General features: G+C 38.0%; 5 protein-coding genes across 6 annotated transcripts in view; all 5 read right to left on the bottom strand.

Moving 5' to 3' along the window:
- The window catches only part of p (WD40 repeat domain-containing protein pink), a 10,770-nt gene extending 2,271 nt beyond the window's left edge, over positions 1 to 8,499 (bottom strand). Inside the window, exons 1-4 of the mRNA XM_074098232.1 lie at positions 8,271 to 8,499; positions 6,747 to 6,857; positions 4,665 to 4,895; positions 1,428 to 3,659 (exon numbers count right to left, since the gene is read on the bottom strand). Coding sequence (XP_073954333.1) covers positions 1,428 to 3,659; positions 4,665 to 4,895; positions 6,747 to 6,857; positions 8,271 to 8,366 — 2,670 coding nt within the window. The 5' untranslated portion in view covers positions 8,367 to 8,499. The remainder of the gene's footprint in view (positions 1 to 1,427; positions 3,660 to 4,664; positions 4,896 to 6,746; positions 6,858 to 8,270) is intronic.
- A 17,139-nt stretch (positions 8,500 to 25,638) lies between these two features.
- On the bottom strand, positions 25,639 to 75,119 carry LOC141435731 (hemicentin-1-like). 2 transcript variants are annotated; one of them, XM_074098496.1, is made up of 36 exons: positions 74,891 to 75,119; positions 73,360 to 73,589; positions 72,304 to 72,426; positions 71,108 to 71,197; positions 66,837 to 66,965; positions 66,249 to 66,414; positions 64,835 to 65,013; positions 59,824 to 59,905; positions 58,875 to 58,947; positions 54,807 to 55,006; positions 52,330 to 52,402; positions 52,048 to 52,244; positions 51,773 to 51,845; positions 51,153 to 51,349; positions 49,704 to 49,776; positions 48,643 to 48,842; positions 48,348 to 48,420; positions 48,065 to 48,261; positions 47,800 to 47,872; positions 47,176 to 47,372; positions 46,061 to 46,133; positions 45,000 to 45,196; positions 44,718 to 44,790; positions 44,437 to 44,633; positions 44,160 to 44,232; positions 38,451 to 38,647; positions 38,073 to 38,148; positions 37,351 to 37,550; positions 36,987 to 37,133; positions 35,886 to 36,047; positions 30,910 to 31,025; positions 30,272 to 30,499; positions 29,778 to 29,922; positions 28,166 to 28,800; positions 27,933 to 28,058; positions 25,639 to 26,772 (listed from the first exon to the last, which is right to left on the bottom strand). In XM_074098496.1, exons 1-36 carry the CDS (start codon positions 75,102 to 75,104, stop codon positions 26,590 to 26,592), a joined length of 5,667 nt encoding a protein of 1,888 aa, XP_073954597.1. In that variant the 5' UTR covers positions 75,105 to 75,119; the 3' UTR covers positions 25,639 to 26,589. The 2 variants fall into 2 exon arrangements, with proteins under 2 accessions (XP_073954597.1, XP_073954598.1); XM_074098497.1 differs by lacking the exons at positions 38,451 to 38,647; positions 44,160 to 44,232; positions 44,437 to 44,633; ... (1 more) ...; positions 45,000 to 45,196; positions 46,061 to 46,133.
- A 9,925-nt stretch (positions 75,120 to 85,044) lies between these two features.
- Positions 85,045 to 116,611, bottom strand: LOC141435733 (hemicentin-1-like). The gene is made up of 24 exons (XM_074098499.1): positions 116,364 to 116,611; positions 115,608 to 115,837; positions 114,784 to 114,906; positions 113,706 to 113,795; positions 112,219 to 112,347; positions 111,654 to 111,819; positions 108,281 to 108,459; positions 98,620 to 98,701; positions 97,652 to 97,724; positions 96,817 to 97,016; positions 96,525 to 96,597; positions 96,240 to 96,436; positions 95,965 to 96,037; positions 95,078 to 95,274; positions 94,690 to 94,765; positions 94,086 to 94,285; positions 93,722 to 93,868; positions 92,878 to 93,039; positions 91,594 to 91,709; positions 90,748 to 90,975; positions 88,896 to 89,040; positions 86,784 to 87,418; positions 86,520 to 86,645; positions 85,045 to 85,524 (listed from the first exon to the last, which is right to left on the bottom strand). The coding sequence occupies exons 1-24, from the start codon at positions 116,575 to 116,577 to the stop codon at positions 85,339 to 85,341; spliced, it is 4,047 nt and encodes a 1,348-aa protein (XP_073954600.1). The 5' UTR covers positions 116,578 to 116,611; the 3' UTR covers positions 85,045 to 85,338.
- A 1,918-nt stretch (positions 116,612 to 118,529) lies between these two features.
- On the bottom strand, positions 118,530 to 120,754 carry LOC141435886 (uncharacterized). Its single transcript, XM_074098723.1, is given in 2 exon segments — positions 118,530 to 120,367; positions 120,370 to 120,754. Coding segments are annotated over 2 exon segments (2,193 nt in total). The 5' UTR covers positions 120,725 to 120,754.
- Positions 120,755 to 126,396: 5,642 nt separating this feature from the next.
- Positions 126,397 to 136,882, bottom strand: LOC141435650 (hemicentin-1-like). Its single transcript, XM_074098385.1, has 10 exons — positions 136,734 to 136,882; positions 136,034 to 136,156; positions 134,462 to 134,551; positions 134,049 to 134,177; positions 129,981 to 130,146; positions 129,491 to 129,675; positions 129,224 to 129,308; positions 128,373 to 128,533; positions 127,478 to 127,650; positions 126,397 to 126,567 (listed from the first exon to the last, which is right to left on the bottom strand). Exons 1-9 carry the CDS (start codon positions 136,869 to 136,871, stop codon positions 127,498 to 127,500), a joined length of 1,230 nt encoding a protein of 409 aa, XP_073954486.1. The 5' UTR covers positions 136,872 to 136,882; the 3' UTR covers positions 126,397 to 126,567; positions 127,478 to 127,497.
- Between the last annotated feature and the right edge of the window lie 2,829 nt (positions 136,883 to 139,711).

Below are 139,711 nucleotides of genomic sequence, written 5' to 3' on the forward strand. Positions count from 1 at the left end.
AAATTGTGTATAAAATATGTCGGAGGCCGATAGCCAAATCTGCCAGATCATGAAATTCCTAGGCATATCGTGAAATGGCGCCATTTCATGAATTTACTAAGGGACATCCGCCATATCGTTCAAAACCCACCGCTTAACGATTTGCCTAGTGACGTTGAGGCAGATCATGAAATTCCTAGGCATATCATTAAACGCCACCATTCATGATTTGACCAGTTTAGGCAGATCATGAGATTTCTAGACCATGAAACGCCGCCATATCGGTTCTGGCACTTCGCCGGCTGCTGCCGCGGCACGCTCGCTTCTATCGCTCGACTCGTGCGTTATGGTCACAATTCATACTAACCACTCCTCGCTTCGCTCGTCGTACCAAATTTTTCTCTTTTTCGGCATATCACGTGCCCGGTATAGAGCTAGGAAAATCGATTTGCCGTATTGTTGTACAGGCGTGATATGCCTGGCCAACTTTTAGGCATATCATGAAATGGCGCCATTTCACGATATACGTAGGAATTTCGTGATCTGGCGGATTTTACATGTCGGCGGCCGATCGTAAAATTCGCCAGATCACGAAATTCCTAGGCATATCGTGAAACGCCGCCATTTCATGATATGCCTAAACATTGGCCAGGCATATCACGATGTGCCTGAGAAATAATACGGCAGATCGATTAGAGCAACGCATTCGTCGATATTCCTAGCTCTATACCGGGCACATCGTAAAATAGTTTCTTTTTTGGCCACTGGTGGCGCTGCGTATGCAATGGCGGCCGTGACCAGCTGACCGGTCGTGTTTGTTTAGCGCGTGAAAAATGTCGGAGTGGCAACAAAATGATCCTTAAACCAAAACTAGTGATTGAATTCATAATAGAAGTGCAAAAGAAGATTTTGAACATCAGCTCCGTTCTTTTTATGTGAATCAAACGGATTCTGTGCACAATATGAAAAAACCATGGACGTCTGCCCGTATTATAGAGGTTAGTATTTTGTTGATAAATAGAGTATTCACTAGTTGTTATTTATTTATATAGAAAAATTTAGGTACGACGAGCGAAGCGAGGAGTGGTTAGTATTAATTGTGACCACGACGCACGAGCCGAGCGAGCGAAGCGAGCGTGCCGCGGAAGCGGCCGGCGAAGTGCCAGAACCGATATGGCGGCGTTTCATGATATGCCTAGGAATTTCATGATCTGCCTAAACTGGCCAAATCATGAAGTGGCGGCGCTTCGTGATATGCCTAGGAATTTCATGATCTGCCTAAACGTCACTAGGCAAATCGCTAAACGGTGAATTTTGATCGATATGGCGGATGTCCCTTAGCCAATTCATGAAATGGCGGCATTTCACGATATGCCTAGGAATAATTTCGTGATCTGGCGGATTTTACGATCGGCCGCCGACATATACATGTAGTACACAATACCCACCTCTGATTTCACGTCCTCATACTCATAAGCGTTGTAAAGTACATCTGTGAGTTGTGTAACTATCGTAGCGTCATACTTTTCAAATAACGACACCATCAAGCAAGTGTGATAAAACTTCATACTAATCTCACCCGGCCCAATCAGATGTGAATGTTTTTCCATCAATTTAATGGCATTTCTTCCGCCAACCGACTTGATAACCAGTGCTCCTAAATCGTCCCAACTGAGGGTATCTTTGACATTGATATGATTGAACTTCTTGTTACAATTCAAGCATAGATTCGCGTGTAAAGTGACGTATAGCCGTATGGCGCGGTCCCAGGTGTCGAATGTGAACTGAGGAAGAAACGAATGCAACAAGCTCTCATCTAACATCTGAAGCAATATCCTTAGAACATTTAACAGGTCTTCGTTTCGCTGCATGTAGAGTATTTTCCTCCACAAATATGGCATCTTTTTGCATATTTCAAAGCATTGGTTCCTCGTCTGGCTCGCCCATTGCTTCTCAATGAATTCGTCGATCAAAATAGAAAACATGGGTTTCTCTCTCGTTTTCGTATACGGTAACGGATAACCACATTCACAAGCCATTTCTGAGATTTTTTGCGTTTTTAGATTCACTGTTATTGCTGAGTCCACTAAATATTTGTACAGTTTTTCGTCTTTTAAAATACAGTCTAAAAATTCATCTTTCTTAGTCGTAAGACTTAAGTATGTTAAGAAAATATTATGAGGTGCATATTTAGATTCTTCTATGGCTCCTACAGATATGCAGTACTGTTCCAACAAAATCATCAGTTGATACACTTCTCTAATATCACAAGAATAGTTTTCTATGATTGAAATTAAATTCGATTGTTCAGTTTCTTTACTAACTAAGCTTAGCCTAAAATATTGATACAGCGACCTGCACACTTTATCTTCTACGTTATTTACTTTATTATTGTCTATTTCTATGGCCTTTGGACTAGATTCTTTGTAAACAATATTGTTGTCGACTACAACTGGAGAGTATTCGATATTTGGTGTATCTTGCCGAGCTCGTCTTTCAGGCATTTGTATTTCTTGTATATTTTGCTTCTCAATGCTGAAATGTTTCATTTTGTCCTCGAAACCTCCCCATTTTTCCTTAAGCTTCTTTTTACTAGAATTTAGTTTGTCAGACATTGTCAATCCTAGGTCTTTAAATGCTTGTAACGCTTCTGGTGTTACGGTTCCCAATTTACTATCTTCAATTGGTTCATTCGTTTCGTCGTCAGACAAGCACGTCTGTGTATGGTAAGTGTTATCTACAACAAATATTCCGGATTTCATCTGAGTAACATCATTTATTTTTATTGTTTCTATTTTTTCTAAGACACCTTCTATGTTTTTTACTAGATCTTCATTCAGTTTATCTCTTAGTCCTACTAAAATATGTAATTTATTTGATATATTATTACAAAGCAAATAATCAGCGAACAAGGCACAGAGTTCAGCACATAGCACATATTTTTCCTCTATATAGCACTTCAAGAGAAACTTGTCAATTTTTAAAAATTTCAGATTCAGAAGAGAGCCGTTACCTAACCACACATAAAGCAAACCATTGTAAATTTTACAATCAACTATGTCTTCGTACGTATCAAACCACATAGTGTTTTCATCGTCGTCAACATTTAAGAAGTACAAGGCGTCCTTTTTAAAACTGAATATGGCACTATTAATGTTGAATATTTTAGAAAAAGCAACTGATTGTCCATCAGTTTCGCTTAAGTCACTTGAAATGCAAACATTTTCATTGGTGTAGGACTCTAAAGTGACCAGTTTCATGGGATTCTTGGCCAGACTGTGTTTGAATTGATGTGTTCTTCTAACTGTGCCGTCAACGGTTGCCTCCCACAGTCTTGAAGATGGTCTCGCACAGTATATAAGTGTATTAGCTAATTTTTCTCCTACAGTGAATCCTGCATCATCATCAACAATATTGTACTTTTTAACTTCCTTAATATGTTCTTTGGAACATTTTTCTGTACAGTTCTCAGCAATATTTTCTTTGGTGACGAAACATGCTCCAAACTCTCCATCCCTCAATTTCTGGCCTATTTGCCTGTACTGTTCCTGCGCCGTGTTGCAGATGTAACACCTTGTTAAAGTAGAGACAAGTAGCATACAATCTCTCACATCCAATTGGCATATGCGGGAGTCCAGACTCATTATAGTTTGGGATGAACTTTGAAACATTGTTTTGGCCTGAAATCAGAAAGGAAGAAAATTTCACATATTTGGTTTAGAGAAAGGGGTTCATTAAAAGTGTTGGCTGAAAATAGCTTAAAAAATGTACAGTGGACGTCTTACCGCATGAATTTCAAACAATCTTAAGATATTTTGTTTCTTTCTTTCTGAGGCATTTTACTAAATCCTTTCTTTATCTATTTATTTATTTCACCAACACATACAACAATACATTTAACTGTCTTTGGACTAGGGCATAATATTAATAATAAGAGAAGCACTAAGTAGCCTAACTAATAGTTTAGTTTTAAATATAGCTTACCAAGCTCATTAGTTCACACTCACACCTTTGAATTTTTCGGGGTTTAGCTTTTTTGTTAAGAAAAGGATTGTAAAGAAACCAGGTTATACTTGTGATCCTGTGTAGCAATGTCAACAGTGCGTGAATTACAAAATCCACATTGAACCACATGGTTCTCACACGAGAACAATAGCTAAAGTTCGCTCATTCTGAGAGGAGGCCTGTGTCCAGCAGCAGTGGGACATAGGGCTGGGATGATTACTAACGAAGATTGTCCGACATGAGGTTTTCTCAAAAAGTTGTCCCGTCATGAATTGACAAGACATGAAATTAACCCTAAGGGCGAGATCATAAAACATAAACTACATAAAACATCCAAAATTTCTTGACGTCAGGAAAACGTCACGAAATCTTGTTAACAAAAAAATGAAATTTTGTAACTACATCAAAACTTTCTATAGGATCCAACAACAAAGATTACCTATCTGACTTTTAATCACTTTTACCAAAAGGTTTTGTATATATTGAAAAACAATATTACTTATTTTTTGTGGTGAAATAGCGTCAGGTTTTTTTTTTAATAAGCGGACAACTGTTTTTTTTTAAATGGACAACTTTTTGAGAAATAGTCATATGCTTAAACGCGGCGGGCGCTTCGCTCCACCACACGCCGAGTTTATACCACGATTAAATACCGTCAAACAATCTTCCAACATACTCACTATGAAGTTCTGCAAATGTAGCACAGATATCCTCCCCACGTCATCTCCGGTGAACAGCATATTGTTGCCACTCCATATCAAGGCCGTGACCTCATTTCCAGCGTGTTCCTTTGACGACGACGTCACAGCAAGCGCCTGGTCGCATCCGGTAGCGGTGACCACTCCGCGACCGTTTGCAAAGCCAATGTACCTTTCATCTTGGGATATAGCTAAGCGGGTGATTGCGCCATCCTGTAATTTAAAACAAATTTTATTGAAAAGAAGAGGTAATAAGATTTTTTTTTTCAGAAAAGTAACTTTTCCTCCCTGATGAGAGGGATCAAACTGCAACTTTTCTGTTCAAGGCTTTTCTAAGTGTTTTTTTAATGCATTTTTTTGAATTGTTTATTTATTTCAATTTTCGTCATCATCATCATCATCCCAGCCTATATACGTCCCACTGCTGGGCACAGGCCTCCTCTCAGAACAAGAGGGCTTGGGCCATAGTTCCCACGCGGGCCCAGTGCGGATTGGGAACTTCACACGCACCATTGAATTGCTTCGCAGGTTTGTGCAGGTTTCCTCACGATGTTTTCCTTCACCGCAAAGCTCGTGGCAAATTTCAAATGTGATTCCGCACATGAATTTCGAAAAACTCAGAGGTGCGAGCCGGGGTTTGAACCCACGACCCTCTGCTTGAGAGGCGATAGGTCAAACCACTAGGCCACCACGGCTTTTACTAGGCCACCACGGCTTTTACTAGGCCACCACGGCTTTTACTAGGCCACCACGGCTTTTCAAATGCACTCATAGTCAAAGTCAAAATATCTTTATTCAATTTAGGCTATAACAAGCACTAGCACTAGTCCCAAAACACCATATTTCCAAAAAGGCTCATTCTCGATTTACACGAGAACCATTGAGAACTAGTCCCAAAATACACCTTTTCCAAAATACCCCAAATTGTGTTCACCTGTAGGTGGCGCAATACTTCATTTTCATAATGCATAGTTCTCAAAATACTCTAGTTCCAAAATACCCTAATTTTTTTTCTTTTATGGTCTTGCCACCATTTTCACTATCTCTTTCTGTAACCATCTTACATCATTAGAAGAAATAATTAAGAAATAATTGAATAAAGATATTTTGACTTTGATTTGACTTTTGACTTTGATAGCAAGCATGCACATTAGACCAATACGGCCTCCAGCCTGTGCATGGAACCCAACCCCCCAAGAACTCTTTAAGTCTGATTCAGGATATTATTTCTATATTTCTATAAATGCATTATTATTTTATTGGCAGTGGTTAGACATAGGCCTGTGAAAATAAATGCCACACACTACAGCTATCTTACATGAGTCTATATCAATTGGTTGAAAGTTTTTTTTTTGTTTTAGGGGCTGTTTCACCATCCATTGATTAGTGTTAACTGGCAGTTAGGTGTGTTGCCGTCTCTATTTGTTTTGTTCGAATAGACGGAGACGGCATCACATTTAACCGTCGGTTAACGCTAATCAATGGATGGTGAAACAGCCCCTTAATCTTATATTTTAACAAGGCTTCAGTACACTAAATGTGACTATGCCAGCCTCATGGAGGGCCTCAGATACAGATACTCTTGTGCCGAAACCTAGTCTCTGGATGCAAAGGCTCGTCTGATGAACTTGTAAATCCGCATCGCTTCTTCTGAAAGTGGATGACTCAGAATCACATTTACACTTCCATTCAACAGATCCATACCATCCATCCATCCACCCCATCCATGTTTCTGTGTGTTGTGTGTTTGTGTGTGTGTTTCTGGTGTCCTTATTCTGATCACATGATTTATTATTTTGTTTGTCATAATGTAATGTTTGACATATCTCTTTTTCTCTCAGAAATCATTTATTTTTCAGAATTGTTATAAAACAAATCTAACCTAACCTATAGAGTTCTACAGGACAACCATTTAAAAATTTATGAAAAATGTATGGTGACAGCGGGAACAAACATTAAAACTAACAATAATTATAACAAACATTACATTATGACTTATAAAATTATGGCAGTCGAAAGGATTCCATCTTACATGCATGGTTATGGATTAGATGTTTCACCTACCTTATTGGGGATGAGCTGGACAAATTCACAGGGAGTTCTATTGAATATGTAGATACCTCCACTGGTTGCACCAAATGCTATCAGAGACTTGGAGACGTCAAAGCAAGTGTACTGAAATAAAATTTTAAATCCACCAATGAGCCTGATATAGTCTGTAATGAAAACTCTTTATTGCACATAAAAATAAAAACATACAGATGCACATATTTAGGGATTTCAGACTGTTTTTTTACTTCTGCTTCATTCCCACAGTTTCTATATGAAAATTTAATACACACTGTCAATTTCATCTTTTTTACTTAATGGCAACCGGTTGCTTTCAAGTTAGCAACCATTACTGCCTACACTACTCTACAAAAAGTACTACAAAAACTACACTGTCAAAAAGGTGTTCAAAATGTATTGCATAAACTTCAGATTTCATTTTCCACAGCTCAAGAGATTACAGACCTGAGTTGGTATTTGTATTTGATATTAATTTCTACTTGATGCCTCCATGCATTCCTAAGAAGAAAAATCCTACGACACAAAGGTAATCCACAAAAGTCTTTCCTTTTGCAATAAATATGACTATCAACAAACTAATAGAGTAACATTGTGTTATGTGACAGGCAGACACAGCTTTGAATATGACATGACTTAATTAATGACTTTTTTTTTTTAATTTGACTGGATGGACAACGAGCAAGTGGGTCTCCTGATGGTAAGAGATCACCACCGCCCATAGACACCTGCAATACCAGGGGGATTGCAGATGCGTTGCCAACCTAGAGGCCTAAGATGGGATACCTCAAGTGCCAGTAATTTCACCGGCTGTCTTACTCTCCACACCGAAACACAGCAGTGCAAGCACTGCTGCTTCACGGCAGGATTAGCGAGCAAGACTATGAGCGACTGAAATGAAAATGAATTTACAGTGAACGGAAAACATTGTGAGCACACTATGAAGCAATCTATAATTTGTTTGAAATCACCAATTTGCATGAGGTCTGCATGGAAACTGCAGCCCAAGTTCGCTTATTTCGAGAGGAAGTCTGTGCTTACTTAACAATTATTTTTTTTTAAGAAATGTTGCGTTTCAAATTCCATTGCTATTCCTGTTAATAACCATAATAATACTTATAACAGAATACTTAGGCTCCGTTCCTACCAGAGATGTGCGATGATGTGTTGCGAGGAGTTGAAAGGAATGTTTTTCATGAACCTAAAGTATGCTTCATTTACCTCACCTTGCTCGCTCAGCTGTTTCCACCAGAGATGTGATAAAGCGTTTCTATTGTTTCATAAAACACACATTCCTCGCAACCTCGCACATCATTGGTGGAAAAGCAGCCTTATTACGTACCCATTGAAGTTCATTTGATTCATTCAATGAACCCTTATTCAATTGAAGTATCATATTAAATAATATCAATAAAAGAGGTAGGGAAACTGATCCATGTGAGCTTTGACTCATATAAGCCTAAATATTTTTGGTGTTTCGAATTGTATAATTGCCAAAATGCAAACCATTTATAGACTAACCTTAATTCGTTGGGCGCTTTTCAATGGGAAATTAATTTGTTCAGTGACTGCGGGCAGCTCCAACAAAACGTACGGAGGCAACTTGCGGGAAGACATGTTTAGAAGCACATGTTTTTTTATTCAACTATTAGTATTTGCAATAATAAACATGACGCATTTTTGATTCTTTCTTGTCACTTTTGACGTGCTTTTGACTACAATACTCTATTACTCTCCCTCTCTCTCCTCAACCCTGAATTGAATTCACTCACTCACATCCATAGACTAATAATACACTACGTTCTTTCTCTGTCTACGCTCACATCACACGTCACGACGTCACACACCAAACACAGCAGGGCTACTACGAAACTCGAAACTCGAAGTTTGTACCGTCCCTCTCGCTCTCGTGTTAAATAGTGTAAGTGTCAGAGGGACCGCACGAAACGAACTTCGAGTTTGGAGTTTCGTAGTAGCCCTAGACACTATACTTAGTTGTTGTTGTTTCTTTAAAAAAATATGGCTCTGTCCATCGGAGGACAATTTTGCCAGTGTCTAGTAGTTTTTGCCGTTGTACGGTAAAAAAATTCTAGAAAACGAAATATGAGAGGTGATGGTGGATGAACGATCTATTATGTTGTCTATACTTAGTTTTCGGATAGGATGGGTACGGTGACACTTGCGTTTTTTCCATTCCACGCCATGAACGTTTCAGACCAATAATATTTAAAAAAATATACTTGTATTCAGAAAGAACAAAAAAAAATATCTCTATAGCTTAAAAGATTTCGTAATAATAAACAAAAATCACTTAAAAAATATATTATTATGTTTTAAAACTAAAAAGATAAATTTTAATCTCGTCAACTTTCATCGCGTAAAATGGAACTCTATTTCAATAGAGCTTGACATTGCTTATCGACCGAATCGATTCCACAATCTTGTCAAATCGTTTGACTCGCATCATCTGTCAATGAGGGCTATCATTTTTTGTCTCACTAGAAGTTTGTTATTACGGGCGTGAAAACAAAGTTTAGATTAAAATCATATTTAATACACCTTAAAACCGTACCATAAAAATATCGAGCATGCCACAGTGTTGCATCTCCCCGTTTTGTTCGGAAAAAAGGAAGGACAAAGGTTTCCGAAAGACAAAACTGTCTCAAAACCCAGACATTCATTGCCCCGGAACGCATATTTGCCATAATTAATTACAGATATTGCAAAATATTCACAAAATTATTCTAATTATAAATAAACCCGCGTAGCTCACCCAAAAACTATGAGATTTGACATTTCGGAGACCTCACGCTACACTAGAGCCTCTAGTGGCGAATTCATACGCGATAGCCCTCATTAGTACGAGAGCGAAGGTCCTTAAAATGCGTTTTTGTACAGAGTGTTTCGTACTGTTTGATGTTTTGAACTGTTACTTTGTTATTCAATTTTGTTATTACGGTTTTTATTAAGTTTTGATATAGTGCCAAAGAAGACCGCATGGTTTGTGAGATCACGATAGACAAGCAAAAACACTTGCTACGCGGGTGAAGCCGCAGGCAAAAACTAGTTAAAAATACAATATCACTAATAAAATCGATTACACACCCTTAGCATATTTAATCGAGAATCGGAATAAATCGATTCGAATTTACATTGTCACAACCCTTTAATTGCTTAACGACATGTGTCACCGTACCCGTCCTATCTGTTGTTGTTTTTTTAGAAAAATTTGGCGCTGTCCATTGGAGGGCAATTTTGCCAGTGTCTAGTAAAGTTTTGCCGTTGTACAGTCACCAGCATTAATATCTACCACAACGGAGCGTGCAAAAATATCTGACACGTCCTTCCGGCCTTAGAAATAGAGTCGTATCAGATATTTATGCACGCTAGTTGCGTCAGATATTGGTGCTGGTGACTGTACGGTAAAAAAATTCTAGAAAATAGTCATACTTGTTAGAGACAAAATGCTGCACTTCGTGAAGAAAGCAAGCCGCTTTGCACAGTGATAGTACAGACTAAATTGAGTGATTTGACTCGCAGCAGCGGAAGTTTCACCCCTTAGGAACAGAGATGGCGCCACTTCTTTAAAAAATATTTAAAAAAAATCTACAAGCTAAAGTAATAAACCGATTTCAATGTTTAATATCGCAAATGAGAGCCTATTATATACGTTACTTATAAAAAAATATAAAAAAAAATATTTACATAAAACTTTTGTCAAAAAACGCCATCTTAAGTTTTTTTTTCTTACCTGATTTGTAGTTTTTACTTGATTGCTTAAAAAAACTGTAGGCAACATGAATGGTTTAATGCATGTACATATTACTGAGTACATAACGAGTATTTTAAAAAAAATCCGACACCGATACCTATCATATTGAACGAAATATGACAGTTTAAATGTGAGCACAAATTTCTTTAAAAAATATTTCAAAAAATTCTACAAGCTAAAGTAATAGACCGATTTCAATGTTTAATATCTCAAATTAAAGCTTATAACATTCATTATTTACAAAAAAATATAAAAAAAATATTTACTGAAAACTTTTGGCAAAAAACGCCATCTTAAGTTTTTATTTCTTACCTGATTGGTAGTTTTTACTTGATTGCTTAAAAACATTGTATGTTGTATGCAACATGAATGGTTTAATGCATACTTATATATATTTCTGAGTAAATAACAAGTATTATAAAAAAAAACCGACACCGATACCCTTCATACTTCACGAAATATTTAAGTTTAATTGTGCACACTTTTCTTACAAATAAATTTCAACGAAATCTTCAAGTGAAACTAGTACTCTGATTATAATGTTTAATGTTAAATGAAAAGAAGAACGAAATTACCTAATTTATTAAAAAAAAAGTTTTTTCCTGGTGTTACGAAAAAATATAATTACTTTAAAATTAGTAATTATTAAGACAATAAATAAAAACTATACCGTTTCCGGCATAGTTGGTTCTGAGATGTAATATATATTGCTTAGTAGTTGGCGAATTTATTTCAAAATTAGCTTTTTATGTGATAGGAAGGGCTACAGCTTATAGAGATGTCACATTTGAAATAAAAGACTATGAACATCAATATTCATCAAATATTTAAATTAAAACCTATAAGTCCTCTTCGGGTTCATCGGCAGATGTAGAACTGAAAAGGAAAAGTCGTTTTGAAGTACTTGTGCTATTCCAATACTACAAAATCACAGATCTTTTAGACACGGACTGTGTTGCTGTAATTACTGTTGAATTATATTTGTGCCTAGTTGATTACCATTAGATCTAAAATTATGTGCCTACCTGTGGAAATCAGTGGTCAGCATACAAAATAACCCTGCATTGAATATTATATTAACTTACTTTTGATTTGTACAGCCACCTTTGCAGGATTTACAATGGGCAGTGCATGGTAAGCTGACCCGACGACACCCACAACGCATGGATCGCAGCCAGATTTGCAGCCATAATACTTAATGGTCCAAGAGGCTTACTTTCCTTTGCCAACTCTCTTTTGCCTTAGTCCATCCCCAAGAAGATGGACATGGTACGGAAACTTCTGGTTTCAGAGCGTTTCTCCATATTTGGCCCGCTTAGTAAGCTGCACGCAGTGTATGTTTATAGAGAGCATGTCCATACCATGTTCATCTTCTTGGGGATGGACTAAGGCAAAAGAGAAGGACTCCAGAATTGTCGGCAGTTATAGCGATTTGGTCGCAATTAAACCTCTTGGACCATTGTGGCTTTAATTTGAGATATTAAACTTTGAAATCGGTCTATTACTTTAGCTTGTAGAATTTTTTGAAATATTTTTTAAAGAAATTTGTGCTCACATTTAAACTGTCATATTTCGTTAAATATGATAGGTATCGGTGTCGGATTTTTTTTAAATACTCGTTATGTACTCAGTAATATGTACATGCATTAAACCATTCATGTTGCATACAGTTTTTTTAAGCAATCAAGTAAAAACAAATCAGGTAAGAAAAAAAAACTTAAGATGGCGTTTTTTGACAAAAGTTTTATGTAAATATTTTTTTGTATTTTTTTATAAGTAACGTATATAATAGGCTCTCATTTGAGATATTAAACATTGAAATCGGTTTATTACTTTAGCTTGTAGAATTTTTTGAAATATTTTTTAAAGAAGTGGCGCCATCTCTGTTCCTAAGGGGTGAAACTTCCGCTGCTGCGAGTCAAATCACTCAGTTTAGTCTGTACTATCACTGTGCAAAGCGGCTTGCTTTCTTCACGAAGTGCAGCATCCGGCCAAAAAATGGCCTTAACAAGTATGACTAAAACGAAATATGAGACATACGTAATGTAATGGTGGATGAACGATGACAGCGCGAAAAAAAAACCCGTCCTATCTGAAAAGTATAACCGCCAGTCGTTGTCAGGAGGTTGTCACTGTCAAGTGTGTTTTTTTAATCCGTTTTAGAGGAAGGCAAAAGAAACTAAGCCTATACAGCCGCAAGTGTTTTATAGATACTACCTTCTACCCGCAGCTTCGCACGCGTAAACTTTTCGGTCTGGTAGTTGCAATTCAAATTTTCGGGATTTTACAAAATTCTCCTGGCAATTTTCAAAATTTATGTTGTGGTATTCATTGAGGTTGTGTTGTACAAAATTCAAGACCCTAAAACCCAGTGCCGAAATTAAAAAAAAAATCTCAATCCAAATTTAAATTCAAATTCATTCATTCAGTAAATATGCCGCAATGGGCACTTTAACACGTTATTTTTAAATTACCCTCGCTTTCGGAAAGACCATCATTGCCAAGAAGAATGCGCCGCAAGAAACTTGACAGAAAGTATTTTTTTCAAAATAAAATACTTAAAAACTACAGTATACAATTAAAGAAATAAATACAAAATAATAATAATAATAATAATAATATAGGGATGTATGGGGTCCCTTAGTTACAAAACTATCCCGTGGGAATATCGGGATAAAAAGTAGCGTATGTGGCTGCGCCATTATTTGTTTATATTTTAAATATATTTAATTAATTTTAACTCATACACACACTCACGCATTAACATGAACGCATCCATACTCTGGCAACACATCCCTCCTTCTATCCTGCTACCATTGGGCACCGAAATTCGAACCAAGAACGAAGAAAACAAACGACTCGAGACGACGCTATAATTTTGTACAAACGAAAAAATAAACTCTTAATTCGCAAAATACCTTTAAAAACTCTCAAAACCTCTAAAATCTGTGCAGTGAAGTGGTGATGAACATTTTGTGCCGTTTATAATAATTCCTGTGTCGTGGAAACTCAATTGCTGGAGAAAGCAGTATCCCGGTGTTCAAGGTATGTCCTGCCCCTCCAAGTCTGGTCCTTCGATCCCAAATCCTTTCCCTCACTCCTAATATCCTCCGCAATATACACACGCTACTCATTTACTCACTCAAATACTCAAAAACACATTTTCAAGTTAGTTACGCCATTTTTTCTCGCACGCTTCGCCTAACTTTGTTTTGTTCTAATCACGCAAATAACATTATATTTCTATGTAAATACCAACTATTTCTCAATAACAACAGTTTAAGTAAATAACAAAAGTATTACTTACTGTTTAACTCACGTATTTCATACTCATTTCACATAATAATTTATCTCAACGCACCGCTCGTATACCTACCCGCCATATTTGATGTACGCACCGCTAACTTATTATTCCTAGTAATTTCTAGATACTTGTTCCTAATACACATTCCGATCTTGAACTTGTGCTTATTTCTCACTTATTTTGTTAATATAAATATCGTATTTTACCTTCGTCATGGGAGGCAAAGAAAAAACGAGTGCAAACACCAGTTCAAGTGAAGAAAATATTATGATTAAATTCCTTGAAAGTAAAAAGCAAAGTTTGTTCCACATTATTCAGGAAGTGTATAAGTTAAGCTTAAAGGTTTCTGACCCCGCTTATCACATTCAATTCCTTGCTAGGACACAAACCCTAGACAAGACCCGAGCTGACTATGTAGAAACGGTTGATAAACTTGTAATTGAACAATTTAAAGAAAATCCAGCCGCAGAACCGAGTCATAGCATTCTCAATACATTTGATGAGTTGTACTGTTTTATTAAGCAAAAGGAAACTACTCTGAGACAGCAACTTGAGGTTCAAAATAAAAATAATAATTTTAACATCAAATTGCCCCCGCTTCAACTCACAGGTTTTGATGGTACTCCTGGTAAATGGCCAGTGTTTTATGAAAACTTCCGCAGTGTTATACATAACAATACTCAATTAACTAATGCTGAAAAGATTCAATAACTAATTGGGTGCCTCTCCGGCAAAGCCTTAAATATCTGCTCAGGCATAACTCCAACCTCTCAAAATTATGACATAATTTGGCAAGCTCTTCTAGCTAAATACCAAGATACAGGAGTGCAAGCATCTATGTACTTGGATAAAATGATTAATCAAAGGCCTGGTCAGTCAGCTGATAATTTATTAGATAACTTTTGTACAGCTGAAGCCGCTCTGCAACAATTGAAAATTGATAATTTGGCAGATTTCATGATAATGCATATAGCCTTAAGCAAACTTGATAAATCAACTCTGAACCTATTTGAACAAGCTCATAGACACATTGATATTCCCAAATTTGCTGAATTAAAAAAGTTCTTAAGTGAACAATCTAAGCTCACTGCGTTACATGGCCCAATACCATCCTCAACTCAGTCCAGTAACAAACAATTTAGCAAACCCGCTCCCCAATTACCGCAAATAAATAAAACTAAAGCATTCCACTCTCAAATCGCAGCTCCTCAAGTATCTCATAAATATGACAACAATCATAACCTCCAAACTCAGCAATTTCAACTATGTAAAGTATGTAACGCAAACTCATCTCATCCCTTATTTAAATGTGAATATTTCTTAAACCAAAACACGCAAACTCGCAACGATATTGTTCGTCAACACTCTTTTTGTATAAACTGTTTAGGATTTCACCATGTAAATACTTGTAAATCGACAAACAAATGCTCCAGTTGTAACCGCAAACATCACTCGCTGCTGCACTATGAAACCAACAATAATAATTTTAATGTAAACCGCCATCAACGCTCAGCTGATTTCCAACATACTGTTATCAGTCAAAATCATAACAAAGCATCCCACCGGCTCGTTATCAGAGCACAGCGCAGTTCACCTCGCCGCCGCCGCAAGCGGGCGACGCCACTGTCGCTAGCGCTGGCGCTCGCTATCCGTCTCACTCGCACTCGCAGCTGCCGCGTCCGCCGCTAGTGAATACTGCTCGCACTCACGACAATCAAGCGCAGTCGTCCTCTTGGCGCGAGACTTCAAATGTTGATAACTTTGATAACAACCGGGCGATGTCTGTCACTGTTCCCGCGCGCGCTTTAAATAATGATACTACAGTATTATTACCAACCGCTTCTGTAAACGTATTTAATAACGATCAAGTAAATCGCATGCGTTTATTTCTCGACTCAGGGTCAATGAGTAATTTCATCACAAAATCTTGTTGTGAACGCTTAAATTTAAAAATAACTCCCGCGCCGTCGGTAGTTAAAGGTATCGGTCAAATTGAAAATCGCTCATTCGGAATAACTCAATTCAAAATTTATTCACGTTTTGACTCTCGCTGTTTTTATACAGTAAACGCTCGTGTTATTGACACAATTACTGACTTTTTGCCTAACGCTGAAATTGATAGGACGGAATTAACGCATCTGCAGCATCTGCCAATGGCTGATGAATATTATTACGCACCTGGAGAAATCGATTGTCTCATAGGCAATGAATTATTCCCGCTTTTACTCGGATCTAATAAATCGACCTCACCGAACTCGTCGGTCGTAGGTATCGAAACAACTCTCGGATATGTCGCCATGGGTTAAGCCTAATGTATCTCACGCTCGCTATTCGCCGCAAACTCAAAGCATACGCAGTCTTTTGACGCAACTGACCCGCTCTCGCAAAACGCTCACACTCTCGTTTCTTCGCACAATTCTCGTTCTTCTCCGCAAAACTCAAACGCACTTAATTTAAATAGTCAATCGCATCTCGCAATAAATACGAACGCTCAAACAAATGAATCCGCACCCGCTGCTATCGCATCCGCTATTTTCGCGCATAACGCTCCCGCTACACTCTTGCATAATACTACACTCTTGCATAACGTTCCCGCTACACCCGCGCCCAACTTTGACAAAACTTTTTTCTGTCAAACAGAGTCGCTTTCGATTGATCAATTAACGCACCGCTTTTGGGAAATAGAAAATGTACCCGATAAAAAACACTTCAGTCCCGATGATGAAGCATGTGAAAAAATATTTCGAAGTACTTACTCACGCGATGAAAGTGGTAGATACACAGTAGATCTTCCCTTCAAATACTCACCTTCGGAATTAGGACACTCTTACGCTATAGCTAAACGCCGTTTTTTAAACGTAGAAAAGAAACTCGACTCTTGTGACTTACGCGCCGACTATAACGCAACTATACAAACATATATCGATCAAGGTTACAATTGTCTAAAGTTCCAAATATTTTTCAAGATGATAACGTTTATTGCATTCCGCATAAAGCCGTTTATCGTCCAGAGAAAGAGACTTCTAAAACTCGTGTTGTTCTCGATGCTGGCTGTAAAACCACATCAGGCAAGTCGCTTAACGACATTTTATATGTAGGTCCAATACTACAAAGTAGTATTTTCGAACTGCTGCTCATCCTCCGCATGTTCTCAATCGCGCTAACCGCTGACATCGAAAAGATGTATTTTCAAGTAATGATCGCGCCTAAACACCATCCGTTTCAACGCATTTTGTTTCGGTTTGACTCTGATTCGCCAATAGAGATCTACCAATTCAATAGGGTGTGTTTTGGTGTGTCTAGTTCGCCTTACCTCGCTATGCGCGTTGTGCGTCAGCTCGCCGCTGACAGTCGCGACTCATATCCGCTTGCCGCTTATGAAACTGAGAACCATATATATGTTGATGACTGTCAGTTCTATTGACAGCTTAGACAACGCTGAAAAAACGTATAAAGAAATGATTGCAATGTTCAAATCTGGAGGTTTCAATTTAGTTAAATGGATCTCAAATGACAAAGAACTCATGTCACGCATTCCCACTTCTCATAAAAGCCCTCTCGTTGTTAAGTTTGACGATAATCCCAACGCTGATACAAAAATCATAGGTATGCAATGGCAGCCTAATGACGATAATTTTCAATTTAAAATAAATATCGATTTACCGCAAAAATGTACCAAACGCTCGATTCTCTCAGTTACCGCACGCTTATTCGATCCGCTCGGTCTCATAAGTCCAGTTGTCGCGTACATGAAGCTGCTAATACAAGAATGCTGGAAATTGCAGCTCGACTGGGATGATGAGGTCCCTGATTCTATAGTCTCCAAATGGGAAAATTTTCATAAAGAACTTCCGCTTCTCTCTGAACTTAAAATACCGCGTCACATAGGCATAAATTCTATTCATAGAATCTCATTGATCGGCTATGCAGACGCCAGCGAAAAATGCTACGGTGCTGTCATATATGTTCGAATTGACTCAAATGACAACTCACCCGCAGAGTCTGTAAAATTACTCACCTCAAAGTCCAAGGTTTCAACTCCGAATAAAACGCTCGCACGCTTAGAACTTTGCGCTGCCGTCTTGCTCGCAAAATTGATTGACTCAGTACGCACGGTCCTTAGCCAGCGCTGTAACATAAATAAAATATACGCATTCTCTGACTCTACGGTAACGCTTACTTGGATACACTCACCTGCGCATAAGTTTCACACTTTTGTAGCCAATCGCATCGCTCAGATAAACGAACATTTACCCGCATCTCACTGGTTTCACGTTCGCGATGTAGAAAATCCCGCTGATATCGTCTCTCGCCCTGTAACTTCAAAAAGTTTAATCAGTAATGATTTCTTGTTTCATGGTCCGCAATGGTTGTCCGCTCCCGTCGACGCCTGGCCTGTAAAAGAACATAAGATTAATCACAATGAAATTACAGAAATACAAGAATCTAAAACTATATCTCTACCTACGCAAAATGTAAATTCAATAGAAAATACTCACTTCATCCATGATCTCGCCGAACACTGCTCGTCTTGGTTAAAATTTATCCGCTCGATAGTATACGTACTTCGCTTTTCAAAATTACTCGACTCACGCGGTTCTATCACTATAACTGATTTAGATCACGCTGAATGTTACGCAATACGCTACCTTCAGCCTGACGCGTTTTCTCAAGAAATCAACGCAATTAAAAATAATAAAATTTGTCCAAGCAAAACTATTATTAAACTGAACCCTTTTCTTGACGACCGAAATCTGTTGAGAGTAGGTGGTCGCCTTACTCAGTCTCAGTTAGATTTCGATCAAAAGCATCCGATATTACTACCCGCTAAAAATCGCATAGGTTCGCTTTTAGTAGATCACTATCACGCGTCAAATTTACACACAGGTCCCGCTCTATTACTAGCTCTACTTCGCCAAAAATATTGGATCCTTTCCGCCAGAAATTTAGTTCGCCAAAGAGTACACGCTTGTAACTTATGTTTTAAACTCAAACCGCGTATTACAAACCCTCCAATGGGAGATCTCCCTTCGATTAGAGTCTCCCAAGTCAAAGCTTTCGTACATACTGCCGTTGACTACGCTGGACCCTTTTATATTACGCATATCCGCCGACGTGGTGTTAAAAGTCACAAAGCTTATATATGTTTATTCATTTGTCTTACGACAAAAGCTCTTCACTTTGAGTTAGTTTCAGACCTAAGTACCGATTGCTTTCTTGACGCGTTCAAACGCTTTATTTCACGCAGAGGTCCGGTCTCTATATTGTACAGCGACGGAGGCACCAACTTCATTGGCGCTAAACGCAAATTAAATGAAATTTACTCAATAATGCAATCCGCTAATTATCTAAATGATTTGAGTCATTATCTCACACTAAATAGAGTTCAATTTAAGCATAGCCCACCTTATGGACCAAATTTTAATGGGCTGAGCGAGGTCAATATTAAAAGCGTTAAGACGCATTTATATAAAGCTATCGGCAGTCAAATCCTCACATATGAGGAATTTAATACAATCTTAATACAAATAGAAGGCCTGTTAAACAGCCGACCGATTTGCATACTTTCATCAGACCCTTCTGATCTGACCGCGCTAACTCCAAATCATTTTTTAAACATAACTCCGCTTAAAATATCGACTCTACCCTCACAGATAACAGACTCACACGCTATCAGCTTTTGAGCAGAATAGTTCAAAGCTACTGGAAACGTTGGAGCATGGAGTACCTGACTTCACTTAAACAACGCGATAAATGGAATATACCCTCAAAACCTGTGAGTGTAGGGAAGGGACGGTTGTTGTTGTCAAAGATGACAATACGCACCCAATGTTTTGGCCACTGGCTATTGTTTCAGAGGTCTTTCCTGGAAAGGATAATATAACTCGTGTTGCTAAAATTAAAACCGCATCTGGGACGTATATACGTCCGATAACTCGACTGTCCTCTACCAACGCAATAACCATACGTTCTCGCTTAGTTTTAAGTTTATCAACCGCTCTAGTAGTAAGCATTATTTTTAGTTCTCAATGTAGAGGAAACCTCTAGGCCCCCCGAAGTTGGCTGCGCCATTTATTTGTTTATTTTTTAAATATATTTAATTAATTTTAACTCATACACACACTCACGCATTAACATGAACGCATCCATACTCTGGCAACACATCCCTCCTTTCCTATCCTGCTACCATTGGGCACCGAAATTCGAACCAAGAACGAAGAAAACAAACGACTCGAGACGACGCTATAATTTTGTACAAACGCAAAAATAAACTCTTAATTCGCAAAATACCTTTAAAAACTCTCAAAACCTCTAAAATCTGTGCAGTGAAGTGGTGATGAACATTTTGTGCCGTTTATAATAATTCCTGTGTCGTGGAAACTCAATTGCTGGAGAAAGCAGTATCCCGGTGTTCAAGGTATGTCCTGCCCCTCCATTCTAGACATCCAGTTACCTACATACCAAATTTCATGACTCTAAGCTCAGCGGTTATTATTTCGAGATTTTATCCCTATCCCGTAGGAATATCGGAATAAAAAATAGCCTATGTGTTATTTCAGAGGTCCAGCTACCTACATACCAAATTTCATGGCTCTAGGCCCAGTGGTTGTTATTTCGAGATTTTATCCCTAGGTATCCCGTGGGAATATCGGGTCAATTAGTCTCTTATGTGTTATTCCAGACGTCTAACTACCTCGTTACCAAATTTCATGACTCTAAGCCCAGCGGTTATTATTTCGAGATTTTATCCCTATCCCGTGGGAATATCGGGATAAAAAGTATCCTATGTTTAAATCCAGGTTATAATATAAACTAACTTTTCGCCAAATTTCATCCAAATCCCTCCAGCCGTTTCAGCGTGAAGAAGTAACAAACATACTCACACACACTCACAAACTTCACATTCATAATATTAGTAGGATTAACCCTAGAGTGCTCGCCTCGCGCTATGAGCATTTTGCTGATCACGGCACGTTGTGCATTTGTTAAAGCGTCCTAGTAGCTGCCTCCCCGTACCTCGCCTTCGTTCTAGAAATTAGAGTAGGAAAATTCAGTGCGCGGCGCGGGTGACCACAGAAGACAAAGTGTAAATAAATTGAGGAATTATACGTGATGAATTATCGTTCTTATCGTATTATTGAAAAAAAAACGTAAACAAGCCGTGGTGCCCTTGTGGTTTGACGTATCGCCTCTGAAGTAGAGGTTCGTGGGTTCAAACCCCGGCCGCACCTCTGAGTTTAGTGTTGTTTGTCATAGGTGTCTCGTCATCTCGTGTCGCGTTGGGCGCTTTGCTCACTGCACTGCCACTGCGCGACTACTTCCTCGCATAGGTAATGTTTGCGGGTCTGGTATGTAAAACTACCGTATTAACATTGATTTTGGTTTATTTTGATTAAATAGTCAGATAATTACACAAAGAAAACACTGACCAGCAGGGCTACTACGAAACTCGAAACTCGAAGTTCGTGTCTTGCGTTCCCTCTGACACTTTTACTATTTAATACGAGAGCGAGAGAGACGGTACGATATGAACTTCGAGTTTCGAGTTTCGTAGTAGCCCTGCAGTTATTGTTACGACAAACATTTCTGAAAGACCACCCTACTTAGTATTTTCCTGGTGAAAGGAATATACTAAGTAGGGTGACGGCACCAATCATGAACATGTTAAGCACAGTATTATCCAGTAATGGACAGCAAGGATTCAATGCCTTATTGCTCACCATTCATGAACTTTACCTACCAGTTAATGATAATCAGTTATCTGCACATAAGTGTTATTAGTTTTAGAAAAAGTAGCGTCCGTTTCTCAATATTGGGTTAGGAGAAAAAATATTCCATTATTGGTTCCTGTCTATGACTGGTGCTTTGGGGTAATTACGTAAACGGGGTTATTCCATTTATTTTAAAAATCTAAACGTATTGATGTTTAACCACTGTCTAACACTTAAGTGGACGCCATATTTACCGCTCCCCGCGCCTCTTTAGTTGATTGATACGAGGTGCTGACATCGGTGGGACTTGCAATATTTTTTTGGGTGTGCCAAAAAATTAAATACGAAATAACCCCAACACCGCTATCTCAAAAACCTGGTAAATTACACGATTGAGCTATAAATATTATTACAAATAATCGTTTTTTGCGAATGACTGTGTCAGTCTGAAAGGTCTAGCGTAACTTTTTTTTCCGGAATTACCCCTTTAGGATCAATGGATGGTGAAACAGCCCCTTAGTCTACTAAACTAAAATATCCAGCAAATATAGGCTCGCTGAAATTAAGCAATTTAATTGATAATTGGATCATGATCAATTTCAATTCGTTTTTCAGAAAAGTAATTTTGTTACAATTAGGAGGTTTTGGTTATTAAACCAACTTCAAAAAAAAGGAGGTTTTCAGTTTGACCCATATGTATTGTTTGGGGTTTAATTAAGTGGACTGTAGGACGAGAAATACGAACTACAGTGCGGCAAATAACTGGATAAAGGCCTGACCTGTGGTTGAAGCACTCACCGATACGTCTGCTGATGATGGTGCAGATCTTAGCTGTAGGTAGTAGCTGGCGCAGGCTCCTTCGATCTTTGGCTCATTCAAACTTACCTCGGACAAGGTTACCGTTAACCAGCAGAGCTACTAAGATACCCCTATTTGATAGTCATGCGCCCCTCAAATCCGTAAAAATAAAGCCAAATAAGTCATTGCCGTGGATCACCGATACTATTAAGGTTATGATTGACAAAAGAAACAGGGCTCATCGTGAATACCGCAAGTCTAGGACGGAATGTAAAAAGAAGTATCACTTGGAACTAAAAAAACTAGTAGTAAATAGTATATTTCAGGAAAAGTGAGCGTACTATAATTACCATATTAACACTAATTCTAAGGATTCTATTACTATGTGGAAAAATATTAAGAAAACAATAAATTTTAAAAAGCTGGAGGGTCTTCCGAGCCAGTTTAACGATGCCAACTTGATCAATGATAGCTTTCTTGATGTTCCGGGGAGTAGGACGGTCCCTTTGTCTGAACTGACCTTCTTTGAGTACCACAGCTTTGGTAATGCTCGTCTAGCCTTAAAGCCAGTCAGTGAAGAGATGATCGCCAAGTTTATTTTGGAAATAAAAACAAATTCTCTCGGAGTGGATGGCATTGGGAGAGATATGATACTCCTTACTCTGCCGCGTACCTTGTTTGTTATTACGGCGATTGTAAACAGGTCAATTATGACTGGAGAGGTGCCTGGGCTGTGGAAGTCTGCGCTGGTCACTCCTCTTCCTAAGGTTGACAATCCCACAACACTTAGAGATTTAAGACCCATAAGTATTCTGCCCTTTTTATCAAAAGTTTTGGAAAAGGCTGTTTATAGACAACTGTCAGCATTTGTGGAGGCCAATGATATGTTACCTCTTTTTCAATCTGGTTTTCGTAGAGGTATGGGCACAGTGACCGCCTTATTAGACGTTGTGGATAACATACTCTCGGAACAGGATATGGGAAGTGGCACTGGTCTCGCACTTTTGGACTTCTCTCGTGCTTTTGACGGTATCAATATTCCATTGCTACTCTCCAAGTTGTCTTTTTACGGTGTCGACCATAAATCCTTGACATGGTTCGACAGTTATTTCAAGAACCGATACCAGGCAGTTAAGATTGTCAGGGAGGATGGCTCGTTTTTGGTATCTGATCCTAAGCCCCTGACGCGTGGTGTGCCACAAGGTTCGATACTGGGGCCGTTACTTTTTATTATTTATAGCGCCGACATTGTCAAGGCAGTCAAACACTGCAGATATCACCTTTATGCGGATGATGTCCAATTATACGTGTCGGCGCATCCTAAGAATTTTAATGATGTAGTGCGCAAGTTAAATGAAGATCCTGATAGGGTATCATCATGGGCGAATAAAAACGGGCTCTTGCTAAACCCACATAAGTCAAAATTTATGATTCGTGGCTCAAATAATCAGATCCGTGCTATTTCGAATACTGATCCAGTGGTCACAATTGACGGTCAAATTATTGAACGCGTAGAAGAGGCAAGAAATTTGGGTATTGTTTTTGACAGCGAACTACGCTTTGAAAGCCATATTATAGGTCTAGTCAAGTCATGCTTTTACCGTCTAAAAGTCTTATATCAGATTCGAGACCTCCTTTGTGAGAAAATGCGTATTACACTTTGTGAGTCACTGATTCTGTCTAGGTTAAATTATGGGGATTTGGTATACGGACCAAGGTTGCAGTCGGCGACTCGTCGTTTGGTTCAGCGTGTACAAAATGCTTGTTGTCGTTTTTGTTTCGTTGTTCCACCAAGAAGTCATATAACGCCATATCTCAACAGAGCCTCAATGCTAAACATGTCCTCTCGAAGACACTTACATCTTGCAAGTCTTTTATTTGAGGTCATGAATTTCAATCGGCCTAATTATCTTTTTGCTAAGACAGGTATTTCTTCTTTTCATACTAGATACGGAACTAGATCCACCCGACATTGTCTGTTAGAATGCCACCCCCACAGAACTGTAGCCTTTACCGGTAGCTTTCGTTACCTTGCAACCAAGTGCTGGAACAATATACCTCCACCGATCAGACGTTTAACATCAAAAAATACTTTTATAAAACACTTTAAGTTAATTCTTTTGCAGAAGCAAAGCGGTTGCTCGGTACTTGAATTTAATTGTAAATTTAAAATATAGGGTAGGGTTAAGGAACTGAAGGGTGGCTGCATGTTTGTTGTGATGCTTTTTTTTTCTTTCTCTCTTTTCATTTGCATGTTCTGAATCATTGAAATAAAAATACATTTTCGTTGGTGGTAGGCAGGTACAAAATTGTTAAAATTGTTATATTGAAAATGTATTCATTTTGCTTGGCACTGTTTGTTTCGTTTTGTATTGTACATTTATATTTGTTTTTTTTTAATAAGGTGATAATATTTGTTCTTGGCCCTCTGGGTTGTGGCAGAATATCAGTGTTTTGCTCCTATGAGCAATGTTGACCACTGAGCCATGACCCTTTTGCACTACTGCAGCGCACACAAACAATTGAAAATTGTTTACATTTAAGTTAGGACTGTTCTTTTTTTTTTCTTATTTATGTAATTTTGATTGTGTGTGTTTGCAGTAACAAATAAACGTTTTATCTATCTATCTATCTATACAGCAAGGACAGTACTTCTTCCAACGGATCAGCCTTCTTCGAGCGTCCACAAGTCCACACGTAGTTTACACAAAATTCAATATGTTTAAACGACAACGACACGAAAACTAGGTACGATATAATTTGCGCGGCAACGCGCCGACATACGACACGACAGACTTTTCAAAGTTCGAAATGGAAATGACAAGTAATTTTACTTTTTTAATTCAAATCTAAACGATAATGTTGCCAGGCGAAAGTATTAAGAAAAATAAAGTTGCAATATATATATATATATATATATATATATATATATATTGCAATATATATATATATATATATATATATATATGTTCCGGCTCCTGCCTTCACTTCGACACCATGCGACTGGTGGTGGAGCTTTTGCTCTATTTTAAACGCAGGCACTTATTTGTCTCCGTACATAAATAATCTTATGCACTTTTTACTTGTCATCCTACCGTCGGCCAAGCAACTTGTAAACGATTCCTTTTTCTTGGCCATTTATTTCTTTATAAAATACACCGTTTAAAAATTATTCTGAGTTTTCACTGAAGAAGATTCCATTCCTGAGGCGAAGCAGGGAACAATATATATGATTCTTCAAATAAGACTTTATGATTTTTTTTTAAATTAAGTATGTAGATATTACTTAAAAAAAACACAATATAATTTTCATAGCGTCTTTATTTCTGCTTCGAAACGTTCTTTCATATTTTTCTCTATTAATGTGATTTGCAATAAATATTTTTTCACTTCTCATGCTCGTGAAGTTGGTGTTTATGCTGGATCTAGGCGACATAAAATGACTTTTTATGCACTAGTGCCTAAAATAAAATCTTCGTCTAAGACCAAGGTAATTAGGTGTCAACAGCCAAAAACAAAGATTTTTTTTTAATACATTTTGTATTTATATAAAACAAAAAACAATCAAATCAATCAAAATAAATCACTAAAACTAAAAAATATATAATCATAATTTTCACTGTTGCTATTTCATTTCCTCGCCATCGAAGTGAAAAGCAGTGTAAAACTCGAGCATTAAATCCATTTTCCCCTCGACGTGTCTATCCACCCTCGCCGTACCGGCTCGGGTGGCTATATGAACGTCTTGAGTAAAATGGCTCGTTTTATGCTCTTGTTGTACAATCTACTATTGAATTTTAATTTGTATTTTATTCCGAATAAGTACTTAATTAATTATAAATTGATGACTCTACGAGTAAGCTAAGATTTTTTTGGGTTGTACCACAGAACATATTATACGAGTAATAAGAAGGAGTGCTACGCTAGTGCTATGTTAATTATCCCAACTAAACGAAGATAACTGATCAAAAATGGTTTATTTCAAAGATAGTAGTTTAAAGAGGTTAACGTTTCATTTTTGAGACCCACTATATACTAAAACCTAATGTGAAAACGAAAAAAATTATGTCCACTGAGAGCGAGAGAGGCTAAAAACTGGCGAAATCGATCGTGGTCGTGGAAGGAAATACGATAACATTTTTATTCAAACTCAAACTCAAATTGTTGGAAATATTTCCTAGCATGATAACAACTAGGTAGTTTAAACATATATAAGTTTTATAAGGATTATGTTCCTTGAAATGTTTAAGAACATTAAAAGTTTATAGTAAGATTAAACACTTTCTTAAATTCTTCAAGCCTGCAGCAGTAAGTCCTGGGGCCGTAGGGCTCAAACCACGACTTCTGACACACGCTCTCACAAAGACTGGCTTGTGGCGCCTGTTCGTTCGAGTGGACGATTGTAAGGATCTCCTCATTGTCTAAATCCTTAACAACCTGTAAAACATACACAAAGGTCAATAAAGCCAAGAACAGTAAAAAACATAATCAATCGAGCTAGTAAATAGCAAGATCTGTACAATTTAATATTTATTGAAGAACCTGCCACGTGGGAACTATGGCCCAAGCCCTCTTGTTCTGTAAGGAGGCCTGTGCCCAGCAGTGGGACGTATATAGGCGGGGATTATGATGATGATGAAGAACCTGACTCTAGTGCTTGTGGCGTTGTGGCGCTTTCGCATCGGGAGTTGACGCACTGACTGTCATGCCAACGATAAGCAAATGACCACAATGCTTCCAGCGCGAGGCGAAGGTTTAGGGGAGGGGAAGTCTTTTAAAGGCCTAGCCCTAGAAGTAACCATCTGTAAACTAACTGCTAGTGTTGTGTGTCGGTGTGACAAGATACCTAAACAAACGAGAATGAGAGCGGGCAGTTCAAATCCGCGCAGCTTAACGAACCCGTTCTTTACTTAACACAATGACATTCTAATCGTGACCACGTGGTGAAACTTAGAGGGATTTTTAGCAGCAAGTCGGGAATCAATCGCGGTTGTAATACTAATTTTGTATGTACAATATTAAAAGATTGGCGGTTGCCAAAAATGAACACATCAGTTTTCTAGACATTTTATTATTTTCTAGATTCTGATAGCCTAGAATGTTTTATCCGAAGCGATTTTTACGTGCTAGCTTTAGATTTAGAGTTATAGGTCATTATTTCTAAAGTGTTCTATTGCCCCCGGTCTACCCTAGATACCTAACCTATGATTAAGATTATTTCCTTAACTTATGTTGTGAGGTCTTACTTATAAACTTCATGTCTAAACTCACATTCACACGGATCAACTCACAGCTTTATACCAAGAAACGGTCGGACTATTTTAGATCTTTTTTGGAAAATTAAAACTAGTCCGACCATTTCGACTTTAAAACGTTTAGTTGAATTGTTCCTGACTTAATTACGAGAGTAATATAAATAACTTCATTTCTTTATTACAATTCCTAGATCATTAAGCCTTACGCCATCAAGCTTTAAGTATTTGACATTGATTTCAATTTGCTATCTCTCATTTTTCCTGAGATCATAGTCTTTCCTACCGACAGTGATTAAGCGTCTTAGTTTAGTTACTCTAAGATATAAACTTATTAACACAAACCTTCCACAAATACTGAGGAACGAGAAGCTTGTCTACTGTGGTGTAATTGACAGTTCCTGACCATATCATCAGGCGGGATTGAGAAGCCTTTTCTCGGACTTTCGTTTCTATGTCATGCCAACTCGTCTGAAATAAAAAAGTATGGATTCATTGGCGTGTATTGAATAAAGTAGCAAACTCTGCCAATCCGCAAACCCTGTTTAATTTTACTTTAAGGTAATTAATATACGTACAGTATTTTCATCATTGGGCTTGCAGTATGATACGGTGTTTAATGGTTTTCCGAAGGTAGCTTTCTCAGCAGGACCAGCGCTGACGTCAGCCGCGTTAACCAACTGCACAGATTCATAGCAACACTCCTCTATGCTTTCACAAGGCCTCTCGGGTTTATCTGTATATCCAAATTGGTCTGCGCCTGTCGTAATTACTTCCGTAAATAAGACAACGTTTCTCTTTGTATCCAGGCAGGATTTATACACATCGAGGAATCCATTTACATTAAACCCGACGCTCATCATCGTTGTGTCACTTCCTAAGCATTCTTTTATCGGAACGACGCTAGATGATACTTCATGTTTACAATCGAGCTCAGAAAGTTTGTAAGTAACCCCATCAACAAGGAACAAGTCTTCATGGTCGCATGTTGCTATGATTGACTTTGTGTTCGGGAACTTCATGAAACTGTTGCTCTCTGATTGCGAATAGCTTTTACTTTTCGGCCAGTCATCTTGACAGATAAAGGTAAATTTTTCTGATTTGGGTATGATTTGGTATTGGTTTTGCCTGTGGAAAGTCGGCCATGCTAACGACATGTCCAACACGAGAGGTAAGTTTTTCGTTTTTGATAAATTCTTCTCGATTATACAATCTGTAATTGAAAAATAGTCTTTTCACTTCTCATGCTCGTAAAGTTCGTGTTTATGCTGTATCTAGGCGACATAATAGTAACATTGTGCGCTTAGATGAATGATTAGTCTCGCGCGCTCGCTCGACTAGATACCGCGCTAACTAAAAACAAAAGGTTCATGAATGCGGCAACTCAATATTGTAGTGTGCGTAAGAACGGTGTAAGACAATTTGCAAGGATGCTAGTGTGCGTGACGAATTGTGTTGCCAGCTGCTCCACTGTTACCCGAATTATTGGGAAAATAAATTATTCTGTGGTCTATTAAGTTACTGGTTACAAAATGTATCTTGTATATTAACTTTTTAAAACTAAAGTCATAACTCCCTTGGAGAGGAAAACTATACGTAAATCCATAATTCCCACGGGAACAATTGAGGCCATTGTCTTTTAGTATACAGGCATGGAATAACGTCATTGACGAGCAAGTGTGATGAAAAAATTAAATGGCTTTTTATGCTCTAGTGAAGAAATAAAATCTTCGTCTATGACCAACTTAAGACCAAGGTAATCAGGTGTCAACAGCCACAAACAAACAAGTTTCTACATATTTTTAAAATATTTTTTAATGTATATGAAACTTAAAATCAATTAAACCAATTATAATAAATCAATAAAATTAAAAAATATATAATTATTATAGTAATGCATGAAAAATAAAAGGTAAGTTCATAGAAAGTGAATTATTGTTTCCATTGTTGCTATTTCATTTCCTTGCAATCTAAGTAAAAAGCAGAGTGTAATACTCGAGCATTAAACCCACTTTCCCCTCGACGTGTCTATCCACGTGGCTATATGAACGTCTTGGGTAAACTGGCTAGTTTTATGCTCTTGTTGAATCTATATTAGTCATATTATAATTTAAGAAGCTTTTTAGTTAACGTATTTGAAATAAAAAAACTTTACAAGGAAAACAAGTGCTTTATCCAAAATTTACCTACCTTTAGCGTGGATGTTGTACGTGATGTTCAAAGTTCCAAGAGGGTTAGTTACACGGCAGACGTACTGGCCCCAGCCAATGAGACTCAGCTCCAACTTATCATCGTAAGCTTCTTTGACCTTCACACCACGGTAAAACCACTCGTACTAGAAATAAAATTCTTGAATCAATAAACTGTTTTTGAAACAGGTACAAACAAATACATACGAAACTAGTTAAAAGTAACTATACTAAGATGAAAGCGAGTTTTTCCGGATTAGGTACCTATTAACTAAATGTTGTAACATAGAATTGAAGCTAAACACCAAGTAAACACCAGATAAAAATACAGCGGATGATGTTTTGCACCCTCAACGGGATAAAAAATGTATATCACACAAAAATACAAAACCAAGCTGAACAATAAATAAATAAATGAATGAATGAATAAATAAATCACACTTTAACAACTTTCGGCTTTCTAATCTACGAATGAATCAACATGCACCAACGTACCTTTCCGTATAGAATCTCTGCATTACAAGTTATTTCTTCCTCATTTCCATTCCATTCTGCTTCATAAACCAATCTAGAAACCGATGGAGGGTAGTCAAACTTGAGTTCTATTGTGTAGGAGGCTGCACCATTCAGGTCGCTCACTCGGCACGTGTAGTTTCCGCTGTTTGCTCGTGTTGGGTCGTCAAAGTGCAGAATCGGACCAGTTTTGTTCATTATTGTTAAGTCCTGCGAAACCAATGAAACCAAGAAATATTGTTAGCTTGAAAACTTATGTTACACCGATTTTTGCTTTTTCTGATTTAGATGAGATTGATGGTTGATTAAGTACAATATTAAATTAGCAAGTTTGCTATCAAAGTAAACATAGATCAATCTATATGAAAATAATACTACTTGAAAACACTATAGTGTATTTCGTTCATTATTGTTTTCAGACTATGTATTTTGATTTTGATACGCTGCTCCCGTCCGTTTTCATGGTGGATTTTACAAAAATCAATAATGGATGTTGCCTTGACTTTAAAGCTATAGGACGAAATAAACTAAGCATACTGTTTGATGCGCCGTAGAATGGTATGGTAAAAAATTAAACTGCGCTAAAAAGATAAAACCTAAATAAAAGATTGAATACTTACATAAAACCACCTGACTGAGTTAGGGTCGGTATAAGGCAACGGACAGTTTAAATCGTACGGTTTCTTTGCCTCGGCATACTTTTCATCTGTGTTGTTGCTCTCGTAGTCAGCATACTCTGAAAAGTGCACGGTTCAACAAGGTATTTGATAAATTGCCACACATAGCAAAAACATAGGATAAAGTTAAACTATAGCAGTCCGACGTTAAGAAGTCAATCCTGGACGTATCAGGATTCCTGATACCTACGTGTCTACTGAATACGTTAAAAAAACAAAAACATTGACTTATTTAGTACCAGGACGACAGGTCTCAGGATTCTTAGCGGCGGACTACTATAGTGTAGTTTTTAGGGTTCCGGAGCCAATATGGCAAAAACGGAACCCTTATAGTTTCGCCATGTCTGTCTGTCTGTCTGTCCGTCCGTCCGTCCTCGGCTTTGCTCAGGGACTATCAATGATAGAAAGCTGTAATTTTGCAGGAATATGCATGTAAACTATTCCGACCAAATGGTACAATAAAAATTTCAAAAATATTTTTTTTTAGTGTACCTCCCATAGACGTAAAGTGGGGGTTATTTTTTTTCTCATCTAAACTTGTAGTCTGTGTAAATCATTTGGAGGTTGCTAAAACCACTTTTCGATTGAGTGATTTGTTTGCAAAATATTAAACTTTACTTCACTTTGTGGGGTGTAGTGGAGTGTTCTGATTGTATTGTATTAACCTCCATAATCTCTTCTTTAGTGGCTCCAAGAAGCTGTAGTCACAGCGGCCACACCCCGGGAAACCACGACAGTGGGCTAAACCTAAAGAAGGGGACTACATCTGCGTACACCAGCAGAGTAGTTAACGGAAGATTCTCCGTAAAGATAATAAGTCTATATTGATATGAGTCCGTTTTATTTTGGCGATATAGCAGGGTAATGCGAGAAACCTTAAGGGCGTTTGTCAGAATCCATATAGTGACTTGCGGCCTTCTCGCTGCATCTCAACCTCTGCTGATCGTACCGGTTTGCCGGTCCATTGGGCTACAGAGGTGGGGACGAGTGAAGTGGACTTGCGCCCGCGCAACCGCTTGTTCACTATAAATAAATTCACGCGCAGATGACCCTAGCTATTCTTTATGTATCCGAGCTAAAAAGTCCTGCGGCGATGGGGTGCTGGTGGTGGGGTTAAGGTATCGATGTACCGAGGCTTTAGTTGGCACCCTGCACGTAGGCGGCCAGGAGAGAGTGGTCGCTCTTGGAGTCGACCGAGGCGGGACTCTGAGTTCGGCAGCACGACTGGCGACAAAGCAGCCCTATTTAGGATCGCTCTGCTTTCCTCTGCACGGAGGAGGGGCCTAGAAAAGGTGGCCCAAAAATAGTCCGCTTCACCCATTACCTAAGTGCCTAACCGCGGGCGCTTGGGCATCGATAAAAGCGGTCGAAATACACAGAAGAAAAATAAGGGAATATCACAAAATAACAGACAAATATGCATAGCCACCTGGAACGTACGCACTCTTCTAGACAATGATCGCAACTTGTGTCCGGAACGAAAAACTGCTCTCATAGCAAGGGAATTGGCTAGATACAAGATTGACATAGCTGCGATAAGCGAAACCCATCTGAGCGAATGCGGGGAGCTCTGTGAACAACTTGGCGGTTACACATACTACTGGAGCGGGCGACCTGCCGGTGATAGGGCGGCTAATGGCGTAGGCTTTGCTATCCGTAATGGTTTGGCGAGAGGTTTGAGTGACCTACCCAAGGGTGTCAATGACCGCCTCATGACTCTGCGTCTACCTTTAGCACATAATAAATATGTCCATCTATTTAGTGCCTATGCACCTACTCTACCTTCGCAAGATGAGGATAAGGAGGCTTTTTATCAACAACTCCGACAAAGTCTTGAAAGTGTTCCAAAACATGATAAGGTCATCTTGTTGGGGGATTTTAATGCCCGAGTTGGCACCGATTATGGTCTCTGGAACGGTGTCCTCGGTAAGCACGGCGTTGGGAAATGCAATGATAATGGATCCCGTCTCTTGTCACTCTGTGCCGAATTCGACCTTGGCATCACCAACACGTTCTTCCGGCTTCCTAATAAATATAAGACCTCGTGGATGCATCCTCGATCCAAGCATTGGCATCTTCTGGACTATATCATAGTCCGCCGTAAGGACTTGCGTGACGTTCTTATAACGAGAGCGATGCGTGGGGCGCTGGGTTGGACTGACCATCATCTTATCAGATCCAGAATGCAATTAAAACTTAAAGCTCCGCGGCGGGCATCTCATAAAATTCCTCCGAGGGTGGCCTTTTCCGCGTTAATCTCTTCACCTGAGTTGGGGAATAAGCTGGATCTGGCGTTTGCTGAGTGCGCTCCTCCGACTATATCTGCTAGCACAAATGATGAGTGGCGATCTTTTGCTGAAAGCCTTCATGGCTGTGCTCTAGATAATATTGGCAAACCAATGAAGAGAGATCAAGATTGGTTTGATGCAGCGGATAACAACATCAGAATGCTTGTTGAAAAGTACAGACATGAACTGAATTCTGGGTCAGTGGGTACATGTGTCAAAAGGGAAGCACAATGCGGGCTTCGGTCCAGGGTCCGGGAACTCAAGGACAAATGGTGGAGAGAAAAGGCTGCTGAATTACAACACTGCGCAGATACTCATCAAACTGGGAAATTCTTTGAGGGCATACAATCTATTTTCGGCCCGAGAGTTAGGACAACAGCTCCACTATACTCAAAAGACAGGCAGAACCGAGTTACCGATAAAGATGCGGTATTAAAGCGATGGGCAGAACACTTTAATGAGGTCTTGAACCCCAACGCGCTCAGTGCTAACCTGTCTTATATAGATTCTCTCGATGAACTACCAGTGTCCCAACAGTTGGACGAGCCACCTACTTTCGAGGAGTTCACGGAGGCAGTCAAGCGTCTCAAAAACTTAAAGACACCCGGCATGGACCACCTTCCAGCTGAAATTTATAAATACGGTGGAAAATTCATTTTGACCAGGCTATACGATCTCGTCTTGAGGGTGTGGAATACGGAGGAAGTGCCTCAGGCCTGGAGAGATGCGATTATTTGCAAGCTGTATAAAGGAAAGGGAGATGTCTCTGATTGCAGCTCATACCGAGGCATATCGCTCCTCTCTAGTGCCGGTAAAGTCCTTGCCCACATCCTTAACTCCCGTCTGGGTGAGCTAGCGGAGCGACACCTCCCAGAGAGTCAATGCGGATTCCGTCCCAGCAGAGGAACTATTGATGCGATTGCTGTTGTAAGGCAGCTCCAAGAAAAAAGTCTGGAACATCAACGGCCTCTCTATATGTGCTTCGTGGATCTAGAAAAAGCATTCGATAGAGTTCCACGTGAAGCTCTCTGGCTTGTACTTGGAAAATTTGGCTATCCAAAGAAGTTCGTCAATCTGATTCGCCAATTCCACGTTGGTATGAAAGCACAGGTTCGGCACGAAAACGAACTATCTGAGGAGATTCAGATTTCTAGTGGGGTTAAACAAGGATGTGTTTTGGCACCCACGCTCTTTGCGTTATACTTTTCGGTGGTCATGAGAGACGCATTGCAGCATTGTACCAACCGAATTCAGCTTAACGTCAGAACTGAGAGGGGTGTGTTTGATTTGTCAAGATTCAGAGCGAAATCCAAGGTCCTAAAGATCCCCATATTGGAGATACTATACGCTGATGACGTATGCCTTATGTCTCACAGCCTGCCAGATCTCCAAAGCTACGTTGACGCATTAAATCGGTCATGTCAACAATTCGGTCTGGTCATAAGTCCTTCCAAGACCCAAATCCTCAAACAACCACCACGAGGAGGCGAGGTGGATCCGGCGGCGCTAAACCTGGGAGAGAAACCTCTAGATGAGGTATCTTACTTTAAATATCTGGGAAGCACTATTCGCCATGACAACACCTTGGCTTCGGAGATACCCTCGCGGATCGCTGGCGCTGCTGCCAATTTTGGGCGGCTTACGGATCGCGTTTGGAGGTCCCATGATCTCAAGCTACAAACAAAGATAAGCGTTTATAAGGCACTTATCATTCCTGTCCTTTTATATGGGGCGGAGACATGGTGCGTCTACAAAGCGGACATAAAGAAGCTGGACACTTACCACCTAAGGTGTCTGAGGTGCATTTTGAGGATTAAGTGGCAGGATCGCGTTCCTAACTCTGAGGTCCTACGTCGTTCTGGAATGCATGGCATAGAAGCTCTCTTGATGCGACGGCAGCTTAGGTGGAGCGGGCATGTCCTTCGAATGGATGACCGCCGCTTGCCTAAAGCTGTACTCTACTCTGAGTTGGCGGAAGGCAAACGGAAGCATGGCGGACAGCACCTGCGCTTTAAGGATGTGCTCAAACGGCATCTGAATGCCTGCGCTATCGATCCTGAGTGTTGGGAGGAACTTGCTGCAGGGCGGTCGTCTTGGCGATCTACCATCTCGAAGGGCATCGAATTGTTTGAGGAGGGGCGTCTTACGGCGTTAGACGTAAAACGCCAATTACGTAAAGAAAGACCCAAGTCCTCCTACACGTATACATACAACTCAGCTGGGCAACTGTACTGTCACGCGTGTAGGAGAGTATTTAAAAGTAAATTCGGCCTAGCCAGCCATATTAGAGCCCACAATAGGCGTCTTAATGCATAGAGGATAGTTTTGTGGGGTCGCCGTCATCGAAACCGATGAGGAGGACTATATATATATATATATATATATATATTAAACTTTAAAGTGCAAATTTTCATTAAAATCGAGCCCCCCCCCCTTTAAAATCTAAACGGGCTACGGAACCCAATTTTGGACGTGTCCGACACGCTCTTGGCCGGTTTTTTACGTAAATTAATGCCTTACTAACTAAACATCACGTTATAAGCAAATGTTTCAAATGTTAACTGAAGTTAAGATTTTTCTCGTAGTTACAATGAAATGAATTCTATAGAAATTCTTTATCTAGGTACTCACGTAACACGGTCACTTCGTATGATTGTTTATCTTTGCCAAAATCATTCACTGCGTGGCACACGTAAGTGTGGGTAATATTCTTGGAATAATTTGAGGAGTTGAATCTTTGGGGATTCTTGAGGTAAAACACGTCATCTTCAACATACAATGATCTTGATTTGTCTGAAATAAAATACATCAGCATAAATTACAGTTGCAGTGACATTTCTGTCGCATTAGAAACTTAAAACAATTTAAAATTCATTATCGTTACAAATCTAGTGAATAATGTTTTTCCATCGCATTTTGTCGGATAAGTTCGTATTAAATCTTGCTTTCGCAGTTAAGTACCTTCAGTAAACTTCTTCGAAGCTAGTTGAGAAAGAAATATAAATACGAACTTTCCGACAAAGTACGACGGCAATTAGTAGTCTGTCCGGCGGCGTTAGAGTAAAGAGCAATAAAACTTGTTACAATAGTATTGGTGGTGGTGATAGACGGGTTTGTGTGATTTGTCAAATCAAAATCAAATCAAATCAAATACTTTATTTTACATAAAAACACGTGTGTGTGTTCTTACAGTGTGGAGGTGGAGGAACTGTATGAACACGCATATTTTGCATAAGCTCAGCTATCGTAAGGTCGCGGGTGAGCAAGGAAATTCTTTTAGTTCATTGATATGGACCTCCGCAAAGTAACGCCTGATTCAATAAATTGTTACAATAGTATTTTTATTTCAACAAGTCAAAAGTAGTAATACAAAGAAGTAAATTTCGACTTAAAAGCATTCGATTAATTAAAGCTTAAATTCCCGATTGTTGCAACCCTACCTGGACAATGTTTGTTTATTGCATTTGCAATTTTAGTAATGCCATTTAACATTGAACCTTAGTACGAACGAACGAAGTATTATGTCGGCGTTTTGTATATAATAATATAAGAAATCACTTACGCTCTTTTTGTAAAAGATAACTAATTAGCTTATTTTTATGGCTCTTTACTCTAACGTCGCCGGACAGACTATAACTATGTTGATGTCTTTGAACGTGAAATTTTATAATACTATTATTTCTAAGAAATGAAGTCGAACGAGGAACAAGTTAGCTAGTAAAGTAAGCATACCTTTTCCAACAACGTCCTGGTCAACTATCCAAGACACGGAGGGCTTAGGAAATCCGACAGCTGTGCAAGGCAGTCTCATCACAACGTCCCCTTCAACTCCTTCGTAGAACGGACTGTTCGGTGGGATGAACACAATTCGAGCTGGTGCTGTAATAATGACGTTAGTGAAAATAAATACGTCATGAAACATAACCTTCCTAAATACAGCAAGAAGATTTTTAGATGTATACATATTTGGTACACAATCTTAAGATCTATTTTGTTCAATTCAATATCAAGCACTTAACGGGTGTTGCGAGTTACATCCTGTACAAGATATGTTGAAATAATGCCTAAAACAATGTACTTAGTCGAATAAACTTACCTTCTACTATAATTTGTACGTCTTTATCAGTATGCCCAACAGTATTCCGTGCTACACATTTATAGTGTCCTGCTTTGGTGAGTTGAATGTGTTCTAGATGTAAAAAATCTGCATTTGAGTCTGGAATTGCTGCGTATTCAGTTGAATTAGCATCCATATACCACCAAGTTATAGTGGGCTTGGGAAAACCATTGGAGAGCCTGAAAGTAAATGATTCATTTAGTGAACGGTATTTGACAACTCCTGAATTTGCCATGTCTTAAATATTATTATAATAATATAGATGAACAGACAGTGCTAAGCGAAGAGAAAACTTAAATCGGTTGAGAATTGGATTTATAGTGATTTTTTAAAGATCTACCTCTCTACTCTCTCTACCTATCTACTATATACCTCTCTCTTTCTCAAACGCTTTTCTCTATGCAGCAAGTATGGCGCTACTTCGTGTGACGTCACATGCAACTAAGTCTTTCTGTGTCTAATCTTGAATTTCAAACCTTTATAACTTTGTTATTTGTAAAGATAGCTTATAAATTGTTTCTCTATTCGATAACAGGTATTGTGAAGTTTTAATTTATAAAACATATTGAAAATAGTCAAATACCGTTTTGTTAGATGCCATTAAACAGCAATAAAGAGCTTAGGCAAATGCATAGTCTTAGGCTAGTAAGGACAGTTATTATTACTTATTATTATGTCTGAAAGTAGCTTATTTAACTGACCTGCAAGGAATTGAAATGGTAGTATTTTCTTTTACTCTTATAATGGACGGTGTACTTCTCTCAATTTCAGGAGCCGCTAGAAAAAAAAAAGTTCATTGTAAATTATTTGACTTACGTAACACCTCAGACCTAATAACTAAAACAGAGTGGTTAGAAACAAATGTTGCCACTTTTTCTTCTGCACATGTATGGTATCTACCATATAAGAATAATATACAACATTATCGTCATAACTATTTGTATGTTATTTAATTTTTTACAGAAATGCATCGAGTGAACAGATGCTTAATGAGTTTCTAAACTACAATCGGCTATTTTTTTAATGTATTTTAAATACTTTTTTCACAACATTCACTAAAACAATAAAAATTTCCTCACTTAAAACTGTAACCATCATAGTTCTCTCGTCACGGCCTGCACTGTTCTCTGCAACACATCTGTACTCTCCTGAGTCCTTGAGCTGTACTGCCGGGAGTCTCAGTTCTTCGCCACTATTGCTTAAAGTGGTGAAATTTTTTGAACCACTAGCCTGGAAATACCACGTGATCTTGGGACGTGGATTTCCTTTGTGAAGTCTAAATTTGGAGAAAAATTTATATATATTAATTGGTCTGTAAAATCATGTGTAAAAGGGGTTATGATTAATTTGACTGCACACCTTGATAACTGATTATACTGCACTGGTAGTTCATAAACCATTGAAACACCGTTAAAAGAGAAATGTTGGCTAGATGTCCCTACTGACTGCGATCATTGGTGGTGGTGCGATCGACAGAATAGAGTTAGTAGGTCCAACTTTTCACAGTAGTACCTAAGTAGTGTCTACATCAAGTGTGTAAATTTTGTCGTATTTCACGTAAATTTTAAGTTTTACGATTGAGATTGACTGTTATTCCTTAAAGCAACTTTACAGTGCATGACTGGAAATACCTTTTCTGGCCAATAATTAGGAATTAAACGAACTTACCTTGTGAAGTTCAATTCCAATTATGCGAGGGTTTCAACCGAAGACGATTATAATATTACAGTGCAGCTCGTGAGATGGTGCTATCTTCCTCACACATTTAGAGCTATAAAACTAAAAAAAATAAAGCTTCATTTCCGGTTCCGCTCCCCACCACTGCGCGCTAGCAACTCTGCGCCCGCGTCGTCTAGCCTCATTTTTCAGAGCAATTTTTGTGTTATATTCGGGTTACAAATATTTTTTATTATTTTTTATTGTATGGGATGGGAGGGATGGGACGACCTAATCGTCTTCGGTTGAAACCCTCGCATAATTGGAATTGAACTTCACAAGGTAAGTTCGTTTAATTCCTAATTATCCTTCGGGTTTCAACCGAAGACGATTATAATATTACAGTGCAGATGTTCAGAGCCCAGTAATGTTAGCCAAGGCCGTTAATAAGAAAATAATAAAAATATATTTCAAGGTAGAAGAGTAAATCTATCTAACTACCTAACAATAGGGTACTTGTATTACTCGTATATTGTTGATTTGATTCTCATATGTACAGCCTAAGGTTTTTTTTTTTTTTTTTTTTTTTTTACCAATAGGTGTAACCTTGTATTTATTGTATCTACCTTTATTAATGTTTAAAAGAAAGATTAAAATAGTATTCTTACATGGCAATGCTTGATTGCCGCAGCCCAAAAAACGTTTTCATTATTATTCGTTTTTCGACTCCTATGCGTTAGCTAGCATAGCACTTATAGAATATACTTAACTCCAGCCAGGAGTCTTGCGAACCACATATAAAGACTGTGGGCAGTGGTATCGATACCAATATCTTAGTACCTTTTTAACCCAATGTGCCAGGGTGCCAGGGTTTAGACAACCAACTTTTACTTATTATGTGTATATGATATTTTTTAGTCCTAACAAAAAAAGGATATTCCTCGGAGCGATCGCGTAACTAGTTAATCTTTGATCTAGTTTTAATTATGTACGTCTGCACATCCAGTAACGTGCAGCACGACTACTGGGGATTTTATGGATGTTAGGTAATCTCATTAACAGTTAATGAGCCCCAGACCTAAAGGTTTTAATAAAATATCTTATTTTAATCACAATATCGTTTTTATGTATTGATATATTTTCTATTTTGATTGAACGATTTGCCTGTATTCTTTCGGCAGAGCACGGCAATAGCTAAGGTTTTATAAAACAAATTTGATAAGGTCACATTTTTGTACGGATGTTATATTGATATTGGTTCAATAGATGTATTACATCTGGTTTGGAGGAAAAAACCTCCAAACTCTTCATAAATCGAGTGATATTCGTAGATACATCTATAGATCTACAAGGCAGACCTAAGAGTGTTTAAACTGTCGAAGCTATCGCTTTATTCAATTTTTAAAGTTAAACAAGTAACTTGTTAGCTATTTAAATTAAATTTTTACAGAAGTGCCACAAGGCTGGGTTCATTTAAAGTTGTAATTGCAAAAGGGGCCATTACTACATCTAAGGACGCTTGTGGTATCTAGATTATCAATGTCCTAATACTTTGGTTGCCATAGCCACCAGGACTGACTCGCAGGAAGTAGGTAGGTGGCATTTTCTGTAAGGAGAAAAAAGATTTAAAAGGTCCAAAAAACAAATTATGGATGACCGGTAAAAGCGGTATTTTACCATTAAGAGGTTTTCCGTGATGTCTAAAATGATTTTTCTATCATTCGCGTTATAACTAAGGTTTCGCGTATATATGAACCAGTCACTGTATATCACACAAGATATCTTATAAGACGCAAACCAAAATGTTTCTAATGTTCACACCACTATAATCCGTTAAATTTTAATAATTTATGTTATTAATTCGGTGTAAATGTAATATATGTAGTAGTGGTGTTATCAATTGTTAACTAACAGAACATCATCTTTTAAGTCTCTCGAAATTTTTAGGCCATAAAACACGGTACTTAGTTGACTCGAGTGTGTTTATATGACAAGAAAAACAAATGAGTCCCTGTATGGTTACCGTTGGTGCTTTTTGGTTCCCACATGCATTACCACACCACACCCAAGGGTGTTGGGTGCTTCATGAAAGCGTATGTGGTAAGTAATTCGGTTTACGAATTGGGCAGCATGAGGTTATGTTATCTCGCCGCCATACAAAATATAAATTTAAATAATGATCAATATTCATTTGTTAGTTGTTATTTTCAGTACAGCATCAGTGCTAAAAACTATAACTTACTGTACATCCAGTCGTAGCTGACAGCGGAGCATGCGGAACTTTGAAACGCTAAGAATTCTGCAAAACAACTTCTAAGCATGAATGCGTCTCGATTGTTAATCAGTTTTTTATTACTTTGAAAGAAAAATAAAATAACATAAAAACCATGTTTGTGGTATTGCATATACACACACAGAGTTTGCAAAATGAAAAGTTGCGAGCTGAACCAGGTTGCCAAACGTTAGGTACGTTGCGAAAAAGCAGTAACCGGTAAGGTCTTACTTTGTGCTAATACTGGTAATTTCTTTAATTCATTGCTGGTAGTAATTAAGTTGGCAAAATAGTCTACAATGAATAAATGAATAGTTCTCAGATATCTAGTAAATCAGACATACCTAAATTAAGTGCTCAAGCGCTGGTTTAAGTATGTTTGTGAGTACAAACCTTTCTTTCACATAAGTCGTACTCTGTTTCTGCATTTTTATTTTTATAAATATGTTTACATACATTTAAAGATTAGTTTTGCTATAAAATAGCTGTGCTGTAATAGCTTAAGCGTTGTACAATAGTCACCCATGATAAAATATTTATTATCCTCTACAGATTTCTAAGTTCTTGTCAATTTAGTGTAAATCAGTGTTTGACTTAAGCATTGTGAGAATTGATAAGACGAATTTTTCGTCACATGGGCGACCACAGACTCACTAATGCTCCGGTATGTATCATCAATATCCGGGTTCCTCGTCACACACCAGCAGGTCAGCGAGAACGCTCTGACCGGTGACGGTGGAGATTGCTTGCTGACCGGGTATTTGCTGCCGACCCGGGCTAGTAGGTGTATGATTGAGTGTTAGGTTGATACACCTTGTATCCTTCTGGATTCAATTCTATTTAGGTAGGACAGAAACTAGAGTTGGTACCAATTATAGGGTAAGATAAATTCAGTTTTTAATTATAGAATATCAATTAATTATTGTTATTAATTATTAATTAATTTAGAATTATATTATTTAGATATCAATTATTTCAGCTTTGGGTTGAGTATTAAAAGTTCTGTTTTGTGATCCAAAACCAAGATAACTTAATCGTTTGTGAATCTGCATCACTCATCGTAAAAGTAAAAGTAAGTAAAAGTGAGGCCGGTTACAGCTACCTGCGGCGACTTCTCGTCCAGTGGCGACTCGTTCCTCAGCGGCTCCTCCGTTTTTGGCGCTGGTCCGGCGGGCGGCGGCGGCTCGGCGCGGTAGTCCCACGGCGGTCGACGGCAGGGGCGCCCGACACTCAGTCGTTGCTGGTATGCGCGGCGGCGCCCCCCCAGAGTTTAGAGCACCTCGAGATCTTTTTACAGTAGGTGGCTTGTATAATGCAATAATAATTTATTAAGACGAAGATTGACCTGATTAGTAGGTTTAAGCATACTTACATCATCTACGCTCTTTACTTGCGTGCAGTATTGGAGTATTGTTGCACATGTTATATATGCGATTTACGCGGAGCAACAAGGACTCGCACTATAAAAATGGAGTATTGTTGTATCTATATGCTATGTATATATGGTTCCTCTACGCGATTTACGCGGAGCAACAAAGACACACACTATAAAAGTGGAGTATTGTTGTACCAATATGTTATGTACCTCTATATGGTTCCTCAGACGCGATTTACGCGGAGCAACAAAGACACACACTATAAAAGTGGAGTATTGTTGTACCAATATGTTATGTACCTCTATATGGTTCCTCAGACGCGGTTTACGCGGAGCAACAAGGACTCGCACTATAAAAGTGGAGTATTATTGTACATGTCATGTATTTATGAGTTTTCGACGCGATTTACGCGGAGTAACAAAAAGGCTACCACTATTAAAGCGGGGTAACAAGATATCGACACTGCTGATAGGTACACTATTAAAATGAATTGTATGTACGTACATAATTATATTATATGTCAAGCGTCCTCGACACGATGTACGTGGAGAAACAGGACTTCTATACTACGTATTAAAGTGGATTGTCGATATGTACAATTAAGGAATATTAACAGAGTCTCAACACTCTTAAAGTGAAGCAATATATGCATTTATTATCCTTAACGCCACTTGTGTACAGTACCAAGACCGAGACATTATTAGAGTGAAATGTAGGTAGGACTTTAGTTAATCTTTAACAATATTCAAGTCATGTAAAAATATAAAAGGTTTGTGATACTTGTGTCGTGATTCAACACTATTTAAATGAAGAGTATAAATATCATCAGTATATTCATTTGAATTTGGGACGTACGTTACGTAGTATAAATATTAATAATTACATCATAATTTTATCGGTCTGATCAAGACGGTCAAAATATGCGGGTAGGTGTATTTTATCATCACCTAATTTCTGTCCGCAGCTGTATTCCAGTACAATTTTAGTGCTGTTTTTAATACAAATAGTAATAATGATTATTTTACCTGACTCGCTAGCATCATAAGGATCACGTTCCCATCTAGTGTTGTAACTATTACCTGTCGTCACTTTCTAATGATTTTGAACAACGTGGTTTTTCCAATGATTTCTGCACTTTTTTCACTTAATATTATCATAGCCAATAACTCTTGGCATAAGCTTTCCCATTTATGGAGCACCGGGAGGTGTGATTCCGATAACACAAAAACACGTAATGAGGCTAGACGACGCGGGCGCAGAGTTGCTAGCGCGCAGTGGTGGGGAGCGGAACCGGAAATGAAGCTTTATTTTTTTTAGTTTTATAGCTCTAAATGTGTGAGGAAGATAGCACCATCTCACGAGCTGCACTGTAATATTATAATCGTCTTCGGTTGAAACCCGAAGGATAATTCATGTAAGCCTAGTAAAAAAATGGAGGTAAGTTAACAATCTTGTTAAAAATATTAATAGTATTTTTTTCTTACTTGCACTTTAAGGTCACGGGCGCATTTTCTTTCTCCATAATTTTAGCAGGTGTGTCCTCGAATTCAGGATTCACTGAAAATTGAACATACATTATTTGTTACTTTAAGTGCGTTGCTTTATTTTATGTTAAAGGCACTTCGATTTTATTTTCGTTGCCATTTCCGTTACTCATGTTAAGTACCTTACTTTTACATTTTACTTCTATTTCAAAACGCAAAGTCTCCTTGATTCAGATGTTGTTAAGTGAAATATTAAATGAAAATATTCAATACCTACCTAAGACGATGACTTGAGCGATCTGCTGCGTGGTGCCAATGTTATTTTTGGCTTCGCACTTGTAGAATCCAGAGTTGCTCTGTTGCACATTGAAAATCCTCAGAAGTTCTCCAAAGTTATCTATGTTATGATACTCCCCTGTTTCTGAGGTCTTGAACTGCCACGTGATTGCCGGCGGAGGATTACCACTCCTAATTCTGAAAAAATATACAATAGAAATTTCTTATTCTTTTTTTAAGTACTGATGAAAAATTGTTTTCTAAAGGTTCTTTGCTACTTACTTGCATTGAATATCTAGATTTGCTGACTGCCTTACTTCAAGGACCGATGGTGACTTTTCAAACGCTGGAAGCCCTAGAATAAGAACAATTACTAATTATTTAAAATCCCGCATATTTTTACCATTCTGAGATACATTATCGGTATATGTTTCTAGAAGGTGGGGTTAAGGCCACTGATTTAGGTAGAACGTGATAAATGTCTTATTATAAGTGATGCAGACGAAAAATAACTAGGTATAAGATATGCTTTTTTTTTAAAGATTTGTCGAAGCCTCATCTTACCAAAAACTTCCAGCTGGACTTTGTGTGTAGCTCGACCGGCAATATTTTCCGCCACACACTGGTAATCTCCAGTGTCGCGCACTAAAACGTTCATTAGTAAGACATCGTCCGTCTTGCCCGGCAACAACTTGAACTGGCTAGCACCTCGCTGTCTGAAGTACCATGTTATGTGCGGCTTGGGCTTGCCTCTTCGGATCCTGATTGAATCGCAAACAAACTTTTAGTAGGTTTATTATGAAGTGCGGCATTAGTCGTTTTTATATTTTCATTGAGTTAACGGTGTATAAAATTAAGTATACAAAGTGACAGTGAACGTCGTTGCAAGTGGCCGTTATTGCTTTAGATTGTGCTGATCTGATGCTGAAATATGCTTTCACAACTCTAAAGATCTCCAGAAAAAAAGACAATAGCTACCGGCACAGAGATAGCTTTGCATAGGATTACGGTGAGTAAGTAATACTTTTACAGAGATAAATAGGTCCAGCCGCTCAGGCTGTCAGGAGCAATCTCTGCTCTCATGTATACCGCTGTCAATCGTCTTTCAAAATCAAATTCTAGAATCATACAATATAAAAATACTATCATTATACATAATTATGATCAGTTTTACCACCTGCCAGCGGTATACAACCTAGTCCCTGCAGTACACTGGATGGAAAATGAAAATTTTCAAAAGAATACGACCGTTTGCCACTTAGGGGTACTACAGACACTTAGGGGTATTAAGCATTATGTATTTTATTTGTAATCTGAAAAAAGGCCAGGTATCAAATGTTGGCGAATAAACTATATACTTTAACAAATAGACATACGAAACCTTTATTATGCTCAAAAACGACGCGTAAGCTTGTATTTTAATTATAAAGTTGCTGATGATATGGGTCATACAGTTCATTTTCCGGCATTCGATCAAAATTGTGTGAGAAGAGCCCTGTGCCCTACAGTAGGACGTATACGTAAGCTGAGATGATGATGATGATGGTGGCTGACATCGGTGGGTGATGATATATTTTTTTATTATAGTAGAGAGAGTAAATTAACTATTACTTTCCAATAATTACCTGCAGTGAATATTGACCTTTTCACCTTCTTTAGCTTTCAATATTTTCTCTGTGTCCGAAATTTCTGGCTTCACTAAAAAGTAAAGTTTGATAAGATTATTTGTGTGCGCGTTTTGCAGCAGCTGCCGTGGCGTGTACTCCAAGAGGACGGGCTGTGAGTAAGTACGTAACATGTCGAGCTAAACTCGATTAAAAACATGAGTTATCCGGTTGATTTCACTAAATGAGTTTCACGGATGTTTTATGTCTGAATTACGGTAAAAAAAAACTAGCCAACAGCGTGTCGGACACGCCCGAAATAGTGTTCCGTAGCGATAACGAAAAAACTGCTAATAATTCTCAAGAAAACTTAACCGTTATAGTTTTCCTTGTAAGTTTGAGATACTTACTACCATCCTGTATTTAAAAAAAAAAATCCACCCATCGGTTTAGATTTAAGAGGGGGGACGACGCTCGATTTTAATGAAAATTTGCACTTTAAAATTAAATCTTTTGCAAACATATCACTGAATCGAAAAATCGGTCTAGCAACACCAATGGTTTCAAAGACCTATCCAACCATACCCCACACTACAAGGTTAGATACGAAAAAAAAAACACCCCCACTTTACGTCTATGGGAAGTACCTTAGAAAAAAATATATTTGAAGTTTTATTGTAACATTTTGTCGGCATAGTTTACATATATATTCGTGCAAAATAACAGCGTTCTAGCATTGATAGTCCCCGAGTAAAGCCGCGGACAGACAGACAGACAGACAGACAGACAGAAATGGCGAAACAATAAGGGTTTAGTTTTTGCCATTTTGGCTACAGAACTCTAAAAAAAGATTCATTGTAAATTATTAGATGTACGTAACACCTCAGACCTAATAACTAAAACTGAGGGGTTAGAAACCAATGTTGCCACTTTTTCGCCTTCACATGTATGGTAAGTATGGTATCTACCATAAACGAATAATAGACAAAAATATCGTAATTTTTTTGTTATTTAAATTTTTACCAAAATGCATCGAGTGAACAGATGCTTAATGAGTGTAAACTAGAATCGGCTATTTTTTAATGTATTTAAATACTTTTTCACGACATTCACTAAGACAATAATAATTTTCTCACCTAAAACTGTAACCGTCATAGTTCTCTCGTCACGGCCTGCACTGTTCTCTGCAACACATCTGTACTCTCCTGAGTCCTTGAGCTGTACTGCCGGGAGTCTCAGTTCTTCGCCACTATTGCTTAAAGTGGTGAAATGTTTTGAACCACTAGCCTGGAAATACCACGTGATCTTGGGACGTGGATTTCCTTTGCGAAGTCTAAATTTGGAGAAAAATTTATATATATTAATTTGTCTATAAAATCATGTGTTGGTTATGATTAATTTGACTGCACACCTTGATTGCTGATTATACTGCACTGGTAGTTTCTAAACCATTGAAACACCGTTAATAGAGAAATGTTGGCTAGATGTCCTTACTGACTGCGATCAATGGTGGTGTTGCGATCGACAGAATAGAGTTGATAGGTACCTACTTTTCACAGATCTACATCAAGTGTGTAAATTTTGTCGTATTTCACGTAAATTTTAAGTTTTACGATTGAGATTGACTATTATTCCTTAAAGCAACTTTACAGTGCATGACTGGAAATACCTTTTCTGGCCAATAATTCATGTAAGCCTAGTAAAAAAATGGAGGTAAGTTAACAATCTTGTTAAAAATATTAATAGTATTTTTTTCTTACTTGCACTTTAAGGTCACGGGCGCATTTTCTTTCTCCGTAATTTTAGCAGGTGTGTCCTCGAATTCAGGATTTACTGAAAATTGAACATAAATTATTTGTTACTTTAAGTGCGTTGCTTTATTTTATGTAAAAGGCACTTCGATTTTATTTTCGTTACTCATGTTAAGTACCTTACTCTTACATTTTACTTATATTTATAAACGCAAAGTCTCCTTGATTCAGATGTTGTTAAGTGAAATACTAAATTAAAATATTCAATACCTACCTAAGACGATGACTTGAGCGATCTGCTGCGTGGTGCCAATGTTATTTTTGGCTTCGCACTTGTAGAATCCAGAGTTGCTCTGTTGCACATTGAAAATCCTCAGAAGTTCTCCAAAGTTATCTATGTTATGATACTCCCCTGTTTCTGAGGTCTTGAACTGCCACGTGATTGCCGGCGGAGGATTACCACTCCTAATTCTGAAAAAATATATACAATAGAAATTTCTTATTCTTTTTTTAAGTACTGATGAAAAATTGTTTTCTAAAGGTTCTTTGCTACTTACTTGCATTGAATATCTAGATTTGCTGACTGCCTTACTTTAAGGACCGATGGTGACTTTTCAAACGCTGGAAGCCCTAGAATAAGAACAATTACTAATTATTTAAATCTTCATTCATCAAATCCCGCATATTTTTACCATTCTGAGATACATTATCGGTATATGTTTCTAGAAGGTGGGGTTAAGGCCACTTATTTAGGTAGAACGTGATAAATGTCTTATTATATGTGATGCAGACGAAAAATAACTAGGTATAAGATATGTTTTTTATTAAAGATTTGTCGAAGCCTCATCTTACCAAAAACTTCCAGCTGGACTTTGTGTGTAGCTCGACCGGCAATATTTTCCGCCACACACTGGTAATCTCCAGTGTCGCGCACTAAAACGTTGTTCATGAGTAAGACATCGTCCGTCTTGCCCGGCAACAACTTGAACTGGCTAGCACCTCGCTGTCTGAAGTACCATGTTATGTGCGGCTTGGGCTTGCCTCTTCGGATCCTGATTGAATCGCAAACAAACTTTTAGTAGGTTTATTATGAAGTGCGGCATTAGTCGTTTTTATATTTTCATTGAGTTAACGGTGTATAAAATTAAGTATACAAAGTGACAGTGAACGTCGTTGCAAGTGGCCGTTATTGCTTTAGATTGTGCTGATCTGATGCTGAAATATGCTTTCACAACTCTAAAGATCTCCAGAAAAAAAGACAATAGCTACCGGCACAGAGATAGCTTTGCATAGGATTACGGTGAGTAAGTAATACTTTTACAGAGATAAATAGGTCCAGCCGCTCAGGCTGTCAGGAGCAATCTCTGCTCCCATGTATACCGCTGTCAATCGTCTTTCAAAATCAAATTCTAGAATCATACAATATAAAAATACTATCATTATACATAATTATGATCAGTTTTACCACCTGCCAGCGGTATACAACCTAGTCCCTGCAGTACACTGGATGGAAAATGAAAATTTTCAAAAGAATACGACCGTTTGCCACTTAGGGGTACTACAGACACTTAGGGGTATTAAGCATTATGTATTTTATTTGTAATCTGAAAAAAGGCCAGGTATCAAATGTTGGCGAATAAACTATATACTTTAACAAATAGACATACGAAACTTTTATTATGCTCAAAAACGACGCGTAAGCTTGTATTTTAATTATAAAGTTGCTGATGATATGGGTCATACAGTTCATTTTCCGGCATTCGAAAATTGTGTGAGAAGAGCCCTGTGCCCTACAGTAGGACGTATACGTAAGCTGAGATGATGATGATGATGGTGGCTGACATCGGTGGGTGATGATATATTTTTTTATTATAGTAGAGAGACTAAATTAACTATTACTTTCCAATAATTACCTGCAGTGAATATTGACCTTTTCACCTTCTTTAGCTTTCAATATTTTCTCTGTGTCCGAAATTTCTGGCCTCACTAAAAAGTAAAGTTTGATTAGATTATTTATGTGCGCGTTTTACAGCAGCCGCCGTGGCGTGTACTCCAAGAGGACGGGCTGTGAGTTAGTAAGAACGAAACATGTCGAGCTAAACTCGATTAAAAACATGAGTTATCCGGTTGATTTCACTAAATGAGTTTAACGGAAGTTTTATGTCTGAATAAGGGTAAAAAAAATTGGCCAAGAGCGTGTCGGACACGCCAGAAATAGGGTTCCGTAGCAATTACGAAAAAACTACTAGTAATTCTCAATAAAAATTAACCGTTTTAGTTTTCCTTGTAAGTTTGATATACTTACTACCATCCTGATTTTTTTCAAATTTTACTACCCATCGGTTTAGATTTTAGAGGTAGGGGGGGGGGGGCGACGACGACGCTAGATTTTAATAAAAGTTTGCACTTTAAAATTGAATCTTTTTAAACATATCACTGAATCGAAAAATCGTTTTAGCAACACCCTAACCCATACCCCACACTACAAGGTTAGATAAGAAAAAAAAAACACCTCCACTCCACTTTACATCTATGGGAAGTACCTTAGATTTTTTTTTTAATTTTTTTGTTACATTTGGTCGCCATAGTTTACATATAATATATTCGCGCAAAATAACAGCGTTTTAGCATTGATAGTCCCCGAGTAAAGCCGCGGGCAGACAGACAGACAGACAGACAGACATGGCGAAACTATAAGGGTTTCGTTTTTGCCATTTTGGCTACAGAACTCTAAAAAAAGATTCATTTCAAATTATTTGACTTACGTAACACGTCAGACCTAATAACTAAAACTGAGGGGTTAGAAACCAATGTTGCCACTTTTTCGCCTGCACATGTATGGTATCTACCATATACGAATAATATACAACAATATCGTCATAACTATTTGTATGTTATTTAATTTTTTACCCCCGGAAGCCGGAAGCCGTGGTGGCCGAGTGGTTTGACATATGGCCTCTCAAGCAGAGGGTCGTGGGTTCAAACCCCGGCTCGCACCTCTTGAGTTTTTCGGAATGCATGTGCGGAATTACATTTGAAATTTACCACGAGCTTTACGGTGAAGGAAAACATCGTGAGGAAACCTGCACAAACCTGCGAAGCAATTCAATGGTGTGTGTGAAGTTCCCAATCCGCACTGGGCCCGCGTGGGAACTACTGCCCAAGCCCTCTCATTCTGAGGGGAGGCCTGTGCCCTGCAGTGGGACGTATATAGGCTGGGATTTTTTTATTTTTTTATTTTTTACAGAAATGTATTGAGTGAACAGATGCTTAATGAGTTTGTAAACTAGAATCGGCTATTTTTGAATGTATTTTTAATACTTCTTTCACGACATTCACTAAGACAGTAATAATTTCCTCACCTAAAACTGTAACCATCATAGTTCTCACGCCACGGCCTGCACTGTTCTCTGCAACACATCTGTACTCTCCTGAGTCCTTGACCTGTACTGCCGGGAGTCTCAGTTCTTCGCCATTATTGCTTAAAGTGGTGAAAATTTTTGAACCACTAGCCTGGAAATACCACGTGATCTTGGGACGTGGATTTCCTTTGCGAAGTCTAAATTTGGAGAAAAATTTATATATATTAATTTGTCTATAAAATCATGTGTTGGTTATGATTCATTTGACTGCACACCTAGATTGCTGATTATACTGCACTGTTAGTTTCTAAACCATTGAAACACCGTTAATAGAGAAATGTTGTTTAGATCTCCCTACCGCGATCATTGGTGGTGATGAGATCGACAGAATAGAGTTAGTAGGTACCTACTTTTCACAGATATAAATGAAGTGTGTAAATTTTGTCGTATTTCACGTAAATTTTAAGTTTTACGATTGAGTTTAACAGTTATTCCTTAAAGCAACTCTACAGTGCATGACTGGAAATACCTTTTATGGCCAATAATTAATTTTAGTCTAGTAAAAAAATGTAGGTAAATTAATTAATTTGTTAAAAATATTAAGAGTATTATTTTCTTACTTGCACATTAAGGTCACGGGCGCATTTTCTTTCTCCGTAATTTTAGCAGGTGTGTCCTCGAATTCAGGATTCACTGAAAATTGACCATAAATTATTTGTTACTTTAAGTGCGTTGCTTTATTTTATGTAAAAGACACTTCGGTTTTATTTTCGTTGCCATTATCGTTACTTATGTTAAGTACCTTACTCTTACATTTTACTTGTATTTAAAAACGCAGTCTCCTTGATTCAGGTTTTGTTGTGTGATTTATTAAATGAAAATATTCAATACCTACCTAAGACGATGACTTGAGCGATCTGCTGCGTGGTGCCAATGTTATTTTTGGCTTCGCACTTGTAGAATCCAGAGTTGCTCTGTTGCACATTGAAAATCCTCAGAAGTTCTCCAAAGTTATCTATGTTATGATACTCCCCTGTTTCTGAGGTCTTGAACTGCCACGTGATTGCCGGCGGAGGATTACCACTCCTAATTCTGAAAAAAATATACAATAGAAATTTCTTATTATTTTTTTAAGTACTGATGAAAAATTGTTTTCTAAAGGTTCTTTGCTACTTACTTGCATTGAATATCTAGATTTGCTGACTGCCTTACTTCAAGGACCGATGGTGACTTTTCAAACGCTGGAAGCCCTAGAATAAGAACAATTACTAATTATTTAAATCTTTATTCATCAAATCCCGCATATTTTTACCATTCTGAGATACATTATCGGTATATGTTTCTAGAAGGTGGGGTTAAGGCCACTGCTTTAGGTAGAACGTGATAAATGTCTTATTATAAGTGATGCAGACGATAAATGACTAGGTATAAGATATTCTGTTTTTTTTGGCACTGATTTAAAGCGGCAGTTTTATATTGTAGAGTTGGTAAGTTCAAAATATGTTTATTTAAAAGTCCAGCAGAAAAATAATTCGTAAGAAATTTTTAAATGGGCATTTAAATAAATATTGAGCAGAAATATGACCGAATGGGCAGTTATTTAGCTGTCAAGTAACAAATCGAAATTATCCGGTGAGAAATCTCATTCTATACCCTGCTTAAAATGTATCCCTTTGAACTGGTTTACTAATGATTCGGCAAAAATTATTTAGCAAATTATTAGCTTCCAAACTGTTTATCCCATATTTTTATTTAGGCGAAATTTTATTTCCCAACTCAACGTTTCGCACTGATATAATTTCCCAACTAATGACTTGATAAACTATTATAATGCAAATTATTACCTGGGATTTTTTTAAGATGTCATTTGTGTTTTTGTCAAATGAATTGATTGGTATTCTTTAATTTAGCAAGCAAATAAGCAAGCAAGCCATTATTTTTTCCCGTTCTATTACAAAAAAATACCTAACATCGAAGGCTAAGGCGGAAGGAAGCTACGCTACGCTTCGCTGCCGCCTAAGCCTTCTGAACCTCACCTATCCAAGAAGCTTCTGCCTAGTCTCGTCTTGCTCGCTCGGTTCGCTCGCTCACCGCCACATAATTTAACATTTATTCATTTTATTATATATCATGACTGATATAATTACCTTGTGTACAAAAATTGGCCAAATGTTATTTGACAATTTGTTATTTGCCTAAGCCAATCATTTGCTACATAATTGTTTGCCACATAAAAGTGTGATGAAGTAAAATTTTGCAATATAAAAATGTTGCGAAATAAGAAAAATGCGAAGTAAAGTTATGCCAAGGATTGGTGCGCGAAATGAAACTTCGGCGAAATGATGGTTGCTAACTGAAATTTGGCGAAACATATTTCGCCGAAAAGGCAGTACATCCTTTGAACTGCAGATCTAACAATTTATTTAGTTTATCTTTTACTTTTTTCGATAATCTACATTCTGAGGACCCTTTCCTCTCATGGTAATGATAATTTTCAGTACGATTCATAAATAGGTAGAGCAACTGACAAAGAATCATTTATACAAGATCGTACCTTCTGGCTGAGTACTGAGGTCCAAGTTTCTTTACTTTATTAGACCAATAAGTAAGCGTCAGGACCCCTGGACCAATGGAGACATTTGATGTTTAGAAAATACCAAAATTTACTACCTATTTGCTACTATTTAATACCTAACTTAAAATAATTAGTACCTCGATAGACAATAAAAAAACGAGTATGAAAGTGGTCCAGACATTCTGACGTCAGGATGTCTGGACCACTTTTTTTTTACACAGTTCGAGGCAACATAACTAATTTATCTCTTAGTAAGTATTTACTACCTTTTTAGTACCCCAACATCATAATTAATTACCCATGGTAAGTGACATTTCTAGTAGCAACAAAACCTTACATTATCATCGACTCGTTTAAAATGCAACAATTATGTATACCGCTACACTTCCTCCGAATGTACACTAACAAGCCTCTTTTACCGATATATTATGACAAATATAAGCAAAAGTTCAATGTTCCAAAAAAATTTAACCAATATTTTTAAATTCAGAACGGTAGTCAATTTTGGTATTTTCTAAACATCAAATATCTCCATTGGTCCAGGGGGGGGGGGGTCCTGACGCTTACACCAATAATGCTATATTTTTGTTCCTTTTTCGGATTCGTATAAATAACGAATAGGCCAAATGTTTTTCTTTAAAAAAAAATTGAGCTACGTTACCATTATTAAATTTATGTACAAAGATGCAAGATTGATACTTAATTACTTAGACACGTTTCTTTTTGATCGAAATATGTTGTTTCGCGATGAACTTGGGTGCACTACTGTCAATATCAAAGTTTTTCACCATTAACTGCCGAAATATGTATCTCACTACCCATTCCATTATTTCACTGGCCAATCATTTATTACACTGCTTACATTATTTTAGAACCTGAGTTGTAAGAAGAAATAAACGCTGAATTTTCTATTTATTACTGCTTCGGTTTTACTGCTATAGTAATTTACCAACCACCAGAAAATAAAATAACTGCCCACAATTTCTTTTAGCTGATTATAATAACAAACATAATGTTTTAATAAGAGTTGTAAAAATTATTTGCCTTTTTTTTTAAGATTTGTCGAAGCCTCATCTTACCAAAAACTTCCAGCTGGACTATGTGTGTAGCTCGACCGGCAATATTTTCCGCCACACACTGGTAATCTCCAGTGTCGCGCACTAAAACGTTGTTCATGAGTAAAACATCGTCCGCCTTGCCCGGCAACAACTTGAACTGGCTAGCACCTCGCTGTCTGAAGTACCATGTTATGTGCGGCTTGGGCTTGCCTCTTCGGATCCTGATTGAATTGTAAACAAATTTTAAGTAGGTTTATTATGAAGTGCGGCATTAGTCGTTTTTAAGTTAGCTCAAATTTGGGCTCTGCAGAAAATCAGCGTCTCTGCACCCACTGTGTAGCAACACATGCTGAGTGGAGACCCTTTTTCGGTGACAATTGGTGTAAATCTATATAAATAAAAATGAATCGTAAAATGTGTTGCTAAGCGCAAAACTCGAGAACGGCTGGACCAATTCAGCTATTTTTTTTTTTCATATCATCGTTAAAGTCTAGGGAAGGTTTTTATGAAGAGAAAAACTGGAAAAATTGCTGGGAAAAAGAAAATGCGAGTATGGAAGTGCGGTAATTAATGCATCACCTGTGGGTTTTAGTAAAATGCGGAGTGATGCGAATGTTTGCTACTCAATTTTATTTAGGCGTTTTGTTTTATTAATCCCCCTTATTTTGCATTTGCATGCTTGCTTGCTTGGCTGGAAGATGTTTGGACCTATAGTGTCTGAAATAGGGACGTTTTCTTCCATTTTTTTCGTACACTACTTTTTCGTTTAAAGTGGAACGAAGATTGCCGAGTAAATGAGTTTTATGACATGAGTACCTTAATACTACCTACTAAATAATAACAAAAACAAATTTAAATGAACTAAAATAATTTACTTGCTCACCCGCGACCTTACGAGTGTAGTGTGGTGGTGGTGATGGATGGGTTTGTGTGATTTGTGTGTGTTCTTACAGTGTGGAGGTGGATGAACTGCATGAACACGCATATTTTGCATAAGCTTAGCTATCGTAAGGTCGCGGGTGAGCAAGGAAATTATTTTAGTTCATTGATATGGACCTCCGCAAAGTAACGCCTGATTCAATAAATTATTTAAAAACAAATTTGTTTACGTTCCTCAATTTACATTGACTGGTTGATTTATTTTGTGTTTTGATTTAATCTATTTATACTCATGCCACCTATAAGACGAGGGCGAAGCAATTTGGGTCGAAGAACTCGAAATGCTACAAACCAAGCTAATTATCAGAGTAATCGAACAGCCCAGCAACGTCAAGAGCGAAATGAAATTGAAAGGATTCGGATAGCACAAACCCGTGCAGAGCGCGTGCGTGAGCTGAATGCAGCTAATAATGTTGTAAGTTTCAATCGAGCTGCTTTCAATTACAATGTTACAATTGACGACAGTGCCTACCAACGCGTTGCTATTGGATCTATGAACTCAGTTTGCCCATATTGTAAGGCATTGAAGTACAAAAATGAAGCCGCTGGATTCTGTTGCGCAAATGGCAAAGTGAAATTAATACCATTGGTGAAAATTAATAATTTCATCATATGCGGCATCATCACCAGAATTTAATTATAACAGATAAGTTTTCTACATCATTATATTTAGTGTAGATAGCCTAGATTTCTGTAGACTTGCTTGCTTCCATGCTAGCTTGCATGCTTGCTTGCTTGCTTGCATACTCGCTTGCTTGCTTTCTTGCATGCTTGCTTGCATGCCAGCTTGCATGCTTGCTTGCTTGCTTGCATACTCGCTTGCTTGCTTTCTTGCATGCTGGCTTGCATGCTTGCTAGCATGCAAGCTTGGTAACACGCTTCCATGTTCGCTAGCGTGCATGCTTGCTTGCATTCTTGCATGCCTGCTTGCATGCTTGGTTACATGCTTCCATGTTTGCTAGCGTGCATGCTTTCTTGCATGCTTGCTTGCATGCATGCTTGGTAACATGCCTCCATGTTCGCTAGCGTGCATGCTTGCATGCTTGCTTGCATTCTTGCATGCCTGCTTGCATGATTGGTTACATGCTTCCATGTTCGCTAGCGTGCATGCTTGCTTGCATGCATGCTTGGTTACATGCTTCCATGTTCGCTAGCGTGCATGCTTTCTTGCATGCTTGCTTGCATGCTTGCATGCCTGCTTCCAAGCTTGCTTGCATGCATGCTTGGTAACATGCCTCCATGTTCGCTAGCGTGCATGCTTGCTTGCATGCTTGCTTGCATGCATGCTTGGTAACATGCCTCCATGTTCGCTAGCGTGCATGCTTGCATGCTTGCTTGCATTCTTGCATGCCTGCTTGCATGATTGGTTACATGCTTCCATGTTCGCTAGCGTGCATGCTTGCTTGCATGCATGCTTGGTTACATGCTTCCATGTTCGCTAGCGTGCATGCTTTCTTGCATGCTTGCTTGCATGCTTGCATGCCTGCTTCCAAGCTTGCTTGCATGCATGCTTGGTAACATGCCTCCATGTTCGCTAGCGTGCATGCTTGCTTGCATGCTTGCTTGCATGCATGCTTGGTAACATGCCTCCATGTTCGCTAGCGTGCATGCTTGCATGCTTGCATTCTTGCATGCCTGCTTGCATGATTGGTTACATGCTTCCATGTTCGCTAGCGTGCATGCTTGCTTGCATGCTTGCTTGCATGCATGCTTGGTAACATGCCTCCATGTTCGCTAGCGTGCATGCTTGCAGGCTTGCTTGCATTCTTGCATGCCTGCTTGCATGATTGGTTACATGCTTCCATGTTCGCTAGCGTGCATGCTTGCTTGCATGCTTGCTTGCATGCATGCTTGGTAACATGCCTCCATGTTCGCTAGCGTGCATGCTTGCTTGCATGCTTGCTTGCATGCTTGCTTGAATACATGCTTCCTTGCGTGCTCGCTTGCATGCATTGTTACTTGCATACATACTTGCTTGCATACTTGGTTGCATGCTTGCTTGCATGCTCGCTTGCGTGCATGGTTACTTGCATACTGGCTTGCATGCATGCTTGCTCCCTCGCTTGCGTGCTCGCATTGATTCCTCACTATAAAAAAAAGTACATGGCTAATAAGGTAACACAATATAAATTGATTTTAAGGCAGAACGAAGTTTGCGGGGCCAGCTAGTTTATTATAAATGATGCTTGTATAGTAATATATTATTCTTTTTTTGTGTTTGGTGGTGGTACTGTTGGGACCGTTAATAAATATTTTTTCTTTCTTTCTTTTTTATATTTTCTTTGAGTTATCGGTATATAAATTAACTAATTAAAGTGACAGTGAACGTCGTTGCAAGTGGCCGTTATTGCTTTAGATTGTGCTGATCTGATGCTGGAATATGCTTTAACAACTCTAAAGATCTCCAGAAAAAAAGACCATAGCTACCGGCACAGAGATAGCTTTGCATAGGATTTCGTTGAGTAGGTACTGTGGAGACTTTAACTTGGTTTGAGCTATGTATAGGGGTCTACGCGCGTGATTTTAAACTTTATTAAATAAAAAGGATATTTTATTCTTGAGCTTAATAATATTTTACAGAGATAATAGGTCCAGCCGCTCAGGCTGTCAGGAGCAATCTGTGCTTCGGCATGTATACCGCTGTCAATAGTCTTTCAAAATCAAATTCTAGAATCATACAATATAAAAATACTATCATTATACATAATCATGATCAGTTTTACCAACTGCCAGCGGTATACAATACAGCCTAGTCCCTACAGTACACTGGATGGAAAAAGTAATTTTTCAAAAGAATACGACCGTTTGCTGTGAGACACTGTGGGGTATTAAGCATAATGTATTTTATTTGTATTCTCAAAAAAAGCCCAAGAATAAACTATATACTTCTACAAATAGCCATACGAAACTTACATTATGTTCAAAAACAACATGTAAGCTTGTATTTTAATTATAAAGTTGCTGATGATATGGGTCATACAGTTAATTTTCCGGCATTCGATCAAAATTGTCTGCGAGGAGCCCTATGCCCTACAGTAGGACGTATACGTAAGCTGAGATGATGATAATGGTGGGTGACATCGGTGGGTGATGATATATTTTTTTATTATAGTAGAGAGAGTAAATTAACTATTACTTTCCAATAATTACCTGCAGTGAATATTGACCTTTTCACCTTCTTTAGCTTTCAATATTTTCTCTGTGTCCGAAATTTCTGGCTTCACTAAAAAGTAAAGTTTGATTAGATTATTTATGTGCGCATTTTACAGCAGCCGCCGTGGCGTGTACTCCAAGAGCACGGGCTGTGAGTTAGTACGAAACATGTCGAGCTAAACTCGATTAAAAACATGAGTTATCCGGTTGATTTCACTAAATAAGTGTCACGGTAGTTTTATGTCTGAATTAGGATAAAAAAACTGGCCAAGTGCGTGTTGGACACGCCCGAAGTAGGGTTCCGTAGCCATTACGAAAAATTTAAGTTATATTTTTCTAAGGATTTCGTATTTTGTACGAAACATTCCAAGTTTAGGTATATTTCATACCTTAGGCTGCTATTTACTCCTTAACTACTAATAATTCTCAAAAAAACTTAACCGTTATACTATTTCCTTGTAAGTTTGATATACTTACTACCTACCATCCTGAATTTTTTCAAATTTTTCCACCCACCGGTTTAGATTTAGAGGGAGGGGGGTTGGTCGCTTGATTTTAATGAAAATTTGCACTTTGAAGATGAATTTTGCAAACAAATCACTGAATCGAAAAATCGTTATAGCAACCCCCTAATGGTTTTAAAAGACCTATCCAACGATACCCCACACTACAAGGTTGGATGAGAAAAATAAATCACTCCCATTTTACGTCTATGTGAGGTAGTTACTCTAAAAAAAAATTTATTTTTATTTTTTTATTATACCATTTGCTCAATTATGCAATTACAGCGTTCTAGCATTGATAGTCCCCGAGCAAAGCCGCGGACGGACAAACAGACTGACATGGCGAAACTATAAGAGTTCCGTTTTTGCCATTTTTGCTACAAAACCCTAAAAAGGGTTTTTGATTGAGTGATGATATCGAATAGCAACAATCATGGACTTACCCACAACCGGCTTTATTGGCTCTACTGGGGTGTTTGCGATGCGCCTGATTGCTTTGCCTGTGCTGCGAGCTGTAGCAGTTACCTAGAAATTTTCCCGTTGAGATCAACCAAAATGCAAAACAAAAATATAACGTGCAAGACAGCTACGTTTGTAGGACGTACTGTTATCGTTAAATTACCTACTAATGTATGGGCAAAAAACTTTTCCCAAAGTATCACATCCCAAAGTATTTTACTCAAATTATCATTTGCTAAAACAACTTATCGCAATTTTACAGTTAGTATACATTTTTTTGGCAAATTATTGTTTCACAAATAATTAATTAGTCATGTTTCATATTATCAAGTATTATTTAGTCAAATGTATCGTTTGGCATAAAGTACGCTTCCCAAAATATTGCATGGCATAATAACCTACTTTTCTGGTAAGTAGCAGTTCATTTCTGTGGGGGGACGCAGTTCTAACCTAACCTACTTTTCTGATAGCACTTCGTTTCTGTGGGGGACGCAGTTCTAACCTTTTTTTTTTTTTTTTTTTTTTTTGTTTCCCGGGGGAAATCTGCCACCAGATACCCCATCATCACGGGGAGGCGATGAGGTTATGTGGGGTTTTTACCCACTAAAACCCCCGGGATGTTCCTTCCTCGCCGCCCTGCCAGCGACGCAGCGGTACAACGGAATAACCCGCTACATCGCCAGGAGGCGGTTATCCGTTTCCGGATTCATCTTCTAGGGGAGCCATTCTTGAACCCCCTTTCCCACCAATGGCATGCTAGGAACATTTAGCACGCCATTCTCCTCGAGGACCTTGCACTTGCGGGTCACGGACGTCCCCGTATCCGTGGCCTGAGGTCCTTAGTTAAGGTGGGAGCTGGCGATCTTGGGCGATACGCCGGCGCCCAGCTCTCTTGCGGCGCACAGGGTCTGCTAGCGAGTTAGCCTCCCTGGCCCGCTCGGCGCTTTCCTTTTGTGACATCACTTCCTCACAGAAGAAAATCGCCGCTCTCCACACATCCTCGCATTTGGTCATTTCATGAACCAGGGATGTTAAAGACAAATTGGGGCCCACGACCCCAGCAAGATCTTGTCTCTCGATTGCCCAAGCTGGGCACACTTCTAGTGTATGTTGGGCAGTGTCTTCGGTACAACCACACTCATGGCACACTGGAGTTGGCTCTCTCCTCGCGATCTTATACAGGTACCTCCCGAAGCATCCATGCCCCGAGAGGACCTGTGTTAGCCGGAATGTCAGTGCGCCATGCTCTCTCTCCAGCCAGTCCCTAAGCACAGGGCGGATAGCCTCCACTGTACGTATACCTGCAGTCGGGTGCTCCAGTCTGGTCCGCCAAGTGTCTACCGCAGCTTGGAACAGCTCCTTCCTCTTTGCATCCACCTCCCGTGGCGCCGGCCAGTGGTCCCGAGACCGCGCTTCCTCGCGCCAACGATACACAGCAGCGAGGGCCTTCGCATCAAGGTCCCAGGGCAGAGAACCAGCCAGCACACAAGCCGCTTCTCCGGATATTGTTCGATATCCGCGGGACACCCTGACAGCCAGTACCCGCTGTGGCTTACGCAATAGAGCAATTTGCTGGTTGTGCAGGGTGTCAGCCCATATAGGAGCACCGTAAAGAGCCATTGAGCGTACGACTCCCATGTACAGTCGCCGACATAAAGACGTGGGTCCCCCTAGGTTAGGAAGAAGACGTCCCAGGGCTGCAGCAGTAGCTAGAAGTTTTGGCGCCAACTGTGTTAAGTGTGGTCGGAAGCTCCAACGGCTGTCCAACACGATTCCCAGGTATTTCATCGTGGGCGCGACGGCAATGTTGGAACCTCCGACCACAATGTGTGCACCGACTGGGGGTGCTTTTCGGGGTCTGTGGAAGCAGATCGCTTCGGATTTGTGTAGTGCAACCTCCAGCCCGAGCTTTCGTATCCGGTTTACTATTTGTGCAACCCCTGTCGTGGCCAAAATCGCTGCCTCACTAAAGTTGGTGCCGCGGGCAGTTACCAGGGTATCATCAGCGTAGCAAGCTATATTGACGCCCAGTGAACGTTGCCCCCGCAGCACCCAGTCGTATCCTATGTTCCACAGGAGTGGCCCCAAGACCGACCCCTGCGGAACCCCACACGCCATCTCCCGTTGTCTCCACCTATCTTGCCCGGGGAAGACTACATACCTTTCTGAAAGGTAGGCCCTCACTATGCGGCATAGACATGGGGGAGCTCTGTGGAAACCAAGGGCTTCGTGGATTGTTTCCCAAGGCAAAGTATTGAAGGCGTTGACAATGTCCAAGGACACCGCCAACAATACCTCACCCTGGGAGACTGCCTCCTCTGCCAAACTCTTAACCCTTAAGATGGCGTCTACCGTTGACCGCCACACCGGAACCCATATTGACAGTCTGCCAGATCGGGTCCTTCGTCAGTCATGTGCTTAACGAGACGCGAAGCGATGATCCGCTCAAAGAGTTTCCCCACCTCATCAAGCAGAACTATAGGTCGATAGGCGGAGGGTGAGTCCGCTGGTCGCCCCTCCTTTTGTAGCAGGACTAATCTGCCTATTTTCCACCTTTTGGGAAACTGGCCTTCCCGTAAGCACGAGGTGAAGAGCGCTCTCAGTCTGGGCTCGAGCGCTTCTAGGGCCAAGAACCACGCGCGCCCCGGGATTCCATCTGGTCCTGGAGCCGTATTCCGTGCCTTCATTTTCAACATAGCTGTTCTCATCTCGGCTTCCGTTACGGCTGGTATCTCCACTTCTGCGTCTATTGTCGATGGTATTGCCATGAATGGCGGACGATGTTCTCTTTGACGCGGAAACAGAGTATCAACCACTTGCTCCAGAAATTGCGGTTGGAGAGTCTGCGTCAAAGGGGGAGCCCAAGGGCGCAACTTAGCCCTCACAAGTTTGTAGGGTCTACCCCAAGGATCACGCAGTTCTAACCTAACCTAACCTTACTTTTTTGAACAATCATTTTTTTTGAATAATTAGCCAAAAGAAAACGTTTTCTTAATAAACGTTCGTCAAAACAAAACTTGATAGTGTAAAATTATGCCAAATGACAATTTGAGCAAATTAATAAAATGCGAAATGTTAATATGCTAAAGATTCGTTTGGGAAATGAAACTAATGCGATAAGTTGGAAATGAAACTAATGGCGAAAAATATTTTGGCGAAACGGCGTCTCTTTTACATAAATCAACATTTGTCACACAGACATTCGACCATCCTAAACCGCACCCGAGACGCTAAAGCAGCGTTTCCACCAGAGATGTGCGATGGTGTGTTACGGGGAATAAGATGCTTTTCATTAACCAATAGAAACGCTTCATTTACCTCGCCTCGCTCTGCTTAGCTGTTTCCACTAGAGGTGCGAGGATGTGTAAATGTTACGTTTCTACCTATTGGTTATTGTAGATGGGTTCCCTTTATCTTGCCTAATATCTATTTTCCGAAATACACTTCGCATAACAGGTAACTTAATTTTTTTTTTGCCGAATGATACTTTTGCATAGTCATAACTTTGCATAATTATCAGTTCGAATAATAGTCATTTCTCAGAATATTAAATAGCAGAACATTAGTATCGCCGATTTTATATGGCATAATAGCATAGCAAAATGCTAGTTTGGACTATTGTATTTACACGGAATTTTAAAAAGCGCTGACTTTAACATGGCGTAATGTCAAAGAAACGAAATGCCAAATGTTGAAGAAACTAACAGCTGCCATAAGAATGCGTTAAGGTTAAAGTAAGGTCAGCAAAGTAAGCGTGCTGTATGTAACAGTAGTAGGCAAAGCGCCAGAATAGAACAGCAGCTACATAGTAGGATGAGTTAGGTTAGAACTGCGACCACAATAGCGCGCGAGCCGAGCGAGCGAAGCGAGCGTGCCGCGGTAGCGGCCGGCGAAGCGCCAGAATCTTAGTGCTGCCAATAAAGGTTAGGTTAATATAGAACTAAAATTAATTTAATTGCAAGGAATGTTTAGTGACATTTTATTCTGCTTTTTATTATCCTTATGCTAAGTAATATTATGAGATATGTCTTTCTGCGTAGCAACTATTCGAACATATAAATATTATTCTCATCGATATTATGTGATGTTAATATTACAAAATTATGAGAAATGATAGTATGAGAAAAAATTGTTATGAGGAACGAAATTATGAGATTCGATTTTATGCAACATTTTAGTAAAACCATTGAAGACACATCCCTCGCAACACATCCTGGCACATTATTGGTGGAAACGCTGCTTATCACCGGGTACGTCATAGTACGAGTACATAGTCGTCAAGGTAGACTGAATATAGATTTACATGGAATAGAGGAAAGCGAGTATCTGCGTGATAACATTATATTTAGAATCTAAAAGGTTTTGGATAGTGAGATGGTGAACACGACTATGACTGCGATTATGATAATGTTTAGGTATGCTAATGTGTTTATTGACTTTATTGTTATGTATTAGTGTGTACCTATATATTATGTATGTGTATTTATAATGCACTGATTGAGTTAATTTAAAATTTCGGTTCTTTTATGTTTTCATTGTACTCGTAGTGTCTACTCTTGTGACTGATATCCTGTCAATCGTTCAAAGGTTAACGAGAAGAGATCCCTTTAAGGGATAAGTTCGCCTTTGTACATCTTATTATCCTGTGTTCTGTTATTTTTATGTGTTTTTATGGTCTATAAGTAGTTTTACAATACAATATATTGTAAAAACTGTATTGTATTGTAATTGTTTTTTTTATTCGACTGGATGGCAAACGAGCAAGTGGGTCTCCTGACGGTAGGAGATCACCACCGCCCATAGACACCTGCAGCACCAGGGGGATTGCAGATGCGTTGCCAACTTAGAGGCCTAAGATGGGATACCTCAATTGTATTATAAAGACACATGAAAATAACAGAACACAAGATAAACTGCGCATGCATTTGCCAATAATGTTTAAAACCACTCAAATTATTATAGAAATGGTCGTTTGACTAAAAGTTTTATACATACCGCAACTTTGAACATGGCATTGGGAGGTAGGAATTTAGTCGTGGCGTACACGCTCCCTCCTACGTTGGTAAGCGGAAGGCGTTGTATGACCCTTTCATTCATGTCCAAGATCTCCACATTTTGGATGTTCACGGAATGCTCGTCGTCTTTCACGGATATTATTAGGTGCGTTGTGGTTCCTGAAACAGTATGAGTTAAGTGCCGTTGCTGGAGACATGATTGAATCACGTTTTGCTAATTTAGGGCAGAATACTTTTTTTATTTTTTTTATTTATATAAACAAGTGGTACAAGTGAGTGGAAAATTACGAGCCACCATTGAAAACCCCTTAGGGGTTTATGTAATAACTGGCGAGTCATCGCGTTCCAATCCACGTACAAACTTAAGCTATAGGTACATAAGATCAAACCTGGTTATCACAGGCCAGGTAGTATTTGTTTAAGTTTCTTAAACTTCTACGTAAAAAAATATATTTTGTTCCCTTTTTAAGTGATTAACTAGTGGTAGATAGATAGTTGATAGTTGGTTGTTGTTGTGCTAGCGGTATCTATACCGTAGCCCTCATCGCGGTATAGCGTGGTATAGCGCGGATGGACCTGGGTTCGATTCCCAGTGCTGGTCTTATTTTTCGGGTTTTTCTGTGCATCTATATTTCAGTTTGTATTTTCAATTTAGGTTTTACGGGATGACCGTAAAAGTAAAATTCTGGAATTGAAATAAAAAATACAAAAAGATTCCAAAAAACCAATCTTAATTTGATTGCTTAATAACGATATCTCTTGTCTGGGTGAGCGGTTATTTTCAATGGAATGCCGAAAAAGTTTCTCGATGAGGGCTACGGTATAGATGTCGCTATCGTCACTGCTTAAGTGGCTAAATAAGAAATAAACAAGCTGAGATATGTGCTGCATAGGGGAAATTCGTGTCTGTACCGTTGTCCAGCAGTGGTGTAGCGGTATAGCACGCGGCACGGAATGCCAAAGACCTGGTTTCGATTCCCAGTGCTGGTCTTATTTTTCTGGTTTTTCTGTGCATCTATATTTCAGTTTGTATTTTCAATTTATATTCGGTAGGTCTGAGAATAGGACAAACTATTTTTCATACTTCTACGTGGACGGAGTCGCGGGCAACGGCTAGTTTCATACACAACGCTGAGTCAGTGATCCGTCGAATAAAATTCCGAGCTGTCGATAATTTCTCCAACGTCTTAATGTCGCCATTCCACTATTTACCATACGATCGCTTCATCTATGATGAGATTGATAAGACAGACCACTACAGAATGGAATTCATTTCCGACGCCTTCTTTTTCGGCTTAAAGGCCATACTTAACCAGTACCTACCTTAGTTATATATGGTTATAACTTTGGCCTTATCTGCATTAATCATCAGGTGAGATATAAAAAAAAAATACCTTGAGTAGGCTGTGCCTCCGTATACTTCAAGGAATTTTCGGTTTTATTTGAGAATCCAAAATTGAAATTGAAGTCAGTTCTTCCAAAGATCATGACATTAACGTCAGAACTGCCATGCACAAAGGCTTTGTAGGCTCCAGGCCGTAAGCCGACTAGTTTCAATGCCTGAAAATACAAATATTGCAAGTTTTTTGAGGAAATCAGGATAAGATCAATGGAATATTATGGTTAGAAATGTTTGCGAGATTTTCTATCACCATCACTGCCACTGCCACTCCCGTGACTTGAAATACGTTTCTGCTCATTGCAGCAAAAAAGCCGCGGTGGCCTAGTGGTTTCACCTATTGTCTCGCAAGCAGAGGGTCGTGGGTTCGAGCACGGACTCGCACTTCTAAGTTTTTCGAAATTTATGCGCGAAATTACTTTCGAAATTCAACAAGAGCTTTAGGTACAACGAAGGAAAACATCGAGGAAACCTGCACACACCAACGAAGAAATTTAATGTTGTGTGTGAAGTTCCGAATCCACACTAGACCGCGTGAGGGAGACCTGCTAAAGAATGTTAGTATTGGTGCTTTTGGACTCACCTTGACATTTTTGGTCCAGGTGACTTCAATGCCCCTTACTTTCTTTTTGAATTGATTCCGAATTTTTAACTGAACATTGAATCCTGATGCGGACACCAAGGCGTACTCCGTTTTGTCATCAATGTTAAACTGTAACGAAAACAAAATAAAGTTAGAATGCGTTGCCGCCAGAGACGTGCGAGGATGTGTTGCGAGAAATGTGTATCTCATGAACCAACAGAAACGTTTCGTTTGCCTGTCGTCGCTCCGCTCAAGTATTTCCACGAGAGCTGTGCTGTGCGAGGATGGGTTAATGAAGCGATTCTATTTATTAATACAATAATATGGTACTGTCGAACTGATCTGATGATGGAGCCGGAAGATATGAACTGGAACTTCATGATTAAAAAATCGTATCATAGCTGTTTTGGATTTCTTAGAAAAGTTTTGTAATGAATGAATGAACAAATAAATGAAAAAATAAATAAATAAAATAAAAATAAAAATGAAATAAGAAAAAATGAAAAATGTAATGAACTTTTGAAAGGTTTCAAAGTCTAATGATAAAGCCGGAAGATAGGCACTGGCATTCCATTGTTCTAAGCTGATAGATAAAACACCATGCAATACAGACGCACTGGCGGAGATGGAGAGGATGCGGGCTCACGCCTACTTAAAATAAATGTATACTTAAATGTTAAAAATATTTCGTTATCAAAGACCAAAAAGTATGAAGTAAATTAATAGTTTAAAAAACACTAGAAAAACACGTTTTTATAAATGCACGTAAAAACAAAAAAAAATATGGATCGTTCAAGTTGTCTCTATTTCTGGGCTGAAGTGTAAACTATGTGCTTTTCATTATAATATTTGATTGTAAAAGCGTGGGGCGCTGGAACAAGAATTATATTCTACTTATTCCAAATAATAATTGGTACATTTGACACTAACGTGTCGGTACATATGAATAAAAGTAGTTATTATTTTTAACCGACTTCAAAAAAAGGAGATTATCAATTCGGTTGTTTTTTTATGTTTGTTACCACAGAACTCCGTCATTGATGAAGCGATTTAAAAAAAAAATTGCGTTTGTCTAGGAATGTCTTCAATTAGGTCCCATAAGCACCAAATCAGGATCTGATGATAGGATCTTAAGGAAATCGAGGGAACTCGTCAAATGTTGTAGGGACACCTAGAGTAAATTCGATATATTTAGTAGTAACTCATGCATTTGCTCTTGAAAATCATCATTTGGTGAAGTGGAACTGATGATGAAGACCACAGTTCACCATGGGAGTTACTACTCAATTATAAGTATTTCACGGGTTGAATTTTAATTACTTTGTCACAGTTGCTAAGCAACTTATGCTCCTTGTAATGAATATTATGGTAAAACGGGTGGTGAAGCACCAGGACTCCTCAATAATGAACGTCTCAGCATCGGAAAAAGCAATCTTTCGTCAAAGGTGACGAGCAGTTGATATTAAACTATTGTATCTTAGATTATTTACACTAAAAAGCGTGAAAAGAAAATTTTTATTACAAAAAATAATTTTCTACCAATCTGAAGTCGGTCGGTGCCTCAGCACGAGCTTGCATGAGTGATTAAAGCCCAATACTCGTATAAAGTGCGGAAGTGAGGTAGATGACTATAGGTCCACTCTCCTTCTGGCTCGTGCTGAGGCACCGACCGACTTCAGACTGGTAGAAAAATTATTTTCATGGTTTTTTTGTAGTCGGTTAAATTAAATTTTTCGTTAAGTATATATTTTTTTATTAATAACATATTGAACTCATTATTACATCAGATCTTGGTTTTGCCCCTACTGACACAAACAAAGTGCTAATAAGGATATTTAAACCAATTTTAATGTTGAATACAGGAATACAAATAAAGATGACGATGATGAATACAGGAAAATATATTTGAATAAGTATAATATTGAATCTGTATGAAGCTTTAGTATGTACCTATGACAATAGTTATACATATAATATAAGTTGATATTGTAAGGAAATGAAAGTTGTAATTGCTTTTTGATTTGGTACCACAATTTCATGCCGTACAACTACGAAATAAAGTTGTACTTTCTTTTATTTTTTGTTACCTGCAAATAAAACGAAAACAAAAGCACGCCTCAATAATAACTACTTAACCTTCAGATTGGGTATAGTTACCATATGCCTATAGGCCGGGTTGCCCAAAATAAATGGTTTTATTATTATTAGTCAAAACACCTTCTGAGCCTATTCTAACAAGCCCAATCATGGCTAGGTGCCTAGTTTACATTGACAATCATAGATTTATGTTGAAGTTTCTGTGTCAGCTTCCTATTCCATCATCAGGTCAGTTCGATGGTTCCATAATTATTGTATTGCCATCAGAACTACGCATAAATGCCAAGTTTGGAACAATACAACTATAAGAAGCCGATGAAAATGAAGTACTTACAATGATTCTTACTTACATAGACGAGACGTGCACACGAGTAGATTGCCGGTCTACTTTAATGGCCGAAACGTCAGGGTAATTATTAGTCGTGTGAGTGATGTTAAGAGTGAAAAAGTTTAAAATATTACATAGGTACATAGATATAGAACACCCTGATATCAGATGGCCGATATAGCAAAACGTCGACATCTCGAATGGTCCCAGTATCTCTTAGTCCTACTAGCAAGATGTCTTTATAGCAAAACGTCCACTTGAGGGAATGTACAGTCAGCGTCAAAAACCGATAAAGAAATAAAGAAGTAGAGGTTTTCAAGAGGCTTTTTTTGGAATATATTTTATGTGGCGGGGTTATTCATTCTGAAATTTAAGTCCAATATGATACAGTTTTTTCTAGTTTTTTTTAACAATACTACATAGAATTATTATTATTAGGAGTATATAAAATAGTTATACCTACATTAAATAAAACCTTAAAACAAAATGGACGGCGTCGGTGTCAGTCGATCACGAATGAATACAAAAATATTTTGTAAATTTTTATTAAAAAATATTTATAATCAATTATTTTTAGCTGTTAGTATTAAATATTGAAATTTGAAGTCTCTAATAATTATATAGTTACGGAAATAGGGTTATTAAATGAAAAAAAAAATACAAATCCCATTTATTCCCTATCCCGTGGGAATTTCTAAAAATCCCGACAACGGTTTTTAGCCGTTAGTATTACCTACTTGCATGCCAAATTTTAACTATTATAGTTACGGAAATAGAGCCATTTTAAAGTGAAAATGTAAATCCCATTTATTCTCTATCCCGTGAGAATTTCGAAAATCCTTTCTTACTCGTAGTGTACCTCTATGTCACTTAAGGACGTATGCCAAATTTCAAGCGTTTAGCTCCAGCGGTTTGGGCTGTGTGTTGATATAATATCAGTCAGTCAGTCAGACAGGACTTTGAATTTTATATATATATAGATATGAGAAGAAAGATCGATATTACTTTTGAAAACACGCTATGAGACAGAATTAAAAAACTGTCAGATGGGCTGATTGCCCCATGGATTTTTTATTAGCAAAGTTTCCCATAAAAACGGATTTTGAATATGAAATAAATAAGTCACTATTTCATAATCAAGGTCTTTTGATATTATGGGAAAATCTTTTTAAAGTATCCCGTCTTAAAGTTTAGTTCCATTGCAATTTGCTATATTTTTTATAAATAAAAAATTACAAAATATTTGTATTCTTTCGTGGGACTGACACCGATGCCGTCCATTTTCTTTTATGGTTTTATTTAATGTATAACTATTCTATATACTGCTAATAATAATAATTCTATGTAGTATTGTTAAAAAAACTAGAAAAAACTGTATCATATTGGACTTAAATTGCAGAATGAGTAACCCCGCCACATAAAATAAATTCCAAAAAAAAACCTCTTGAAACCTCTACTTCTTTATTTCTTTATCGGTTTTTGACGCTGACTGTAAGTTCCCTCAAGTGGACGTTTTGCTATGAAGACATCTTGGTAGTAGGACTAAGAGATACTGGGATCATTCGAGATGTCGACGTCTTGCTACGAGTATATCGGCCATCTGAATTTAGGGTGTTTTGCTACCACCAGGACGATTTGGGATGTCGACGTTTTGCTACATCGCCGTTTTGCTATATCGGCCATCTGATATCAGGGTGTTCTGCTACCAGGACGTTATGAAGATGCCGACGTTTTGCTATGTTGTCAACCCGATAGAGAAGCAACAATAGTGCTATGTGTTATTTTGTCATACAGACTCTCCACAGCAATATTGTTTAACAAATTTGTGTATAATTTATGTACTTACGTGCACGGTATACCATTTGTGTGGAGGTACCACCTCGGAAGTTATCACTGTCATATCGCCTTTTATGGTTTCTTTCACGTAGTCGAAAATCTGAATGAACGAAACAATAAAGTTCTTAAATAGATTATGGTTTTATATTATAAAATTCCGTGTCGTGCCCGGTTTTAGAGTTTAGAATAGCATAGACCCATCTCTTCCCGTGGGCGTCGCACATATCATATATCATAATCAATTGAACACAAAATGATGAAGATATAGCCATTTAGAATAGTTATTCTTCTTCTCTTTTAAAGTATTGCTTTTCTGTCCTAATTAATAGGACAATTTTGCCAGTGTCAAAGTAACTCTTTGAGAGGGACGTTGTACGGTGGTTGTAGTTTTTGCAACTTGATAGTAAGTTAGAATAGTTATACGTTCCATGTGACGTGTGACGTTATGCCGTGTGACAGTTTTTAATTGACTACTCTTCTTAATTTTAAATATTAAAAGCTTTTACTTAACTTGTTGTTGAAAGCTTTTATTTTTTAACTTGCAATGTATAATTAATGTAAGTATGTATATACCTATGTATGTGCGGGTCAAATGTTGCAAGTTAAATTTGACGCACTTTCAGTAGTCATATTGACTTGGAATTTAGCATACTTATGTAAATCTGGTGACAACAATCTGGTAATGACATCGTAGTGGTCCAACCAGTATCGTCTATGCAGGATGGAACTCCTCAACGGTTAATGGCATCGACTTGAAATTTGGTACGAAAGTGTAGTTTGTATTACAATACAAGTACAGTCAACAAAAAGTACAGACAGCATAAAAACTTGTATTACTTTTTTTTTTACAAAAATCTTATTTTGTTTAATTAACAAAATAAATAAATTCGCACTTTTAAAATTAAACTGAAACAATTCGAAATATTCACAGTTCCAAAATAAACTTTCAAATAAACACAATCTGGTTGAATTTTTAAATGAGAAAATTTCGTATTATTTCAGTTTAATTTCAAAGGTGCGCATGTCGAATATTTTCTGATATAAACTAAATGACAGACTTATATATTTTTTTATAAAAGTAGCCAATTCATATTTCTGGCAAACATCTAACATGAAGCTTTTATCTGGTCTTTGGTTTACTACTAAGCAATAGTTACAGGTGAGCTAAAGTTGTCTCCGTAGCCTAGAGCGAAGGTGGTTAAGTACCTGTCCAACTTCGCCTTTGGATATTCTGAACACTTGCCCGTTGCTAGCCGCTGCTATCTTGTAATATACTTGGCTCTTAGGACTACCGAAGTCCCCGCAGTCTCCGGTAAGAACGAAAACAACCTGAAAATACATTTATGTCCAACGTTACCTCCTATAACCAAGGATTTAAAATGGTTGAAAACTAAAATTTAAGAATAAAAATTAAGATTACAAAAAAAGTAAAAAAAAAATTAAACATTTTTAAAAATTAGGTACGTAGGTACAGATGTAGTGAATAATGTTGTTTCATCGTATTTGTCGGAAAAGTTCGTATTTATCTTGCTTTCTCAATCAGCTTCAGTAAAATTCAGTAAGCTAGTTGAGAAGACTAGACAAAACTTTGTTAAGTGTATCATGTACTACTGAACATTCTAGAAAATTGACCTACCCTCATATTTAAGACATTAATGCAGCTAAATGAAATATCTACATATTGTTAGTCTATACAATTTAATTCATTACCTTATTATTTTACAAAGTACATCTAAATCAGATCATAATGCTTTTGGCCAGTTACCTAATTACTTTTTTTTTGTAATTTATATTTCACATTCGGCCTGTGCTTTTAAACGACTATTTTATTTGTGACTGCCTGCCACATCAGGGATCGCTAATTAGTGCTTAGGGTTCACTTAACCCGTGTCCACAAACATCCAGCTAAAAATATTCCATCGAAAATTCCAATGTCGCAGTTACAAATTGGAAACCGGACTTTTTATGAACGGCCAAATTACGGGATTTCCAGGGAGCAAGTCTGTGCGCAACGTATCAGCTGCCCTACCGAACAACCAATCCGGGACTACACCCTGAGGCCCCGGGATTGAAAATTTCTCCTAAACGAGACCCGTCGGCGGCGAGATAGTCGTGCGCAGGGAAGTGAACCCATTCCAGAATCTGTACCTACCTATTTCAATTCAGTGCGTTAAACTCGTAAATCTACTTACCCGCGACCTAGCCGGAGCATTATTAAATTTGAATAGATTTTGTAAATTTTAACTTTAAATTGTTACGTACCTGAATTTGCTTCTCTTGACATAGATTTTTGATTTCATCAAACTTTTTGTAGTCTTTAGCTGAAGCGTCGGTGAATACGTAAAGAAACGAACCGGGCTGACTCTGCTCAAGACCCATTTTGATGCCAGAGAGACACATCTCTGGACAATCCCAATTACCTATTAAATTAATATCGTCAAGTGCCTTCTTTAGTTCCGCTTCGTCTCTTGTTCGTTTGCGAAATTCCCAACCTAAAATAAAAGCATGAAAATCTCAATGATATTCCACGATATTCAGACAACCGGATGGCCAAGTGGTTAGAGAACCTGACTACAAAGCTTGAGGTCCCGGGTTCGATTCCCGGCCGGGGTAGATATTTGTATGAATGATACGAATGTTTATTCTCGGGTCTTGGATGTTTTATATGTATTTATCTATATAAGTATGTTTATTCGTTGCATAGTATCCATAGTACAAGTTTTGCTCAGTTTGAGACTAGGTCAATTGGTGTCAAGTGTCTCATGGTATTTATTTATTACCTATCGCTTGAACGGCACCCCATTTTCACGGACGCTGTGCGGTCAGTTTCGATGCTCTTACGAGTATACTTGTACGAGTTGCATAGCCAACAAACGTACGTATAATCACGAGCGTTAATTTGGGACCCACTAAAGATCGAATATCTGTCATTTTGTATGATAATTCAAAGGGGTTTTTGACGAAATGGGTCCTAAATTAACGCTAGTGACGGTACGTACGTACGGATGTAGGGCATAATGGTATTTCATCGTGTTCAACCCAGCTGTGGGCTGAACGTTAGCCATGTGAATTCGCAGGTCTTATAACTTAACCTTATTCCATGGGAACATCTTTAAGATGAGTTTCAAACTTCTTTTGACGATTTTTCAAAAGGAAATATTTAGCATGTGTGTTAATGCTTTAAAAAAAAGTATGAGACTTAGGGCCATGGTTCTTTTTGTATTAGAAAGTTTATTTAACGCAGATTTAGGATCTACGCTTAACTCCATTACCTGCCACAAGGACCCTTTTGCCATGGTTTGCCACAAATGTTTGTTCGAGTGGAATCTTTCAACTCAAATTTGATGTGGATAATTTCAACCGATTGAGCTGAAATGTATGCACGTATAAATCCAATGACAATGCAATATTATTATGACATGGAGCTGATCCGATGATAGCTAGAGGGTGGCCATAGGAACTCTGTAATAAACCGACACGACCACATCGAATTTGGACTCGTTTGATTCATCTTTACAAATACTTTGGTAACCAGATGCAAAAAGTAAAGCCAGCGGAAAAAGTTGTTATTACATTTTTAAGAAAAACTTATTAGTGAACTGTTTTTAAAACATTGCACGGAGGTACGGAAGCCTTCATGTAGGTACGAGTCCGACTCGCACTTGACCGATTTTTTTGTTGTTGTTGATCAGTGACTTGCAGTAAGCGTACGATATACAGTCATTAATACTCTGATGTAAACTATAAACAGTTTTCGTCTGTAAAGCAAAGATGTTTAACTTGCCGTACTCACCCGGGTCTCTAAAAATCACCAACACGATGTCTTCAATCTGGCTCGATTTTTCTTTTAGGACGATATCCATTATAGATTTGGCAGCCTTTCGGACATGTGTGATGTCATCCTTCATCGAGATCGTGCTATCTATTACGAAAGTCAGACTTTTTTTCTGTTCACAAGATGCTTGTGCTACAAGGAATGTTAACCAAAATATGTATTTAGCGTCCATTTTGCCGGTGGCCGCCTCCACCCAGACTGCTAATAAGAGGGAAAACATTGCTTATATATATTCAGTGGCTAGGCAAAACAACACGGGAAAAACCCATTTTTTCCTGGTACATACCCAATTCTATTTTTAAATCAAATATTGATAATAATTATATTTTGTTCCTAATAAATGTCGTAGGTACAAAAGCCCCACGAGCCCTATGGTAAGGGCACTCAGATCGCTCCTTAAGATATGTGAGTCGAATGCCGCCAGTCATGGACTTATTTATAATATTAAAAAGAGTGTCTATATGATCTTTGAGGCCACCGGTAAGAAAAGCTCTGAAAATATACCAGCCACAACACTAAATGGTGCTCAACTGAGCAGGGTTGATAACTTTAAATACCTAGGGCACTACCTTGCCGTTGACCTTAGGGATCAGATAGACATTGAGAGGGAACGCAGGGCGCTGGCAGTGAGATGTAACATGCTTTGCCCGTAGGTTTGCTCGTTGCTCTGACCAGGTGAAAATAACGCTTTTTAAAAATGCACTTAGCGCCCTGCGCGTTCAATATAAATGGTTTCCGGGCGTTGTTGGGGCTGCCTCGATTTTGCAGCGCATCGCTAATGTTCGCGGAGGCGCGCACCGACAGCTTGCACGCGCTCGTTCGCAAAAAGACCGCCTCGCTGACGCGCAGAATGTGGGACAGCCCCAACACCATCCTCCAAGTATCTATTTGTGGAGAAGTACGATTCTCCGTTCCTGAAGCATTTCAACTAGGTGTTGGTTAATAGTAAACCTTAACCAGCACGTGGTTGAAATAAATAAATTAATATGTACTTAACTAGAATAGGTAGGTAGTTAATTAATTAATAATTTAAAAATGCACGTGATCCCTTATTATTATTGCTAACATATGTATAAGATTTTGTAACTAACATCTGGAATATGTAATTGTCTGAATAAAGAGTTCAATAATTATTATTAAAAACGATGTCACAACTTTTTTTTTAGATTATGAAAGAACTACGAGCCATAAGAGAAGTCTCTTCGTTCCATTCTCCATACAAACGTAGTCCCGGTTTCATTTGAAAACTAGGCAACAGAAATAGATGAAACTTTGTAAGTATGGACTAGACGTAATTATCTATGCCTGTGGTTTTTCAGATTTTTCATATAAATGTGTAATATCAGAATTACAGGAGCTCAAAAGTCGCCAAAAAAAGATGTCGACTTTGCACGAGAATTACAGACTAATAAAGCATTTTTACAAATACTGAAAAAACCACAGGCATAGAAAATACTACGAATATCTTTATTGTAAAATATCATTGATTTATGTGCTATACTTTTCGTATAGTATGAGGACAACGAAACCAAATATTCAACCGCCCAAATCTACAAAGCCTACAGCTATCTCGATATAAATTACGGACGTCGTTGCGGAAGGCATGGGGGGGACGGCTGCGAGCGCTTATGTCACGAGCGATAAAGACAGCAATATCGCAAACGAAAACCTAACGCGGCCGCGCGTCCGGCAACGAAAATTCTCTTAAAGACTTTGCGCTTAACTTAAAGCTGATTAATCATATTTTACAAGGTTACTCGTAGGATTAATGGTTTCGATGCAATTTCGGTCGAAAGAAGGTCTGAAAGTAAAATTTTTAATTTTTGGTAAAACTGGCCTATTTTCAAAGTGTCGTAAAGGAGCGGCCGCACCGCTGCTTAAAATACGCAAACGGTACGGAATCGCAGTGACGTTTACGAATTTTGTGCGGAAAAGTCCTGACTTTTACGGCACGTCACTGCGATTCCGTATTTTAAGCAGCGGTGTCGAGAGCATGCGACAAAAAAGGTGCACGCATACGATGCGTCACTGCAATTCCGTACCGTCACCGTTTTTTAAGCAGCGGTGTGACCGCTCCTTAATTGGATAACTTTTTTTTTTGGTTCTTTCTTTCTTTCTTTCTTTTGTATTGTCACCAGATTTACAACCAACTTTATTTCCAACTTTAGCTTTTTAATAGCTGTATAAGATAAAGGCGTATTTCCAGATTTGATGAAATAGAGTAAAGCAGTTCTTATTTTTAAATCAGATGATAAAGATAATCCCCCTGATTATCGTCCTGTGTTCATCCTATCAGCGTTTAGCAAAATATTCGAAAAAATAATGCTGACGCCAATGATCTCTCATTTTAATACCCATAAAATCATGCATCCACAGCAGTTCGGATTCACAAAAAGCAGGTCTACTACAGACGCGGGTCATAGTTTAGTTAAATTCATATTGCAAGCTTGGGAGAAATCACATGACGCTTTAGTTGTATTCTGCGACCTTTCGAAAGCTTTTGATTGTGTGGATCATGATACTTTAATTAGTAAGTTAAATTTTTATGGCATTCGTGGCCTCGCTTTAGAACTCATAAAATCTTACCTCACACAAAGAAAGCAAAGGGTAGTGATTAACGGAATGGTATCGGAGGGGTCTGTGGTCGAAATGGGAGTGCCTCAAGGATCCATTCTTGCCCCATTCCTGTATCTTATTTATGGAAATGACCTAACTTATATGGTAAGCCAAAAGTTGGGTATAGTTATGTTTGCTGACGACACGTCTTTACTGTTCAAGGTTAGTAGAAAAGATACAGACTTCATTGAACCCAATGAAACCCTGTCCGTGATATCCGCATGGTTTGCTGCCAATAATTTGTTATTAAATCCTAAGAAAACTAAATGTATTAAATTCTCGTTGATAAATTCATCTAACTCGAATTTAGTTTCGAATATAAAGTTAAATAGTCAAACTATTGAATTTGTAAAATCAACAGTATTTTTTTGGAATAACGCTCGATTCTAAACTACAGTGGGGACCTCACGTCACAGCAATCGCGGGTAGATTGAGCTCTGCTGCTTTTGCAGTTTGGAAAATACGGCAGATAAGTGATGTGGCGACGGCACGGTTGGTGTATTTTGCTTACTTTAATAGCATTATTTCGTGCTGCCTTATTTTATGGGGATCTGCTGCAGACATTGAGTCCATTTATATCTTACAAAAAAGAGCAATTAGAGCAATTTATAATTTGAAGACGCGTGAATCTTTAAGATCTTTTTATAAGGAAACAGGTATCCTAACCCTGCCGTCGCTTTATGTTTTTGAAATAATCATGTATGTAAGGAAGAACATATGTGATTGGCCCACTAACGTCGATAAGCCAAAGGCTACTAGAAACACAGGGAAGCTTAAAGTTCCATCTTACAGACTGGCTAAAACCAAAAAGTCGTTTCTGGGAAATTGCATACGTTTTTATAATAAAATTCCAAAAAATATTATAAATGAAACAGATACAAAATTCAGATCTATTGACAAAAAGACATTGCTAAGGCGTATTATAAAGTTAATGATTATATCATGGACGGACAGGGATATTTGGAAATAATTCCGATCCGCATTAGCGATCCCTTCAAATAGCGAACCTACTGTGCTATAAATAAAGTTGTGTTAAATACTTGTGATTGTGATGTATAGATATCATTTAATAATATTGTAATTGTTTAAAAAAAATATACCTCGTTGAGTTTTGTCAAGGGCAGACCTCTTGAGGGGAGGTTTGACCTTAAAGGAGGCCTAGTAAGTTATTCTTTGAGTAAAACAAATAGACGTTTTAACAATTTTTTTTAATTAAAATTGAACACAAAAAAATAACAGGCCTAGTTGACAAAATTAAAAGTAAAAGTATTACGAGAATCTCAGGTAGTACGTTCAAGCGATTTTAATGAGATGTCGGAGAGAAGAACCCGGAGCGAAGAGGCTGGCCACAGCAGGGGGGCCTGGTCCAGCTGAGTGGTCGTCGGTGCCGAGGTCAAAGGGGCCTTAGGGCGGCAGGACGAGCAGCCTGGACAAGTGCTCCACGCCGGAACGATCAGGGTCTTGGACGAGCCAGGAAGGATGTGCAGTACTCCGGAAGTTAAGGCCGTCAGGGCTTAGTGTCAGGTTAGGGCGTAAAGGAGCCGCCTGAGCCGTGAGAGCTGTAGCCGAACGGAGCTTTGAAAGTTGTAGCCGTGCAGAGCGGAGAAAGCTGTAGCCGTACGGAGCTTGTAAGCCGTACGAAGGTGTAAGCCGTACGAAGGTGCCCTGTAAATTAGGTGGTGTCAGTTGTGGTCCAGTGCTAGATTGTTTGCCAGTCACTCCTCTGCAGCGATGCCCCAACTCTTAGGGTGAGCTGAATTGCAGTGAGTGGCAAGGACAATCATACGGAGTTACAGGCAGGCAAAGGAAAGTGATTCTAGTTTTATATAATTATTTTAAAAAAACAAAAGGTAAAAATAAATAGCCTAAGTGACCGTTAAAATTTGAAATACAACAGTTCACTAAATAACCGTTAGAGGATTACATTTGAAATTAAACGTCACTTAGCTGAGTTTGAATTTATTTTAACACCGGTAAGCATCCGTTGCATAAAAGTAATAAGCATTAACATAGGTTCTGAGTTTACAACAACGGATGAGAGAAATTAACAAGTGTTAAAATATTAAGTATAAGAAATGTTTGAAATAAAAGATTCCCTGGCCAGGGGAAGCCTTCAGTTCAATTACACAAAGTTAAATTATAAGGAAAATAATTATAATAAAATACACAGAAAAACACAAGAGTTAAATATCGGAGAACTTACCAAGTCTGGGCGTATGGAGCTTTCGAGGGAGCTGTTTAGTGTAGTGTGAGCTGTTGAATGTGTGTTTTACAGCTGTGCTTCAGCTTTTAAGGGCGAGAATATTACAGTTAGAATTCCCCCGGTCACAGCTGATCGACAGCACCCCCTTGGCCGACAAAAACGGTCAAGGGTGAGTTGGTTATAGATATATTTAGTCGTACAAACTCGTGTAGTAAATGAGTGTAATAAAATGCCTACTTTTATAAAATAAATAAGTAAATAATAAATAAATATTAAATACATATTATTACGTAAATAAATAAGTCAAGAGAAAACTACGGTGGCGACCTCTAGAGTTCGTCCGTCATTCTGCTCAGAGATCCCTTATTGAGGAAAGCGCCATCTAGCTTGAGCTGAGCTAACTAAGATGTCAGCGATCGCCTATGTGCATCGTGACAGTTTCTTGCCGGAATCTTCTCAACAGAGGTTTTTCCGAACTGGTGGTAGATTTTTTTGACATTCATAAGTGCTTGTTATAGCCTAAATTGAATAAAGATATTTTGACTTTGACTTTTTGATTTTGACTATACATAAGTATGCCAAATTTGGAGTCAATCCGACTACTGAAAGTGCGTCAAATTCATGTAGGTATATGAGCAATAAAGTAGTTTTTTAAGGGTTCCGGAGTCAAAATGGAAAAAAAGGAACCCTTATAGTTTCGCCATTTCTGTCTGTCAGTCTGTCCGCGGCTTTGCTCAGGGACTATCAATGCTAGAAAGCTGTAATTTGGCACGAATATTTGTATGTAAACTATGCCGACAAAATGGTACAATATTTATCGAAAATACAAACTGAGACATGAATGCACAGAAAAACCAGAAAAAGAGACCAGCACTGGGAATCGAACCCAGGTCCTCAGCATTCCGTGCTGCGTGCTTTAACCCCTACACCACTGCTGGACAGGAATCTAGACACGAATTTTTTCTATGCATACATATCTCAGGTTGCTCAGCATTCCGTGCTGCGTGCTTTAACCCCTACACCACTGCTGGACAGGAATCTAGACACGATTTTTTTCTATGCATACATATCTCAGGTTGCTTATTTCTACTTTGCTACTTAAGCAGCAGCACTACAATAATACAACACAATACTTATACACACACAACACAACACACACAAACAACAATATTTGTTTTTCTCATCCAACCTTGTAGTGTGGGGTATCGTTGGATAGGTCTTTTAAAATCATTAAGGGGTTGCAAAAACGATTTTTTGATTCAGTGATATTTTTGCAGCCCCCTCTAAAATCTAAACCGGTGGGTGGAAAATTTTGAAAAAATTCAGAATGGTAGTAAGTACTAGTAAGTATATCAAAATTGCAAGGAAAACTATAACGGCTAAGTTTGCTTAAGAATTATTAGTAGTATAAGAGTAAAATATAAGTTTAAGGTATAAAATATACCTAAACTTGGAAGATTCCGTATAAAACATGAAATCGTTAGAAAAATATTACTTATTCTTTTCGAATGGCTACGAAACCCTATTTTGGGCGTGTCCGACACGCTCCTGGCCGGTTTTTTCCTAGTTAGGTTAATTGCTTAATTTGGTACATGGCAGGAAAATGCAATAAATTAAACATAAATGAACAGAATAAACAGTTTCCTCAATAATGTTTGTTCCTAAAATAGTACATGTCACCTAAATTGTATCATCATAATATTAAAACGGTTACCTAAATATTATTTTTATTACTTGGAAATAATATTAATCATACACATACATATATACATAAAACCACGCCTCTTTCCCAACGGGGTAGGCAGAGACTACATCCTTCCACTTGCTACGATTCTGGCATACAACTCTCGCTTCCTCTACATTCATCAATCATCAAATAATTATATTGGGATCCAAAATAATAAATGTGTCACTAAAACTGAATCACCAAACAATATAAATATTGTTACGGCGGTGGGTTAGGTGAAAAACTTTGATCGTGTTTTTCGGATCCTTAGAGGCGTTTTCAGCAGGCTGAAATACAGTTTCAGGCCGTTTCAGAGGGTACTCTATCACATAATATTAGTTTGTCAAAATTTCACCCAAGTTGCCGTCGTTTTCAGGCGCCTGAAACATGTTTTCAGTCCATTTTAGGCCACCCTCTATCCGACGACGCCATAACCGCCATATGGGCCCCTGAAGCACATTTCAGTATATAGCGAAATTTTCAACAGGGGTGAAAGAGATAGCACGATTAGAAAGAGAACATTCTGGAAGGTCTGTGACAAGAATAGCCTATATATATATATATATATATATATATATATGTGTTACAGGCAGATAATCCTATTTCCGGAATATTCTAGTAACTGTGGGAGACAGTCCGACGACTCGTTTCCGGAATATTCAAGATGTAGGTATGACGTCCTAAGTGGACTATTCTCGAACTTTGAGGACCAATTCACTGGGGGTATACAAGGTGGGCCCAGTAACAGAAGCAAAAAATTAAACCACAGCTTTGCATCCACTCTTCATCTTGAGCTAATTTAGTTCTACAACTTTTGAAAATAACTTGTTTTATGATTTTTATTATACTTAGTTAAAAGTTTAATTGAAAATACCATTTAATTTGTTCGGAATAAGCATAATGATAAAATTTGAGTAGTAGAAACTGTGTTTAAATTTTTTGCTCCTGTTACAGGGCCCACCTGGTATAAGCCGGGCGAATTTGCGGCAGTAGCACATGAAAGAGACAGTCCGACAACTTGTTTCCAGAACATTAAAGATGTAGTTATGACGTCCTAGCTGGACTATTCTCGTACTTTGTGGACCAATTCACTGGGGGTATATAAGCCGGGTGAATTTGCGGCAGAGTCAGTTTTGAATACGATACTGAGAGATAAACATTGAACAGAAATCAAAGCGACTAGTTAGTGAGTTTACTTTCACGGAGCTACGAGTGGACATCTAAAGCGAAGAAAGTAAGGTGATAGTCTAAAAATAATTCCTACTCTTATTCATCGGTGTTAAAAGTGCATTCAATCACGTACCCACCCTCGAACGTAACAATATATTTATTGAATCAGGCGTTACTTTGCGGAGGTCCATATCAATGAACTAAAAGAATCCCCTTGCTCGCACCCGCGACCTTACGATAGCTAAGCTTCTGCAAAATATGCGTGTTCATGCAGTTCCTCCACCTCCACACTGTAAGAACACACACAAATCACACAAACCCATCTTTCACCACCACCACACTACACTGACGAGTTTCGAACTCAACCAGAGCTCATCTTCAGAGTGACACATAAAATATCATTGCAGTTCATTTTAGTTTCATTAATAGGTATCAATAAATTATACTCTGTAAAAAAACTTTTCAGTACGAGCCTTTCATCTCCCGCGAAAATACTACTGAATGAGAAAAGGAAAATACCAAGTACATCTTGTTACCAGTATACACCTTGAAGTTAACTGACGAGCACCTCATACGCTAACTCTTCTATGATCGTTAGAAGAATTTCAAGGTAGCTCGCTCCAGTCCAGATGAAATAAGGCCCTATCTGGCGATTTCCCAATGTGACCACTCAGACGCGAATATCGGTCCTGGTAGAAATTTACTTTCGTTTTGTCTCTGTTTGGTCATTGTGAACGTTTAAGGGTGTAGACATCCCACGCGTGTGAAGAAAGCTCCATCAGTCCACAGGATATTTGCATCTGCGTGAGCTTGTAGCCATTGAGCGTCAACATCTGGATGGACAAGAACCTGGGTGCGGCTAGGAAATCGCCAAACTACCTTGTTGGGCCCAGTTTCTCGAAACACATTAGCCTAATAACATTAGTGTTTTGTTTCATTTTCTCATTCAATTTACGAGACAAAACACTAAATATATTATTAGATGTAAGCTTTGAGAAACGGAGCCCAGATGCCCGTAGCGCTTTGGCAATGAGGGCTATCGTTTTCTGTCTCACTAGATGGCGCACTGTTGCGTGAAGTTTTTAAGTATGGCTTTCAAAGTCTGTTATTACAGGCGTGAAAACAAAGTTTAGATTAAAATCATATTTAATACACCTTAAAACCGTACAATAAAAATATCGAGCATGCCACAGTGTTGCATAGTCCCCGGTTTGTTCTGAAAAAAAGGGAAGACAAAGGTTTCCGAAAGACAAAACTGTCTCAAAACACAGACATTCATTGCCCCGGAACGCTATTTGCCATAATTAATTTCAGATATTGCAAAATATTAACAAAATTATTCTAATTATAAATAAACCCGCGTAGCTCACCCAAGAACTATGAGATTTGACATTTCGGAGAACTCACGCTACACTAGCGCCTCTAGTGGCGAATTCGTACGCGGTAGCCCTCATTGTTTTTATATGGGACTTGTTGGTTGGTTTATGGGTTCATTATTGATTGATATTATTTTTATTAAGCATCCTGGCGTTAACACTCTACTCGTGTTTTTTTTGTTCGAATGGATGGCAAACGAGCAAGTGGGTCTCCTGATGGTAAGAGATCACCACCGCCCATAAACATCTGCAACACCAAGGGTATTGCAGATGCGTTGCCAACCTAGAGGCCTAAGATGGGATACCTCAAGTGCCAGTAATTTCACCGGCTGTCTTACTCTCCTCGCCGAAACAACGGTGCAAGCACTGCTGCTCCACGTCAGGATTAGCTAGCAAGATGGTGGTAATAATCCGGGCGGACCTTGCACAAGGTCCTACCACCTGCTAAAACTGCTGATTAGATTTATGCCACCGTCGTAATTCAAAAGAACCTTCGCATTTTATTTATTTACCTTATGAGAATTCGTAAAAGATTGCGTAGGAACATTTTGAACATCTTGATCGCTGCCACATTTTTGATATTGGTTCTGAGTTTATAAATATTCGTTCACAAAGGCTACAATATTATATTCAGCACAATGCCAGATGCAACCAGTTGTTTTCAGAAACGAAAGGTTAAATAGGAATTATATACTTTAATCTTTTTTGCTGAAAATACTTACTCCCCTTTAAATTGGTACCTATTACAGCTAAACTTTCTTACATTACAATGGTTACCTATCAGTGATGTGTGGCCTATATTTCCGTGGTAAAGTCGAACCAAAGATCGTTTTGTTGTTATTTTTTGTAAATATTGGGTAAGCCGGTGGGAATAGGATTGTACGAGTATGGACGCTTTGCCACTGGTACCTATAGACTAATAAGCTAATAACTGTTAAGAGTATAATACAATACCATAAAAATTTACGCATTAAAATCAAAGAGGACAATGTTTTTTTAAATATTACTTAAAAAAACACAATTTAATTTTTGTAGCATCTTTATTTCTGCTTCGAAACTTTATTTCATGATTATTTCTATTACGAATAATTAATTTATAAAATGATAACCAAGTTAAGAATTGTGCTCGGGTTGTACCACAGAACATATACGAGTAATAAGAAGAATAGAAATGCGAGTACTTACTCATATAGTAAGTATACGTACACAGAAATAAGTGTTTGGAATAATTTCCTATCATGATAGCAACAACTTTGCAAATTATGTAAGTTGTACGAAGTCTGTAGGATAAAGTTTCTTGAAATGTTTAAGAAAATTAAAAGTTTATAGTAAGATTAAACACTTTCTTAAATTCTTGAAGCCTACAGCAGTAAGTCCTGGGGCCGTAGGGCTCAAACCACGACTTCTGACACACGTTCTCACAAAGACTGGCGGCTTGTGGCGCCTGTTCGTTCGAGTGGACGATTGTTAGGATCTCCTCATTGTCTAAATCCTTGACCACCTGTAAAACATACACAAAGGTCAATAAACCCAATGAGAGTAAAAACATAATCAATCGAGCTAGTAAACACACTAGGAAGATCTGTCTCCATACACCGGCACGACAAGTAACTGTACAATTTAATATTTATTGAAGAACCTGCCGCGTGGGGACTATGGCCCAAGCCCTCTTGTTCTGTGAGGAGGCCTGTGCCCAGCAGTGGGACGTATATAAGCTGGGATGATGATGAAGAACCTGACTCTAGTGCTTGTGGCGTTGTGGCGCTTTCGCATCGGGAGTTGACGCACTGACTGTCATGGCAACGATAAGCAAATGACCACAATGCTTCCAGCGCGAGGCGAAGGTTTAGGGGAGGGGAAGTCTTTTGAAGGCCTAGCCCTAGAAGTAACCATCTGTAAACTAACTGCTAGTGTTGTGTGTCGGTGTGACAAGGCACCTAAACAAACGAGAATGAGTGCGGGCAGTTCAAATCCGCGCAGATTAACGAACCCGTTCTTCACTTAACACAATCTAATCGTGACCACATGGTGAAACTTTGAGAGATTTTTAGCAGCAAGTCGAGAATCAATCGCGGTTGTGATTCTTATTTTATATGTACAATATCAGTAGATACCTATGTTTAGGATTATATACTTAACTTAAGTTGTGAGGTCTTAGTTCTTATAAACTTCATGTCTAAACTCACATTCACACGGTTAACTCACAGCTTTATGCCAAGAAACGGTCGGACTACTCGTAGTTTAAATCTTTTCGGAAAATTTCAACTAGTCGGACCATTTCGACTTTAACGTTATCGTTAGTTGAATCTGTTCCTGACTTAATTACGAGAGTAATATTAATAACCTCATTTTTTTATTACAACTACTAGAGACCGTTAAGCCTATTTGACATTAATTTCAATTTGCTATCTCTCCTTTTACCTGAGATTAAAGTCTTTCATAACGAGAGTGATTAAGACGCTATTTCCTCTAAGATATAAACTTATTAATACAAACCTTCCACAAATACTGAGGAACGAGAAGCTTGTCTACTGTGGTGAAGTTGACAGTTCCTGACCATATCATCAGGCGGGATTGAGAAGCCTTTTCTCGGACTTTCGTTTCTATGTCATGCCAACTCGTCTGAAATAAGAAAAGGATTAGGTAAACATAACTCTTAAAAAGAAAGTATGATTCATTGGCGTGTATTGAATAAAGTAGCAAACTCTGCCAATCCGCAAACCCTGTTTAATTTTACTTTAAGGTAATTAATATACGTACAGTATTTTCATCATTGGGCTTGCAGTATGATACGGTGTTTAATGGTTTTCTGAAGGTAGCTTTCTCAGCAGGACCAGCGCTGACGTCAGCCGCGTTAACCAACTGCACAGATTCATAGCAACACTCCTCTATGCTTTCACAAGGCCTCTCGGGTTTATCTGTATATCCAAATTGGTCTGCGCCTGTCGTAATTACTTCCGTATATAAGACAACGTTTCTCTTCGTATCCAGACAGGATTTATACACATCGAGGAATCCATTTACATTAAACCCGACGCTCATCATCGTTGTGTCACTTCCTAAGCATTCTTTTATCGGAACGACGCTAGATGATACTTCATGTTTACAATCGAGCTCAGAAAGTTTGTACGAAACCCCATCAACAAGGAACAAGTCTTCATGGTCGCATGTTGCTATGATTGACTTTGTGTTCGGGAACTTCATGAAACTGTTGCTCTCTGATTGCGAATAGATTTTACTTTTCGGCCAGTCATCTTGACAGATCAAAGTAAGTTTTTCTGATTTGGGTATGATTTGGTATTGGTTTTGCCTGTGGAAAGTCGGCCATGCTAACGACATGTCCAACACGAGAGGTAAGTTTTTCGTTTTTGATAAAATCTTCTCGATTATACAATCTGTAATTGAAAAATAGTCTTTTCACTTCTCATGCTCGTAAAGTTCGTGTTTATGTTGTATCTAGGCGACATTATAGTAACATTGTGCATTAAGGGGCATAAGAAGGGGATTACTAACGAGAGTCTATTAGAAGCCCGACGCCGGAGGCGGAGGGCTTTTAATGACCCGAGTTTACACGAGTTTGTAATCCCCTTACGGCCCCTGATACACACAATGATTTTCATCACATTGTGAGGAAAAAATGCAAAAAATTAAATTATTTTGTGTCCAAACACTTCACACACAACTGCATAAAATATGGCTACTCGCCAATACCGTATCGTACCGTCCTTCTCACTCTCGTTTTAAATAATATTAGCGACAAGAAAACTTTGATTTCTTGAATTTCGTGGTAGCTCCCCTGATTGTCACTTTTTTCGAGTCGTCTACCATAGATAATACTAATAACCGTGTTGAGTTTAGAATTCTAAAGGTCTTACGGCAAGATTATTCCAACATGCTAAAAAAATTAGTACTAAAAATATTGCAAAACAATTCGATATAAATTTAAAATATAAAAATAACGAAGTTTCATGAAGCGTGGCAAATTTTTATGGTGTAAAATTAGGTTATAGCTAAGTTTTAAAGATGTAAATAAAACATTGGCTGACTTGAAACCTCTTTAGTCTGAAATGAAGTACCTATTAACTTTTTAAAACTAAAGTCATAACTCATATTAAATATAATGACCCGGATAACTCACGTCTTAAATCGAGTTTAGCTCGACATGTTTATATTTAATATGAGTGAGTCTCACGGTAGGTTCATGTTCAATAAAGTCATAACTCCCTTGGAGAGGAAAACTATACGTAAATCCATAATTCCCGCGGGAACAATTGAGGCCATTGTCTTTTAGTATACAGGCATGGAATAACGTCATTGACGAGCAAGTGTGATGAAAAAATTAAATGGCTTTTTATGCTCTAGTGAAGAAATAAAATCTTCGTCTATGACCAACTTAAGACCAAGGTAATCAGGTGTCAACAGCCACAAACAAACAAGTTTCTACATATTTTTAAAATATATTTGAATGTATATGAAACTTAAAATCAATTAAACCAATCGTAATAAATCAATAAAATAAAATTAAATAGAATTATTATAGTAATGCATAAAAAATAAAAGGTAAGTATATAGAAAGTGAATTATTGTTTCCACTGTTGCTATTTCATTTCCTCGCAATCTAAGTAAAAAGCAGTGTAATACTCGAGCATTAAACCCATTTTCCCCTCGACGTGTCTATCCACCCTCGCCGTAGCGGCTCCGGTGGCTATATGAACGTCTTGGGTAAAATGGCTCGTATTATGCTCTTGTTGTACAATCTATATTAGTCATATTATAATTTAAGAAGCTCTTTATTGTGCTTAAGATCGATAGTTAACGTATTTCAAATAAAAAAACTTCACAAGGAAAACAAGTGCTTTATCCAAAGTTTACCTTTAGCGTGGATGTTGTACGTGATGTTCAAAGTTCCAAGAGGGTTAGTTACACGGCAGACGTACTGGCCCCATCCAATGAGACTCAGCTCCAACTTATCAGCGTAAGCTTCTTTGACCTTCACACCACGGTAAAACCACTCGTACTAGAAATAAAATTCCTGAATCAATAAACTGTTTTTGAAACAGGTACAAATACATACGAAACTAGTTAAAAGTAACTATACTAAGATGAAAGCGAGTTTTTCCGGATTGGTATCTATTAACTAAATGCTGTAGCATAGAATTGAAGCTAAACACCAAGAAACACCAGATAAAAATACAGCGGATGATGTTTTGCACCCTCAGCGGGATAAAAAATGTATATCACACAAAAATACAAAACCAAGCTGAACTAATATCTAACTATTGACGATCATTGACGACCAGATGGCCTAGTGGTTAGAGAACCTGACTACGAAGCTTGAGGTCCCGGGTTCGATTCCCGCGTCGGGACAGATATTTGTATGAAAAATACGAATGTTTATTCTCGGTTCTTGGGTGTTTAATATGTATTTAAGTATGTATCTATCCATATAATTATATTTATCAGTTGCTTAGTACCCATAACACAAGCTTTGCTAAGCTTACTTTGGGACTAGGTCAATTGGTGTGAATTGTCCCGTGATATTTATTTATTATTTATTTATAACTACTTTTACCATGAACTACTAACCAACTAACCTTTTTTTTAACATGAACCGACTTCAAATGTTTTGGGTCAAATCTATGTATAAATCTACTTTGAGACTGAACTGTTTAAATACAGAAAAAAACTAAATATATTTTATTTCGTACCAAGCAGGGGAAAGATCTAAAACTTAATATAAAATGTACCTAATGGTAAACCAACAAAGAAAGTTAAGCATCAAAATTTCTTAGGTTTTTATGTAGACGAGCACTGTGATTGGAAAGAGCTGGTTATGGCAGTCTGCAATAAGATTAACAAATTTGTATTAGTTATAAAAAAAACTTTACTTAAAATTGCCTTGCTTGTATATTACGGTTATGTATGTTCTGCCCTATGATACGGAATTATATTGTGGGGCAACTCAACAAGTATACCAAGGGCTTTTATAGCTCAAAAGCGCTGCAAGAGTGTTATTCGGTTTGAAACCTTTAGACTCGTGTAGACCTGTATTTAGAAAACATAGGATTCTAACACTTACTGGTTTATACATTCTGGAGGCATGCTATTTTGTAAAAAAACATATATCTCCTTTTCATAAAAAATAATAACAATAAGCGAACAGTCACACACAAGGCTTTGAACATGCCAGTAGCTAAATGGGGCCTATTTAAAAATAATTTCTATTATATGCTAAGCAAGATTTATAATGCAGTGCCGAAATCTATAACTAGTTTAGTTGGACATTTCTATACAAATCTTAAGACATGGCTAATCATGGAGTGTTAATTCATTCAATTTTAATATTACTTTAGATTTCTTTAATAGTACCTAATATATAGTAGGTATTAGATTGACATTTTTATTACGTATTTTGACATTTAGTATTAATACATATTGTTACATACATGGACTTATATTAAAATTACTGAAGATTTTATTTCATACTCTCAACTCTCAGACATTATATTCAGTCATTTTTATATTGAGTAAAATTATATTTATACATGCCGCATGCCGTAATTTAGCTAAATGTGTTCTGGAAATCAAAATACACATTTATAAGACCTTCTGTTAACCACATTTAATGCAAATAAATAAATAAATGAATGAATGAATAAATAAATCACACTTTAACAACTTTCGGCTTTTTAATCTACGAATGGATCAACATGCACCAACGTACCTTTCCGTATAGAATCTCTGCATTACAAGTTATTTCTTCCTCATTTCCATTCCATTCTGCTTCATAGACCAATCTAGAAACCGATGGAGGGTAGTCAAACTTGAGTTCTATTGTGTAGGAGGCTGCACCATTCAGGTCGCTCACTCGGCACGTGTAGTTTCCGCTGTTTGCTCGTGTTGGGTCGTCAAAGTGCAGAATCGGACCAGTTTTGTTCATTATTGTTGAGTCCTGCGAAACCAATGAAACCAAGAAATATTATTAGCTTGAAAACTTATGTTACACCTGTGACGTCTCGTCACAGGGTTAGTTAATGGTAGAAATTAAACACCTTTTGGGGTTTAGCTCATTGCCGTAAGTACGGTCCGCTCCGGTTGCCTGACAAAGCACCACTGCCCGAGACCTCTCATAGCACCCGCGCTACCCGCACTTCCGGCGATGTGTATATTTATTTTATAGTAATGTAAGGTAATACGCCACAACACCGATTTTTCCTTTTTCTGATTTAGATGAGATTGATGGTTGATTAAGTATATACAATATTAAATTAGCAAGTTTGCTATCAAAGTAAACATGGATCAATCTATATGAAAATAATACTACTTGAAAACACTATACTGTATTTCGTTCATTATTGTTTTCAGACTATGTAGGTATTTTGATTTTGATACGCTGCTCCCGTCCGTTTTCATGGTGGATTTTACAAAAATCAATAATGGATGTTGCCTTGACTTTAAAGCTATAGGACGAAATAGACTAAGCATACTGTTTGATGCGCCGTAGAATGGTATGGTAAAAAATGAAACTGCGCTAAAAAGATAAAACCTAAATAAATGATTGAATACTTACATAAAACCACCTGACTGAGTTAGGGTCGGTATAAGGCAACGGACAGTTTAAATCGTACGGTTTCTTTGCCTCGGCATACTTTTCATCTGTGTTGTTGCTCTCGTAGTCAGCATACTCTGAAAAGTGCACGGTTCAACAAGGTATTTGATAAATTGCCACACATAGCAAAAACATAGGATAAAGTTAAACTATAGCAGTCCGCCGTTAAGAAGTCAATCCTGAACGTATCAGGATTCCTGATACCTACGTGTCTACTGAATACGTTAAAAAAACAAAAACATTGACTTATTTAGTACCAGGACGACAGGTCTCAGGATTCTTAGCGGCGGACTACTATAGTGTAGTTTTTAGGGTTCCGGAGCCAATATGGCAAAAACGGAACCCTTATATTTTCGCCATGTCTGTCTGTCTGTCTGTCTGTCTGTCCGTCCGTCCGTCCGTCCGTCCTCGGCTTTGCTCAGGGACTATCAATGATAGAAAGCTGTAATTTTGCAGGAATATGCATGTAAACTATACCGACCAAATGGTACCATCAGCCAAATATGTGGTCTACCACCCTAAAGTTGATAATCGTTCGCACGTCATAAAACAATAATGCCAATAGACGTGTCTGTCAACTTGAAAGTTCGACTTTAGCGACATATTCATTTGATAGGAACTTGTTTAAAAACTGATAGGCCACTTATTTGGCTGATGGTACAATAAAAACTTCAAAAATGGGAGGTCCCATAGACGTAAAGTGGGGGTTATTTTTTTTCTCATCTAAACTTGTAGTGTGTGTAAATCATTTGGGGGTTGCTAAAACGATTTTGCGATTGAGTGATTTGTTTGCAAAATATTAAACTTTAAAGTGCAAATTTTCATTAAAATCGAGCGCCCCCCCCCCTTTAAAATCTAAACGGGTGGGTGGAAATTTTTGAAAAAATTTAGAATGGTAGTAAGTTTATCAAACTTTCAAGGGAAACTAAAACGGCTAAGTTTGCTTGAGAATTATAAGAAGTTATAGAGTAAATAGAGCCTAAGGTATAAAATATATCTAAACTTGGAAGATCCCGTATAAAATACGAAATTCTTAGAAAAATATTACTTAGTTTTTCGTAATGGCTACGGAACCCAATTTTGGACGTGTCCGACACGCTCTTGGCCGGTTTTTTACGTTAATTAATGACTTACTAACTAAACATCACGTTATAAGCAAATGTTTCAAATGTTAACTGAAGTTAAGATTTTTCTCGTAGTTACAATCAAATGAATTCTATAGAAATTCTTTATCTAGGTACTCACGTAACACGGTCACTTCGTATGATTGTTTATCTTTGCCAAAATCATTCACTGCGTGGCACACGTAAGTGTGGGTAATATTCTTGGAATAATTTGAGGAGTTGAATCTTTGGGGATTCTTGAGGTAAAACACGTCATCTTCAACATACAATGATCTTGATTTGTCTGAAATAGAATACATCAGCATAAATTACAGTTGCAGTGACACTTCTGTCGCATTAGAAACTAAAACAATTTAAAATTCATTATCGTTACAAATCTAGTGAATAATGTTTTTCCATCGTATTTCGTCGGATAAGTTCGTATTAAATCTTGCTTTCGCAATTAAGTACCTTCAGTAAACTTCTTCGAAGCTAGTTGAGAAAGAAAATATAAATACGAACTTTCCGACAAAGTACGACGGCAATTATCAGTAGTCTGTCCGGCGGCGTTAGAGTAAAACTTGTTACAATAGTATTTTTATTTCGACAAGTCATAAGTCGTAATACGAAGAAGTAAATTTCGACTTAAAAGCTTTCGATTAAAGCTTAAATTCCCGATTGTTGCAACCGTCCCTATTGGACAATGTTTGTTTATTGCATTTGCAATTTTAGTGATGCCATTTAACATTGAACCTTAGTACGAACGAACGAAGTATTATTTCGGCGTTTTGTATAATTATATAAGAAATCACTTACGCTCTTTTTGTAAAAGATAACTAATTAGCTTATTTTTATGGCTCTTTACTCTAACGTCGCCGGACAGACTATAACTATGTTGATGTCTTTGAACGCAAAATTTTATAATACTATTATTTCTAAGAAATGAAGTCGAACGAGGAACAAGTTAGCTAGTAAAGTAAGCATACCTTTTCCAACAACGTCCTGGTCAACTATCCAAGACACGGAGGGCTTAGGAAATCCGACAGCTGTGCAAGGCAGTCTCATCACAACGTCCCCTTCAACTCCTTCGTAGAACGGACTGTTCGGTGGGATGAACACAATTCGAGCTGGTGCTGTAATAATGACGTTAGTGAAAATAAATACGTCATGAAACATAACCTTCCTAAATACAGCAAGAAGATTTTTAGATGTATACATATTTGGTACACAATCTTAAGATCTATTTTGTTCAATTCAATATCAAGCACTTACCGGGTATTGCGAGTTACATCCTGTACAAGATATGTTGAAATAATGCCAAAAACAATGTACTTAGTCGAATAAACTTACCTTCTACTATAATTTGTACGTCTTTATCAGTATGCCCAACAGTATTCCGTGCTACACATTTATAGTGTCCTGCTTTGGTGAGTTGAATGTGTTCTAGATGTAAAAAATCTGCATTTGAGTCTGGAATTGCTACGTATTCAGTTGAATTAGCATCCATATACCACCAAGTTATAGTGGGCTTGGGAAAACCATTGGAGAGCCTGAAAGTAAATGATTCATTTAGTGAACGGTATTTGACAACTCCTGAATTTGCCATGTCTTAAATATTATTATAATAATATAGATAAACAGACAGAGTTAAGCGAAGAGAAAACTTAAATCGGTTGAGAATTGGATTTATAGTGATTTTTTTAAAGATCTATATACCTCTCTCTTTCTCAAACGCTTTTCTCTATGCAGCAAGTATGGCGCTACTTCGTGTGACGTCACATGCAAGTAAGTCTTTCTGTGTCTAATCTTGAATTTCAAACTTTTATAACTTTGTTATTTGTAAAGATAGCTTATAAATTGTTTCTCTATTCGATAACAGGTATTGTCCTTAATAGGTGTTAAGGACAGTTATTATTACTTATTATTATGTCTGAAAGTAGCTTATTTAACTGACCTGCAAGGAATTGAAATGGTAGTATTTTCTTTTACTCTTATAATGGACGGTGTACTTCTCTCAATTCCAGGAGCCGCTAGAAAGAAAAAGGTTCATTGTTAATTATTTGACTTTCAGACCTAAAAAAAAAACTGAGGGGATAGAAACCAATGTTGTCACTTTTTCACCTCCCTTGTTGTTACTGCACATGTATGGTGTCTACCATATACGAATAATAGGCAAGAATATCGTCATATTTTTTTTATATATTTTTTTTTAATTTTTATAGAAATGCATCGAGAGTGAACAGATGCTTAGTGAATTTGTAAACTGGAATTGGCTATTTATTTTAAATGTATTTAAATACCTTTTTTCACGACATCCACTAAGACAATAATAATTTCCTCACCTAAAACTGTAACAGTCATAGTTCTCTCGTCACGGCCTGCACTGTTCTCTGCAACACATCTGTACTCTCCTGAGTCCTTGAGCTGTACTGCCGGGAGTCTCAGTTCTTCGCCACTATTGCTTAAAGTGGTAAAAATTTTTGAACCACTAGCCTGGAAATACCACGTGATCTTGGGACGTGGATTTCCTTTGCGAAGTCTAAATTTGGATAAAAATTATATATATTAATTTGTCTGTAAATCATGTGTAAAAGGGGTTATGATTCATTTTCCTGCACACCTTGATTGCTGATTATACTGCACTAGTAGTTCCTAAACCATTGACACAATTAATAGAGAAATGATGGTTAGATGTCCCTACCACGATCATTGGTGGTGTTGTTATCGACAGAATAGAGTTGATAGGTACCTCCTTTTCACAGTAGTACCTAAGTAGTGATCTACATCAAGTGTGTAAATTTTGTCGTATTTTACGTACATTTTAAGTTTTACGATTGACATTGACAGTTATTCCTTAAAGCTACTCTACAAAGCATGACTGGAAATACCTTTTCTGGCCAATAATTAATTTTAGCCTAGTAAAAAAAATTTAGGTAAATTAATAGAACTAGTGGTTAGAGAACCTGACTACGAAGCTTGAGGTCCCGGGTTCGATTCCCGTGTCGGGGCAGATATTTGTATGAAAAATACGAATGTTTGTTCTCGGGTCTTGGGTGTTTAATATGTATTTAAGTATATATCTATATAATTATATTTATCCGTTGCTTAGTACCCACAACACAAGCTTTGCTAAGCTTACTTTGGGACTAGGTCATTTGGTGTGAATTGTCCCGGGATATTTATTTATTTAATTATCTTGTTAAAAATATTAATAGTATTGATTTCTTACTTGCACTTTAAGGTTACGGGCTTATTTTCTTTCTCCATAATTTTAGCAGGTGTATCCTCGAATTCCGGATTCACTGAAAATTGAACATAAATTATTTGTTACTTTAAGTGCGTTGCTTTATTTTATGTAAAAGGCACTTCGATTTTATTTTCGTTGCCATTTTCGTTACTCATGTTAAGTACCTTACTTTTACATTTTACTTCTATTTAAAAACGCAGTCTCCTTGATTCAGATGTTGTTAAGCGAAATACTGAATGGAAATATTCAATACCTACCTAAGACGATGACTTGAGTGATCTGCTGCGCGGTGCCAATGTTATTTTTGGCTTCGCACTTGTAGAATCCAGAGTTGCTCTGTTGCACATTGAAAATCCTCAGACGTTCTCCAAAGTTATCTATGATATGGAACTCCCCTGTTTCTGAGGTCTTGAACTGCCACGTGATTGCCGGCGGAGGATTACCACTCCTAATTCTGAAAAAAGAAATATACAATAGAAGTTTCTTATTCTTTTTTTAAGTACTGATGAAAAATTGTTTTCCAAAGGTTCTTTGCTACTTACTTGCATTGAATATCTAGATTTGCTGACTGCCTTACTTCAAGGACCGATGGTGATTTTTCAAACGCTGGAAGCCCTAGAATAAGAACAATAACTAATTATTTAAATCTTTATTCATTAAATCCCGCATATTTTTACCATTCTGAGATACGTTATCGGTATATGTTTCTAGAAGGTGGGGTTAATGCCACTGATTTAGGTAGAACGTGATAAATGTCTTATCATAAGTGATGCAGACAAAAAGTAACTAGGTATAAGATAGGTTTTTTTAATATTTGTCGAATCCTCATCTTACCAAAAACTTCCAGCTGGAGTATGTGTGTAGCTCGACCGGCAATATTTTCGACCACACACTGGTAATCTCCAGTGTCGCGCACTAAAACGTTGTTCATGGGTAAAACATCGTCCGTTTTGCCCGGCAACAACTTGAATTGGCTAGCACCTCGCTGTCTGAAGTACCATGTTATGTGCGGCTTGGGCTTGCCTCTTCGGATTCTGATTGAGTTGTAAACAAATTTTTAGTAGGTTTATTGTATTATGTGCGGCATTAGTCGTCTTTTTTATTTTCTTTGAGTTAACGGTATATAAATTTAACTCGATGAATTTATGTCGATGCAAGTGGCCGCGTTTAATATGGCCGTTATTGCTTTAGATTGTGCTGATCTGATGCTGGAAAAAGACAATAGCTACCGGCACAGAGATAGTTTTGCGTAGGTTTTCTTTGAGTACACTGGATGGAAAATGTGCATTTTCAAAAGAATACGACCGTTTGCAGTGAGACACTTAGGGGTATTAAGCATAATGTATTTTATTTGTATTCTCAAAAAAAAAGCCCAGGTATTAAATGTTGGTGAATAAACTATATACTTCTACAAATAGCCATACAAAACCTTAATGCTCAAAAACGACGTGTAAGCTCGTATTTTAATTATAAAGTTGCTGATGATATGGGTCATACAGTTCATTTTCCGGCATTCGATTAAAATTGTCTGAGAGGAGCCCTGTGCCCTACAGTAGGACGTATACGTAAGCTGAGATGATGATGATGGTGGGTGACATCGGTGGGTGATGATAATTTTTTTTTAATATAGTAGAGAGAGTATTATTAACTGTTACTTTTCAATAATTACCTGCAGTGAATATTGATCTTTTCACCTTCTTTAGCTTTCAATATTTTCTCTGTGTCCGAAATTTCTGGCGCCACTGAAAAGTAAAGTTTGATTAGATTATTTGTGTGCGCGTTTTGCAGCAGCCGCCGTGGCGTGTGCTCCAAGAGGACGGGCTGTGAGTTAGTAAGAAACATGTTGAGCTAAACTAGATTAAAAAACCGGTCAAGAGCGTGTTGGACACACCCAACATAGGGTTCCGTAGCCATTGCGAAAAAAATCAAGGAATATTATGTGCGTTATAACACAATTAAAACACTTATTACAGTCTTAAAATCTATTACCAGAAAAAGAGCGTATCTTCACGGCACTTACGTCCTTTTGTTGAGAAGCGCAGTTTTTCGGCCATAATTTAAAAACGGTACCTATATCCGATCATGTTGAAACCAATTTTCGTTGAAAGTATTTATTAAGCGTTACCTTTCCATATTTTTTGGACAAACGGTTTACAAGATAGAGAGGGGGGGACACATATTTTGCTACTTTGGGAGCGATTATTTCCGGAAATCTTCACTTAATCAAAAAAAGTTTTTGAGAAACCTTACTATCTTTTCAAAAGAGCTATACGTGCCACACGTTAATGCGAGTTAAAAAACATTTTTTTCAATTTCTGTTACGTGTGTGTGCCCCCTTATAAATATTTATTTTTGTAATTTAACTACAAATCTAAATAGCGGCTTTGACAAGACATCTGTACTCCAAATTTCATTGATATACATCTTGTAGTTTTCGAGTAAAATGCCTGTGACATACGGATGGACAGACAGACAGACGGACTTGACGAAACTATAAGGGTTCCGTTTTTGCCATTTTGGCTCCGGAACCCTAAAAATGAGTTATCCGATTGATTTCACTGTTTCACGGTAGTTTTATGTCTGAATTAGGGTTTTTGATTAAGTGATGATATCGAAAAGCAACAATCATGGACTTACCCACAACCGGCTTTATTGGCTCTACTGGGGTGTTAGCGATGCGCCTGATTGCTTTTCCTGTCCTGCGAGCTGTAGCAGTTACCTGGAAAATTTCTTGTTGAGATCAACCAAAACAAAACTACCACGTACGTACAGACAGCTACGTTTGTAGGACGTATTGTGTTATCGTTATCATGTTATTAACTCTTCCTCTTTTACATAAAGCAACATATATGTCACACAGACATTCGACCATCCCATACACCCGAGATGCTAAAGCGTCTAACACCGGTACGTCATTTGTTTTGTGCGCGCTAAATACATAACTTACATAATGAGCTCATTTATTTTGAGGTACAGACTGAATGTTTTGAACATGACCAAAGCAGCACAGAATGCAATATAATTACACTTTTGGTCTTATTGTGAACTATGCGCTTAAATAAAGTGTTATAAGACCTCACTCGTGATCATACAGCTGCATATTGCCTTCCAGTTCCGTTGATAATGGCTTAGCCTGAATAAGAACTGAAATATGCTAGACTAGCACCGCCACTATTCAGCTATAAGAGTTAATTTGGTATATTTTTGAAGACTGTATTCAGCTTGTAGTAGTTTTTAATGCTATTGGCTGAATAAGGGCAATTTACGAAACAAAAATAAGTCAAATGTTATAAAAGATGATACATGTGAACTTCAATTAAGCTGCCTTTTTAAAAGAGTAGGTGTGAACTATTATAAAGTCAATTGATTTATAATGGATGAAGTGTGGTGCGTTTTACTGCATAAGTTCACATGTTTCACTCTAACCTGTTTTCCGACAAACCACCATTTTTTTGTGTATAACCTCTAAGTGTATATCAATATCTTCATATTTACTGATGTTGTGAACATTCAATATAAGATTGTTGCATCGATTTATACTTCTTAAAATCATAGCAATAATGGTTTATCTACAAATGACGGAAAAAACAATCAAAATTAATTAGTAAAATGTTCACCATGTTACACTATCACATATTTTTGATTAAAAACCTTATTATTCTCGGGGCGCGTGAAAATTTTCTTAGATAACATATGTATACAATAACAGTAAACTCGCATTCCCAGTAATATCTTACGAATGAATACCGAAAACACTGTGTACTTTACCAATTATGAAAATCCGCTATTCGCCATTATCAAACTGTTACGCAATGTTATGTTTGTGAAAATATTCTGCATGATGGCACATAGTATAAAAGTTTCATTTACGACCATTGATGTTACGCATTTATACAGAAAAGTCAGAACCCGCTGAGGTTTAAGATACCAATTCGAGTGCACATGTCAGGTTTAGTCTGAATAAAGGGTAACATCGCTCTTCTACTCAGTCGATATTCAGCCCTTATAACTACTGTGACCCTTAATAACGCAATTAAAACGCTACTATAACGCTATTAAACGGCAATGTGGCCTTAAAGCTGAATAATTTGTGCCCAAATAAGAGTTATAGTTGCTGAATAGCCGGCTATTCAGCAACTATACATCAATGCTATTCAGCTTTAAATGTAAATGAAATCCATTATCCGGCTGTAATGCGACCAACTTGTGCTACTTGGGAATGATCTACCATCAGCCAAATAATTGGTCTATCAATTTTTAAACAAATTCCTATCAATTGAATAGGTACTTATGTCGCTAAAGTCGAACTTTCAAGCTGACAGACACGTCTATTAGCATTATTGTTTTATGGCATGCAAACGATTATCAACCTTAAGGTTGTAGAGCACATATTTGGCTGATGGTACATGGAATGGGGGAAACATTAAAGAGAGATTACAGTGCAGAACACAGAATACAGTATTGTATTGTAAAACTCTTTACAATGCACGTGCTCGGAAAGTGCCTCTTGACGTGGGTCAACATATCCATAGAAAATTAGTGATTCCTGCACGCATCCACAAGTGTGCAGTAAAGTTGTATGGATTTTACTTACCGCACTTGTGCGGTAAAGTAACTTTTTAAATTGCCAAATGATGTCCAAACTATTGTTAAAAAAAATAAGTCTAAAGAGTCGTTATAGTTAGGCTTTGAACAAATAAGAAAACGTTTGATGCAACCAACTGAATATTTACTGATAAGATAATACAGATTAAACGCGACAGAAAAGAGAACGTTAATTTTTTTTCATGTAAACTCGTATTTTAATTCCGTCTAAAGTTATGAAAAAAAAGGGAATAAATTCTTGAGTCCAATTCGGACCGTGCGACGTCAAGCGTGAGCACTCGAAAGTTAACCAATGAGCTTCCAGTGCGCGCGCACGACGTAGCACGAACCAATCATGGTTACCCGTTCGCGCCTGTCATGAAACCCCGCCAAAGTAATGTTCATGAGTTCAGTCCGGTGAATTAATTTTTGATGAGTAAATTAAAATGAAGAGTTTAAATGATGAATTTATATCTGACTTTACGCCGCCTTTCGTCCTCCACGAAGCACATATTGTCAGTGACAAACTCAATGCTGAACAAAATACGTGAACTATAATATACATACCTAAGTTAATAAACATCGTAAATTGATAGAATAATCTACTTCTACACGCATGGATATTATAACATCTACCGGTATGTCTATTCTTATTTATTTGCTTTTATATATTAGAATTAGTTAATTAGTAGTTTTGATTTATTTACAGTTCCAAAGCCAAAAAATCTCAGATTTACGGTAACTTTTTGTTAAAGGGCAACACACACAGAGAGCGGGCGCGGGTCGTGCGCGGGCCCGCGACGGGCGTATTTGCATGGCGGTATATGGACGCCTTCACACAGAACGCGGGCGCGGGCGCGGGCCCGCGCCCGTCGCCCGTCGTCACAAACAACGCGCGGGCCGAGCGCAGAGTTACCAACTCTCAAAAATATTTATCCCTAAAGCTTAAGTTAAAAACCCCTAAAACTCGTTTTTAATGAAAATGTTTACTTTAAATTTGAATATTTCGCAAAAAAAATACTGAATCGAAAAATCGTCTTAGTAACCCCCTAATGCTTTTAATTTAAAAGACCCTACACTATAGGGTTGGAAAAGAAAAAAAACCCTTACTTTACTTCTATGGGAGGTACCCAAAATATTTTTTTTTTAATTTTTCATTGTACTATTTTGTCGGGATAGTTTTCATAATAAGTATATCCATGTAAAATTACAGCTTTGAAGCATTGATAGTCCCTGAGCAAAGCCGCGGACGGACAGACAGACTGACAGACAGACAGACATGGCGAAACTATAAGGGTTCCGTTTTTGCCTTTTGGCTACGGAACCCTAAAAACCGTATTCATGCGCAGTAGCTAGTTCATTTTGGCGAGAATAAAATTTTTTTATTTTATTTTTTTAATTAGGTGGTAGGTACCTACTACAGAAAAATCTGTTAATTTTTCCGTTGACTAGTATAAGCTTATTCCTGTCTATAACAAAAAATCAGCCACTTTTAAAAATTTCATCCATCGCCCATCATTACATAAATTAGATTTTCTCAAACATGCTCGGAAATGTATGCGTTAATGTCACGAAATGGAGACATGAAGTTTCTCATTTATGGCTCCCTACCACCTCCCTACATAACTTCTTGGCCTAGGCCATGAAGTATGTATGAAAATCCATTATTGTCCGCTGCTCTAACTTTTTAATTTTACTTACTAACATTAAACTGACAAAGGAAAAGTTACGAACAGCCAACCACCACTACTCTATAAGCATTTGCGATACTGCGATGCGATGCGATGCGATGCGATGCGATGCGATGCGATGCGATACGATGCGAAGCGATGCGATGCGATGCGATGCGAAGCGATGCCAAGCGATGCCAAGCGATGCCAAGCGATGCCAAGCGATGCCAAGCGATGCGAAGCGATGCGATGCGAAGCGAAGCGAAGCAATGCGATGCGATGCGATGCGAAGCGATGCGATGCGATGCGATGCGAAGCGATGCGAAGCGATGCGAAGCGAAGCGATGCGATGCGATGCGATGCGATGCGATGCGATTGGATGGATGGATGGATGCATGAAATATTTCCTCACATTGTTTGAGAAAAGCACTATACAAGCCTCGGCCAGAACAGGGATTGCTGGACTCGTTTTATCCGGCCTCGTCTACGACTCGGCCGTCTACCCCGAACTCGTCCATCGATCCCTTACTTCATGGCCTCTGCAGTAATGTACTATTAATTAAGTAAGTAAATAAAGTTTGACCTTGGTGCGCAAGCGCGTTTGTCGTTTTCCACATATATCTCGCGGCACTGTATAATTCTGTGTCGAGTTGACAAAAATGTCGTATCTATTATTGATTCTAGAACTGTTTTAATTTGTACTCCAAAAGTCGCCAGATACTTAAACCAAATGTTTTTTCCTAACTAGGTTAGCTGGAAGAGATCCCTTTTTAGGGATAAGCTCGCCTTTGTTCTCCTCTCTGTGTATTTGTATTTTTATTTTTTATGTGCAATAAAGAGTTTACATACATACATACCATTTCTGTCGTCAAAACTTTTTTGCGGTCGTTAAAATTTAAGCAAAAGTCGTCACTTCTAGGGACTAAGTCACTAAACTGGCAACATTGATAGCCGCCGCGGGCCCGTCGCGGGTCCGACCCGCTCTCTGTGTGAATACAACGAACCGCGCGCCTCACGCGGCGGACACGACCCGACCCGCGCACGCTTTCTGTGTGTGTTGCCCTTAAGAGCTATCTAATCTACCAAGATTAGATACATAATACATATCGATGGTGGAAGTCTCAATTGGCGTAAGGGACAAAATACCGAAAATCACTTTTAAACATAGAAAATTAGAGTTTTTTTTTCTCTGTCGATTGGTAGTACTCAAGTTACGATACGGCCCTTACTTTTGCTGTTATCAACATTTATTATTTTAAAATAAAATAGCTTAAGGGACATGATATAAAATATTTGAGCTGAAAAATGGCGTAAATGTTTTATTTTTTTAATATTTGGGCCGTAAGGGGCTGTAGCAGCCTCATATGTCCTTTACGACTCGGCTCATGTCGTTAAAAAAAAACCCAAAAAATATAATAACAGGGCGTATGGGTCAATTATTGTTTCATTGCCCTTTACACCCCAACATTTTATAACGAATAAGATAAAAAAGCAAGAAGTTGTTGGGCGTAACCTTACCGCCTGTACCTATTTCTTGTACCTAACATAAAAATACTAACGCGTCTACCTACCTTCCACGCGCCGAGCGTTTGCGCATTGCACATTCGGTCAGTCGTGCCAGACACGTCAAACACGGAGGACGTATTTGATTGCCTACGTTTGTTCTTTGTCAACGCGCGTATTTTTTTATAAGATGCCAAAAGCAAAACAAAAAAAGAAGATTAAGTTGATGGATCCCCTAATGGCTTGACGTCGAGCTAACATTTCCGTAATGGAATTTCAGTCAAGGATGTTGAGGTAAATTTCTCTTAGCTACTTTGTTTATTTTAAGCTATCCTGACAGCTGTCCTGACAGATCCTAATAAAGGAAGCCTGTGCCCAGCAGTGGGACGTATATAGGCCGAGATGATGATGCATATATAATAATAATTGGCCTGTATAATTAATTATGTATGTTGAGAGTTAAAAATGGTATAATCGGAACGTGGTAAGGGACATTAAAAAACAGCAATTTATAAAATAAGAAATACTTTTATGGGCGTAAGGGGTATAAAAAGCAAGAGCTAGAGTAAATTGTCGCTCGTAAGGGACAGTAGCAAACAGACATTTTAAAAAAAGGTGTAATTGGTACGTCGTAAGGGGCATTAAACAACAGCAACTTATAAAATAAGGAATACTCTTATGGGCGTAAGGGACATCAAAAGCTAAAACTAGAGTAAATTGTTGGTCGTAAGGGACAGTAACAAACAGACATTTTAAAAATTGAGGTTACTTTATGTGTGTAAGGGGCACTTAAAGTAAAATACCTTGCTTGCTTCTTTTAGTTCATTAAAATACCTTGTTAATGTTAGGTCGTAGGAGGCATCAAAACAGATGGTTTTAAGAACTTGTAGTGATTGAAACAACAACTCAAGCAAGCATACTCCCAAATGTGCAAGAAATAGTGCAAGCAAGCATGCAAGCAAGCAAGCATGTAAGCAACCACCTAAGCAAGCTTGCAAGTGAGCATGTAATTTTGTCAACCAACTCAACTAACATGCAATTTTATCGGCCTGGGTTAGATGAACATCGCGGGCTACCCCGATCCCGCGATGACCGGTCTATGGTATCTCCTCCAGCGCTCATGAAGCGGGCTGGCGTCCCACTCCCTCACAGCTGCAAGCAGTGTGTTGGAGGAAGCATAAATAGTGCAAGCATGCATGCAAGCAAGCGTGAAGCCAGAAGGCAAGCATGCATGCAAACAACAAATCAAGCAAGAATACTCCCAAATGTGCAAGAAATAGTGCAAGCAAGCATGCAATCAAACATGCAAGCAAGCATGCAATCAAACATGCAAGCAAGCATGCAAGCATGTAACAAATAATGCAAGCAAGCAGAGTTAGTACGCCAGTGGTGTTACTGAAAATCAGTTCATCATCATCGTCATCAACAACATCATCAGTTCGTTTATCGCTATCCTGCCGGAACTATGCTATTTTCCGGGATAAAAACTTATTTACTTGGCGATTTTTAACAGCTGCAATATCTTCCTTGACCCTCTCAGCTATAAACAAACAAGTCAGCCATAGCCGAGCATTTGTTGGAGTCAGGACCAAACCACTGGATTGAGCTTCACAATCCCAAAATTCTGTCCACGGAACGTCATTTCTACTCAAGAATGGTACGTGAAGCAGTTGAAATAAAAAGCATAAAAATGACAACGGGACGATGGATATAAGCTTTCATCTTCGTGGAATCCTGTTATTAATAAGTGTCGACGTCGGGATGAGTGTTGTGAGTCGGTGTGATGGGGTGACAAATAAAAATCACCAAGTACGGGTAGTTAGTGATACGAGTGCTGGTACTATTAGTGATCAAGTGCGGGTAGTTCGAAGGACTCGCGCTCATAGTCAAAATACCACAAACGGGACTTATCACGCTATTATTACACAAGTAATACTTACCTCGACGTTTCGGCAACGTTACAGTTGCCGTGGTCATGAGTAGACTGAAGTGTTGGGTGTCAAGTCTGCCTAGCAGCGCGAGTTCTTCGAACTACCCGCACTTGATCACTAATAGTGCCGGCACTCGTATCACGAACTACCCGCACTTGGTCACTTTTATTAGTCACCCTATCACACCGACACACAACACTAACAACGTCCGATCGTCCCTCTTAACATTCATCCCGACGCCAACACTTATTAATAACAGGATTCCACGAAGATGAAAGCTTATACCCATCGACCCGGTTGAAATTCTTATGCTTTTTTATTTCAAACGCTACACGTACCATTCTTGAGTAAAAATGACGTTCCGTGGACAGAATTTTGGGATTGTGAAGCTCAATCCAGTGGTTTGGCCCTGACTTCAACAAATGCTCGGCTATGGCTGACTTGTTTACCTGGCGATTTTTAACAGCTGCAATGTGTTCCTTGACCCTCTCAGCTATTGTTCTTTTCGTCTGTCCGATATAGGAACTACCACAACTACAATCAACCCTATAAACACCCGGTGTTTGGAAGGGAACGACATCCTTGGGTGTCCTAATATGCCTCGCAAAAACTAAAACTAAAACTAAAACTTAAGAAAATGTTACAAATTACATATTTTTAAGGGGACGTGCAAAAAAATATGGCTTTTGCGCGTTATTTTAAATAATTAAAGTGGTTCTTTGAGTTAATTCACTATTTTTTTTAATTTTACCACTGGACCTTACGTCCAAATATGTAGCAAATAAAATATATGATGTCCTATAAGACCACAAATCGGTTACTACATTATTAATTTTTTACGGTTTATGAGTGTAAGGGGCTATGACACCCGTATGTCACGGGCGTAAGGGACAGCTATTTTTCTTATTAAGCTTTTTACGAAAATGTCTATAGTTTCACGTTGAAAAGCAAGAAAATTCAAGATTTTACGTAATTATAACGTCCTGCTAAGTTAAACATTAACAATGCTGTGAGGGTTTGATAATTACCAAAAACTTCTTTTCGCTCTCCTGAAAAGTAGCATTTTGTCCCTTACGTCAATTGAGACTTCCACCATCGATATACTTGATGTTACTTAACTATTACAGGGATTTATTCACGGGTTGCACTGATATTTAGCATTATAGGAGCGTGCACTCCTCCATAAGGACTAGCCAATATAAGTGTGGAAAATGTCAAGCAACAAGGGCTAATAATTTATCATATAAAATCACGATACTAAAAAAAAGTCTCCTTTACCTATCATACCTATCATTAGCTGTTCTAATCTTCTGAGTCAATGATTGTTATGAAAGTTGGTTTAATAAAGTGTATATGTTAACGATTTTGGTTTGGCGTGCATGTCGGTATGTATATCTACTGCCTGCTACTGTAGTAAAAGGAGTATGGCAAATAAATGATGTAGTCACTGCCTCGATTTTTTTCCTCGCTTAATGCATTGTAAAACGTTGTATGATATACGTGTCGAAAGTAGGAAATTCCCAACTCGTGCCGGCTCAAAACACTCGCTTCGCTCGTGTTTCAAGTTCTCCGCCACTCGTTGGGAATTGCCTATTTTCCGCACTTGTATCATAAATAACTATTATTGTACATAAAAACACATGAAAATAACAGAACACAGGCTAAACTGCGCATGCGTTTGTCAATGATGTTTAAAACCACTCGTATTATTAATGAAAGAGATCTATTTTTGCTGTCTCTTAAATTTAGATACCGATACCCTAATTATTACATCTATCCCTAAGAAATATATTGGTCATCAAATTAATCAAATCTGTCTCTAAGTATGAGTCATCAGATTAATGTAAACCTGTATTCAATCACCAAAAAAAGATCTGTCACCTAATAAATAGATCAATTCCTTAATTCGATGCCTTAACTTATCTTACTAAGGCAGGTCTGGTTAGGTAGGACGACGAGTGAAACGAGGAGTGTCAGGTAGAAATGCGACCCTCAGTGCGCCAGCCGAGCGAGCGAAGTGAGCGTGCCGCGGCAGCGGCCGGCGAAGTGCCAGAACCGATTTTTTTTTTGCTAATACCTTTATGATGAATATAAATGTTTGTAGTAGGCACTTGAGTCTTGGATATTTGTATGTATTTAAGATATATGTTTGGTTTACCCGTTGTTTAGCACCCGTAGAACAAACTTTGCTTAGTTTGGGGCTGGGTCAATTGGTGTAATTTGTGAGAAGTATTATTATTATTATTTCATTCATTGTATATATCAATTTTCAGTTCAATTAATTGATGATCAATATTATTTTCCAGTGATTATAATTAATTTTTAGGAAGCCATATTTCTATATTGTTTGGTGATTCAGATTTAGTGACACATCTATTATTTTGGACCCAGTATAATTATTTGATGATCAGTATTATTTCCGAGTAATTTTTAAATAATATTTAGGTAACCATTTTAATATTATTTGGTGATTCAATTTAGGTGACAGATCTGATCTTCTATTTTAGGAACAAATATTATTTATTAGGTCTCCGAAAACGAATTTATTAGGTGATCAATAAAATCATACCCTTATAGAAATGGTCGTTTGATTAAAAGTTTTATACATACCGCAACTTTGAACATGGCATTGGGAGGTAGGAATTTAGTCGTGGCGTACACGCTCCCTCCTACGCTGGTAAGCGGAAGGCGTTGTATGACCCTTTCATTCATGTCCAAGATCTCCACATTTTGGATGTTCACGGAATGCTCGTCGTCTTTCACGGATATTATTAGGTGCGTTGCGGTTCCTGAAACAGTATGAGTTGAGTGCCGTTACTGGAGACATGATTGTGTCACGTTTTGCTAATTTTAGGACAGAATACTTAAACTCTACGTATGAAAAAAGCAAATTACCTATTTATGTTACGTGTTTAGAGTAAGTAGCCTAAATAGCACCAAAAATCTTTTATTTTTTTCCCTTTTTATGTGAACAACTAGTGGTAGATCGGATTTCTGACTCAACCTCGTATATAAAACTAGCCTGTTATACCCGCGACTTCGTTTTTCATAATCCCGCGGGAACTATGTAATTTTCCGGGATAAAAACTATCCTATGTCCTTCCCCGTAACTCAAACTATCTGTATAACGAATTTCATCTAAATCGGTTCGGCGGTTTTGATGTGATGGAGTAACAAACAAACAAATCAACAAACAAACAGACTTACAAACTCCCGCATTTATAATATATTAGTGGGATTCGAATACCTACTCTAGGATGTGGTGTATCCTTTGAGTATTTAGCTAGATAAATACTAAAAGGGTGTATCTAATATAGTTATTCGAATTTTATTAAATCTTTTTATACTTATATAACATTCTCTTGTCACAGTGCTTGTGACCAACTCCTCCGAAACGGATTGGCCGATTTGACAAGCTTTTATTTAGTTTCACCTGTCCCGTTCTCTGTCTGTCTGTCTGTCTGTCTGTAAACAAATCTTGCAAGTTAAATTCGATAACTTCCAGTACTTGGATTGACTTGAAATTTGGTATACTTATGTAAATTGCGTTACAATACAATAATCTGGCAGTGACATTCTGGTAGACCGGCCAGGATCATCACCGCAGAACGGAACTCCTCAACGGTTAATGGCATCTACTTGAAATTTGGCACGGACATGTAGCTTGGATGACAATGCAAGTACAGCCAACAAAAAGTATAGTCAGCAAAAAAGCTTATATGTAAAACGTTATTTTTAACAAAAAATTAGTGATGTCATTTTTGTAAATCTAAATTGAATAAAGATATTTTGACTTTTGTGTATATTCGGTAGGTCTGAGCGGGCAACGGCTAGTTTCATACGACCATAGTTATGCAAAAAGAGACCAATAATAAAAATCCGGTTTCGAGATAGACGTTTTAAGATTTAAAAAAAATTTTTAGCCCTCCTATTATGTTTTATTCGAAATTAATAACCCAATTTGTTAGAATATAGTAAAATGCAGTGTATTAAGCACCTTTTATACAGATTACATGGCCTTTTATGCAGTTTTTTATTAATCAAAAAAGTTGGTCGTTTTATGCTAAATATTTTTTTTATTAGCGACCATAATTTAGTTGACTTATGCTGATTACGATACGTCATTATTTAATTATTCTAAAAAAGCTATTAAATGATCGTAATCAGCAAAATATCTTGGTGGCCTTATACAAAATCCATTTTTCAGAAAATAAATGTATTTTTATTGTAATTTTTTAGAAATCGACTTAATTTTTTTTTTGTTAGTTCGGGTACTGCGAAAATATGAAAAAAATATGTGAAAACGACCACACTTCAAATACACCGAAAAACAAAATTGCTGAATGCTACCATATGTCTGGTCGTTTAAGGCAGATTCAATAAATGTGCTAACTCATACTTCGTATTTTGTAGAATCCGACCAGGTGGACCGAAGGTACATTGGCTGTTTTCTGCGGATTAAAACTATGGTCTTTTTACGGTTGAAATAGACCGAATTTGTTACTTGGCTGTTTTTGACATTAAAAAACGCACATTTCGGCAGATAGCCGTTTTAAACTTAATTTAATATCTCAGTGAAATTAAGTCTTAAAAATTGGTGGGTTTCAGCAGAATATGGAGAAAAAATATAGTTTTTAATGGCATGTCTAACCCATTTGTCGAAAAAAATGGGGTTGGTCGCTTTTTGCACAGCAATGATGGTCAATCCATGACTTTGAGTCAGAGACCCGTCGAATGTAATTCCGAGCTCTCGGCAATTTATCCAACGTGTTGATATCGCCATTCCGGTTACATATTTGAATATCGAAAGTTAAAATACCTACGGGTAAAATGTCGATGTTCAAAATATCGAAAATTAAAATATCGAAAGTTTATATTGTCGACTGGATACATCACCTACGTCCAATATATATCGAAAATATATTTATCTACAAAAGTGACATCGAAAGATATAAATATCGAAGTCCAAACTGTCGAAGTACACAGTATCGAATATCCTATGTATGAACTATCATGTGACAGGGTCAACGGAGCTCCTATACCGCTCAGTTGAGGCGCCTTGACGCAATACTAACCCAACCTAACCTATTGAACATGAATTACCAAAAATATTTGGTTCGGTTAGGTTAGAACTGTGACCACAACAACGCACAAGCCGAGCGAGCGAGGCGAGCTTGCCGCGGCAACCGCCGGTGAGTGCTAAAAATGACTAGATTATGTAAAATAAGTGCTATTAAGAGAAAGGAACAGTAAATAAAGCAGATTTGTATGTATGATATTTTAATTTTCGACATCCAAATTTGTTGACATTTACAACTATATATTGGCTATCGATATTTTTAGTCATTCGATATTTTAATCAATCGACATTTCAATCTTTTTGTTTTTCCTTTTTGTACAATAAAGAGTATAAACAAACAAACAAACAAACAATCTTAGGTATTTTGACCATAGGTATAACAACTTTCGATATTGTGAATTTGTGATACAATCGATATTTTAATTTGCGATATTTTGAACATCGACATTTTAACCGTATTTTGATTTTGGATATTCAAATATTTAACCCGCCATTCCACTATTTATTTACCATACAATCGCTTCATCTATGATAAGACAGACTACTACAGAATGGAATTCATTTCCGCCGTTTTGTTTTTCGGCTTAAAGGCCATACTGATCCAGTACCATAGTTATATGTATATGGTTATAACTTTAGCCTAGTCTGCATTTATTTATCATCAGGTGAGATACCCGTGTGGTGTTGGGTAGAATTACACCTCTATATTTCTTCCGTGGATGTCGTAAGAGGCGACTGAGGATATAGCTTAAGGTATACCGTAGGCGACAGACTAGCAAATTAACAATTGCTAAAAGTGGCTCCGAAGCGGTAACGTTTCGTGTGCTCTGGGAATGCAGGTGTGATGTTTGTGTGTGTGTGTATGTGTGTGTGAGATATATAAAAAAATACAAAATAAATTACCCTGAGTAGGCTGTGCCTCCGTATACTTCAAGGAATTTTCAGTTTTGTTTGAGAATCCAAAATTGAAATTGAAGTCAGTTCTTCCAAAGATCATGACATTAACGTCAGAACTGCCATGCACAAAGGCTTTGTAGGCTCCAGGCCGTAAGCCGACTAGTTTCAAAGCCTGAAAATACAAATATTGCAAGTTTTTGGAGGAAATCAGGATAAGATCAATGGGATATTATGGTTAGAATTGTTTGCGAGATTTCCTATCTGTCATCACTGCCACTGCCACTCCCTTGACTTGAAATACATTTTTGCTTATTGCAGCAAAAAAACCGTGGTGGCCTAGTGGTTTCACCTATTGTCTCTCAAGCAGAGGGTCGTGGGTTCGAGCACGGACTCGCACCTCTGAGTTTTTCGAAATTTAACAAGATCTTTAGGTACAGTGAAGGAAAACATTGAGGAAACCCGCACACACCAGCGAAGAAATTGAATGTTGTGTGTGAAGTTCCGAATCCACACTGGGCCGCGTGAGTGAAGACCTGCTAAAGAATGTTAGTATTGGTGCTTTTGGACTTACCTTGACATTTTTGGTCCAGGTGACTTCAATGCCCCCTAATTCCTTGTTGAATTGATTCCGAACCTTTAACTGAACATTGAATCCTGATGCGGACACCAAGGCGTACTCCGTTTTGTCATCAATGTTAAACTGTAACGAAAACAAAATAAAGTTAGAATGCGTTGCCACCAGAGATGTGTGAGTATAATATATGTTGCGAGGAATGTGTATCTCATGAACCAGTATACGAGTAACCTGACCAACAAAAAGTTGGAAACCCCCGACTCTGTCACTTCAAAGTTCAATATCTCAAAAACGGCTTAACCGATTTTGATTAAACATGTCTAAGAACCATCGCTAGAAAACTTGCTTTCAAATAAAAAACCGCATCCACATCGGTCCACCCGTTTAAGAGCTACGGTGCCACAGACACACATAGCGGTCAAACTGATAACACCTTTTTTGCGTCGGGAGTTAAATCAAAGTTCAATATCTTAAAAACGGCTAAACCGACATTGATGAAACAATACACAGAGTCCTACTTATTCCAAGTAATATGGCAAATATTGTATAAATTAAAGTCAAGTTATTATTTTTATTAATAAAACTATGAATGAATGAATGAACTATTGAACTCTTTATTACATCGGATCTTGCAAGGATCTTGGTTTTGCCCCTCTTCACACAAACAAGTGCTAATAAGGATATTGAAACATCGAAAATTTCAATGATGAATATGGAAATACAAACAAGGATGACAATAATTAATACAGGAAAATATATTTGAATCATATAATATTACATCTGAAGGACGCTTCTGTATGGCTATTCTCAAGCAACACAGATTGGCTGAATAATAATTTAATAAATAATTCTGTAAACGTGCATTTCTAGAAACTTCAAGCGATATAGTATGTCTGCTTAATTTCCGAATAACTGGTTGTACAGACGTTATTCAAGCAATTTGGGCACAAAATAAAAAGCTTTAAGCTGTATAATAGCAACAAAGGAGCTAAATAAATGTAAAAGCTTTATAATAATATCGTCTGTATAAATGCTCATCTACCCTTTTAAACAGCTGTTAAATTTCTTTTATCCAGTTGAAAGTGTTCAAGTTCAGTTACTCGTAAGTATTCATTCAGGATTAAGATTATTTTCGTACTTTTTGGAGACAATGTAGAAATAAAGAACAAAAAAATAATTTGGTGTAGCTAACAACACGGCGTTAATATTAAACTATTATTACCTATTGTCTTACATATGATGCTGAGGCACCGACTCCAAACTAGCAGAAAATGATTTTCATGGTTTTTTGTAGCCGGTTGAATTTTTTTAGAGCACAAAGTTTAAAACTACTCATTTACAAGCATAATAAGTTCATAGATACTTAGTTACAACTGAAGTAATATAACCGTGGGTTTAACCGTACCTACCAGAGAGGGCTAACTGCCGATAAGTGGTTTAGATTTTTTTTTACGTTATGTATATTTATTTATTTATGTACTTACGTGCACGGCGTACCATTTGTTTGGAGGTACCACTTTCGAAGTTATCACTGTCTTATCACCTTTTATGGTTTCTTTTACGTATTCGAGAACCTAAAAGAACGAATAAAAGTAGATATAAATTTTGGTTTTTATTGTAAAACTTGAGTTTACCCGCGGCTGTGCGCGTTTACACTATTCGATGTGGTAGTTATATTTGAAATACCGAAATTTTACGAAATTCCCCTGGGAAATCCCAAAATTTATATCGTGATCTTCATTAAGGTTGTGTTAAGAAACAACTGAACAAAATTTCCTGACTCTAAGCCCAGCGGTTGAAATTTAAAGATTTTATCCCTATCCCGTGGGAATATCGGAATTAAAAGAAGCCTATGTGTTATTCCAGACGTCATAGCTATCTACGTACCAAATTTTATCCAAACCCGTCGAGCCGTTTACCATGAAGGAGTAACATACATACACACACACACACACACACACACACGCGCGCGCGCATTTTCGCATTTATAATATCTCATCATCATTATCAGCCACTGCAGCAGTCCACTGCTCGACATAGGTCTCTTCCATGGCGCGCCACAACACTTCTGTCTTCAGCCCCTCACATCCATCCCCCGCCAGCGACCCTCTTAAAGTCGTCCGTCCACCGTGCCTCAGGACGCCCTACACTACGTTTTCCCGTCCGTGGTTTCCATTCGAGGACCCGTCTGCTCCACCGTTCATCGGTCCTGCGACAGACGTGGTCAGCCCAGCGCCACTTCAGCGAACTAATTCTCTGAGCAACGTCTCGGTGACTTTCGTTCTTTGTCGGATATTGTGATTTCGGATTTTATCCTTCAAAGAAACCCCTATATAGCATTGCTCTCTCCATAGCTCGCTGAGCGAACTTTAACTGGCTACTCTTAATATTTTTTTGTATTTTCTGTTATAATCAAAGTGACAACCAATCAGATTTCTTTGAAAAGTGGCCAATTCATATTTCTGGCAAAAATCTATTATGAAGCGTTTATCCTGGTCTTTCGTTTACTAAGGGGTGAGGAAAAATGGTCTCCGCAGCCTACAGTAGAGGTAAAGTACCTACCTGTCCGACCTCGCCTTTGGATATTCTGAACACTTGCCCGTTGCTAGCCGCTGCTATCTTGTAATAAACTTGGCTATCAGGACTACTTAAGCTCCCACAGTCTCCGGTAAGAACGAAAACAATCTGAAAACACATTTAATATATCAATTTATCTACAATCACAATTTTTAGGTTATATTATAAAGTCTGATTTTTTTAAAATAAATATACAGAAAATACAGTGAAACTGTATAATGGATTCTACCCATTACACCGTATTATAACGACCACGACGTATTCCAAGACCGTAATAGCAGTGTGTCAGGCAAAAATATATTCGTTGCATTGAAAAGTATGAGACTATCGCGTGTTATGTACCTATGCGCTTGACATTCCGTTCCTGGCACGTCCCTATTACGGTCACGGCATGATAGGCTGTAGTAGGTAGAAAGATGAACAACGCCCAAACACTGATGTATTTAAGTTATAAGGTATATTAGATAATGGTCGGACAGTTTCGGATTTATCCAAGATCATTAGTCATAGAGTGCGTCACAGCTGGGTAAGTACCCCTCGCGTGAGTAATTCGGTGTATTGTACTATTATTTTTTCCTTGAAGAACTTTTAAATAATCTCTCACTGAAAGTCAAAAAGTGACGCATAATGTATTTTGAGTTGCGTTTCAATCCCAAAAAGTATGGCTTCCTTCTGGATAATTACACCAACCGACGTCTAAAATTCGATGAATTTGCGGAGAAGGCACATTTAGAAAATCAAAGAGTTGATTCTGCATCGTTCCCGTATAAATGGCGGTGCACTCTAAACAAATGTTGGGGTATAATTACCTGACTTTGTTTCTCCTGGCACAGAGCTTTAATTTCATTGAATTTTCTGTAGTCTTTGGCTGAAGCATCACTAAATACAAAGAGGTACGAGCCGGGTTGACTCTCCTCAAGGGCCACTTTGATTCCCGAAAGAGACATCTCTTCGCAATCCCCTCCCTCATGAACATGTATTCTGTCTAGGGCCTGCTTTAGTTCAACTTCATTTCTAGTCCGGTGCCGAAACCCAAAGGCTGAAATTATAATCAAAAACAGAGACTTTTATAAGCTACCGAAAATCGGGAACTTTGTCTTTACTACCTGTTTATACCATAAAGGCTCCATCCAAAATGTTCAAAAAAAATAGTTTACGAGGATAAGATTTTAGCCTCTACGTGGATGTGTTGGTCAGTTAGAACTTTTCTTTTAAAGTATATTATTACCAGTGGCTTAATCCCTACAGAAGATTAAAAAATGGAAGTTTCATTCACGGTATCAGGTCAGGTTTTCATTGTTTCTGAAAATGCAGATTACCATAATGGGATTAGTTTCCATTATCCTTTTTCCTGATAAGTAAAATTTTGGTTTATTCAAGCTCAGAGTGAATAGATTATTACTGAACCCGTGAGCTACATCTTCAGCCTCATTTGCACTGACCATCTGGTCAATCGCTGATCAGTTTAAGTCAGCAGTTCAGGTTGTGCATTGTGCGTCAGTCAGTCAGTCCAAGTACTATTTTAAACGTAAGAAAAGTATGAAAAATATCAATGAATAACTTACTTGGATCATTAAAAGTCACTACCACAATGTCTTCGATCTGGCTCGACTTTTCATTCAAAACTATATCGATTATTGACTTAGCTGCGCTCCTAACTTGACTTATATCATCGTACATTGAACTGGTGTCATCTATGACGAAAGTCAAACTATTCTTCTGATCACACAACACTTGGACAGCAAGAAACGTAAACATAAATATGTATTTGGTCCCCATTTTGCCTGAATGTTGGCGGGTGACTGCTTAGAAATGAGAATCATCCTATTTTATAATATGCACTACAAGGAAAACCAAAACCAAAATGATGCTGACGTTGAAGGTAATGCACATTTTCTTAGGTTACTTCCTCTTGTCTTCCAATTAAGGCACATTACTATAAACAATCCAATGAGTATTGCAGTCGTTCGTAGCTGATAGATCCCCGCTTTTGGTTGCTGAGGTATCTCTCGGCTACTTCTCAACATGTATTTAAGTTTTTAATTTTTCGTGAGTCTCTTGTTTATGTTACTTACACGGACGGCCGCTGCCATACGACCGAAACAGCAAATAAATTTTAGCAACGTGTAAGTTTTTCGTTGCAAATGCACAGCCTAAATCGCTGGAGCTACAAACTTGAATAATCATAGAAGTGCATTAAGAAGATATTTTCCAAAATAGGCAATATAAAAATATTTGAAAAAATACCGAAAATACTTAGTTCTAAACCTAAAGATTACAGGGAATCGATATTTTGAAATAAAAGTTGCGTTTGTTAACATCATTTCCAATCTATGCTGACCCCATAAGTACCTACTACAAAAATCCCGGACAGTTACTCACCTCTAAAAATAATAATTACTAAAGTTGTTTCTGTTGTTTGTAGTTATCAACGTTTGTCTGTTTTAGTTTAAGTACTTATTATCCTGTTTATACGTAGGTAAAAAATTTAAGCTTTTATGTACATTAAAAAAAAATGTTTATTAAAAGCAAAACAAATTACAAGAAGGTTTCCACGCTAGGCTAAGCCTGTCCGTAGGCCTAATTCGGGTACAAACAATTGATTGATTAAATCGCTACATACAATTGATTTGTCCAACGCTAAATTGTGACAAAAATGTGTTGAAATGTAGCCACACGAAACGAAACATGTGCGTGCGTTATGTAGGTGTGTAATGCAGTGTGTGTGTTTAACAATATTCTAGGCCAAGAATGGGCTGTATTGATAATAGTAGTAAGTTAAAACAGTTTTTATCATTTAGTTTTTATGTGCGCAAGTAAGATATTTACGTGGAAATATTATTTACTGTAAAGTAGACCTGTTTTACGCTTCAATAAAACGGCTCTCAAATAGTTTATTAAAATAGTTTTTCTATTTCGAATATTTTTTTAAGTATCTATAATTTAGTGAAAATGATGCCATTTGTAAGATGGTGGCAGGGTAATGAAGATAGCTTCAACACTGACTGAACACTCCTAGGATATAAAGTACCTCTTTCTCAAGCCGATTTATCACAATGCAACGGCGATAGATAGGCCTGACATTTTAGAACAAAAACACTCGCTGACGGCGACGTTTCCAAAGCAGGCGCACACTGTCAACATAGTTGCAAGTACAGCCGAGCGCGTCGCTAACATAGCCCCCAGTGCTTTTAGCACTCTTTACCAAAGGCAGGGGAGGAAGGAGACGTGACCGCGCAGCGTGCCGCTTTGAGTAGAGATCTCGACGACTCTCGTTCGCCCGTCTCTTCCTGGAAAAACCTTCGAAATTTTACCTCGTTGCCAGACATTGCGTGGGGAGTCGGGGTCCACGACCAGCACAAGATCACCAGGACGGAGAGACCTCTGCTCCTGCTGCCACCTCTTTCTCGGCAGCAGTTGTAAGAAACTCCTTCAGCCATCTCTTCCAGTACATGTCGGCTAACCTCTGGGCTTCTCCACCTTTTTCTTAAACTCAAATCAGCGTGTTAAACATACCAGCTGGCGGCAAATTCGATGAGGATCCTATTAAAAAATGATTAGGCGTAAGCGCCTCAGAACTGCCAGGCTCTACGGAGACGTGAGTAAGATGGTCGGCCATTAACAATACCTTCACCGGTGAGCACGTAGCCAAGACCTCACTCTGGGTGCAAGTTCTGCTATTTCACGCGCAGGGCGGCAAGATGGTGTAAATCCGGCGGACCCACAAGGTCCTACCACCTGCAATTTAGCCTTCTGGGCGGGATTAAAGGTCCATGTTCGTGCCTAGCAACATTATTGACAGCTTCAGTCTTCACTGCCTCATTATTACTCTCCTCCATGGACTTTTTTAGTTCTTTGTCAGCAGCTCGCAGGTTAGTGCCGTTGTCTGAATAGACAAATCGAGGCCAGCCGCGTCTAGACCTTCTACGAAGAGCCATTATAAGTGCGTCTGAAGTAAGTGAGTGCACTATTTCGACGTGAATAGCGCGAACCGTAAGACAAGTGAAGAGAACTCCATACCTTTTCTCGCGACGCCTACCCACAACGACCTCCATGGGGCCGAACAGATCCACTCCGCAAAAGGTGAACGGCCTCTGGTGATGAGCCATGCGCGCTTCTGGTAAGTCACCCATTCTTGGAATCTGCGGCTTAGCCTTTCTCAATCTACAAAGCATGCAACGGGATGCAACATACTTAACAGTCGGTCTTAATCTAATTACCCAATATTTCTGTTTCAGGTCGTTGACGATGGACTCGGGCTGACCGTGCGCTGCCTTCACGTGGTAGTGCCGCACCAGCAGCCTCGTCGTCGGATGTGACCCGTCGAGAATGAACGGTCTTTTCGTTTCCAGGGCGACTTCTGGAGCAGCATCAATGCGGCCGCCGACACGCAGGAGACCATCTTCATCTAGATAGGGCGACAAGGTGAGTAGCCTACTATCCCGCGATATCATTTTATTCCTTTTTATTTCAGCGATCTCCTTACCGAAGCTCTCCGCCTGTGCGTGCCGCAGCAGTAGCCGCTCGGCGCGATCCATGCTTGCGCAGTCGTCGTCAACGCAGGTAAGTTTCCTACACTTACCTATAAATTTTAGGACAGCAGCAGTGGACCTCAGCAGCCGCAACCAGGATGAAAATCGATCAGGGTTAGGTACAGGTAATTCTGACCCCTTTAATTCGATTGTATTTACATACCCAGAAAATACCTCTTTACTTTCAGGCTCTAAGAAATTTACTGGCCAATAGCGTTCATCCGAATATAAAAATTGAGGACCCTTAAACCAGTCATTTAAAAATAAATTGTAGTCAAATACCTCCCTGGTAGCTATATCGGCCACATTCAATTTAGTGGGGACATATCTCCATTCCGATACACTAGTAAGGTCGTCGATCTCGCCTAGTCGATTTGCTTCGAATGCCTTGTAGTTGCGGGAGCTGTTGTTCAACCAATGCAACACGGTGGTCGAGTCGCACCAAAAGTAACGCCGCGCGACGTCCAGCTTATGTGCCTTCTGAATAGCGTCAGCCAACCGTGCCGCTAATAACGCTGCTTGCAACTCTAAGCGAGGCACTGTCAGGGGCTTAACCGGTGCAACCCTACACTTACTAGCTACAAATGCTATTTTAATTTCACCTTCGTCGTACCAGCGCCAATAAGCGACCGCGCTCATTGCTTTAACTGCGGCATCACTAAACACGTGTAATTCTAAGTTCATATAACTTGCATTTTTACTTTTAGCATTCGCAGCAGGCAGCGGTGTCGGTGAGCGCGCGGCGGGCTTCGTAGCACTAGTTTCGCCGGCGGCGTAGGCGTCTACGCGCGGCTGCGTCGTAGCGCTCGTAGCAGAGGGCTGCGGGAAGGCGCTCGCGCCGTCAGCGACCAGTTTATTCTCCATCTCGCTCGCACTATAATAATACCTAGGCACACGTATTTTATTTATAATTTTAAGGAGTTCGATCCACTCACACCATTTCTTGTAAATATCATTTGGGATTTCGTTATCCCATCCGATATCTAAACGCCACGTATCCTGGAGCATAATCCGACCTTGGATTATAAAGGGCGACAAAACCCAAAAACGTCAAATATTGACATTATAACACGAAGCATTATTCTTTTTGTCGGCCTTTGCTTGTGTTGAATTATGCAATCAGGAATACGTTTTAACGAGACATCGAACCCCAACTCGTCCGTACCTGGGTACCACAACAAACCAAGCGTGCGCTCACCTTCATACTGCTGGTCAATTTTGAATCGTACGGCTGCAGTACCTAAAGTTTCTTCCGGTATACTGTTTAGGACAGCAAGGCTGTTGCTGGTCCAGTTGCGGATCTCGAACCCGCCCTCCTTGTGTATGTTGGTGACGTCCCGTACCATCTGGACGGCCGTGGCCTCGTCGGGCAGGCTCTGGATGTAGTCATCCATGTAATGAGAATTGACTACAGCATCTACGGCGGCCGGCGACGACGACTCGTAGCGCAATGAATTTTTGTTTTTAATAAATTGCGCAACGAACATTTTGCGCCGAATATAAGAGATGTCATTACATAAGTTTTCACTGGGCCAATAGGGTTGTCTCGCCACAGAAATCGAAGTGCGTTTTGGTCTTGTGGTTGGATCTTTACCCTGAGGAACATGTCTTTAATGTCTCCCGTTACAGCTACTTTATTTTTGTTGTTGTCGTGTTGTCTATATTTGTTCTGGTCGACGCGGTAGCTCATGGTATGAATATTAGCAGTAGTAGATATGCGTACAGCTTCGGTGTGTAAGAAGTCGGCTAATATCTCCAAACGTGACTTCAACCCAGCCTTTATCAAGGGGAAACTGTAGTCTGACCACTTTGAAATTAAAACAGTTGGAAGTTTCGACAAAATTAACGACACAACGCTCATGCCCTGTAAGTATTCGTCGCGTCCCACTGCTCTCACAGCTTCCACAAAGTTCTGCACCTTAACAGAAAATGGGACGATATCCTTCTGATATTCTAGCGACACAGGTTGCAGTCTCTTAATGTCTTGCATGAGCCTGGATATTATGCAGTCTGGATCACCAAATCGTAGCTCTAATGTTTCCATCAATCGTTCAGGCGAAGTCGCACTGATTAGCAGAGCTGAGACTGCCTCTTTTGCAGGTCCACGAAGACACTTCCTTAGTCTCCAGAGGTTTTCTTTGTGGCTAAAATGGCACACATCCGTTGATTCTTCATACGCCTTTTTAAAGGCTAGCCATTCCAGTGGGTCACCGAGAACTCAGGTAAGTCACGCGGCGTGCATATGCGGCTCAATAAATTAGAGTTAGGTTTGTTCTGGACGGAGAATGCGGTCAGATTTTTCACTGACTCAGAGAGCATTCGAACTATGTCATAAGACGTGCCAGCGCCTGTGTCCGTGAGCGCGGGCTGAGGGCCCGGCTCGGGTCCATGGTTGTTGGGCACCTGCGCCTCCAGTTCCTTTTGACTTCGCTCGACCCATTTCTCTACGTCGCGGCGTACACTAATCTCGCTGCCGTGTGAACTGCAAGCCTCTATTTCGGCTAAGTCTGCTTCTAGCTCTTTATCTATAAGCTGCATTTGTATTTCGGCCTTTTTCTTTTCCGCTTCCAGCTGTAACCTTTTCTTGCGTGCTTCTACAGAAGAAACTGAAGACCGGCGAGATTTCGCAGGTGAAAGCGTTTGCGTTCCTAAGCCTATTTCACTTGCGGGCACACTTCAATTTGGAGGTCACTGCTTTCCGGCTCGTCCTCCATTGTGACCTTGTGTGTATCTGGTGGTTCCGGGCCTTTCGCACTAGTTCCCGCTTCATTTAATTGTTCCGTACGTGAAGCTTGGCGTGTTTTTACCATCTTTGGTGTGTGAAACATATATGATCCGGTTCGAAGGACCACTTTGTAAGATATGGTGCACTGGTTGTAATGAAGATAGCTATAACACTGACTGAACACTCCTAGGATATTAAAAGTACCTATTTCTCAAGCCCGATTTATCACAATTTTGGGAAGCGGCGCTCGGTTGGCCTGACATTTTAGAACAAAAACCACTCGCTGACGGCGACGTTTCCAAAGCAGGCGCACACTGTCAACATAGGGCAAGTACAGCCGAGCGCGTCGCTAACACCATTGTTATAGTTGCACTTTTCCAGCGCACTATTAGACTATTGTAAGATCATTTACTCTAATATTAGCATTCTGAATACCAATGGTACGGCCATGTTGAATTAATTTAGGGTTCCTTGCTTTACCTACATAAAACATGAACTGTTTAACCTTTACCTGAGTTTATCCTAACCTGATCACTCGACTTTATAAAAACAAATATACTAAAACTTTTTACTTTTTATTTAAGTGACAACGTTGGTGATGTAAATGGCTGACAAGAAGATGAAAACCATAAAATCAAACAAATATTAGTAAACTGTTCACATAGGGAAATAATATAAAGAAAGTCTCAGATCGAAGGCGAGGGCTATAAACAAGCTATCTGAGGCTTTCTTTATAATTTCCCGTGGTGAGCTTATCATGTTAAGCGGAATAATATCTGGAATGCACGTTAAACGTTCCAAAATATCATTCAGACTTCATTAAGCTACTATGCCAATACATTCCTTTCCTAGAGACAACTCACTAATGTGTAGTGTCTCTTTGTTTGTTTGAAGCAGTGTTCGTGCATCCTTTGGTAGAACATTATTTAATCTTCTGTTTAAAATACATAGCAATCCATTTACGTTTGCACGTGGTACATTAAAGTTTAACGCCCATTTTTGTAAATCACTTTTTAGGCAAAATCTTTTTCATAATCGGTTTCGTCCTCGGTCGAAGATTAATTTTCACTGACATGTTCTATGTCACAGACTGAATCTCTGTCCTCTATATCGACTTCTTGCATGAAATCAAATCCTGCAGAACCCTCACCAATATTTTTCTCAACACTAACTCGTCTGGTGTTTTTATGTTATGTCTGACATTCTTACAAAAGCCTTTATCAAAACCATTATAAAATCAAATGAACTAATATCATTCTAATATCTTACTAAACTATTGCTATTGATCTTATAATAGCTTTATACAAGATCAAAAAAGTATACGCTTATAATGTTCTTATGTTATGCTGATATTAGTCTGACATTCTTACAAGAGCATTTATCAGGACCATTATAAAATCAAATGAACTAATATCATTCTAATATCTTACTAAACTATTGCTATTGATCTTATAATAGCTTTAAACAAGATCAAAAAAGTATACGCTTATAATGTTCTTATGTTATGCTGATATTAGTCTGACATTCTTACAAGAGCATTTATCAGGACCATTATAAAATCAAATGAACTAATATCATTCTAATATCTTACTAAACTATTGCTATTGATCTTATAATAGCTTTAAACAAGATCAAAAAAGTATACGCTTATAACGTTCTTATGTTATGCTGATATTAGTCTAACATTCTTACAAGAGTATTTATCAGGACCATTATAAAATCAAATAAACTTAGAGAATGGTGCTATAAGAACAGATATTCTCAAGTACAATGAGTCTTCGTAAATGTTATTGTAGGAGTAAGAGGCTTATAGTAGTATTATAAAATGAGCTTATATACATATATGAGACTAGGTTATAAGATAGAGAGTTCTTGAGTCTGTACTAGCTTATCTAAGGCTAATATGAGAGCAGTAACATGTTCCAAAACAATTATAAGAGCGCTATAAGCCCACCACTCTCATAAAGTGCGCAATCCAAGACTTTTTTGCTGGTTGGGTACTCACCTCTAAAAATAATAATTACTAAAGTTGTTTCTGTTGTTTGTAGTTATCAACGTTTGTCTGTTTTAGTTTAAGTACTTATTATCCTGTTTATACGTAGGTAAATTTATCCTTTCAGCATGCAGCATATATTAAAAAAAAAATGGTTTATTAAAAGCAAAAACAAATTACAAGAAGGGTTTCCGTTGGTTCCACGCTAGGCTAAGCCTGTCACGTGGAAACCTGATTCGGGGTACAAACAATTGATTTGATTAAATCGCTAAATTTTAACAAAAATGGGTGAAACAAAAAGTAGCCAGCGAAACGAAAAGTTGTGCGGCGAGTACGTAGTGTGTGTATATGTGAGTGTGTGTGTTTCCACAAGTTTCTAGGCCCAGCGGTTTGGGCTGTGCGTTGATCAATAAGTCAGTCAGTCAAACAGTTTCTTCTTTTATATTTATAGATGAGCAAGAACATAATGATCATTTACATGTTTTTGGTATCATAAGTAATAGAGTAACTGTTTTTGTAAAAACGTTTTTCAATAAAACGGCTCGTCCAGATAGTTTAGTAAACAGTGTTTACCCTATTTCTAATGCAAAAAAATGAAGTATCTATACTTTAGCTAGGGCTAGGCTATTTGGCTAGGGTTGCCATAACTTCTAGACTTCTTCTAGGAACCAATAGGTACGGGACAATTTCTCTTTCGATGCCCTAAACTCGTAAATAACATATGCAACGCCGATAGATAGAGATACGTGGCCTTCTTACTATACCATAAGAAGCGAGAGACAAATAATGTGTTTCCTAACAGATACCCTCTGATTTCAACCATAGTTGCTATCAAATGTATAAAATAAATAATAAATAAACACACAGTTTAAATTATTAAATCAACATTTTTATTAGACAGGGTTTAACAGGGTAAGGAAGGACATGTGGCCCCTGTGAGGGATAGTTGAATTAGTAAATGTCAATTGTTTGTGGCCTCATAACTAGTAATGACTCCAACTTTCAGTCCTCTTTCCTGATCTGTCACAGAGATAATGTCAAAAATGTTTTTTTTTTTATATTTTTTCCAAACTCGTTTTTCTCCTAATCTATAGCAGCTAAAGCATCGAAACAAAATCACGGCTACGTGGTTTGAGTGGGAGTATACCTTACTATTTTATTAATATTTTATACCTACGTGAAAAAAAAATAAAAATTTCATAATATATTGCAAATAGTATTAGCTACTACCATACGAAAAATCAATTGATTATAATTGGTGCAACATACTGAAAAAAATAAAATAAAAAAAACTAACAAAAATATTAAAGTATCAAGTGTTTTTTTTTTCTAGTGGATGGCAAACGAGCAAGTGGGTCTCCTGCTGGTAAGAGATCACCACCGCCCATAGTCACCTGCAACACCAGGGGGATTGCAGATGCGTTGCCAAATTAGAGGCCTAAGATGGGATACCTCAAGTGCCAATAATTTCACCGGCTGTCTTACTCTCCACGCCGAAACAAAACGGTGCAAGCACTGCTATTTCACGGCAGGATTAGCGAGCAAGATGGTGGTAGCAATCCGGGCGGACCTTGCACAAGGTCCTACCACCTGCAAGTTTAGCCTTCTGAAGGTTCGCCTTTAAAGTTTCATGTTCGTTGCCTAGCAACAAAGAGTGTATTATTTTGAATTTGACGTATGACTGTCACAAAAGATTACTGAACTGCTGCTGTCTGAATACTTTCTCTAGTTTTTTATTTTTTTCTGTATGTTGTACCAAGGTTGTACCAATTATAATCAATTTGTGTTTTTTGACCTTTAAAAAAAATTTGTTGGAAAGAGCTGTCAAAAAATAAATTGTTAAGTATTTTTATTTTTCCGACCTGTTCTGTGTTTCTGCTTATTTATATCTTTAACGTATTCCATTTAGTTTTTTTAATAAACTTTTTTACTTCTCGTTTATAAAGTTTGTTTTCCTTCAAACGATCCCACATATATAATAATATGCTACTGTATCGTAATATAGGAGTCTTTAAAACACGAGTGTGGTTTATGAAACGAGGCGTAGCCGAGTGTTTTAAGGCCTAATTACATACAACGTACAGTTACATACAATATTTATTATATCAACCGTATATTAGTAAGTACATGTCCCGTAACAGACAATTACGGAACATGTACTTACTAATACGGGACGGGATATAGGTAAAACTCTAATAGGGTATAGGTTAGGTGTTTTTATAACAATTCTGAATGATTAATGGAGCCAGAGGAAAAAAAACTTCATTTTGGCAAACATATAACTTTCAACGATTATGCAAACCGATATGGACCCAGGTCCACTTTAATAGGATAAGAAAAAAAAGATACAAGTTTTATAAGAAATTTAATAAGCAAAGTATTACAATGTTTATAGTATATCAAGGATTATATTGATTCTATCAGAGCCCACGTCATTCTGCACTAGGCAAAGGTAGGATCCGGCTTGCGCTTTTGACAAGTTTGTCAAATGCAAGTCTTTGGTTAGAAGCGACTCGCCTCTGCAAACAAATTAATATCAATAAGTAATCTATTATAAATTATGATTATTTATTAATTAATTAAAACATATAATGTCAACTAAAATTAAAATAAACAAAATAAAATCAACTTAAACCTATAATATAAACTACAAACTAAGACCTAAGCTACAACCTAAAAACCACCATTCCGCGTCGTACCCGGCTCAAAGGTGCCCATAATGCCAGCCGCATTTCCCCGCTGTATGGCCAGCGCCACCTGCTGAATCAGGTACGACCCGGAGCGGGGGTCGCAAACCCTGTCCCGTAGCCTACGGCCCAGCTCCCACACCAAAGATTTCGCCTCAGCCCCCCAAGGACCAGCCGTCTCGACCGCAAAAGGCACGAAGTCATACGTTGGCTCCAAAGCTGAGTACTTGAGGTGCTTAGACCGCGCGGCATTCTCAGTCGCGGCTCCAGCTGACTTTGACGTGTAAGATGGCGCGAAGGTACTAACGCACGTCGCATCCCACACGAGGCAACGTCCCTTCTGCCAAGGAACCAACGTAAGCCCATCCGGCCTCTTGCCAACCCCGGAGGCCCCAACACACAGGGCACATTCGCTTGCACCATCGCTCGGTAAATGAGGCCGTTGATGCAGTGATGCCGCAAGAAGCGGCCAGCACACCGCTGACAACTGAGGCCGTGGTGGCCATCCTCCTTCACCATCACCCCACACACACACACACAACGGTGCCGCTCGCATACCTTGCACCCCAACCTCAGTGCTACGGCTATCCTTAAGGAATCATTATTCAGCAAGGTGCCAAGCTGAGGCGATGGTAAAGCATGCAGCCACGCCCCCGCTTCAGGACGAACAACCGCCTTAAATCAACGGCATTATAACTGCACCATACAATTTTTAATTTAATACATTAATGGTAATCATTACCTTTGGGTAATTCCAGAACATTAAAGTAAGTCTTTTTTTTTCGTCTTGACTACAATACTCTTAGTACCGTTGCCTAGTTTATTGATGGCTTTGCAAGTGTACGTTGCATTCTTATTAACTTTATTTATGTCTAAAACACTGACAAACTCGGATGGTAATTCAATTGTTGAAACCTAAAACAGAAAATAAATTATAGTTTATTAGACTATTTTCAATGAAAGCGCAAAAATCTTCATCATAGCGATCATGTTGTATTTTCATAGTTTTAGCGTTTCGATACTGAATCAGCCATTGCTGATGATGATATTGATGATAATGTCACTCACGCCGTTTTTGACTATTACACGTAGGACTGCTTCTGAATTCTAAAAAATTGGATGATATAACATCCTCTAATGTAGCTATTTTGGTTACCTACGAAAATAAGAGTTTGTCGCACACAAGACAAAGTTCTTTCCAAAAGTTGTTATGTATATCAGTGGGTTCACTGTTAGTAAGTTCAGGACTTTATCCGATTCTTTCTTTCCGTCACCTTCAAATTTGAATTTATTGCGCTTAACTGCGTTTATTTGCGCTTATTCAGGGTTTTCTAAATAGCGTAACGCATAGAGTATAAATACTCGTATACTCGATGTCATTATAGTCATTAAAATAATCCGGATCAGTTGTTTTGCCTGATAGATGGGCAAGTTTGACTGAATACGGTGTAATTAAATATTATAAGTATTGTTTTGTGATTGACAAAATAATGTTTCAATACAATGATTGACCTTTAAAATATACCGGTAACGATTTAGTCTTGAATCAAAAATATCAAAGTCATTCAAAGTAATCCAACCATCTGCAAAATATTCCGGGTTAATTTTACGAAATCTGTTGGTAACATTAAGCTTACCGTTTGATTTGTTTTCCCAGTAAGATCATCGGATTGCCAAATAATATCTGGCGCAGGATAACCGCTAACTTTGCACTTCAGTTGCAATGACTCCTCATATTCAGCATCCATTTCATCTGGTCCATCTATGGTCACTATGGGGGCCATTTTAGGTGTCGATGCTAAACCAATCATAAAAATGCATGCTTATTGTACAACAACGACAAATTGACGAGCAAAATTAATAAATATATTTCGTAGAAGTATAGTACTTCAGTTACTTTTCCTTATTAGTATTGCATTATTGTATGTCATTCATTCGTCAGCACGTTTTAAGATAACTGTATACCATCATAATATTGACAACTACATAAATTAAGCGGAGCGTTGATTGAGAGTTATTTATTAATAGTCGTAAATGACAGCAATATTTCCACTCCTATAACCTTTACCCATAATTTGCAGTTAAATATATGCCTTTATTAAATCGCATAATAGTCTACACTGTACATTTGCTTTATGTTAAGTTAAGATCACTCTTACAAATTGCCATGTCTGGCTTAGCAGTTGTGTTGAGATTTTACATGCGTAAATCGCGATTCCCTTTGTAGAACAAGACAAAAAAATAGGTAACCTGTGTGCTTATTTTCACCAGTTTTAGCATGAAACACACAGTAGCTGTTGCCCGCGATTTCATCCGCGAAGTATTCCTTTACGGCTATCCCGCTAGAGCTGTACAATGCGAGCGTAAAACTAATCTTTGTAGTTCCTAGAGTCTCAAACTATTGTCATACCCAATTAGGTATGGTCGGTTTACTTTAAGCGTGAAAGTATAACAAACAAAGAAGCAAAAGATTAGTAAGATTATTTACCTGTTACCGTCGGATCCTGTGGTTTGATTGGCGTCAGACTGATCCTCGTCAAAAATGTCTTGCTTTCCGTATCATATCCTTTGATCTACAAAAATATTGCCATTCGGTAAAGCCAATGAAATTAACACACTTATGATACTCATCAATATTTATTTGATCAATTAAGCTTAATAATTGCCAGAATTCAAATATGAAAATAGTATGCCCTACGGATTTACGGCGCTCTATTGAAAATGGGCGTGAGGGTATTTAGTAAACATGCATTACCGCAATTCTAAACATGTGATTGGGTGCGTCAATAGGCTCCGTGATATAGAATTGTTCCTTTTTATCCACCAGTCTCACGTGCTCTTCCACAATTATGTTATTGTCCATGTCCAATATCTGGACACTTTTAAGTTCTACATTACCACCTTCAGTGGATAACTTTATAGAGAGGTAAGACTTCTCTTCTGTAAAAAAAGCCAGGTAATTAAGAGTCTAAATCATGTATACACGGAAAAAAAATCTTGTGACAAAACCTTCAATTTTGAGCTTTACAACCTCTCTCCTCCCACTAACTCAGAAACTATATTCACAAATCATAAATTATGCTAGTTGTTTCCAAATGTCTTTGGTAACTCTATCTACAAGCTGCATGGACGATCTAGTTAAGCCATTGTACGAGTATCACAATTTCAAACGAGGAAATTATTAAGAAGCGCCTGTGTCCAGTAGAGGACATCTTCCGAAAGAAATATTAACGACGATGATTTACCTGGCATTGGTCTAGATGCAGTATCACTAATGGAAGTTGGCTTCAATACTGAGAACCCATGTTGAAAATGGACACTGGTTGTTCCTGACACAGTGACATATGTATCCGTTTCGCTTCCAACTTCCACCTTATATACATCAGGCTTGATGTTTAGGACTTTTACTATCTAGATTAAAAAAAACATAGGAATTATAAAATAATTGATCTAGATTACTTTAGTCAGTCAGATTTTTGGGTAAGTAAATATAATAGTGCCACAAGCTTTTAAAATTATATTATATATTTTACATTTTGAAAGTACATCTATATTTATATCAGTCTCTAGAACTTAACCATCTACACACGCTTTCTTATTATGACGAGTGACCACATAAGAGGTTATCCTGAACCTAAAGCATTCTTACTACATACATACGTGACAAATGTTACTTAAATTTATTTTTCCTTTTTAGTTCATTTATTTTTTCTAATAAAAGCTTCTTTTGAAAAAGCTTTTTTTTTTCCTTTTAATTTTATTTTTAACTTTTTAGTATTTGAGAGGGTCGCATGCATATTCATTCATGTCGACCAAAGTACGAATCAAACGAGCCCAAACGCGATGCGGTTGCGTCGTTTAACTAACGGATGCCTATGGTCACCTTCCAGCTCCATCATCAGACCCTGGTTACCATCTAGCACCAAAGTACTCGTCAAGTCAAATCAAAGGAACCCAAACTCGTTGGGTTTGTGTCGTTTCAATACGGACTTCCTATGGCCACTTTCCAGCTTCATCATCAGATCAGCTTCATGTCATAATAATAATAATGCATTTTCATCCGATTTACACATGCATGCAAAATTTCAGCTCAATCGGAAACCGGCAAGTGGATCAAATTTTTTTTTTTTGTTGGCTGTAGGTACTTGCATTGTCACCCAAACTACATTTGCATACCAAATTCCAAGTCAATGCTATTAACCGTTGAAGAGTTCCGTCCTGCGGAGGTGATCCTAACTACCAGGATGTCACTACCAGATTATTGTATTGTCACGCGATTTACATAAGTATTCCAAATGTTAAGTCAATCAGACTACTGGAAGTTGGTCAAATTATACTTGCAAAATTTGACTACAAACAAACAGACAGACAGACAACGGGACAGGTGAAACTAAATAAAAGCTTGTAAAATGGCCTGCCGTGAACACGCTTAACTACTACGCTTAAAAGCGTGTTTTGCGCGTCATTTGACTGACATTTGACATTGCATCACGGGAGCAACCCAATCCCTGCTTTATTTCTGAATTTTAACCAATCAACAAGCACGTCTATGTGCAACCTCGAAAATGATTCGGCTTTGAATTATAAGTCGTTTTGGTTTAAGGTATGGTCACTTTTTGTGTGGAATTTGTTCTGAGCTACGCTTCCTGACTTATTATTTATTCGTAGCTTTAACGCAGGGAGGTGGGTGGTGCTTAACAAGAGTGCGCTAGTTTTACCTATTTATATAGTTTGAAAAAACAATTACGAATACCTAAACTAAACATTTACATTTGATTTTTTTATCACTCTTGCTTTTACTATATCTACATAATAATTTGCAATTTCTTCACGTTCTAAAGGCACGAATAATGTATTATCTTATTCAGCAAACTTCGGATAGGCTATGACCCGGTTAAAAATTGTACTGACAGAGTTTATTTCAATCTTAAAACACACTACTTAAATTCATTTGATTTATTCATACTATTGTAATAAAATTATTAATCATATTTTGTTACTTTTTTATTTTGTTTGAATTTATTTCATAACATTTATTTGGACTGTTAAGCATAGATAATTATTTTTAATTTTAATATAATTATATGTTAACTCTTTTAACCTGCGACACAGAGTTCTCTAGTAACCCTAGTGCAGGCAAACTTATAACATAGATTTTTGTAAAACATTGTATTTTTTTATCTTGTTCTGCTAATTATTGAATAAATCATTATTATTATTATTATTTTGTGTATGCGGTATTGGATATCGGATCTAGTGCGTAAACTTAAACTCCATACAAAAATAGTTGTAAATATTTTAATTCAATTTAATTTGCTTAATTGGACGTAATAGGAGGGGAATGGACTATTTTAGCCCACCACGCTGGTCCAGTACGGGTTGGTGAGTGATTCGCCAGAGCCTCGTTTGTTGAACAACAAGTTGCGATGCGAGCAGGTGTAGTGTGAGTTGCACTTCACACGGACACACTCTCCCAACATATGCAACTTAGACTATAAGTTAGACCTAAGGCTTTAGAATATACTTAGACAGTATTTACGCATCATTCGTGAGTTTGACTCGTCTCCTCGATCGCCTCCTTACACAGGTGAGATTATCTTGAGGCCCGTAAGATATTGATCAAGCCTCCATACATACCCTAATCAGCCGTAGGTGATTACCTAGCCGAATGTACAGATGCATGTGGGCTTAAAATGCTGTAGAGTGAGTGCCACAAAATGTCACGTACAGTCTATTTTTATGTCTATAAAGTAGGCTTAGTACGACATGCTCATTGGTCCATTCAAATTAAGTAAGCTAAGGCGGCTAAGGGTAAAACTAGTTAGGTACATAAAGAAAATCGCAGGTGTCTTTATCATTACAAATATTATAAGGTTTATAATTATTTACTTTCGTGAAAACTATTAGAAATAGATATGTATTTTTGTTATATAATTAAGTAAAACGTAATAATTTCTTAAGTTTTGTGACGGTAGTAGATGAATAAAACGACTAAAGACAGATTTTATCTCGTAATAATTATGAATTTTATTTAAAAATCCTACGTTTTGAAACCTTTACAGTTTGCATGTTCAAAATCAGTAACAATACGAGTATAATCAATATTTGTTTTCCTTCCTGCTTTGATTGGAATACAGTTTAAAATTCCAATTGTGGTTTATTTTTTACGAAATTATAATTATGAAATCACGTAGGGAACATTTATGATCGCGCAAGAATCCAATGTGTCAGAATTTTATGATCTACTATACCTTTTTAACTACCTATTACTGGCAATGTCTATAGTTCGGGTTGCGTACTGGGATGGAAGAGATGAACAAGGTAGGTAGTTAATATAATTTAATATCACACATGATGTATGTTACAAAAGTTCAGAAGGTGGGCTAACCAGGCGGGAGTCGGGGCGCGTTGATAGGCGCGTGGCAAGGAAGGTGGTTGTGTACCGACTGGTGTCAGTTGGCCGCGGGCCCCGCGTGGTTAGCTAAAATGGCAGGGGTGTCGCCACATCAGACCCCCAACATTTTAGAGAAAAATAAAATGTATACACAAAAAAAAGCCAAAAATAAAATACAATTCACAACTTGTAACCTCTTTTCATGACTGACTGTACTCTTATATTGTAACGGTAATGCTGATGCCAATAACTTGACGCTGCGCTCATGTTTACGACGTTTGCAATATGATCGCTCTGTGCTCGCGCTTACACTGCTTCACTGCTATGCAACGTGACTGGGCTAGAATGTGGCTTCAAGGAATGAGACGACGAACGGCGGCAATATTTGCTGAGTCGCAACACCTTTAAACGAGCAATTTTTGTGTATACATTATATTTCGGGATTTCGGAAACGGCTCCAACGATTTCGATGAAATTTGGTATGTAGGGGTTTTCGAGGATGAAAAATCGATCTAGCTTGGTCTTATCTCTAAGAAAATGCTTCCTATCGAGTTTTAGCCCGTACGAAGCTCGGCCGCCCAGGTACTACTTTATAATACATCCCATACATTGTCAACTAAAATCTTGACGTTACAGTGTTTTTGATGTGAACGCCAGCTTATAACCAAATGTGCAGGGAAAACGTCATCCCGCTAGGTACTTTATAGACATGAAAAATAAGAATATAGTAACTATACCTATTAGATAATCTGTGACAAGACGGCTTGAGACGGCGGGGTAGGTTTAGACGGAGACGGCGGGACAACCTGGATATATTTGGGATGGAGGCCTTTTCCCAGCGGTGGAACACCAACCCAGGCTAGATGATGTCAATAAGTAGACCTAATGCAAAAGCGATATAATAATGAGTACAACTTACCGCTGTTTCGGATAATCTAGTTATATCCTCCGTAGGTACCTTAGTACCTGCAGAATCAGTAACTTCCACTGAAGGTCTTTCCCCAGATACGGCAATCACCAGTTCCTTAGTATGACTATCGACCTCCACCTACAATATAAAATAATTTTTCCATCAAAAAATGCGTGCATGCTCGGTCAGTACACTGAGTCAACCTTTGATTTGACAGCTTAATCTAACCTTAACCCTTAATCTAACCTTAACCCTTAATCTAACCTTAACCCTTAATCTAAGCTTAACCCTTAGACTGGGTCAATTGGTGTCACATGCCCCTTAATATTTATTTATTTATTATTTTTATTCATTTAATACTCAGGCACCAATTGCTTAAATTAATTAGGCCTAGGCAATAGTCTAATAGGTATTTTACTTACGTTAAACACATTTCCATAGCCAGCGGGAAAAACCTTGCTCGCTATCACGTTCTTGCGACCCTCTATCGTCTTCATAACGTAATTCAGTAACTAAAAACAAAAAAAATATATAATGTAATACTTAATCATCATTGCACCAAACAAACACGCTTTAATGATAAACCGCGGTAAACCTGCTCCATTATCAGACCCTGGATCAGCACCCTTCTCTCAAAGGGTTATTCTGTTATTCTAAAAGGCCCTAACATGGCTAGATTAGTTGCTTTGTGTCTTGGAGATCGAGGGTCCGTTTCCCGCTCCACCATCACAATCAGCTCGATACAATCATATTATTGTATTAGAGTTTACCCGCGGCTTCGCACGCGTAAATCATTAGATATAGTATGTAGTTGACTTGAAATTACATCGTCTTTTTCATAGACGTTGCATTAAAACGCTGTTAGACAGTTTAATACATAAGTGCTGTTAGACGTTGTTATTTCGAGATTTTATCTCTATCCCGTCGATCGGGATAAAAATTAGCCTTTATGTTTCCAGATGTCCAGCTATCTACATACCAAATTTCATCTAAATCCATCCAACCAAGTGCCAGTGAAGGAGTAACACACACACACACACACAAAGTTTCGTATTTATAATATAAGTAGGATAATAGACTCACCGCCATCAGAACTGCGCGTGTTTGCCAAGTTTCATATCAATACCACAGTAAAAAGTGGGTTAATACAATAAATATTAAATTCAAAGATTCTATTACATACATAGATAGATAGATAGGTGTATGTATCTAGATAGAGACATTAGATACATTAGTTAGAAGTACAATTGAAGCAAATAATAAGAGCGAGGTAAAAAAAAGTACCCAACTTTAAACATAATAATAATCATCATGTCCCTGATAATAATGTGGAGAACAAAATAAAAAAAGTTTCTACTATCTTAGCTTCTGTAGATTAGTATTTATAACAACGATAATTACAGACGTCAGCAAACGTATTGCTAATAAAAACAATGATGACATGAGATAATTATATTACTTACCTACTAAAATGTAATATCTTATATACTTTTGTAAGACACATGAAATTGATAGTTAAAAAGAAGACAATTAAACTTACCTAAAGCCAAGTTTAGACTTGCAAGAAAAATCGTGCAAGTTGCATTACATTGCGGCGGTCGATTGACCACTACAAACTCGTTGGCTTTACGGCCTCGCAATGTAATGCAACTTGCACGATTTTTCTTTCAAGTCTAAACTTAGCATAAGAAACTTTAACTAAATATATCTATAATATGCTACTATAAAAATAAAAATTATAAAAAGAGCACCCTGTCTAAAAGATCTGCCTGTGGCAGGGTTCCCATGACGCTGGCCGCATTTACCCCTTTGGACCGCAAGTGCGATCCGCTGGGAAAATTAGAAAATCAACAGTACACAAAGCAGTACTCGTAACTAACACATCCTAAAGTAAACTCTTTCACTCTTCGTCAAGCTCACGCTAAAACGTCATGACATAACAAACAAAATGCAATTTTCACATATATGATACCTATTAGGAGAATTAGGCTTACCTTGCCAACTTCTGATTTCTGCAAATGGAATACCTGCCCCGAAGTAGCTTTAGCCAGTTTATGGTACACCAAGTAATCCTCAGCCGTTCTAGTACTACATATTCCAGTGAGTACAAACACAATCTAAAAGGAAAGATGTGTTAAAGCAGCTTTGTGACTGATTAGCTTACAAGGAAGCTATAACAGAATTGAAACAGATCAGTGTTGCTAAATTAACAAAACTACCTACCTACCTCGGAAATATCGACCGTGACAATTAATAGGAGGAAAATCTGGGCAAATTGAAAAGCCGGACAAAGTCTGAACGAATATATATATAAATATATATATATATATTTATATATTTCGGGGATCTCGGAAACGGCTCCAACGGTTCCGATGAAATTTGGTATACGAGTATGTGGGTTTCCGGGAATGGCAAATCGATGGTTATCTCTGGAAAAACGCTTATTATCGAGTTTTAGCCCGAGCAAAGCTAGGTACTTCTCATCAATAAATATTATTGTTGAATGTGAAGTACCTAAGGTAGACGTCCGAGTGGTAGGTAGTCACTGTCCAAGTAGTTGCCATCTTTAATTTTATATCATAAGTAAAATAATAGAATGACAGCAGGGTATTATCTAATTGAGCATTAGCATGTCAAATAACAGGACAATCACCTTGCTCATAATGTAGCATAAGCAATCCTTATTATACTTACCTGAATCAGTTTTTTCTGACTGAGCGCTTCAACTTCTGCAAATTTGTCATAGTCTTTCGCCGAGGCATCCGTAAAGACGTATAGTAACGAGGCATCTCGACTTTTTTCGAGTGCAAGTTTTATTCCATCCATAGCCATTTCTGGACAATCGCCCCACCGTGTACATGAATGCGGCGCAAGGCATCTTTCAAATTGTCTCTGTCCTTAGTTACGGTGCGTAGTGCTACATCTAAAAAACAAAACTTGATAAATACCTATATAATAGTAGATTATTGTCGTGGCCTGGAAGTAGGCAATTGCTGACTGAGTATGTGAGTCCGTTTAACTAATACGAAGCCAGCAATTGCTTTTCCAGCCGAGACTAATATAAAGATTTTCTCAAAAATGGTGAATAATTCTGAAATAGAATAAACTTTTTCTCAAAATATATTATAAAATTTAATTTTATTCCAATATTTTTCTTATGCTTTCCCGCCTTTTTTCATTAATAATAAAATTATTATTTTTCCACCGAAAACACCACAAACTATTTCAGACCCAATAGAAAAATTCCGGAGTTCCAACAAAATATCTGATACCGGCCATTAGACTGGCTGCATACGACTTGTGCCACTTTCCATGGCCATTTTAATTTTAAAAAAAAGTGCCTTTGACATTATTGTCGAGCTAGCGCGCCTGCAATCTTTTTAACTTTTAATTTTTCGCGTGACCATAAACTATGCACCTCACTTGTAAGGAAGTCCGTCGTTTTCGTAGCATAAACTAATGTTTTTAAGCTATCATTAGAGAAAAAAAACGTAGGTATTCTAATGTTTTCTAAAATTCCACCTTGAAGGGATTAATCGGGATTCAAAGTTTGTATAAATAACGATAGAATTGATTTATGAATTCGAAATTTGAACTATCAGTAATCTGTCACATATTATATCTACCCGAAATATCAATCGAAAAACGAAAAAAGGATCGTAGAAAATAAATCCATGTGAGGCACCCCAAATTTAACGCGAGCGAAGCTGTGGGCATAAGCTAGTAGAAAATAAACTCTGCTTTCATGATAATTTAGACGAACAGAAATGCACAACTGGAATACACTTTTAATCAAACAAGGAAAACAACAACAATGACTGTGCAACCAACCTAGCAACGCAAATATGTATTATTTGCTTTAAAATAGAATTAACTCACCTTAGCTTTATGGATGTAAAATAGAATTATGCCGACAAAACAATTAAAAAATGAAATAAAAAATGTTTTTACCTCAGCACCTCAAACATGCAGGTTTTTCTATTAAAAATTAGTTATTTTTTAATTTTTTTTTTAAATGCTGAGGACAGTACTGGGTCTACTCTACCTACTCACTGAATTCGAAATAAGTATTTGAACTTCACTGCAATCTGTTACTTTCAATTCAATACGAAAAAAGCGAGATACAGGATCAAATGACAATCTTAAATTTTTATAGTATTAGAAATATATCGATAATAAATTAAATGTCAACGAATAATTTCCTTAATGTCAAAAATTTCCCGCTTTTTTAACCCCCGACGCAAAAGAGGGTGTTTATAAGTTTGACCGCTATGTGTGTCTGTGTGTCTGTATGTCTGTGTGTCTGTCTGTGGCACCGTAGCTCTTAACCGGGTGAACCGATTTGAATGCGGTTTTTTTTATTTGAAAGCTGGTTTTCTAGCGATAGATCTTAGACATGTTTTATCAAAATCGGTTCAGCCGTTTCAAGATCATCAGCTCTTTTGTTCGCTGCGGTAGGAATCTTAGACGCATAATGGTTATTTACTTTACTTTCAAACATATTTGGGACCTAAAATTTGAAACACCATGTATGCTATATAACCATGCAAGATTATGGAATTCTCGGTGATGCTGCAGCCAGGATATCCAGAACCGCTAAGGTTAACAGGAAACTAAAGTAAATATGTTGTATTTTTTTAAATATTAACCTTAGCGGTCACCGACCCGACACCGACGACGCTTAGATAAAAAAATAATACTAGGTACTTAAACTAAATTAACTTAGGCTAATTTTGCGGGAAATCAGCATACCTAGTCCCCGCGGGATTGGGATAAACGAATTCTTCGCAGATGAAGTCGCGGGCAACAGCTAGGTAGTGCATATTATTTTTTTACTTTTTAGTTGTCTTCTTGGCGGCGTTTTTTGACGGCGTTTTTTTTCGGGTTTTTATTTTTGCTGGCGTTTTTTGGTGTCGGGGTTTTTAAATTTTAATTTAAGTTTCTTAATAAAGTACCCAACCTCGTTACACAAAAGCCACTGCTCTTGTTTTTTTTAAATAAAAGCGTACTACTAAGCGTATACTGCCTACCTCTCAGAGTTGGAATAAATATTTTTTGATGAATTTACAACTAATCTATTTATGTTAATGTAATAGAAATCCTAACATAATCATATTAAATGGTTTAAACATTTATAATAAATTATACGTTTATTGTTGAACCTTTTTAATGACCCAAAGATAAGGCTATTTGCAGTATTAAAAAATATGACACATTTTCCAAGTAGTTCTAAGTACAAAATATCATATTACAACATATCAAATTACAATGCATGTTAAGAGTATGAGATTTTGATTTGTATTCGTATCTACTGGACACTTTTGTTCCGAATTCAAAACCGCTCTACTTACCGGAGACTTTTGATCATTGCCTGGCATTTTTCTACTTTCTGGTGACTTTTTTAAAGATGTAATGGCGACTGGCCGTATCATTTTCATTAAATCGAACGTGTCCCCCCCCTCTAAAATCTAAACCGGTGGGTGGGGTAAACGCTTTAAATAAAAAAAATATCAAAATCGGACTACTCTGTAAAAAGTACGCGTTGACTTAAAATCTCCTCGGTTTTTTTTGCCGGTTGAAAAACAGAAATATCCCAAATATCAACTCTAAACCCTCCATACATTTAGTACGCCATTAGTTGAAAAGCTTTAGTTAAAAGTATGATACACTAA

Source organism: Choristoneura fumiferana, chromosome 15, assembly GCF_025370935.1.
Source record: "Choristoneura fumiferana chromosome 15, NRCan_CFum_1, whole genome shotgun sequence".
Lineage (NCBI taxonomy): Eukaryota > Metazoa > Arthropoda > Insecta > Lepidoptera > Tortricidae > Choristoneura > Choristoneura fumiferana.

Bases quoted from the DNA above. Each gene is read 5' to 3' on its own strand.
- LOC141435731 (XM_074098496.1), bottom strand. From the start codon at position 75,104: ATGGACGCTAAATACATATTTTGGTTAACATTCCTTGTAGCACAAGCA. The intron at 71,198-72,303 runs GTACTTAACCAC...TCGTTCATTCAG, and splicing joins CCAAAGGCGAAGTTGGACAG to ATTTTCGACTACGTGAAAGA. The intron at 52,403-54,806 runs GTAAGATGAGGC...TTCTTATTCTAG, and splicing joins AGTCCAGCTGGAAGTTTTTG to GGCTTCCAGCGTTTGAAAAG.
- LOC141435733 (XM_074098499.1), bottom strand. From the start codon at position 116,577: ATGGGGACCAAATACATATTTATGTTTACGTTTCTTGCTGTCCAAGTG. The intron at 114,907-115,607 runs GTAATTATACCC...ATGTGTTTTCAG, and splicing joins GCCAGGAGAAACAAAGTCAG to ATTGTTTTCGTTCTTACCGG. The intron at 113,796-114,783 runs GTAGGTACTTTA...TCGTTCTTTTAG, and splicing joins CCAAAGGCGAGGTCGGACAG to GTTCTCGAATACGTAAAAGA.
- LOC141435650 (XM_074098385.1), bottom strand. From the start codon at position 136,871: ATGGCTATGGATGGAATAAAACTTGCACTCGAAAAAAGTCGAGATGCC. The intron at 134,552-136,033 runs GTAAGCCTAATT...TTTTGTTTTTAG, and splicing joins AGAAATCAGAAGTTGGCAAG to TTACTGAATTACGTTATGAA. The intron at 129,676-129,980 runs GTAAATCATCGT...CTTTTTTTACAG, and splicing joins TGCATCTAGACCAATGCCAG to AAGAGAAGTCTTACCTCTCT.